Here is a 144,179-nt window from a genome sequence, read left to right as displayed (position 1 = left end):
TTTATCTGTAATATTCCATTTTACTCGAATTTTTACAACGACGGCTTTCACACTATCGTCTTTTTCAAGGTCAATATTATTTTCTCTTTCTCAATTTTTTTGTTTTTTTTATTTATTTTTTATTTTGTATTTATAAATTACGCACTTTTACTCTTTTAATGATTCCTCCGTGTAGCGAGCATTCAGTCAACACTCCCACACCAGATGGCATAAGGTGTTAGGCATCAAGACTCCCCTACGGACCTATGCTCGGGTTCATCAAGCCCGCTGACCTTTGACAATAGGTAGCCCTTTTCGATGTACCTGACTAAATTTACTTTTTTTTTAATTTGAGATAAAAGTGAATTAGATAAGTATGATTCATCAGGACTCAAGGTAGCTACTAGACTTAACAACATAATGTTGAACCTAACCCTTAGAAGTGCAGGCCATGTGTGTTGTAAAATTTCAAAGTAAAAATTATCTTACAACTCACTAAAAAAACTTTTAATGAAAAGAACTCAAATTATCTTACTCCTGACTAATCATTAGACTTTTTAGATTTTATATACTTTGTGTATTTATCATTTCAGCACTAAAGCATAGAAATTAGGGTTTTTTTAATCAAAAATTTGAAAAACTTATTCGAAAATACAAAAAATTTCTTCAGAAATTCGAATCCTATACCCCCCAACCTAGATCAGACATTGTCCTCAATATTTTTTTTGAATATTATATTATTATTTTTATTATTTTTATATTTTTTATTTATTTTTTTATTTTAGTTTGGACGAAAATATGATGCAAATGGAGGATAGAAGCATTTTACCGTAATTGCATCAGTAATATGAGGGATCCTGTTAATGCAAAAAAAAAAGCAAAAATAACCTACGAAAATTGGGTTGCCTCCCAACAAGCGCTAAGTTTAACGTCTTCAGCCAGACGGAGCGCATCCTTATCAAATTATACCGGGTTCATGCCGAGTTCTCCAAGGAAGAAAATTTGTGGGAGACTGATTGTCGGGCACGGAGTTGACTGCTTTTGTGGCCTTGTCTATATCAAAGTCAAAATAGGCCAAGCATGTTTTCAGAGGGTCATCTTCCAAAATATAGAGAAGGGCTTCTTTTACAAGATCATCCTTGGTGTCTATTAGGAAGCACTCAACTTCCCTCGTGGGTTGATCGGAGGCATGAAATATATTTAGTTTGACTTTCATGTTCCCAAAGGATATATCCATCACCCCAGTTCTACAGTTAATGCATGCGTTGGCTGTTGCTAAAAAGGGGCGTCCAAGGATCACGGAGATTTGTTTCTTAGGATTAGGCTCATGTTCCATATCAAGGACGATAAAATCTACTGAAAAATAGAATTTATCTACCTTGACAAGAACATCTTCAATTATCCCACGTGGTGTTTTGACAGATCGATCAGTCAATTGAAGGGATACCGAGGTTGGATTTAACTCACCTAACCCAAGTTTCTCATAAATTGAGTAAGGTAAAAGGTTGACACTTGCCCTTAGATCTAAGAGTGCTCGATCAATGAAATTATTTCCTAAGACACAGGAGATGGTGGGAGCACCAAGATCTTTGAATTTCGGAGGGGTGTTGTGTTGGAGAATAGAACTCACTTGCTCAGTTAGGAAGACCTTTTTTGGTACATGTGTCTTAGATTTTCGCTTTTGGGTACAAAGATCTTTGAGAAATTTGGCATAGGAGGAAACTTGTCTAATAGCATCAAGAAGCGGGAGGTTGATTTTGACTTGTTTAAAAACCTCCATCATCTCCTCTAGTGAAGTTTCCTTTTTGCCAAAGGAAGAGGGTGAATTAAGAGCTTCAGGAAATGGAACTTTTGGAATGTGAGTTTTGGCAGAAGGTGGACTAGCTGAAGAAGAAGAAGAAGGTTTTAGATTTTCATTTGATCCATTTTTATCCTTTTCTTCACCTTCCTTATTGTTATCCTCCCCAATCTTATTGTCTACTACACGCCCACTCCTTAGGATAGTCAAAGCATTGGCTTGTTCATGATAAATTGTATTTAGTTGATTTTCTTGAGCCATGTATTGTCCCCTAGGATTACTCACTGGTTGGCTTGGAAGCTTTCCTTTCTCTCGCTTGTTCAGTGCATTAGCTAGTTGCCCCATTTGGGATTCTAGCTTGGCGATAGATTGCGTGTGAGAGTGCACCAATTGTGTAGTGGTTTCCAAACCTTGAAGGGCGGTCAACACTTTCTCCTCAAAGGCTGTGTTTCTATGGGGTGGAGGAGGAGTATGTTGAAATTGAGTCGAAGGACGGTAGGGATTAACATTCTGGAATGGTTGAAAGTTTTGGGAATAAGGTTGGGAAGTATTGGGAGTCTGCTGCTTCCAAGAGAAATTTGGATGGTTGCGCCATCCCGGGTTGTATGTATTGGAAAATAGGTCATTACCCGGTCTGGGCTGTGTTTGAGCAGCATTGATGTGTTCTTGCACGAGTTCGGGGAATTGGGGTGCTGAGGGGCACTCATGAATAGGGTGGGATGGGCTAGAACAGATAGCACACACTTGTGCTTGGAAAGAGTTAACGACATGTCCTCCCATCATCAGTTGGTCAAGCTTATGGGACAATGCATCTACCTTGCTAGACAGGTCCATAGAATGACTTATTTCACAAATGGTCACTTTTCTTTGAGAACTCGGGGTGCTTGACGAGAACAGGAAGCATGGTGGAGGGAGTTTTCATTAAGATTTTCAAATAATTCCCATGCTTCATGCTCATTTTTAAGCATGAAAGTCCCTCCACAAGAAGCATCAACCATCTGACGGTTTCAATCAGACAATCCGTCATAAAAGCATTGCACTAATTGCCACTTGGGTATCTGATGATGTGGGCATTTACGGATTAGGTCCCGAAATCTCTTCCAGGTTTTATGAAATTCTTCTCTATCGGTTTGGGAGAAGCTTGTGATGGCACGTCTAAACTGGTTCGTTCTTCCTATGGGAAAGTATTTTTTAAAAAATTCTTGTTGCATTTGATCCGAGGAACGAATTGAATTAGCCTCTAAAGAATTCAGCCATTGCTTGGCTCTATCTTTAAGGGAGAAGGGGAATAATCTAAGTTTCAGAGCATCATCAGTAAAGTTCTGAATCTTGACAGTGGTGCAAATCTCAAGAAATTCATCTAGGTGTTTATATGGGTCTTCATTGGTGAGCCCGTAAAAAGATGGGAGCATTTGGATCACACTAGACTTTATTTCATATTCTACAGCTGCTACTTCAGGTAATCGAATGCAAGATGGAGAAGTGTAAATGGTGGGAGTAAAGTACTCTCTCAGGAGTTTAGGTTGCTCTTCAGCCATCTCGACAGGTGGAGCAGATTCTATGGTTCTATAGGTACGGATTTCGGCTTGAAGGGTCCTAATAGAATGCTCTATTTCAGGGTCAAAAGGTACTAATTCCGGAGATCTGGAATGACACCCTAGCATGCACTAAAACTCTTCTGATCAGTCAAGTGCAGTCAAGCATGCATTAAAAGAAACACTTCAAATCCTTATGTTTGCCCTAAAATCACTAGACAGCTCCTAACTGGTTTGAAGAGGGCACCTAAGCCTCCAATCCGGTCTAATGAACTGAGTTGACCTGGTAAGCTCCCAGGTAAGTGGAGGGGTCACGATGCGTTGCAAAGGTCCCACTTAAAAACCACTTGCCTCGAATAGATGAACTGTCTTCCTTGGAACAAAGCTTGCCTAGACATCAACTAAGCCACAGAGCGAAATTGGTGCAACTTTCGGTGATCTTCGTCCTATTGAGCTCGAATGTTCCTAGGAGCCAACATCTAATTGATTTTAATTAAAGTGATAGCTATGTGTGAATTGGTTCACCTAATTTGGGCAAGAATCTGGTGATGAAATCTAGTTCTTATCTTGTTAGGGTGATTGCCCTTACTATGTGCGGATTAATTGGTGTATGTATATCAAGCATGCATTCACACTTTTGCTGAAATTAAAATTAAACAATCACCACAAAATTTCAAGCTAATTGGAAATTAATTTAAATAAGAAAGGTTTAGAGGTTATCAAAGAAAATTTTTCCAGCAATTTTTTTATTTTTTTTTAGGCAAACCTCTACAGCATTCCTTTTCCAGCAGTTCCCTTTTTGATCGTCCCAGATGCCCTCTTCGATTCCTGATCAAGAAAAATCAAAAATTAGTAAGAGAGAGAAAGGAGATAAGAAAAGTAACGAAAATAGAAAATATTTTTATTTTATTTTAGATATATATATTATTTATTTATTTATTTATTGAAATTTTTTTATTTATTTATTTATGAAGAGAAAAATAACTATGCTAGCAATCCCCGGCAATGGCGCCAAAAATTGATAGTCAACTTTAAAAACCACGTAATAGCACGTATCTGGTAGGATAGTGATTACGGGTATCGATCCATAGGGATTGGGATATAGTTGTTTTTTTCCTAAAAAATTAAAAATATTTAAAAGAAAGAGTTTTGTGAAGAAAATTAAACTAATAAATTTAATAAATAAGTGCAATTAAAATAATATCAGTTTGAGGGATACCTAGGGCAAGGAATTCACCACTAACATCGAAACAAGGATTATTTGTATTTTAATTTATTCTTGGATTAACATGCAAATTGGCTACAAGCCTAAAAAGTATTCGAATAAAATTTCACAAAAGTAATTTAGGCATAATCCATCTTCAGTTGGCATGCAATGTCTACCCTAAACTAATGCGGTAGCACACCACATCTTCCTTAAGCATGGACTATCTTATATTTACTTCAATGGTCATGAAGAGCAGTTGTATAAACGTCATACTTAAAATCACAGAAATTAAATATGAGATGAAATAAAATATTCATTAGGAGCAAAATAAAGTTCATACAACTTCAGGAATAGAAAATTAAAATATAAAACCCTTGGCCTTTTATTAGGGCTGCATCCAGCCCTAGAGAGAAGATCAGCCTTTCATGGAGTTGTGGGCGACAGCAGCGGGCTTCCATTTGCATCACGATCGGCTTCCTTTCCCTCAACACTTCATTCTTATTTTTTTGTATATGGGAAGTTATTCCCAAAATATCCAAACCTCTCTCCCTCCTCTGCTTCTATGGGATTCAGCCTCCGAAAGATGGAACCGAGCCGAAGTGAAGTGCCCTCCTTCGTTTCACGTCTGGGCCTTTTATAGGCTGCAACTTCTCTCTTCTTTTCCTATTTCACGTCAAGATAAGGATGGATCGAAGTCGTTGGCTGCATGCAGGAATTCGTGGGCTGCTGTGGTTCGGATCTTGATACGGAGAAGCTTGGCTGCGAACGTTGAAGGCTGCGGATTCGTTGCAGAAGGCTGGGTGTTTGAGGTGTTGTAGCTTATCCCGTTGCCGTGAATCCAGGGAATGAAGGAGCCGAGCTTCTGGATTCTCGCGAACATTGGGCATGATCCGGAAGAGGCCGATGCGGAGATTGTTGACGTGGATGCAAGGAGATGCTTGGAGTTGAGCAGCTGGACACGAGGATGATGCATACGGTCTGTTTCAAAGCAGGGGAGGATGCATTTGAACGCCGTGAAGCTCGGGAAGATGAAGCAAAATCGCAGATGATTCGGGATGCTTACTGGCTGGAAACAGGGGATGATGAATCGCATGAGGATGAAGATAAGATGAGCTGGGAGCAGGGGATGCTGTTCACGGTTGAAGATGCCGATGGGAAGAGGATGAGGATGCTGGATTCGGCTGGGAGTTGTGAAGAAATGTGGGAGATGAAGATGAATCGTAGATGGTGGAGTTCATCCAGAAGTTAGAATATTGCCTACGGCTAAGAAAAAAAATCTGGGAAGAAGGTGACATGGTTTAGAAGATTGTTTGCTTGGCATGAATCGCGGGAGGAAGCTGGATGAGGTTGATCTGGCTGAGATGCGGTTGGGAGTGGATCTGAAACAGGGGAAGATGCAGGACGTGGCTGACTCGGGATGCACGCATGAACTCGTGGAGCAGAATAGCTGGGATGTTGGGAGATTCCTTGGGATCAAACCGGAAGAGGATGGGTTGGTTGGTTGGGATGTGATCAGAGGAGATTTGGGAATGATAGCAGACGTGGGTGTTTGAGAAGATCTCTGCTGTGAACTCACCCGTGGATAAGAACAGGAAGGCTGGGAGCTAGCGGAAGAAGAGGAATACGTGGCGATTCTTTTTTTTTTTTTTGAATTCGGCTGATGGCCTAGGAGGAATCACGAACGACTTTGATTTGGATCTACGAAGGGGGGGGAACGGTTGGACATGAGACGACTCTGTTTAGTTTGGGAGAGGGGGTTGGAAGCTAGAAACGTGGACACACTGGATGAGGATTTAAGCTGATTCGGGTTCGGAGTGCTCACAGCTAGGATAACATGGGAGGTTGAAATATGGAATGAAGGAGACTTGTTTACGTGAAGAGATTGACTACGAGTCTGTGATGCAGGGGAATTGGGATCAATGGCTGAATCAAAATTTGAGAGGATTTAATTCGCGGAATGCATGTGATTTGGGTCCAGGGATCATCCTAAATGAGTTTGACTCGACCGGCATAGATTAGGCTCAATTAATAATTAAATCAAACTCGAATTAATTTATTGAAATGCAATGATGAAGGTAACACATTTTTTAGTTAAATTTACAAAATATGTGAATTAAAATAATGATAAGTGCTATGAATAAGATATTAATTTATGCATTATTTAGCACTTATCACCTAGTCAAACCATCTAATCATCGCCCTAGATCACTTGATCCTAATATTTGATCTAGTCCAATTTCCGCCCATCCTAAAGCTCAGGCATGACAATATTCTTAATTTACTAAAACCCTATACTTGTATTTCAAATTAACCCTTCATAAACCAAATATAGACTTGGATTAGCTAAGATGTTATGAATTGATTACTAGATCCTATGTCATTCTTACCTCCACTCATTTTTCTGCCATCATAGAAGCTTCTTAAATCACCTGATGGTGCAACTAGATAAAATCACTCTCCATTTAATCTCCAACTTTCTCACCCGTGGTGACCACTTGCCAAAGTCACTATAGAAGCCCTCCATCTCAATATTTCCTCTAATTAACTCGATTCACTCCCACTCTCCCTGTCACATGTGTCTAACCTAAAACATCTCTCACATGCTCCCTCTCTCACATCCAATCTTCACTAAATAACAAATTTAAGATTTTCTCTCCACTCAATCTTATCCATCCAAGATACCAAATCCTTAATATGCATTGGCTTAATCTTGGTGCCCTATATTTGGCCCTCATATATTTTCTAAAGACCTAATTGAATCAAAATCTCCCCCTAGATCCAATGATATTCATATCAATACCATCATTAATTAATAATATTTGATTCTTTTCTCCCTTTATGCACTACCAATCCTTGTGAGGAGGAGAATATCTAATCAAATTCGTCCATACAACTCTCTTTCTCACCCATAGATCAGAGTCTCTTTTTTAATCCTAACCCTTCCTTCTTTACTCTGATTCTAGCCCTCTGATGAAATAAAGAAAAAAACAAACTCTCTTATATCTCCACCATCCATCTCTTCAATCATCTCTCTACATTCTTTGGCTAGTATGACCTTGCCACCTCAAATGCATCAAACTCTTAAATCCTTTGATTTGCAACATAACCCTGAACCAAACCCTCTCCTCGCTACAAATTCTAGACTTTCAAAGAAAGATACTATTAAAAAACATGCCCACGTTACTCTTCACTATCCGCCTTTTCAATCCTCTTCTCATACCCCTTAGCCGATAGAGCTTTGCCACTTCAAATTTATTATAACCCTTAGACTCCCTAGGATTATAGTTCTCAAATCAAATCCTCTATTTTTTATACAATCTTAGGCCTCCAAATAACAAACCCCTAGAAAAGACACTCTCCTATAATTTTAAATCTTCATTTGTGCTATCTCACCCATCTCCTCTCAAACTAATTGGCCAATAAGAATAAGCCACTCAATCCTCCTCTCCTAACCCTTATATTTAACATAACCTCACCTTTTATTAAATCCTAATCTTAGGGTCTCTCACCTCTCTTTATAAATATTCCATCTCATCTTTCTAATCAATCCAAAAGGATCACTAGACTTGATATAGATCACTTTAGCCACTATGAGTAGGACTGAATAGGGCCTAGAAGTGAGATCTACTATATTGGGTGGTTGAATTGCATGCCAAACTTTTAGAGGCTATAAATTGATCATACAATATTCAATTAAGATGATCTTATTTTTTTAAATCAATTGAGTTTTCAAGATCTACGATATAGCACCAACCCCTTAGAGGGTTGAAACGGTTCTAAAATTCCATCATTTCATACTCAAAATGGGCCGATCAAACCAAAAATATTATTTCAGAAAAAAATACTTTGACCAAATATATCTTCCAATCTGAAAAAAATTAGATGGAGCGATAGAAAATAAAGTTAAAGTAGAAGTCGAGATCTACCTTATGTAGGATTTTAGTTCTTTTTATGCTTATTTATACTGATCATATTTATTTTTGGAAAGCCAGTCCTATTCGAAATAGGAGAAAAATCTGACCTGAACTGTGCAAGGCAGGACTTCACTACTGTTATAAATAGAGGCTATGTAACTCAATTTTTGAATCATTAATTGTTGCCCAAGGTGATAACCGAAGAGGAGGGATGAATTGGATTTTCTAAAAATTATGTTCCCTAATTAACTTTGAATTGAATGCAGCGGAATGATAAGGTATTATCTTACTTAAGCTCTTGGCAATTACAAGTAAAGCAGTGAAAAATTAAGCTAGAGTAACTACACTATGCAAGTATGAAAGTAAAGCAAGATGCACAAGAAAAATACTACAAACACAAGCATGTATAGTGGTTCGGTGCACCCCAAACACCTGCATCCACTTCCCAAGTGTCCCCTTGGAAATTTACTATAATCTCACTGATTACAGTCTGATTGTTTTACAAGCTCACAACCAACTTGTTGTTTTCTCGAGATTATAATGAACCCAGTTGATTTTCACAGGCTCACCAGCTAAAATCAATCCGTTTGTTTTCCGGGCTCACAAACAACCCAGTTGATTTTTCGGGCCCATCAACCAAAATCTACACCATTTGTTTTCCGGGCTCGCAAACAACCCAGTTGGTTTTTCGAGCTCACTAATCAAAACCTACACCATTTGTTTTTCGGGCTCACAAACAACCCAGTTGGTTTTTCAGGCTCACCAACCAAAACCTTTTTTCTTATTAAATTTTCCTAATTCAACAACTTCCAATTTAGGTTTGGAAAAACCTTTACAAGTGCAAGGATTGAAGAAATTAAAGCATACTAGAGTTATGTCAAGATATAAAACACAAATAAGAAAAGAGCAAAACTCGGATTGGTGAAGTGGTTGATCTTTGAAGCTCTTCACCAATTGGTTGAGATTGAGGATGTGATCTTGAGGCACTTGGTAGATGCTCTGATTGATCCTAACTTGAATAGCTCACTTCTTGCTCAAATATTTGACCCTTTTTGTGGTTTTGGCATTATGCTCTCCCTTTTGGGGTTCTTGAAAAGATTTAATCTTGTGGAGCCTCTTCTCACTTTGTTTGATGGTGTTTCCATGAATTTATAGCCTTAAGAATATGTGGGAAGCTTCTTCTAGCCGTTAGAGACGAAATAGAGTTGTTGGGAGTGAAAAACTAGCGGTTGAAGTTGTGAAAAACTAGCTGTTATGCCTCCCAGCAGTTTTTGAGTCGACTCGTGCAGACCTTGAGTCGACTCGGCTGAAACAGGAGTCGACTCGAGCTCAGACTCTTCAAAATTGAGTTTCTGTCTTTTTCTGCAGGAGTAGGCTCACGCTTAAGTCGACTCGACCTTGAGTTGGCTCAAGCTCTATTCCTGAAAAACTTGTGTCTCTATCTTTTCCTGCGGGAGTCGGCTCGCGCTTGAGTCGATTCAAGCTTGAGTCGACTCGACCTTGACTCGGCTTGAGCTCTGTTCCTGAAAAACTTATGTCCCTATCTTTTTCTGCGGGAGTTGGCTCGCATTTTGTAGGAGTCGACTCGAGCTCTGTGCCATGAGATTCCAAAGTGCCAGTGTCGACTCTGAACTTTTAGGAGTCGACTCGAGGATTGTTCTTTTGAATTTTTCTTAGAATTACCCCTTCAACTTGAATCCTTTGAACTTATAACTTGGCCTAATGAAGTGTAACTTTCTTCCAACTTTTCTTGACAACTTTTGAGGCCTTATTGTATTCTTCCAACTCGCTATGTTCCTTGCAAAATAAATTATCTTTATTCTTGCAATACAAACATTAGTAATTAGACTTCAAGATTTTGTGATCATCAAAATCAATCTTTGGGCCAATAATTTCCTCTTTTTTGATGATGACAAAACTTGGAGTATATGCAATATAAAATAGATTGTGTTCCAGAACTAATACATAGCTAAGTTGTATGAAGTAGAAAACATCTTTAAAACATACTTCATGATAATGCTTTAGAGTTAATTAGCTTAACCCAATCAACACATTTCAATCTATTTGATTCTTATTCCATTCAATAACACATAAAGCATTATGAGCCATATACTCAGATATTTTACTCAGATGTTTCTCCCCCTTTTTGACAACATCAAAAAAGTTGCAAAATAATGAAACATTAAGCACAAAGCAACAAATTATACGCAGATATTTCTCCCCCTTATTATACTCTGATTTTCATTCAATGCATGTCAAATTATTGCAAGAATATGAATCATGTAACTCAAGGCAATAATGTCAGAGTAAGATTAATGAGCATAGATCAGAGCTAATTAAGATAATTTTAGAGCAAATCAGAGTAAGTCGTGATAAGATCACATCGAATTTGATGATTTTAACATTCTGTTTAAAGGTTCTTTTATCCATCTTTCAAAAAGAGTAAATTTGAAATAATTTCAGAGGTAACAAATTTCATTAAAATCAAGGATGAAAAGTTTGGCTTAAAGAATGAGACATTTGATATACGAGCTAAAAGAGATCTCTAAATATAGATTCCAAATATAGTTTTCAAATAAAATATAGATGGAATCTTTTTCAAGTTAATTCAAGAAGTATCAAGAATGATATTTAAAGAAGGCACGAATGGAAATCCAACTCTTTTTTTTGAAAAAAGATCTTTAATAACATAAGAAGGCCTTTTCATTTAAGATCTTATTTCCAGTATATTAAGTATATAGCAACATAAAAGCAATCTAATTAATTTTCAGAGTATAGTATAAGAGCAGATAAAGATCAAAACTTATATACTCGAAAAACATAAGATCATGTTGAATCATTAATCATTAATAACTTTAAAGTTCTTTCACGATATAAAATATTTGGGCACATATACCAAAACATGAATTCATGCAAATTATGATACATCTTAGAGCCTACATAAAATTCAAAGCTTTGAAAGTTTTTTTAGAGCTCTTTTAAAGATATTATTTTACTCCTTTAAAGAAAAATACCTTTTGATATATATAAAAATGAAGTGGCACAGGATTGAAATACTAAAGTGCAAGCCAATAGGAACTCATTAGTAGATTCCAAAGTAGGTTTTCTAATAGAAATAGATGAAATTCTTTTTCAAATAATTCTCAAAACAACGGATTTGCCGAATAGGTACATTTTAAAATTTATCACATGTAGTAACAACTTTAAATTTGTTCGCAAGAGATGTTCAAGAAAATTTAAATAGTTTCAAGATATTCAGATTATGCAACTGTTAACTTTTCTCTCCCCCTTTTTCATTAAATTAGAGGCACTTAAGATCAACACTCCTGATTGATGCACAAGATATATTAACCAAACAGTAAGTCTCAAGGTGCATCACAAAGATTTTCAGATTGAAATTTCAGATGATACATATTAGAGAGTATTAAGATCACTTCTCATTTAGTATTCTTTCGCTCTTCTTTAGTTAAGAATTTATGCGATTAAGTTTCATATGATCTCTCCCTCTGAAATTTTCTTTCTTCTCCTTAATTGATCATTCCATTTAAGAGTTTAGACTTTGAAGATAATTTTCAATAAAATATTCAAATTGTCAATTTTGAAAATGTGTTTTCTATGAGTTTCAGTACAAGTTACATCATTGAGAGCACTTTTTTAAGTATCAAATCATATTCATTTGAGATAAGAAAAACTCTATAGAACTAAACTCAAAATATAAATTATTACATAACTAAAGAAAGTAATAGCAACACAAAGCGGTTCATCAAAATCAATTCATAAAACCTTCAAGGTATGCATCAAATGAAAGTGATTTTTGAATAAGATGCAGAAACCAAAAAGATTGAATATCTAAAGCTCTCCCTCAAATGATGCATTCTTCTTTTAACATTCTTTCTTTTTATTGAATTTCAAATTTTAATGATAAGCATGAATAAAACTGAATTTCTATGATATCAAGAATGTAGAGTAATCTAAAGTTTTTCAAAATTTTATAGCAATCACTCTTTTTAATCTTTCAAGAATAAGTTATGCTTCCTCTTAATTTTTCAGAATATGCACTGAAATATTAATCAAAAAAATAACTCTTTTGAAGCTCAAATTTTTTTCAAAAGTAATTATATTTTCTTTTCTTTAAGAATTATTTGAGTGAGTTGAAATGTTTCTAGCTTTAAGATCATTTACTTTTCTTTTATAAATAGCTTTTTTCTTTAATGATAGAGGCCCTTAATTATGCAGGAGAGAAAACATATAGATGATCATTCAAGTGTATATTTATAGAACTCAATTTCTTAATTATAGTTTCACAGCAATGTATATATGAAACACAATAAATCTTTTTAATATCAAAATAAAATCATATATTTAAAAATATTTGTTCGCAATCAAGATCATTGAAAACACATCATTTAGACTAATTTTAGTATACTTTAAAGATAAGAAATGATATATTTCAGATGCGTATCAGAGCAATTAATCAAGGCATCAAAATTGATTCTATTTTTTTTAAGCTATAATTTTCATCTAGAAATCATATTAAGTTATTCTCCAGAATGATGCAATCATTGAAACATATAATGAAAGTTACAAAAATGCAAAGATGTAAGCATTTTATATTGAGTTTGAACTTTCATAGAAGATCAGATTCTGAATTTTATAAAAATTCTCAAGAAAGCTTTCAAAATTATAATTTAATATATGCATTTTCTACATTGTAGTTCAATTTAAGTTATCATGATTGAAAACACATATTTCAAAAATATTAGAGCACATTTAGAATCTTTGTAATTAACATTGGCACTAATTGGAGCAATTTAACATATATCAGGACATTATGTACCAATGTTAGGCAAGATAGAAAATAAATCAGAATCAATTCATTCTACTTAATTTGCAAATTCTGATTATTCTTTTCTTTTATTTTTCAGAAGATATTTATTAAAATAGAAATATCCTTCTCTTCTTCTTTTTGCAAATATATTCAACTTTTAGATTTCAAAGATGATTGTGAATAACAAGTCTGAAATTTCTTTTAAAAATACTTAAAAAAATTCTTATGTAGTATTTCAAACGTTCAAGCATAAGAACTGATTTAATAAGAAATTTTTGATCATAAAAGTACCGAATGAATTCAGAAAACAAATGTCATTGAGGAGTATGGAATGCAAGTAAAAACAAATTTTATTAAGCTTTGGAACACAAGTTATTTTGAAGGCAAAGGTAAAGTAAAAACTTGTGTGCAAAGTTAAAACATATTTCAAAATATGAATGTTACAAAAAGAAAAATGAAATTGCTATTGGTAAAAGCATGTTTCAATCAAATTGTCCAAGTATGAAGAATTACAAATTATATTCAAGAAAGATCTTTGTTATTTGAATATTGAAAAAACATCATGTCACATGCAAAATATAATATACATTAAGTCATAATATTATATATTACAGCATTAAGACCAAGCATGTTAAGGATCAACTCTTTTCAAATGAGCTCCCCCTATTTAAATATAATTCTGCAATGATTTTATCCTTAAATATGTGTATTAAAATAATGATAAGTGCTATGAGAAAGAGGTTAATTTATATATTATTTAGCACTTATCATCCACCTACACTGAGTGAGGATCAGCTGCGAAGGATTGCATCCTTCATAGTTAATGAGATAGCCTCTCGAGGCATATTAGGTGGAGCACCTTTCACAGAGATCCTACCTTCTACTGCAGCTCTCACTCAAATGGTAGCTGACCTGAGAGCAGAGCTGGTCAGCCTTAAGTGTCTTCTTCAAGGACAGTATAGAAGATTCGTGGACATCGAAGAGGACACAAGAAAACCGTAAGAGTCAGTAAGAAGGGATCTAGAGAAGCTAAATGAAAATGCAGAAACAGTCAAAGGATAAACCAATTGAGCAAGTCCTATCAAGAGTCATCCTCTGAAATCCTTCAGAATCTTGGTGACATCTGTGATGGAGTTCGGATGCTCCTGGGGAGTCAGCCGGGATCCTCCTCATCAAGATTCACTGCTTCTTAATCTTATTGTAAAATTTTATGTATAGATCCCTAGGACTTTCATGGATATTGTACTCACTTTTTGTACTCACTCCTATACTCACTTTTGTACTCACTCTTACATCTCAAATGTAATCAACTTTTTGATGAAATGAAATGATAACATTTTCCTTTTCCATGCACCCATTGTGAGTATCTATTCTACTTATGCTTGAGTTGAATGAAAATTACTCCCTTACTGCTTAATAACTATTTCTCTTTTTGCTGATGACAAAAAGGGGGAGAAGAATTGATATAAGAATGTATTAATTAAGGAGGAGAAAAATATAAGAGCATGAGAAGAATTATTGTAAAAGCAAAGAAGAAAACAAGCAGAATTGAAGAATAGATTGCAAGTATATGACTAAAAGCAATACACAAAGTAAAAGAATAAGTAAGTAAGTATAAGCAAAATAATTGAATGCATTTTATGAATACTTATACAATTCCAAATGAAAGTGGGAGCCTTAAGGTTATGAGTTTATTGTTCATACCTTTCACATTTTGGATAAACTAAATTTAGACATTATATTCTTTTTGACTCAATACATAGTATATGTAAATTCACTTACATGTACTCAATGTTTTGTCATCATCAAAAAGAAAGAGATTATTGAGTAATTGTTGATCCCCTATTTGATTTTGATGAGCCCAAAATACTTGAGTATATTTCATATTATACTAATGAATTCAAGTGAGTGTTTCAAGTAAAAAAATTTTAAACTTGAAAGAATACCTTAGAAAATGGTTCAAGAATTTTAAGTTAAGTTTTACTCATGTTTGGAACCATTTAAGTCTTTGCCCTGCACTCGAGTTGACTTCCAGAATTTTAGAGTCGACTCTGGCAAATGGTTACTATCTGGCACTTCCTCAAGCCGACTCCCAGATGAGGCGAGTCAACTCTTACAAGAATGACAGAGAGCTGTTTTTCAAGTCGCAAAGTACGAGTCGACTCCAACTGTTCACGAGTTGACTCTTACAGAAAAGACAGAGAGCTGATTTTCAAGTCGCAGAGCAAGAGTCAACTCCAACTATTCACGAGCCGATTCGTATAGAGAAAGATAGAGAACAAGTTTTCAAGATATAGTGTGCGAGTCGACTCCCAGAAGTTTCGAGCCGTCTCCTACAAATTGAAGCCGCAAGGTAATTTCTTCGGCACAATGGCCGAGTCGACTCAAACTGTTCTTAAGTCGACTCTTACAGAAAATGGCCGAGAGCATTTTTTCATAGACTAGAACGCAAGCAGACTCTAGAATTACTCGAGCCGTCTCCTAGAAAAGAGTTGATATTTCACTTCTGAAGATGCCGTGGGCGAGTCGACTCTCGATTCCTTCGAGCCGACTCTTACAGGATCGACAAAGAGCCTATTTGTAAGAGCCCGAATTCGAGTCGACTCCAGACTTTCTTGAGGCGTCTTCTGCTTCAGCCAAGCCGACTCCAAGACGGGCGAGTCGACTCTGATCCCAACGGATACTTTGTTGAGACGCGCAGTTTTGTCAGAACGGCTTTTTTTTCCTCTCTAACGGCTAGTTTTCGAGGAGTTAAGTTATGAGAGATGGTTCTAAGTAAAAATAAGAAGAGAATACACATTCCACAGAGAGCATTCAAGTGTATCAACCACTAAAGAAGAGTTAGAGCTTTTCAAAGCGGAAAAGAGGAGTTATTGCATTCTAAGTAATTTTAGAGCACTCCTCCCATTAAAAGCTCATTGAAGTGATCCTCAACTACCAGTGCATTCAAGAGAGGATCCAGTAATAGAGAAGCAAAGCCTTGCATCAGTAAATTCTGTTTGAGAACTTCTTCCTTTACATTTTGTTTACATCGCTATATCTGCTTATTTAGAAGCTTGTAATCTTTAAACTCTCTTTCTCTGATATTTGTTACTTGATTCAATTAGGGGATTGAATCAAGGGGTTAAAGTTTGTTGGTGAACCCGTAAAACCAACGGTGTAGGTTTTGGTTGGTTAGCCCGTAAAACCAACTAGGTTATTTGTGAGCTCGAAAAAACAAATGGGGTTGTTTTAGTCGGTGAGCTAGAAAAAACTGACAAAGTTCATGGTGCTTCTGTGAAAACAACAAGTTGGGTTGTGAGCTTGTAAAACAACCGGACTGTAATCTTTGGATTATAGTGAACTCCCAAGAAAAGCTTAGAGAGTGGACATAGGAGCGAGGTTGGCTACGAACTACTATAAAAACCTTGTATTTGTGTTGTGGTTTATCTTGTTTAACTTGTTTACTGCTTTCTTATAGATTACTTAATTATATTTGCTTCAAATCTAGAAAGCTTTTATAATCCTCAATAGATAAATTTAAAGATAAATTTAAAGAAAGCTTTTATAATCCTCAATAGATAAATTTAAAGAATCTAATTTTAATTAGAATCCAATTCAACCCCCCCTTCCCCTCTTGGGTTGTCTTTTGGGCAACAAAGTTCTGATTTTTCTGAATCAATTCTTTTGAATTTAACTCTAAGCTTTTATTTTCAAAATTTAGTTTGTCTTGTATTTCAGCAATAGAATTTCTTTCTTCTAAAATTTTTAGATTTAGCTTTTTAAGATTTTTGTTCTTCATAGAGAGTTTTCTACATTCACCATATAAATTATGAAAAACATTCAATAGTTCATCAAAAGAGAATTCTTCTTGAAATTCACTTAGTGTAAAATCAGATTCAAATTTTACTTTATTTTCTTGTGCTATAAAGCATAAGTTAGTTACGTCTTGAAAAGCTGATGTCATCATTGTTGCTTCTAACTTTGATTTTCTTGCTTGACTCTCCCTTAGTCAAGCCTTTCTTGTTTTTTATTTCTTTCTTCCTTTCTTCTTGCTTCCTCTTCTTCTTTGTTTTCATGAAGCTCTTGAATCTCTTGGGGATTGATGATAAGTCTATGTCTTCATCCTCAATATTTTCTTTTTCTGAGCTTTCTTCCTGATTTGAAGACTTTGGGGTATTTCCTGCAAGCTTAATGTTAATCTTGCAATTATGCTCAAGTAATCTAATATGGGGTTTCTCAGAAATAGCATAAGTTGCTTCAAGAGTATTCTATATTTCTTTGGCAGATGAGTATGTGTAAATTTGATTAAAATCGTTTTCATTAAATGCATAATAAAGAATATTCATTGCCTTAGCATTTAGCTCAGCCAAATTCTTGTTAAACACATTCAATTCGTTTTCATTAATATTTTCAATCAACTTAGTGGGTGGGTATAGGCTATTTGTTATGATATTTCATAACTCAAAATTTTGTAATTGAACAAAGATTTTTATTCTAGCTTTCCATTGAATATAGTTAGTTTCATCAAATAGTGGGGGTCTGCTTGTGGAAAGTCCCTTGAAAAATAACACAATGCGGGGTTGACATGATCTTTGTCTCTAGTCGATTAAGATTATAAATGACAAGAGAGCAACTGCTCTGATACTATTTGTTGCCCAAGGTGACAACCCAAGAGGGAGGGTAAATTGGATTTTCTAAAAGGTATGATCCCAAATTTCTTCACAGAGAAGTGCACAACTTAATTTATATGAAAGGTGTAAATGTAGTGGAAGGCGAATGTAAATAAGCTCTAGACAATCACAAGTAAATCAGTAAGAAATTAAGCTAGAGCAACTACACAATTCAAGGAGGAATGTAAAGCAAAATGCATAAAGGACCACATTGCAAACATAAGCAAGTATAGTGGTTCGGTACACTCCAAGGCACTTACGTCCACTCCCCAAGCGTCTTCTTGAGAATTCACTATAATTCCTCGATTACAGTTAGATTGTTTTATCGGGCTCACAATCCAAAAATCTACATAGTTGGTTTTACGGGCTCACCAACAAAAATCTTTATAATTGGTTTTATGGGCTTACCAACAAGAACCTAACAGTTGGTTTTACGGGATCACCAACAAATATCTAACAGTTGGTTTTACGGGCTCACCAACAAAAACCTTACAAAGAGAATAGGTAAATCAGAATTTAAAGCTCCTTAATGAACAAATAAAACAAATATGCACTAAGGAGAAGAAAAGAGAATTGTTATTGCTTAAGGGCGCTTTTTTTTTGCTGAGATTGCTTCACTCCTTAATGAGTTGATTGAGCTCTTGAAGGCACTTGAATTCTGCTGAACACACTTTTTTTGGATTTGAACTGAAGCAATAAATTGAACTCTCTTGAATATGCTCTTTTTCTTGAATGCTCACTTAAATTTTTATAAAGATATTTTTCTGATGAATAGTGGCTCTTAAATACTTCTCCAACCTCTAAATATCAGTTTCTAACCATTGGATTGAATAAACTAGCCATTTATAGCCGTTGGAACCTTAAAAAGTACTGCAGAACTAGTCGTTAGGCTGTCAGTCAAGCTGGGATCGATCCGAGCAGATCTGGTGTCGACTCGAACCGTGGTGAAGTCGGCTCTGACAGAAGTTCTAGAGAGTCAAATCCTGTTGATGCTGGTTGGGGTCGACCCAAGTTTTGATGGGGTTGACTCGAGTTTGTCTGGGATCGACTCAAACTTTGGTGGAGTCGGCTCTAATAGAAGTTCGAGAGAGCAAATTTCTATTGATACTAGTTAGGGTCGACCCAAATTTTGATGGGGTCGACTCAAGTTCCGGGTGCTAAGAAAACAAGCTTCTATCTTAACTGTTGGGGTCGACCCGAGTTCTGTGCCAAATTTTTTGGGCATGCCGGGGTCCCGAGGCCTGCGCCAAATGTTCCAATTGTGCCGGGATCGGCTCCAAACTTTCTGGGGTCAACCCTAATCCTGATTTTCTGCATCTTTAGGTTAAATTTGCACATATAACTTATAAAAGACATTACAAGTCATTTATTTTCATTTAAGATGCTTGACTAATGAAAGTTTCATCTCTTTAAATATGGAAAAAACAAACTTGCACTTTAACTATGGGAACTTGACTCTTTAGTCTATCAAACTGAAATTTAGATTTTTCCTCAAGTTCTTCCATTAAATTGGTCTTTAGATGAGTTCTTGAGAGTTGTTATAATTGTATCATCAAAATGTATCAAGAATGTATCATTTCTTTCTTCCTTAAACATTTATGTACTAGATCAACGGATTACTTAATTTAAAAGCATTAGTACTACAATATGACCTCAGTGGCTTTGAAAACATCAAAAATCACACTAGGGTCAATAGAGGCAAATGAACAAAATTGATGAACTAAAACTGAAAGCAAAATATAAACTGAAGGAAGCAAATTGAGCTAAAAAAAGGGGGAGCTAGAAAAAAATGAGCTAACCATTTGAATGATCACATTCTTACTCAATCAAAAGCTTGTATAGATTGCTTAGTACAAAAAAAATTATTTGCCTATATTAGTGTTTTGTCATCATCAAAAAGAAGGAGATTGTTGACCCCATATTTGATTTTGATGAACACAAAACACTTGATTATATATCTTGTTGTGCTAATAAATTTGATTGAGTGTTTCAAAAAAATATTTTAAAATTCATCATGTTCAATTTTAAGAAGATTAAAGTCGAATTGAAAGAATTTTGAATTTTAAAGTGCCTTGCAACAGTCTTGGAGTCGATCCCTGAAAAGTTGGAGTCGACTCTGGCTCAAAAAATTCTCAAATGGCATGCTTAGCATGCTCAGGAGCTGATTCCTGCAGTAGACGAGTCGACTCCAGCAGTTTATGAGTCGATTCCCACAGAGAAAGATAGAAGCACATTTTTAGAAGAATAGTAGATGAGTCGACTCCAACAGTTCATGAGTCGACTCCCACAGAGAAAGACAGAAGCACATTTTCAGAAGAACAGAGCTTGAGTCGACTCCACAGTTCCATGAGTCGACTTCCGCAGTAAAAGATAGAAACCCAGCTTTGAAGATTCGGAGCTCGAGTTGACTCCTCAGCAAGCTCGAGTCGACTCCTGATTCAGCCGAGCCGATTCCAGGTCTGCAAGAACCGACTCCAATCCTGCTAGAAGCTCACTGGCTAATCTTGCAGAGTGATCAGAACGGATCTAAATCTTTTCTAACGGCTATTTTTTGGAGTCTAATAGCTAGGAGATTGTTCCCTCATCCTTAAAAGCTATAAATACAAGGGAACTAACTTGGATTAAAAAATGGAGGACAGATTAGAGAGATTGAAGAGCGCTCAACAACCACAATTCTAAATCATTAAGAGAGCCACCTAAAATAGACCAAGAAGGGTGCATTCAAAGTATTTATTTCAGCAATCAAAGATCAAGTTCTTACTCTGAAAGTTGGCGGATCTCCATCGACTTCACTCAAAGCGCCAGCAACCATTTATTGCTCAATTTTTTTTGAGTTTGTGCATTTAATTTTCGAGCAATAAATTGTATGTTCTAACTCTTCCATATTATTCTTGTAACAAGTTTCAAGTATTGAAACTTGGAAGAGGTTTAGTCCAAACCCGAATTGGACTGTGTAAAAATTTTTAGTTGGTGATCCTGTAAAAACCAACTGGGTTTGTTTGAGAGCCCAAAAAACAAACAGTGTAAAGTTGTAAGTTGGTGATCCTGTGAAAACCAACTCGTTTTGTTGTGATCCCGAATAAACAACGAGTTAGGTTGCGGACTCAGAAAACAACCACACTATAATCAAGGAGATTATAGTAGAATTCTCAAAAGTCTTTGGGAGTGGATATAGGTGCAGGGTTAGCACCGAATCACTATAAAATTTTTCTGTATTTGTGATTGCTTGCTTTATTTTCTTTACATTGTTGCAATTACTTTTACTATTTACATTGCTTATGAATTGATTTGCAACTGGTCATAATTCAAGCATTAAGTTTTCCATTGCATACTTCTTTAGTTTGCTAAGTTCATTTGCTTTTTTTTTTTAACTTAGCTTAACTATCATAAAAGTTTTAACTAGATTAGAAAGTTTCAATAAGATTTTGAAAAACCTAATTCATCCCCCATCTTGGGTTGTCTTTTGGGCAACAACATGAGTAATGGAGGACAGTTGGTGTCAGTTACTAGAACTATTAAGAGAGTGGAGTCTATATTCCATTATCAGAGAGCAGTTACTGTCCTATTTGCCTTTTAATATAAATAAGTGGATGCAATTCAAATAGAGTGACCTTTTGATACATTAATGAATCCAGCTTATCTTTAATTATTGTTACTTTATCTTTTCTTACTCATAGCTTATCAGTAGGACTCTTATTAATCCTTAGAAGTAGCAGTGGAGTACTTTGACTGTTGTCCCAGCTACACCATATCTCATTCTATCCTTTTTCTTTCAAATAGGTGGTGTGACAGTAGCAAAAATTCTTGAAGGTTAAGGTATCTAGACCCACTCTACTTTAGCATCATTCGCCAATTATCTTATTCGTAGCTAGTCTAATGCCGATGGTATGCCTGCACATATATCCAGCCTAGCCTAAGGCTTATTTATCCCTTTCCTATCTCCCCAGAGAAAAAAAAGGTGGCAACAAAAACTTAATAATTTCACAATTCCCTAATTTCCTCCAAGGGCACCTTTCTCACTCTCCACTCTATTAGGATATGAAATCCAATCCAAAGAAGATGTAGGCTAAGCCCTAAGAGGTCTTCCATTTAAAGAATTGGGTTGAAATAGAAGCTTTTAATTACCAGCTAGAAGATAAATGTTGAAAAATTCAAAATGGATAGAGAAACAAGTAATAGAGCAAGAGCATATCACCCATGACAAGAATCATCACTTGATGCATCTAAGACAAATAATTCTAGCCTGATCTTTGATTTATATCGAGTCTCAACTGATTATAGTGATGAGCATAAGGAGTTGATGATCAGGATAGAGAAGACATGGTTTTGCATTTAGGGATAGCAACTGGGTGGATATGGGTTGGTAGGCTATTATATGTACCTGCCTTGCAATTAGGAGCTATGTACCCTTACTCAGCTAGTTGCTTCTTAGGGCTCGTTTGGTTCGTGGAAAGTATTTTTCCTCCTAAGAATATAATTTTTGGAAAGCAGATTCCTAGGAAGAGGATGCCTAATAAAGTACTTTTGGCATGTTTGGTTGACAATGGAAAAGTGACAAATTTCCAAAGTGCTTATATTTGGTTGACCATCCACTTTTCTAAAAAAGTTATGTATAATTTCTATTATATCTTTAATAAAAATTAGGTCTTTATTGCCTCTTTAATACTTCTTTAATGCTGAAGGGCCTTTTGGAAAAAAATAAAATAGAGTGATTTCCGCCTCATCGGAAAGTAACTTTTCCATATTTCTCATGGAAAAGACTTTTCCATGAAATGTGGAAATTATATTTCCATAGGAATACAACTTTTTCGTCTCTCTTCTTTGAAAACTCCATCCAAATAAGAGGCATCTCATTACTTTGACCACACTTTTTTCCCTTCTTTTTCCGCGAACCAAACGAGTCCTTAGGGTGAAGTAGGGCAAGTAGAGCTAAACAGTGTGGGCTGAGATAGGTTGGCGCAGGTAAAACTTCAAGAATCATTTTTTTGCATACAAATTAAATAAATAAAAAATAACATAAAAATAACTCTTAGTATTTGACATAAAATTAAACAAAATAAGAGTCAAAAATATAAAACATAATAAACTAAATTTTCAATAATAATAAAAATAACAACTAAGAAAATCAACTAAACAAATAAATAACTAAGCAAGTATTTTGTAGCATTTAATATGATTAATATTTTTTATGATTAATCATGATATTTTCTTTTCCATTATCATCATAATCATCAAGGCTTATATATAACCTGGTCGCATATTATGCTATGGGTTTTAGAATGAAGATTCATCCTTGCCACCGACTCTAAATGGGTTTTGGGACTCCAATTTGCTTTTGACTATTAAGATGGAGAACTCAAGGGTTTTGGGTAAGAATTGAAGAGAAAAGTGAGTTGTGGAAAAAATGATCCTTTTAGTGGCTTTTATATGTAACCACATCAAGTTGAACTCAACTTTCTCATTGATTTATTTTAGTTATCCAGACATTATGCCTCATGTCAGTTTCAATCAAATTTATCATGTTGTTTGTCTTTATTATGGTTGTTTTGATCCTAAAGAAAATTGATCGATGAACGTTATGAAACGTCCTATTGCTAGGATGTGCTAATTTAATAAACAAAAAATTTTATGGTTGATAGGACGAGTTTGAAAGCGGTAGAATCTATGTTTTGAATTTTGACAGCAAAAGTAAGTTTCAAGAATTTGGCTATCATGCAAGAAAACTATAACATAATTAAATGAACAAGCCAGAAAAAGTAAAAATCTATCACCTGTCGTGGAGCAGACGACCAGAATTACTCGGAGGCGGGGGCGCCGATAAGGGATGCAGTGCAGCTGATGGGCTCTTCAGTCGTTGCAGCTAGGGTCGAATCCAGGCAGCTCAGCAGGTCTAATTGCAGCTTGCAGGTACTTGGTAGATGACGGGCTGGTGCGGCTAGGCGCACGGTGAAAGGAAAAAAGGAGTGGGCTTAATGAAGCAGGCCCGTGAGTGTGAACGGGATTAGGGAGGGGAAACTGTTTGGGGGAACTGTTTGTGGTGTGAATGGGATTGCGGAGGGGGAACTGGCTGCGGTGTGAACAGAATTAGGAGGGGGGAATTGGCTGTGGTGTGAATGGGGTTGGGGAGGGAGATATGCTTGTAGTGTGAATGGGGTTAGGGAGGGGCAGCTGGTTGGGCTTGGGCCCGTGGAGGGATCAGGTGTGTTGGCTTGGGCCTATAGAGTGGCTGGATGGATTTTTTTTTTTGGTGGGGGGGGGGGGGGGGGGGGGGGGGTAGGAGGCCTGCGATACGATTCAGGCCCGTAAGCTTAAGTGGGGGGGAAGCAGGCTCGGGCCTGATGACAGAAGCAGCCCGTGAAAGAAAATGGATGGGGGCCGGGGAAGAGGGTGGTGGTGTGAAGTGGTTGAGGTTTGTGGGAAGGGATCGGGTGTGAGGGGTGGTGGGTTTGGGCGGCGGGCGACGATGGGCGTCGGAGGGGAGGGAGGTCCCGGGGAAGAAGGTGCGGCCGGCGACGGTGGGGACGAATGAGGTGGATGTGGGCATGGGGCGCGACAGAAGGGAAAGCGGCGGCAGCGGTAGAGGAGAGGAGAGAAAGGCGACGGAAGGAGGGCCGGCGGCTGCGAGGTGGAGGAAGCGCGACGCAGAGGCAGTGTTGCGAGGTGGGTGGCATTGCGGCCGATCTGCTTGCGCTGCCACGGCTCGGGCAGTGGGCGGCGACGGCTCGGGCGCAGGTGAGGTGGCGAGTCGGAGACGGCGGCGCTGCGGTCGGCCGCAAGGAAGGAGGTGATCGGAGGAGGCGGCACTCGGAGGAGGAGGAGGATCTCGGCGGAGGACGTGCTCGGGGAAGGAGGCAGCGCTCGGCGGAGGAAACTGGAAGATGAACAAGTACCCTTTTTTTAACTTGGACCAGGTTGGATTTAGGTTGTTGAGTGTGACCCGCTCCAATAACCCATTATGGATCCGTCAGGTGCAGGTCATGTGACACTTTCTTTTTTTTATTTTGAAGCGGAGCCGGGCTAACGGGTTAATAGGTTTGGAGCTTACCTATTAGTGATGATCTCCTTCAACCTCCCGACGGTTGCGGGAGGTCGCGCCGATCTTCATGGCGCTAGCGGCAGGCGGGACCCTATGGCCTGCGACGATGGGCAGTGGCCGATCCTAGGCTCCGGCCAGCAATGGCTTCCGGCGGTGAATCACAGACGGCGAGCGGCGGCGAGGGTGGCCGCTGGTGAAGGGGGTTGGTGACGGCGAAGGCGGGGTCGGACGCGGACGAGGCGGTGTTCCCGGCCCTTCACAGAGTGGCAGTGGGTTGTGTGTACGTTTGATGGCAGCCCGGGTGATGCTGGCGACGCCTGGTGGCGGTGGTGGGCGTGGGTGCAATGGTGGGTGGGAAGGATCCGGGGATGGGGTTTTTCTCCTTTTGTTCTGGTGAAAACCGGGAGGGAGAGTGGGGCCCCTTTTTCTGGTGAACACCGAGGGAGAGAGAAGAGAGAAGGGAGATCAGGCTTCCCTTCCTCTTTGCAACGTGCGCTGTATGTTGTGCTTCAGCGCGTTTCGGAGTTCGCGGTGCCATAGATTCAGTGAGGATCTTGTGTGGCAGGCGTGAAAAAAATATCGGGAGGTCCGTTTATAAACTGGATCCCGGGGCTTTAGCAGTAGGGGCAAAGCCGGCTTGCTTTGAAACCAAGTTGATGGAGGACCATTGCAGCGAGAAGAGGAAAGGAGAAAAGAGGAGGAGGAAGAAGAAAAGAAGAGGGGAAGAAAGAGAGGCTAGGTTTTATTTAATTCTTCAATGCCCTAATTCATGAGAGGGGTGGCCTTTATATAGGCCTTACATCAGGTCAATCAATTACGATATAACAAAATTGGATCCTCAATCAATTGACCAAGTCAACCGATTGATTACATACCAAAATCGATCCAATCACTCGACCCAATTACACGACTTAACAACTAACCTAATTGACTTGACTAAAATAAAAGCAAATGACCAAATCGACTCAAATACAGCAAATAAAAATAAAAATAAAACAGACTCGAATGGATCTAATCTAGATCTGACTCAAATCGGTGGCTCAAAACCAACTACTGGCCATAATGATGTCGATCCCTGGTGCGAACGTGAGCGAGCAGCCCTGATGGCTCGATTGTCTGAAGAATGACTTTGATGTCTCCATCAGATGCCTAAGTCAGACGGACTTTTAGAGAACAATGGAGATATTGTGAGAGCGGTTGAGTGGCAACATAAGGGCATAAGAGGGCTCAAGAGCAGTTACTTGGTGGGTCCCCCAGAAAAGGTTTATATAAACGAGGGTCGGTGCCCAATGTCGAAGAGTTTGAGAGTACGGATCAGTCATTTTTAGTAATCGATTGTGCATCCTAAAGATTATATGCAGGTATTCTGTCCGCGCATCACGCTCTGCACATCTCACTCAATCATCATGCAGTTATAGAACTGTTCGCGATCGTGGTCGAGGTGTCGTTATATCTCCAAGATCTGCTATATGACGGGCTTTGACTAGTTGGTTGGAGGCTTTTTAGCGAGCTCTGATTGGCCAGTCTGTCATGTCGGCTATTGTTGGTTCAGAGGTGAATTAGGATATATCCCTTTTCAACTTTTTTTTTTAAAATTCTTTTAGGGGTGTGAAGATTTTTTTTTTTTTTTTTTGAGCGGGGTTGGGGGAGGGAAGAAGAAGTAGATTTTCTTTTAATTTTTTTGGCATTGTGGTGCAAGGAGTGAGTGTTTGTTTTTTTTTTTTGGTAAAAACGGCAGTTCATATAACTCTAACTTGAGTACATCCAGCCATATCAAAAGAAAGTAAAGAGAACAACGGAATGGGACTATCAGCTGCTGATGTCCAAAGAAACTCTCCGGAGTGCCTGGCAACGTAGGAGGCGACCCAGTCAGCAGCTCTGTTCGCCTCCCGGTACACATGTGTAGCATGAGAGTCACCCATCTCCTGAACCAGTCTCCTAGTCTCATGGATGAGTGGATGACCGTCACCGAACCTGTCCACCCCCTGGATCCAATCGATCACCACCGAAGAGTCTCCCTCGAGATGCACCCGGACGGCGCCGAGGACCCTCCTCGCGTAGGATAAGCCCTCCCAAGCAGCCCTCAGCTCTGCTCCAACAACGGTAAGCCCTGGTATGCGACGGCCACCAGCGGCTATCAATCTGCCCCTTCCGTCTCTGATCACAAATCCCACACCTCCAGAGACACCATCCACCGACCGACTACCATCAAAATTCACCTTGAGATGACCAAGGGGTGGGGGTACCCAAGAAATAAGGGCGAACTTGGGTGCTGTAGCAGCGGAAAGAGTACCCCAGATGTCCCTAGCCATCTCAGAAGTGAACCACGCAGTAGCCGCGGTAATCTTCCCTGCATGTAGCATAGCTCGATCCACCACCATCCTCGAGGACCACCTCCTATCCTCAAATAGACCAGCATTCCTATCCAGCCCAATATGATAAGTCAAGTGTGCCATCATGATGCCCGCCTCAACAGAACAAGGGCTCCGCATAGAGGCTCTCAACACGTGCATCAGATCCTGAACCGACTCCACCGAATGGGGTAACAGAATAGGAGACCTGCTCCATATCTCTCTAGCCCTGGGACACTGCAATAGAACATGGTCAATGGTCTTCTCGATACCTGAACACCGATCACAGCACTGAGAAATCCGCATGCCTCGTCCGGCTAGCATACCCCTGGTCAGTAGTGTTTGTTTGGTACAATGTTTTTTTTTCTCCGGAGTGTCGGTGGAAGTGCGAGAAAGATGAAAAAATGGAAGCAAAAGGCAGCCCGCTCCATCTTGTTGGCCTAGGTTGGAAGATCTCGTTAACATAGACGGCTCCGTTAAGGCCGTAATAGTATTACGAAAGATTCGGCTGAGCTGGCGGTCCCACCGCTCGCCAATCAGGCTCCTCGATGGCACGATCTTTTTATCGGCCTGGGGAGAGGAACAGAGAAACGAAGCGGTAAGCGGAGAGGAATAGAGGATCCCTCCGACTCTTCTCACTCCAAAACCCTACTTTGCCTCCAAGTAAACCCCTCCTCCCACTCCCCGCCCCCTTCGATCTCCCTCTCTGAAAGCCCCTCCTCCCTTCCTCCTTCAGTCCTCCACCAATCCTCTCTCCCGTGATCGTCTTCCACTCGATCACTGCGTTGTTTTCGTGGTCCGGCGAAGCGCTGAAGGTCCGTTGCCGCTTCTTCCACTCGTTCTTGCTTGTCGGCCGACGCAGTACGGATTTCTCCTTCCCTAATTTTTCCTTTTTATTGTTTATTTCGCTGTATTTGGCGAAAATTCTCTCAAGATTCTTCTTTTAGGTTTTCCTGATGTTTTTTTTGGTTAGAACTCAATGCATGCAAACTGTAGGATTTTTGAGGAATTATTGTTTCTGTTTTCAATTACCATGCTTTTGTCTAGGATTAAGGTGAAGTGCTTGTTGATTTTCATGCAGTTGTAGATTATCTTCTGTTTTGTCGAGTTTGTTCTTGTTGTTGGTTAGATCCGGAATCAAGCATGCAACTTCTTGTGTGTTTGTTCCGGAATTTTAATACGGTTCATAGTATTATGTGTTCGTCATAATGTATCGTTATTTTTTCTTGTCGAGTCTACTGCAGCTGTAAGTTAGCTTATTGTTTGTTGATGACACTGCAACCATGGATTAGATTCAGTTCCAAGCGTGCATTTTTTTTTTTTTGGAAATTTATGGCATGGCTGCGACTGTGTTTTTTTTGTCGTGGAAAGAATATGAGCACATTGCAATATAGGTGGTCTCTTGTTTCTTTGTGGATGCTGGTATTTATCTTAAGTTTTCCTCTTTATTCTTTTCCCCATTATGCGTTCTCTTTATTCGTTTTATTGTGGATTGAATATGGCTTTATCAGACGAGCCTTTTGGAAAATCAGAGCCTTTCCTTCTCCTTCTGTTCTAAAACCTGAGAGGTTCTTGGAATAACCTCCCATCCTTCTCATATCCACTTGAAGTCCACTCTTGCAGAAGCTGTAGACAGTGAAAAATCACAGGTTTCTCACTTCCAACTGTATTCTAAACCTAGGAACCTCACCACTATCTCCCTGCTGAAAAGCCTGTTCTAGTTTCTCCTTTTTTTCTTTTTTTTTTTCCAACTGTATTCTAAACCTAGGAACCTCACCACTATCACCATTTTAAGGCTCTTCTTCCTACTAAGAAGCTACCTTGATCTTTCTCCAGGCGCAATTATTTAAAAGACTATAGGTGGCAGACTGGCAGCTAGGGTCTGCCTTGTGCTGAAGCACTTGGTTGGTGCCTATGTGGGTGCCTAAAGGTCAAGGTGGCCCAGCAATTATGACTTAAAAGTAAATAGTAAATAAAAGGAGAGCTAACAAAGATGCTTATAATTAATAAATTCAGACAACTTATCAAAAAAGATGTAATAAGTCAATGGGAACCATCAACTTGTCCACATACAATAATGATTTACAAAACAATCTTGTCCAACATTCTCAAACAAGACACAAAATGTTAAAACAGGTGTTTAGGCAGCCTTGCCTAGGTAGATTGCCTAGGTGGTCATCTCTCAAGGAAGGAAACTAGGGTCATTTATAAGGATCATTTGTTTAGCTAATTCTTCCTATATATTGTTCAAGTGTTTCATCTCGGCGATGATTTATCATAAAAGTTCAAGCATACTAGGTTTAAGATATTTACTTATAAATCGGTTCTTACTTGTAGGTTCTAGGAATTCTACATGAAGGGAATTTTCTAATGAGGGAAATTATTTCCATGATTGTTTTTTTATTACAATGCTTGACGATGTAAAAGGAAAATCTCGTAGAATAATAACAAAGCTTGTGATGTTGTACGGCTTAGGATGTTAGACAAAAAATGGGTTTAGGAAAACAATTTGGGTGTGGTAAAAATGACATGTTGAGATGGACATATGGTAAAACTAGAAAAGAAAAACTGAGAAATGAGTATATTAGAGGAGTTGATTGAGATGGTATAGCATGTGCCTCAACGAGTTGAGGGAGGCCTAGTAAAGAAGAGTTGGTTTAATTTATGCTAAAAGATGCAAGTGGAGGAGAGGAAGGAAGACCTAAGTTAATCCATATGGAAGTTGTGAGAAATGATATAGAAAAGCTTGAAATAACACCAAATTTGGCTTTAAATAAAAATTCTTGGTGAATGAGGATTCATAAATCCAATCTCCAATAGTTTGAGCAAGGCTTAATGTTATGCTTATGGTTTCTCATGGGTTTATCATTAATGTTTCAGCATACATGATATAAGCTCTTTATTTATAAATTGGTTCTTGCTTGTAGGTTGTAGGAGTTCTATATCAATGGAATTGATTCCAATGAGAGAAACTATTTCCATAATTGCTTTTTTATTACAATGTTTGGTGAAATTTCATAGAACCATAATAAGGCTTGCGATGTTGTATGGCTTAGAATGTTAGACAACAAAAAGAGTGTAGGAAAACAAGTTGGGTGTAGTAGAAATAGATGTGTTTTGAGATGGATCTGTGGTAAAACTAGGAAGGATATATTGATAAATGAGTATATTAGAGGAGGTTTTTAAGTTGCATAAATTAAGGGCAAAGTGATCAAGAGTCGATTGAAATGGTATGGCATGTATAATGAAGAGTCGAGAGAGCTCCAGTAAGAAGAGCTGCTTTAATTTGTGTTGAAGGATGCAAGTCGAGGGGAGGAAGGAAGACGTAAGTTCATCTCTATGGAAGTTGTGAAAAATGATATAGAAAAGTTTGAAATAACACTAGATGTGGCTTTAAATAAAATTTCATGGTGAATGAGGCTTCATAAAGCTGATCTCAAATAGTTTTAGTAAGGCTGAATGGTTATGATTTATCATGGGATTTGGTTGCCATTTGGAAGACTGAAATTAGTTCTTGTTTCAAGTAGTGAAATATTAGGTTTTTAGAGGGCAAGATTGATTTACACTATGGTTTTAAATAGTTAGTACGATATTGTCGGTATTGATTGGTATGACCATTATGGTCGGATCCATATGGTACAACTGATTTGACATCGCAAGCATGTATCATACTGTTTTGATAGTATTTGATTTCTTTATTATGGTTTTTGATGGGTAGCTTTTAGATTAGAAATAGTCTTGTAATGAGACTATGGTTGTGAATATGCAAAAGAGTAACCAAATGCCTATGTTTTTGATCTTTCAGATGATTGTTTTTTCTCTATATTAGGAAGCTCTTTTCAACAAATGCTTGGATAGTTTTATCTAAGGCTTAGTCTTTTGACATTTGAAGTGCTTTGGTTCTATTTGATTTTCTATATGCAATTGCATCTTACATAATGTTATGTAAAGGAAAAGGTATTTGAAGGAAGTTAGAAGTCATCACAAAACATATATTGAGCTAGTTTTATCTAAGGCTTAGTTTTCTGACATATGAAGTGTTTTTCTTAAATATGATTGTCAATATGCAATGGTAATTCACGTAAAAGGACAAGGTATTTGGAGCAAGTTGGAAGTCATCTCAAATTCTCACTTGGGTTCTTATATATTGGATATTTTAATGTTGGAAACTTAGGTTGAGTTTGTTATTATTGCCAGTTTTAGTTTTTTAAAAATTGAAACTTAATTTTTGTTTTTTTTTGGGAAAATTAGAAATTGAAATCCATTTGGTAACAATGATGCTAGAGGAACAATTGCGATGGACGCATCGACAATGGTGATGGCAATGGTGGCGGTGGTGATGGTGGTGGCCACCATGGGGGGTGTTGTGGTGGTCACCATGGGGAGGTTGTGGTGGCGGTGATGGTAGTGGCCACCACGGTAGAGGTGGTGGCATGGTAAAAAGTTTAACCAATTTCTTTTTGCTAGTTCTCATCATGGTACGTCATACCACACCGAACTGGATAATACAAGATGTATTGTACCGTACCAGTTCGATTATGTATATGGTACGGGGTGTGTACCGATACTCGGTATGCCGAATCAGCCCCCGTACTGAGCGTACAGACACAGTGATAGGGTGGCACCGGTATGGGGCCCGGTATCGAGACAGTGCATCTCGGTTCTCATAGCTTTTACTTTTTTCAAAAATTTGACAAGAGGTTCTGAAAACATAAAAATGAAAACCAAACGGGTATTTTACTTTTGTTTTTGTGTTTTGGTTTTAAAAAATTTAAAACAAAGAACAAACACAATACCAAGGAGGGCCTTAGTTATTTGGTCATTTGAATGTGAATGATATTTTCATTAAATATAGAATTAGGAGAATGACTTGAAATCAAGAGTTAAAAGTATTAATATGTTACTAGCATTGACATTTTTATCGTATAGACTGGTAAGGAAAAGTCTTGTTTGAACACACAGTACACCTTTGGTGCCAACAAAGGAAAATAGAAGGGAAATACTGTATGTGGGTTCACATACCATGAATTGGTGCTTAAGCTCCTTGCTTGAAGTAAGATATATAATGTTGTGAAAACTGGATTGACATGCTGGCCCATTGGCTGACAAATGGGATAAGAATGCTGCCTTAAGGTGCAATTTGAGTGCAATGAGTGAATCTTTGCCAATTGATTGAAGAAAGGAAATCAAGAAACCTTTGTTTTACTTGAAAAAATGATATTTATTTGGACACTTTGAGTTTTGTTTTGCAGGATGGTTGATGCTTTCTGCATGGAGATACAGTTATAGTTTTTGGAAGACGAGTTTGAGGCCATAAGCTCATTGACATTTTTATTGTATAGACTGGTAAGGAAAAGTCTTGTTTGAACACACAGTACACCTTTGGTGCCAACAAAGGAAAATAGAAGGGAAATACTGTATGTGGGTTCACATACCATGAATTGGTGCTTAAGCTCCTTGCTTGAAGTAAGATATATAATGTTGTAAAAACTGGATTGACATGCTGGCCCATTGGCTGACAAATGGGATAAGAATGCTGCCTTAAGGTGCAATTTGAATGCAATGAGTGAATCTTTGCCAATTGATTGAAGAAAGGAAATCAAGAAACCTTTGTTTTACTTGAAAAAATGATATTTATTTGGACACTTTGAGTTTTGTTTTGCAGGATGGTTGATGCTTTCTGCATGGAGATACAGTTATAGTTTTTGGAAGACGAGTTTGAGGCCATAAGCTCCTATTAAGAGGTGTTGTTGGGGAAGTGATGCAATCCAACTTGAGGATCAAGCATTAATGTTGAGAAAGAAGAGATTCAGGAGCAAAAGTATAAAGTTTTGAGTCAATTTGCTACTATTTTTGTTTAATTTTTCTTATTTTCAGTTATTGCCAATCTTAGATCTGATATTTTAGGTGTTTAGATTGGTTATTTTGATTAATTTAAGTGTCTAGTTGATGGACAACCTAGATTAGATCTAGAAATGGTCTCTAAGGTTTAGTTCCCTGCTTTGATTTTGCCAAGTCAGCAGCCTTAGGCATTCAGCCATAAAAGGAGCCAACCATGTAATTGGGTGCGACATCATCTTAAGTGAGAAAGAGTGAAGCCGTATGCTTGCTATAATGTTCTATATGGACTAGATAGGCCTTTGCTCCTTTTACCCATCCAGTTGTCAAAAGCAATGGTTTTATATGTTCTGTCCACCACTGGATATATTAGGGAGTCCTAGTGTCTGTGGGATCAAACTAAGTTTTCTTTTGGCTCATTGTAAGGACTCATAATGGTGTATACAAATTAGTTCTTGCACAGATTTGATAATTTGAAGGATGATTTGTTATGCTCTTTATGCTTCAAGTCAGTGAACTATATGATAAAAAATTGCATTGAAAGCCATAAGATGCTAGTAGTACTCCAATTGATGAGTTCTTCAAAAAGAACATTACGAAGGGATCTTCATATTCATCCTGCGTAACTAAAGATATTGGTTAATGAGATGCTCTGCATGATGATTCCTCAACTTGTAGGCCACTTGATTTTTCTGTTATCTTTTTATGAATTTCTTCTACTTGAGGGGCTTCAACTTGATTGGCTGTGATGTGATGAACCTTGTAATTTACACGATTGTCTTCAATTTCTTCATCAATAGCTGAAACTTGTTTGTCTTCATCTTTCTTGCATATTGACTTCGTTGAAATTGGAGTAGGTGTTGTGCATGTTTGATAAGGCTTTGGATGTGGCTCCACCACATGCAATTTCCAAGTGATCATATGTTGATGATCATATTGCAGAACCGACCACCCATTGTACGTCTCATCCAAAAAATTCTCTCTCTCCAATTTGTATGATTCCTTGTAAGGAAATTTGAGGTCATAAGGAGATCACCGATCATGTCAATTAACTAGAGTGTTACTAGGTCTAAGAATCCCAGATTGCTTCAACCGGTTAGCTAAGTCAGTGACAACATGTTGTGAGTTGCATGAACTCTAGACGACTCACGATCCCATCAATCGGTGCAATGGATTTCTCACAACTTTCTCTTTGATCGGCATTGGTTCTTTCACGCTCAAACATGTCCATGACTCCACGAGCACTTGACGAGGCTGCGGTACCAAATAAGACAAATGAGTAAGGACAGGAATCTAAGGAGTGACCCTAGATTTCATCGAATCAACCATGAGAAGAAATTTATTCATAATTTAGAGAAAATACATCAATAAATTCGTATGTATGGCTTCTGCAATCTATAATGACAATTTATAGAACTACACGTGAATCAACTAGGACACTTAAAATAATTTCCTAACCAATAACAACCTAGGACTTCTAATTCAACCCAAAAACTACATGAAAAATTTCCTAAAATGACACAAACTTAACACTTATCCCATTTTGAAAATTTAAGCCAACTTTTGACCCTCATAATGACCAACCAAGCTAAATCTCAAAACATAAAACTTGTAGGACTCAATCTTAGAGTCAGCTTACTGTATAACTAAAGTTATACCTTTTGAATTATAGTTGACTCAAAAGACCAAAAAATTAACAAAAATCCTAATTCTAATAATATTCTTGATTTTCCTCAATATTCCAACTTGCTTATGTGTAATAGATCTTCTATATGGAGTTTGTATGTATTCTTGTAGCTCATCATTGGAGATTCATACTGAAGAGGGAAGTTCAAATGGTAATTTTGGTGGTGGGGTGATCTAGAATAGTATTGTTGAATACTGAAGTTCAAAATTTAGCATTTAAATGTACTTTATATGTTTTATTGAAATATTGAGAGGAGGGGGGGGGGACTTCAACAATTGGCTTATTAACATGTAGATTTTTCTTGATAACTTCTAAGGAGTAGATTAATGGAGTTCGATGGAGGCTCTACTAGATCTTAGTAGTTTTTGGATGGTTATCTTTTCAAAGTAGCAATTAAGTTGGGATTTTGTTATATGTATCTTTTTCTTGTGAATTAAAGTAATCATGATAGCATTTTAGATTCTTTGAGTTCAAGACCAGGTTAAATTAGTTGGTACCAGGGTCGGTGGAATTGTCCTGAACCAGGCAGTTTCGGTCGTACCAAGCTGTCCTGGCGGCAGATTGGGACGGTTCTGGCAATGGAAACGAAACCCGTTGCCAGAGGAGGAGAAGAAAAGAGGAAAAGAGAGAGCGAGCGAGCAGCTGGGAGAGGGAGAGGGAGAGGAAAAGAAAGGGAGGCCGACGCTCGGGTAGAATAGGATCCAATGTACAACTCGGTTCCAGATATGTCTAGGTATCCTATTCCACGTGCTCGATTATCTGTAGCAGCATTATGTCCTGAACGACCTTGTGGGATCTGTCTCCTGTACGCAATGCTATCCTTGCAGGTTTTACCAAGTCGTGCACCATGGTTCTTATCCTGTGGCATGACTGAAGTGGGATATCGGTGAAGCAGAGATTATCCTAGGACTATGAATCATAAGCTGTTGTATCATCCTAGCCACCAGATGCATCATCGCTTAAGCCGTCGACATTGCTGCTATGGTGGGATGATCTGTCTCAGAATCTGAGTGAACAGGCTTCTCCTTAACTCTCCAATGGATGTGTAGCTGCCTTTCCTTTTTTCTTTCTTGTTGGCTTGAGCCCTTGCCTTCTTTTCTTGGATGTCCTTAGATGCTTGGCTCTGCTGGAAGGATTGACTGGGCCCTCTACTTTGACTAGATTGGGTATTATGGTAGCCTCTCCTTAGTAACTCTAGATCAAATCACTAGGAGGATGTCTCCAACGTGAAGCCGTGCGATGATTGGCTTCCCTCCACTCCTATGGTTGATCAGCTAGAAGCGAGCATGGAGTATGTTTTGTCTATTACTTTGCATCCACCATAGTCTATTGAGCTACAAAAAATTGATTTGTCGAGGAGGCGACTTTGGCTTATCCAGCTCTGGCTCCTGCTATTGGTCCTTAAGTTAACCAATCATCGGATCCTCTTCATCATGCACGAAGTCGTGAAGTGGATTGTTGTACTTCAGCTTGCTGTTCAATACACGATGCAGATTGCAGTGGACGTACACAAGATCATTGAACCACTTCTGCATGAGACAGTTTTTCTGTTTGCTGTGTATGAAAGCAAAGGTAGGCCAGTTGCGTTCACAACCACTGAAGGAGGCCGTTTGTGATAGGATCTGGATTGCTAGCTGTTTTAGATTCCTGGATAATATGTTGAAGTGGATCAACCATTCGGTTGCAAAATTATTTAAGAAAACTACATATCAGATGCTACCGAATACTAATTGTATAATATCAAAGTAACAATTGTGGTCCATGTCTTAAAATTGGTTTCATTCTCTATTTGCTTTCTATAGCTGGTTGGTCGCCAAAGTTGCCTAAGTTCTCTCTAAACATTTTCGTTTGTAGAGAAGATATATGTTATGTGATGTCAATTATTTATTTGAGCTGACAAAGTTGACAAAATTGGCTCGCCTCTTCCAAACATAGGGTAACGACTCCTAGATTAGGCTCTATCTTATAAGTAATATTGTATAAGGTAGCTAGAAGTTTCTCATCCATACCTACCCTAGGGACATTGTATTGGGACCATGGGTTTAGATAGCTGATAATAAGTTTGTATTTAGTTTAGCATGATAGTTGTACTCAAAATACACAACAACATATGATGAATAGATATATGAGTGAAATTATTTAGTATTTTTTATTTTCAAAAACAATTTTAAATAGAAAATATTCACAAAATTAATGACTTCGGAATAGTGTAACACCCCACCAAGGATGCTACATATATTTTTTTTAGCCCGTGGGCATGCACAAAATGCCACTTATTTTTCAAATTTATTTGAATTTGGATGCATGTCATGATGCGTATGATCATGTCCAAACTTAAATAAATTGACACCAAATTTTGATAGAGTATAGCATGCATACCCCTAGTCAAGCCATTGATTTTATAGTTTTTTTGATAATTATTTTATTTTTTAATTTTTAATTAAAAATAATTTTTTAATATTAAAAATCATAGAGTTAATGGAAAATTATCATTTGGTGTCATTGTATAGATCATCCATAGGTCTATAAGACTATAACATATTATGAAATCATGCTAAAATTAAAAAAAATGGCATGGTCTCTTTCCATTTTATTATCAATTTTTAGTCTCTAAACAAAAAAAGAAAAAAAAAATGAGGGGAGAGGCTCATTAGCTGATTTTAGCTTAGATCTGGCTCAATTCTTGCAAAGTCCCACATTTTCTCCTTTTTTTTCAAGATTGTTTTTTTTAAATGAGAGAGCAGTTGAGAAGGTACGGGAGGCCTTCTTAGCCTTCCCCATCTATTATTGAAGCATGAGAGGGGGGGGAGCCAAAATTGGTGCGAATTAGGCTTTGCGTCGGTACTGCTCCAAACTATCCCATTCGGATCGGTTTGCTTGTTGTTTTGAATCGAAGGGGGGAACCATCTTGATTCCCCCTCGGTACGGTTTGGGGTGGTAAAGAGAGCCATGGTGAAACCCTTTGACATAGAATGTCATAGTCTATTAGAATCCTATAACATATGAAACGCTTTTTCTTAAAAAAATTGTTCGTACAAAATCTTTTGAAAATAATTAATGATCAATTATAACAATTTTACCAAAATAATTATCTTTAAATTTTTAAGTAATTGTGTAGCCTCAAGCCTTATGTGTTCGAGTACATCTCTGTTCTAGTATGGATAGTGTGCCATATGGTGGTCTTGATGTTAGATAGCTAGACTCTCACTCATTTTGAATCTAATAAACCGCTATGTTGCTTAGCAAGGTTATTGTTTAGGGTATCATTGCCGGTATATAGGTTTGATTGTAAATTTAGTAACGTTCAAAATACAGCAAGGTGTCCTATGCTTAAGATCAAGATACCACTTGCAAGTGGTGTACCTGGTTCACACCCCAATCCTTGACAGTGCTTTTCGAGATGGAGTGCCAGTGTTGACTATTCAATGTGACAGCATACCCAAGCGTCAGTGCAAGGACACTCTTGGTGAAAGACTCCAAGAAGTCCTTGTCCATCTCATCAGCCATATATTTGCTATCACAATCTTACCTATAGCTGTAAACACATTTCGAGCACTTAGAAATATCTGATCCTTCTCGTGGTAAACACTCCAACCACTTGGATAAAACCCCTAGAGTACTTGTGGGCTTTTTGCAGCTCCAAGATTGATGTGTGACACATACCCTATATTGTTTATATGATTATGGACCATACAATGCTCACAATTACATGCAAATGGCCTTTAAGGTATACCCTGCAGGTGGATCACTAATGGGAAGTTTGTTGAACTTGTGCATTAGTTGAGCTGAATTAGGTTCAAGCTGGATAATAGAAAAACAACTAGCCTGAGCTCGACATGGCCCCGCTTTGACTTTGAAATATATGACCCAAGCTTAGCCTAGCGGAAAAGGAAGGGTGCGGCCTGACTTGACCTGGGCAAGATGGGTTGGTTAGGCTTGGCCTAACTAACTTGGGTTGGCCTGAGACGAACTAGCCTGGTCCCGGCTTGATTGCCCTGCTGCTATAGGTGGCTTGGTTTTCTCTGATGATCGGTGATGTATAGGGAGGGAGAGAGCACGAGAAAGCAGGAATTGGGGGGGTAAGGAGAGAAAGGTGTGTCTGGCACTTTTCAAGGCTGGTTGGCTTTGGAGGCTATTGTGGTCTGGACCCTTTCATGCCTATCACCATTGATCTTCCATCTAGCAGAGGGTTAATGGGGGCAAAGAGAGGATGGGGTAGAAGAGGGTGAGAGGGGGGAGACACCATGGGGGTTGTTTCACTTGGACACTCATGTCCAGCTCCAAAAAAACCGTGTTGGTTATGTATCGCTAATGTATCAGACACTTGGATACTTAGGAAGTTATTTGATAGAGAGTTGAACGGTCCTGACAATGAGTTTGATCCTCTATTTTGATGTTAAGAGTGAGTATTTGTTATTTTTAGAGATTATTTAAGAATGTAGGTGCTGAAACAACTTGGTAAATTTCTCATATCTGTAAGTTAATCATGTAATCGGGAAGTTTGAATGAATAACATGTAATTGAAAATCTTAACAAACAATATCTTTTAATAGTTTCTTTTTATTGTTTAAAATATTTAAAGATATAAATTTATAATTAGGTTAAAATCATATTTTATCCTATGTATCCCAGTGTCTCTCTTTTTCCCTTTTGTCGAGTCAGACACTTGGATGCACATCCAAATCCGATTCTTGTATTTGGTGTCCTTGCAACAGGGGGTGGTGGGAGGGGCTGAGGGAGAGAGAGGATGCAGGCGGCAAGGGGAATCTATCATGTTAAAGGTTGAATGAAGTGATGGTGAGGCGGGGATAGGGGGCAGTGATGGCGAGGGTAGAGGAGTGGGGAGAGTTAGGGATTTCCCAAGTCTCCCTTTTCTGTCCATCAGTCCTCCCATCTTTCCCCTAATAAATGATATATTTTATATAACTATTGTATAAGTATAAAAGTATATTTACTATTTGGGCTAGGCTAGGCTAGCCTAGGTCAAAAAATATCGAGCCTGAGCCTATCCTATTTCAAATGGTGCTTAAAAATTGAGGCCCGGCCTGGCCTGTCAGGCCTAAAACTGCAGCATGGGCCTGACAAAAATCTGGTTAGGCTAGGCTGTTTTTTGTCAGGTCTAAAGTTTATGAGCAGGATGGACATCCTAATGAATAAAGTGGGAAGTGAAAAAAAAGGGGGCCTCACTGATATGTATGTTTTTCTTCCTCTTTCAGCATAATGATCTGAGATTTCCTTTCTCAAAAGTAGAAACAGTTCATGATCTGGATGTCTTCTTTCTTTTTTTGTTGGTTGTTTATTTGGAGCCTCCATGCAAATTTGGCACCATAGTGCCTTCTTCCAGGCTATAACCATGCGCATCATTTTTTTTTAATTATTACACAAAGAAAAGAACACTCTTTTTTTCTACCAAAACATGGAATGTCTCTTTTTCTGGTATTGATCACAGAATGGTTCTCAGTTCCTGAATGTTGTAAGTTTTGTGGTGGCTGATCAAATGAGTTTGTCAGATTTAGTATTTTGGGACTTGATGCTGTACGTTCCGATACTTCAGCTGCTAATGAGTTCTGTTTGTATTAAGGTTAAGTTTTCATAACCTAATATAAGGCTTTTGATGTTTGAACAATTTCTGTAGGTGTACTGCCTTGCTGTTTTCTGATGTATAGTTTCTATTTAGATTTGTTTTATGTCTTTATTAGTTTTGCGTAATTTTCTGCGGCTAGTGTTTGTCGTTCATAAGAAATTTTGATTCAGTCTCTTTGTAAAATTTTATGCATCTCTATCTCTTAGCTCTTTTTCTTCCCTTTTAAACTGAATGTTAAGGAAATTGAATATGGTTCCTTATTTTTTGGAATTGCAGGTTCCTATTAGTATCATCTTTCTAGATCTGTTATTGAATAGCAACATCTTTAAGTATGTCACTGGATGATCTGATAAGGCGCAGTAATGGTGAGAGAGGGAGAGGCCGAGGCCATGGGAGGGGCCGTGGTTGGGGCCGGGGACGTGGTGGCACCTTTCGTGGAAGGGCATCAGGGATGCTAAGTCGAGGGCCTCTCGGAGTTAATATTCGGCCATCTCCATACACAGTCGCCAAGGCAAGCCCAAAACTAATGTTGTTTTCTTGCATATGTTCAAGAATCTGAAAAACTGTAGAATTCCAAACATGAAGGAGAAGATTCTTGAGTCTTTTATACAGTGAAGCTTTTTACATATGCTTAGTCAAGAGCCTCTCAAGTTAATAGTTGGCCATCTCCATGCACAATCACCAAAGCAAGCCCAAAATTATTGCTGTCTTTTGCATATGCACAAGATTCTGAGTAGTTGTAGAAACCAATCATGAAGGAGAAGATTGCTGAACTTTTTAACATGGAGAGGCTCAAGCAGCTTATGTCAGATGTCTTTCTTTCTTGGTGCATATTCATTATCAATGGATCTTGAGGGGGGGGAGTTTCAAGGAATTGTCTTGCTAAATCAGGAACTCAGCAGTGCGGACCCTCATTTCTAATGCTTGTTCATGGAGTGTTTTTTGTTGAAGTGCATATCCTGGTTCATTTCAGAATTGGAGCTCTCGCAAGTAGCTTATCATCAGCATATGTGATATGGGTGGATTTCTCTACTTCCATTTGTTATCTGTATGCTTTGTATGCTATTTGGTTTGGGTTTAGTTAATGGCTCATACACAAGTATACATCTTTATTGCTAGCTATATTGCTGAGTTTTTTTTCCTGTCGTCCAAAGGTTGAATTAAAATATACTAATTTCCTCGCCAAGTATGCTGTGTTGATGAGTTTGGGGTTTTGTGCTAACACAATCATTCTGCAATATGGACATTTGCTCTCATTTTTGTCAGTCCTTCAGCAAAGCAAAAGATATGATACAGAGGCATGATCTATTTGATGATAGCATGGTAGCTGCTGGGCTTTCAGGATTTGAAATGGGTACAAAACTGTACATTTCGAACTTGGATTATGGGGTGTCTAATGAAGATATGAAGGTAAGCTGAACCCTTGAAGCAGGTAATGTATTTGAGGTCATTCTCTTCCTATTGAGAGTCAAGCTTATCATTTCAAGAATTTATTCTGACTGGAATCAGGAGCTGTTTTCGGAGGTTGGTGAGCTTAGGCGGTGTGCTGTTCATTATGACAGAAATGGTCGTCCAACTGTGGGTTTCTTGTCTTCTCTCCCTTTTCTACATTTGAAGTGCCTAATGTTTGTATTTTCTATTTAAAGCACATGGTCTGTGATAGAAGTTGTCTCTTAGATTATTGAAATTGTCATTTTAGAAAAATCGGAAACACATCATAATGTAGAATCTTATTTTGTTTGATATATTGAATTGGGAGGACTACTCTTTGCTTGAGCTGATGAAATTTTGATTTTCAATTGGGAAAATAATTGTCATTGCTGGTGTTATACTCAATCTTTTTGGGTAAAGAATTTGTTTTCTGTTGTTATTGTCAACTATTTTCCTTTTGTTCTGTTAATTTCAGGTTTTGTTGTCTGGACACTTTACCTTAGCCTCAAGTACTTGTACCCAACAATTAGTCCAGGTTGCAGTTATAACACTTGGGTAAGGTCCTTAAGAAGAAACTCGTAGGTACTAAAAGGGTACAACCAAGGTTCACCATCTCGGTACCGGGCCCTACACTGGTACCATCCTATGACAATGTCGATATGCGGTTCAGTACAGTACAACTCGGTGTATTAAGTGTCAGTACGGTATGGTACTGTATATTGTTTGGCACCGTTATGATATGGTACGCTTGATATGGTATGGTACCGATTGGTATGGCAAACCTTGGTGCAACCCTTGACAAGCTGTATCCTAGTAACTTGGCTTTCAAATTGTGTCATAATTTCTTTCTTCTTTGTAAGAAATTGTCATGTTAGGGAAAAACCATATGGAAAAACAATGCAGCATAGAATGGAATATCCTATACCCTGATTTCTTGGAGGGACAATGTTACCCTAGGATTGAACCTTCTAATAACTGGTTTTCATTCCTGAGTTTTTAATCAAAGGAGAAGAGAACCCAAAATAAATAGACATTTGAGTTTAAATGAGAAATAGACTGTTACTTTGGTCTATGTGCTTGTAATTTGGAGACAGTCAATCTTTTTGTTACCTTTGATGAGAATAGATGCATTCTAACAATTATTGCTCATACTATGGGGCTTGACATGATATATCTGATAAAACTGGTCTCTGTCTGCCAAAATATTCTAATTTAAAAGCCTTATGGTTGAGTTTTCACATATGGTTTTCTCTGTGACTAGGGGCCATCCATATTACTTTTCCTTGGTGTGCATAAATTACACTAAATTCTAGTGCATTTTTGCACTAGTGGAAAACATCTAGCTAACGGAGAAAGAAGACGAATGGTAGGGGATGTCAAAATCTTTCAGCTCTACAAGTCATGTGTGCTAGGGGTATTTCACTAAAATCAGGCGGGCTATATGAAGGATTATGCTCATTTACATGACACATTTCTCAGGGTCATTTATACCACTTAATTAAGAGAAATTTGTAATTGAAGAGGAAAGATTTGTTCTTTCCCTCTCTCTCTCTCTCATTTTGTAACTTCAAGGCCACCAACTTATTTTTCTTGTACTTGAACTGCATTTATGATTACTAGTTACATTACACGTGCGTTTGCACATAAAGCTCCAAAATAGCGGCAAAATTTAGTGCTTAAAATTACATAATAAACAGTAATGTGTGGAAGCAAATTATTCTAAAATATCTAGTTCATAAAATTTATAGAAGTCAATGGGTAGTATCTATAAATAACCAGTTTTAAATGAGTATGATGCCAATTTGGTTTTGGGTATTGTTTGGTAGTTTAGTTTCCTTTTCCCAACCATATGATATATCATGTAACATAAGAACAACTGAGAGATAGGAAGCAACCTGATTAACATGCTAACCTGAGTGGATCTTTTTGTTGTCTTCAATCTCCCCCTTGCCATCTTCGGGGTTTATATTGTCGCCATAATAAAGTTAATTGATAGTCTACGGGGCCTCTTAGAAACATAGGTGTATATTTCAAGCAAAAAATCTGAAACTTTATAAATGTACTTTGGAAATAAGAGGAAAGTTTTCGCAAGAAAGGAATATTGACGGTATATTTTTGGCATAATAAATTGCGTTGGCAGTTGTTGGGTTTCTTGGAAGCTAGGGGTATGTCTAGTATTTGGGAATTAGGTGAACAAAGAAATATTGGAAGTATATCTTGGGCATGATAAGCTGAAACTTCGAAAGTGAGCTGTGGAAATAAAAAGAACTAAATAAGTATATTGGGAATAAGGTGAAAGTTTTCACAAGGGAGAAATATTTGCATTAGTTTTATAGCTTTCAGGATGTGTAGATCTGGAGAGTGGATTGGTTATTTGGACGCACCCATTATTGTTAAAGAATGATTTGAAACAGCCTATTAATCTGAATATTGAATTAGATAAAAAATTATGATTTTCCTGCTATCATGTTTATAAGGTTAAACTTGTCAGATTGGTATTATACATGTGAATCTTTGAATTACAAAAATCTGTTGGATAATTGCATTTAGATATGTGAAATTAATAATGACAACTGTAGCACAGTACTTGGGAATGATGCTTTAGTTTGAGAAATCAATTCAGATGTGGCGTTGGTTTCAGGGGAAGCCATCCATGACTGGTGTTGTTATTTCATGGTTGTTAGGATATCTTGCTTGCTTTCTAGATTGTAAAACATTTGACTGTTAGTATTGTAACTGTACTTGCATGCTACTCTCCAAATTCTCCAATAGAAACAAATAGATGTACTTCGTAGTAGAATGCAGATGGAAGAAAGGAATAGAATTAATAATTTAATACTTGTTAAGAAGGGAATTAGCTTTTTGTTAGAATATTGAATTAGCATAACAATCTCAATGAGAGAGAGTAGGAGCGAAGGAACTTTCTGATGTTCTAATCTATGGGTATCAAACTTACCATGAATATAGATATCAATTTGGGAATTCTGCTTGCAAGTTGATGCTGCTGATCAATACATGGAGAGGTTCATGTATATGCTGCAATAAAATAATGTAATGCTGAACAACAATATTTTAAGATCTGGTGAGATTCATAACTGGAAAGCAGCAAATTGATAAATGATCTAATTGTATATATTCATGCCAAAGATAGCCCTATTTATCTAAGAAAAACTATATACATATACCTATACATGTATGTATGTAAACATATGTATATACACAGACGCATAGGCATACTTGCATAAATATATGTATGTGTGCATGTAAGTATGCATGCATGCTTGCTGGTTTTTACCATTTATGCATGTAGTACGTATGTATATATACGCTCATGCTGGCGTGTGCTATGCATGCATGGATGAATGCATGCTTGTACTGGCCAGGTACGAACTGTGCTTGGTGGTATGTACTGTATCAGCAACTATGAACTATACTTGCCGTTACAAACTGTGCTATCCGGGAGCAAGTATCCGAGACCCCCTTGAGATTTGATTCATCGGTGAACCAGTCAGAACAACCCTCATAGAACTTGGTGCACCTTTTCTTTTCTACGAACTATACCAGCCAGGGATCAGTACCTGACACCCCTTGGGATTGACTTGTTGGCAAACCAGTCAGAACCACTCTCATATCACTTGGTGCATCGATTCTCGTCTTTTTTTTTTTTAATTTTGTCTTTTCTCATTTGAACCTATAGGTTCCAACTTGTATCTTGTCTTGGACGTATCATACTGGCCAGTTACCAGCATGGGCCCATACCATGATTTTGTAATCTGTGATTTCAACTATATTAATTACCTTGTCTTTGCAATGGTTATATCAATAGAGCAATTATGGGCTTAGAACTATCAATGAAGTGCTACTTTGGCATCTAATTTGTGTATCTGGGAATTAGTTGTAAGAACCTTCTATCTTGTTTCTGCACCTACTACTTACACCACCCTTAGACACTTTATTTTCATTAATCAAAGAACTAACTGCCGGTATCATTGCTTCTTTTAATATATATTTCCATGCTTGCTCAAGTGCTCAATAATCAATAGAATAGTAGAACATAGGATAGTAGAACATATTTGGAATTAATAAATAGGATCAAGGTCGGAGGAACCGGTATCGGGCACCGTACTGGTTCTCTGGCAGCACGAGTTGGTACAGGCCGTGCCAGGCATCTACCGACGAGGGCACGATACCGTGGGAGAGAGAAAAAGAGAGAGAGAAGGGGGAGAGGGAGGGAGAGAGGCTGGCGGAGGCCACGGGAGACCGATGGAGGCCGTGGGGCCCGGTGGAGGCAGGAGTTTGGCTGTGGCTTAAAAAATTTTACGATTTTTAAGTGAGGTCGGCAAACGATTTACTAACTTCACTTAAAAATTAAAATTTTTTAAGCCGCGGTCGGACCTTTATTTCGTTCGAAACAGAGGAACCGGCCGTGGCCTCACCTGCGCGGCCTCCGTCGGCGTCCCGACCTTTCCGTCTCTCTCTCCCCCCCTCGCTCTCTCTTTCCTTCTTCGGTTTCGGCAACGGGTCCTGTTTCCATTGCCGGAACTGCACCAGTGAGCCACCGGTATGGCTCGGAACGGCCGGAACTGCCTGGTTTGGGACAATCCGCCGACCTTAAATAGGATAGTAGAACATATCTAGAATCAATGTTTCTTGGATTGTATTAATCCCTAAGTATCCCATCTTCCATCTGTTTTTTTCTACATTGAATTGATATATCATGAATCTGTTGCCATGTTGCCATGTTCTTTTAATCAAATGACTGATTTTCTCCATCTCTGGCCTTTTGAGCACCATGTGCCAAGAAGACAGTGTCTTTTTGCCCTGCCCCATCATTATCACTTTCAAAATGGATTGTTTAATAGCATGGGAGTTTGCCCCCAACTAGTGGAACTTTGAACCAGGAAACTAGGTCTCAAGCAACATATTTGGTTTTGATACTAGGTGGGCCAACTTTAAGATTTTGTTTTGTTAATATCGATATTCTTATAGGCTTAATTCAAAGCAGTGAAATAAGATTGGTGATTTTGATTGTAGAAGTGCAATCAATCCCCTGATTTGCTTGGTGGTTTATTTCTTTACAAAAATATCCCTTTGGCACATTTAATGCAGAAGAATGTTTTCCCAAGGCTTCATATGCTTCTTAAATTTATTTTGTGGACAATTGGTCATTACACGAATTTTCTTATGATTTTATATCTTTAAATTTCTTGTCAGGGGTCAGCAGAAGTGGTGTTTACAAGGAGAAGTGATGCCTTGGCTGCCTTAAAACGATATAACAATGTTCAGTTGGATGGTAAAGCTATGAAAATAGAAGTGATTGGAACTAATTTAGGCTTGCCTGTCACTCCTCGAGTAAATGTAGTTGGGGGTGCAACTGGGAGACAGAAGAGGACAGTTGTCATGACGTATGTTGTTCTCTCTTATTTTTGGTTACCTAGCTGCACTTCTTCTACTGATTATAATCTTTGCCTCTTTTCAACTAATTGTTCTTTTAAAGTAGCATTTGTATTTCTTTAGGTCTTACCTCTTTGTTTGGTAGTAAGTTCATTCTTTTTGTAAGTTATACCGAATTGTTGGGCATAAGTTAAAAGGATTGGAGTTTTATGAGCCTAATCATGTTTTTAAGATTAAAGCATATAACCCCTTTTGTATACTTGATTATATTGCACTCTCCTCCACCTAGTTTTAGCTAGTCTTTGTTGTCTTGATGGCAGTATCCACATGTTTGAATCAGTTTTGAGATTATGATCCTTTCAGTTCTTTTATGCTGTGAGCTCTTGACTAGTCACATGGTTTGTTCTGACATTCACTTTTCATCTTGTATTCTTGGGTGATTATTGTAAAAAAAATATTTCTAGAAGTGATAATCAACAATAATAATTAAGCCTTTTTATATTCTTTGAGGTTGGCAATAAGAATTTTTGGTGAATATTATCATGCAAATAATTTGTTCTATCTCTATACAAGATATTTCTGTGATCTCTCTCTCAGTATACTTGGATTGTTTTGGGCATTGCCATACACTCTGATAGGCACCTAAAATGATGGGGAGGGATGGATTAATATATCTAGAATTCTTTAAACAGAAGTAGGAGATTTCACTTAGTTGAAAGCTAAATCAATATATATGATATGTTATTTGTTAGTTATCTGGAGGAACTAAAATTTAGTGGGCTTCTGAAGGCCATTGCCAATAAGTTTCCATTTGTCTCATGTTTTTTTACCTTGATAAAAGGGATGCAACTTGGGTGGGCTGTATTCAGGTAGGCCAAACTAACCTGAATCACCTGACCAACAAAATGTCCAACCTAACTTGTGCGGGCTGTATTTCATGTCAGCAGGTAAGCCAAACTAACCTGAGTCATCTGACCAACAAAATGTCCAACCTTGGTACCTGATTGACTGGAAAATAGACCAACCAACCATGCCCAAATCTTAGTCCAAATAACCCAAACACATTTGGGTTGGGCTGGGGCCAGATTTTTGTTCTAGGAGGATTTACATTATGCAAGGTTGACATTCCATACTTTATAGAATGTGGCATTGGATTGCATTGGATCACCGGAAATTGGGTTTTACATGAGGTGAAGTGGGTTGAGAGACATCTTATATTTAATTGGATTGTTTTTGTTGGTTCAGATTGCCTGAACCTTCAACCTGAAGCCATCCTGACTTGAAATTAGCCAATAACCCAAGCCTGACCTAGGTTAAATAGGATAAATATTGGTCCATCATGACTCAAACCACAGGGTGGTATAGGCTTGGTTTAGGTTAAACCAGTCCAGGTTGCTCCTCTGTAGGTGAACCTTCCTGCAGATCTTTTTTTAAAAAAAAAATAAAATGTATTATAAATTTTTGTTCGTTTATTTTAGTATGTTACCTCGGAATATCAATTAATGATGCTTTTTGCGGCTTCTGGTGGTGTTGTAAGTTCAAGTTGATTCTGTAATTACATGCCTAAAAAATAAATTTGGTTATTTATTTATTTATTTGCTTATTTTGTGGGGTCTAAATCTGCTGATGCTAGCTTCTTAATGATGGGAAGATCTTGGAGTTCAGTGCTATTGCTGGGTGCATGTGTAATAGGGACTAGTGCACAATCATCCACCACTGTTATGATGATCTTGAATAAAAAATAGACATATTGGTTACAACAAAATCTTTTTATGTCTAGTTAACACCCACATTATTATAAATACTTATCATGATTATTTGATAAGTATAATTATCCTTTGTCGAACTTTTGTTAAATAAATTCGCATTCTCTTAAATTGTAGTAGTATATTGATCTTTGAAGCATGGACATGGATACTGGATATGGATAGACTGATATGATGAACCTTGGGTAGGATACAACTGGGATACATGAATGAAGATATATCTATTTTATACACAATGTATTCATACATACACAAATATATACATGTGCATATATATGTAAAAACACAACCATAAGCATAGTGGTTATTGAAATACATAATCTATACTTCAGATGATGGCATCAATTTTACAAGCCAATGTTGTTAAACTTGGGCACACATGTAAGTCAGGTTGCCTAGGCCAAGCCTGCTTAAACCCTACTTCTTTAATAGTTTCTTTTCCAATTTTCTTTACTATTTGAGCTCGATATGGGACATGTGGAAGGGCAGTAAATGCTATCACAAACCTAGTATTAGCTAGTAGGCTGATTAGTGGTTATCAATAGGTCAATCGCTGTGATGACTGGCAGCGACCGCTGTAGTGGCGAGCACTAGTACCAGGTTTGTTTATATGTATTTTTTTCTTTCTTCTTCTTCCTGAGATGAATCATCTTCTTCTCCATTCCCTGAATTTGTCATCATCTTTTTTGGCTTCCATCTCTTCTTCATCTAGCCATTCTTCCTCCTTTTTTTTGTCTCTTCTGCTTTGGTTGCTAGCTTATATTCTTCTTGCCTCCTCTTTCTTGATGGATGTTGGCCATGGCCTTGCAACCTACTGTCTGTTGCTACTCTCCTACTACTTCTTGCTAGGTGCTAGCTGCTTGGTTGTATTTTGTAGCTAGTGGCAGCAATGTTGTTACTTCTCTCATTGTGGATCTTGTCATTTAGACCTTTTTAAATTTGAAAAATAGGTTTTATGATGCAATGCATGGTATAATTTAAAGTTCTTATTTGATAGGTGATGCAGATGAATATGTTGGAAGGTCATTACAGAGAGATTGTCTACTGAAAATGAATTCTTATCGTATGAATATGTGTTTTCTTTCCCTTATATATCCTCTCTCACCTCCTCTTCTTTTTCAGAAAGAAAGACTAATATAGTGATTTGGAGAGATTAGGGCATTCATTTGTTCACGAGTATCTCATACTTAATGTTAATAAATACTCGTTGTAATGCACATGCAAATGTGTGCGGCTACTATTAAAGATTTAGATATAGGAAAAATTTTGAAAAATATGGTTAGGTACTAAGTTGCATTGTTTATGATTTTTAAAATTTATCTGCTATATTGAGTTCTCGATGTTGATAAATTTAAGTTGTGCTGTGACCAATAAATTGTTATAAATTTGAATTTTGAAAGAATTGCTACTCTCATTCTGCATAAAATCATGGAAATCTCAACTTAACGAGCTTTTCCCAAAGTGACTTCTTAGAGTCCATAATGTTAAAATCCTCTATTTATTTATTTGTTTTTGCTGTAGAAGCCTATGCATGATTGATATAAACTTTTAAGATTGTCTTATAGGGTTATTATGGAAATTTAAAAATTGGGAAATTAAGCCACTCTTATATATTAAGGATATATCAAAGCGGTGCTCTCACTCATAAGGATTGCCGTACTGGACGGTACCTTACTGTACCAGTATTGCCATACCTTACCAAACCGATGCTCAGTATGCCGAGTTGTACTGTACCGAACCACGTACTAACACTGTAATAGGATGGTATTGATATGGGGTCTGGTGCGAAGACGGCGAACCTTGCTCACTCATCAGATATATAATTAGGAGTATGAGTCTTAACTAAAGCTCTACTTATTTCTGGTTTGGTTTTTCATGGGGAGTGGACCAAAAAGAAAATCCTATATTTGGTTAAAATCTTGAGATGGTGGGAAGGAGAGGGAGGGCGGGAAAGAGGGATTATCTTTGGATGGGCAAGAAAAGGCTTTTGGTGCTCAAATCGTTTTACTTGGGGTGGTAGCCCACAATATTGGGAGATGAGCATGATATGGTTTTCTTGGTGTCCTTATAATATAGAATTGAAGGCATTCAGAATAGATGTAAACAGAGCAAGCATGCATTCCACAGGATGTAATAGGAAAATCATTGAGACAATTAAAAAGAGAGAGATGGAAGAGTGAGGAGAGGAGTCTTCTGATCTTGCACAAGTGCGCAGAGTTGGAGAGGGTACCATAGGAAGAGAAGTCATGATGTTCTCTGGATTGGTAGAAATATGTAATGATATATGATAGATGCTCTTACAGAATTGTTAAAAAGTTAAAACTAATGGAAAACTGGGAAGAAAATTTGAAAGACAGAATCGTCTTTTAAATTCAGGACTTCTATTTTAGATTACAGGAATGCTTGGTTCACAAATTTTCACTCCAACTCCTTACATTGTTATCTATTGTCTGAACTCTAATGCTCAACATTCATACTATTAGGATACTTTTCTTATCCACTTTGTTTCCCTTTAGTTCCCGATATCCTGAACAACAGAACATAGTCAACCTTAATGACTGTACTATTATCACAGAATTCCATGTAAGCTCATTTTATTGCCTGCTTATACTTGATTAGGTGATATAACTTGCACCAGTTTCTCATTATAAATAGATCTGACATAATAGAAAAAAGTTTGGATTACTTATTGGTCTTCAATCTTGATTTAAATTGAACAAAGTAATGTGAAATTGATGGGGAGACATGCAAGAAAAAATACATTATCTTTGAACTATTTGCGGAAACTTGTTATTAGATGTAAACTTCTACAATAGTTGTTATTTTTCTCTTTACTCTTAGATGTTCCTCGTTCCTTATTTGTTAACACTGCAAGAAATTATGTTTTCAGGCCAGGAGTTGGTCCAGGTAGCTCAGGTTCATTTAATCGTACTTCAGGGTAAGCTCATAAAAACCAATAAATTACTGTTCCAATATTTGAATTTCTTTTTATAATGCAGTTTCTTCATCTCACTGAATTTTTTATATATGATATGTGATCAATAGATTTGTTTCTCAAGTTTCCATATGTCTTGTCTAATTGTCTTCAAAGAATCATGTAAGGTATTCATGTATCTGTTTTTCAGACTCACCATTGTAATTTTCGTGGAGAATACGGGAAGTTTCATGACCTCTGAAGATTTATTTCTTGAAGAAGTCTAGTAATTCCTGAATCGACTTTTGCATATGAGTTGTATCCGTACTTAGCTATACCTGTTGTTTCTATCCTGCTTCTGATAATTGAAATTTTGACACTGCATTTGAAGTTTGAATTTCTGGCCTCATGAAGAAATATTTGCCCTAAAATATGTATATATATATATATATATATATATATATATTATAGTGGTCCTTGATTGTATGGACATACAATTCTAAGAATCTGATTGATTTCAGATCATGAATCTATGCATTTTGGGACTCACTGGTTTAATTTGCTTAGATGAGTTGTTTAATTAGTTGATATCTTGTTTTTCTTTGAAGTCATGCTGTTAGTGGTTGTGTTTATTGTCTTCCTAGTGGCCAATATTTATCATGACTTTTCACTCATTTTGCTGGTAGTGTGGAAACTCATATTTTCTGATCACCGATTGACATGCTGTGCGATGTGCTATTTTTCATATCATGCCCCTGGCTGCCAAAAGTTTCCTTTAGCTGGAATTTGACATTAAATTATAGAGGGCTGTTCTTGGATTAAGGCATTCTCGAACTTTAATGGATAATACTAGATGTATGACAGAAATAAGGGACACTACACTTAGGGAATCGTCTTCAATGTAAGACATCAGAGATGACAGATTTGGAGGGACACCACACTCGAGGAATTGTCTTCAATGTAAGACATCAGAGATGACAGATTTGGAGGGACACCACACTTGAGGAATTGTCTTCAATGTAAGACATCAGAGATGACAGATTTGGATTCAAGAAAGGGATGGAGTAAGAGGAGATCTGTTTTGGATTTTGGAGCAGCTAGAATGTGGCCATAAGAATACAAATTTGGGCAGTTTTAGGCGCTGGCTGGGATGGCTAGTTGTTGCAACTGTCTCTTCAGTAGCAGATTTCATGTTCTAGGTTTGGTCTATTCTTAATGAAAATCAATTCTGTAAGCTTGGACTGCTTGCTGGATTTTAATGGTTATAAGTTCAATTGAGTAAATTCTAGATTAAACCTTCTCAATCCCTAAGTCCTTGCACAGTCAAACGACTCCCAAATCCTCCCCAGATCTTTTCTGCTCCTGGATGCTCAGAAGAACATGGAGAGGAGATCTAGCCTGTGGAGGACAGGTATCAGATCTTTAATTTGGCCCTTGGAGGATGACAACCACTATTATTTTTTAGATACAACCCGTGGGCAGTGATTGGCTATCTGCTCTTTGATTTGACTGTTGGGGCAGAGGAGAAGAATAAATGAGGAGTTGACCAACTACTTGCTAAATCTAGTTGGTCGCAGTGATTATGTTGAACAAGAGAAACACTCCCCGGATCTAGATGGCAATAGACTGGTGCTACCAGTTGTGGTTGGCCTCTTTTTGATGTTGAGTGGCTGAGGGATGAGAGACCACTAATGCCAAGGAGCCAATAATCCTGGTCTCGGCTTTTTCTTGGCATCAAGATACTGATTGATTGGAGATTGATGGATGTTGGGCATTTTGCAAGATGAGAGTGTGTTGTGAGATGAATGAAGGTAAAAGAGCTAGATGAGAGTTTCATTTAATCAAACATTTAATTCTATATTTTTCTGCTTTCAGTTTTTAGCTAACATTGCTGGGCTGAAGAGCTGCGGCTGACTTAATGGTTGATCTTTGACCTATGCAAATTGGACCTGGCAGCATCCGACCCAATTTTGGGCAGGCCTAGTTAGGGTTTCAAGTTGGGTCAGGCATACAATTTGACGCCTGATTGTATTATAGGATACGTTAGTTTTGCAAATGGTTAAATGGGCCCGACTCAATCTGGACCAAGGTTCTAAAAGATATTTATTTTATAGTTTGAATATATTAAACACTAGATCTCTCTTTTCTAAATACTTCTCTTGATCTAATCACATCAGTCTCATCCTTCCCTTTGGCCCTCCGCTCCCTCTCCTCTTTCCTTCTTTGCCATGTTAGAATAGGGCCACATATTTGGCGTGGAACAAGGATAGAGGATTTGCGCTCTAGATTGGTTTGGCTAGTTTAGGTTGGTCATCGGCTTGGAAATTAGTGGTTGGTCTAGGTTTTGGTGAAAGTTTGTAGCCTAAACATGGGTCTAAGTTGAGCTAGGGCGAGCATGCTGGTTCTAGAGTGAAGCCCAGTCTCAACCCGAACTTGGCCAGCTCGATACATGCCTAGGTTTAATTGAACAAAAAGGACTCGCAATGTAAATATTTTTTTCGTTAATTTTAGGCTTTAACCCTACCATCCCAAAATTAATTGGTGACTGATAGTTTGAGTTGGTCAAACCAAATGGGTCAATCATGTTTCATAAAACATTGCCTTGAACTATTACCAAGGATTTAAATATGAGTATTGATGGTGGTATTAATTTTCTGTTGAACTGGTATGGTACTGGGGTATATTGTACTGACTCTGAGTGTGTTGAATTCCTACTACTGTGCTGGGACCTTTTTTGTTGTTTTCGTTTTTTCTTTTACTTTCACCTTAACTTTTTATATTAAGTATATCTTAAGTGTATTTTTTTTATTTTTTTCATTTTTGAGTGGTTTTTAGTATAATGATGGGTGTTTGATGCCAGTACTAGTACTGACACTCATGGTTTTGATGACATTTAAAAAAATTAATAGAAATGAAACCACTTGTCAAACATAATTTGGCATGCTTCCCTTCTCTCCCATCCTCTCTCTCTCTATCTCTTCCCCCTTTCTTTCCCTCTCCTTTGTCGGTCCAAAGGCAAGGGTGGGGGCACCTCATGACAAAATAAAAGAGAGAGAGCTAGCCCCATGTGCACCCTTTTTCATTTGAAAATACGCCGAGCCACTTGGTTTGGGTTTGGCTGAACTAGCCATGGTCCTGGTCATTCCAATCGGTTTCGATTGGGCATGTGGGATGACCTGGTTTGGGCCTGTTTTGGCCTTCTGCACCCACCCATTATCAGAAAGCCATTGTAAAACCAACTGGTGGCACCATACTTAATTGGTGGTATTCAAGTCCCTGCATCAAACACTGCTAACGACGGAAAATTTGTATATTAACAAATCAGTTTCAATCTTATGCTTCATGCTACTGATATACTAACTATAGTAGAGATCCAATTGAATTTGAAGATGCTATGACATACACTGCTTCAAAACATCATGTGGACATATCTGACTTTAAAGAACTGTTACGACTTCTGGATGTAAAACTATTAAGGATTGTGGATTTGAGAATAGTTTATTTACCCATGGTAATCTCTTTTTGTGAGTGATGCATGATTGTCGCTTAATTGTAAATTTGAAGGTTTATGGACCAAAATATGTTTTGACCTTTTCCAATTGCTGAGCAAGTAGCTATTAGCATCCTGGCCATGCATGGAACATACTTAAAGATATTTTGAGCTAATACTGGTCACGAGTCAGTTATTGTTCTCAGCTTGTGCAACTTCCTTTAAATAACATATTTGATCTAAACTTATATATGATGAGGTAAGTATAACAATTGATTGGATTATAAATATATTAGATCCTGACACACATTATTGGTGCTAGCTAGCATGTTACTGTGATTGTACTTATCCTTGAGCAGGTGGAGCCGTGGAGGCTTTCAGCGAGGAACCCGTGGCCGTGGTCGTGGTCGCGGCCGTGGTCGTGGCCGTGGCCGTGGCCGTGGCCGTGGTCGTGGGACGAAGCAAACTGTTGAGAAGTCAGCTGATGAACTAGACAAAGACTTGGACGCATATCATGCTGAAGCGATGAATACATCTTAATTCTGTGATGATGGCTGGTTTCCTTGTATGGCTGTTGCCACTGTACTGGGCTGTGGTTGTTATTGCCATCTGGTCCTTTTGTTACTTGGTAGCATATATTTTACATCAGTTATATCAGATGTATCCATTAGGTTTCTGAGGCGTGAAGAAATGGAGATTGTGTTTATGTTTTACTGTAACCCGTATGTTAGAACCCTATACAGGATGTGATCCTGACCTGTAAAAGAACTGGCTTGAGCACAATATCACAATGGTTTTGTAGCTTGAGGCTAGTGTTAAAATTAAATTATGCCATGGATGGAAAATATTTACTACCATTGGAAGGATGTGAGTGCATCTTATTCGCAGTAATGTAGTATTTGCCACCTTGAGAATTTTCATGATTATTTGTGCTTGGTATGTTTCGGGCAGTGGTGGTATATTTTTCATTAAAGCTAGCATGTGTTGTGCTCAGCATGCATTGCATCACTGATCCAATTTGGTGTTCTAATATTATTTTCTGCAGTGTTGGCTTTGATTCTTTTTTCAAGTATTCTTTGCAAGTGACTGATAAAACTGTGCATAGTTAATCATTTAGTCTGTTGAGCTTTTTCTTTCTAATCAGTTGACCAATGTCTATGAGTTGGTTGCAATAGTCTGTTTTATGCGAGTATCGATTTTGACTTGGTTCTTTACAAACTGTAATGGACTATATATGTACATGAAATACTATGGGAGTTAAGAATTGGAGCCATGCAAATTCTACTTATCTGTACCTTTTGACAAAGTACACTTCTTAGTATTTCTTGAATCATGTGTTAAATCTTATGTACCAGAAGAACTAAATGTCCTAGCATGTAGTGAAATTTGTGTAAAATGATTTCTTTTTTTTTTTTAATAAACAAGATGCCGTGCTGGTACGCATGGCTTTATGGTTGTGCGCCTGATAAGATCTGTGTAATACCGGCTTCATCTTGTTATCATGAGAACGATGTCGATGAACCAAAATAGTGACAGGAAGTTGGTTGAATGTGTTAAGAATGTTAAAACAAAAACTTCCAGAGTGCTGAATCTAAGGTCAGCTTCTTGAAGGGTATGGCTTAATGGCCTGGCTTGAATCTTCTATTTATGTTGACTACAATCAGTTTGGTTGCTCCAGAAATAGCTGCGATTGTTCAGCCCCAAAAAGGCTTAAATAATTGTGGTATTAAGAAGCACGTAGTTTGTGAGGAGTTCAAGACCCCAATTAGGTAATCATATTGGATTTTATCACCTCAGCGTAGGATATTAGGAAGTCAGATTTGAGACATAGGGAGTGGTAGGTCCAATTTGCCATTGATGTTTGCTTGCTTGCTTAGTGATTATCAGCAGCTTGCTTGTGGTGGCCAGTTTTTCTTTGCTGTGTTGTTAGCAGCATCCTTTGTTGCATGCCTTGTGAGCAGCATGTTTTTGGAGGCCAGGTTTTCTTCTTCTTCTTCTTTTCTTTTCTTTTCTTTTCTTTTTTTTGGTCAAAATGGCAAATTATATAGCTCTAAAGTGAGTACATCCTGTCAGATCACGAAAAAATAAAGAGTATAAAGAGGAGGGAATGTCTCCCATAGATGTCCAAAGAAACTCCTCGGAGTGCCGGGCGACGAAGGAGGCGACCCAGTCTGCTGCTCTGTTCGCCTTCCGAAATACGTGTACTGTCTGGAAGCCTTCCAACTTCTGGGCTAGTCTCCGAGTATCTCTAATGAGGGGATGGCCATCACCATATCTATCCACACCTCGAATTCAGTCAATCACCACCGAGGAGTCCCCCTCAAGAAGCACTCACTCGGCATCGAGGACTCTCCTCGCAAATGACAACCCCTCCCATGCTGCCCGAAGCTCTGCTCCTACAATCAAAAGTCCTAGCGTGTGCTGACCCCCGACTGCCACCAGCCTGCCCCAGGAGTCTCTTATCATAAATCCAACACCTCTAATAGCACCATTCACCGACATGCTCCCGTCGAACTCCACTTTGAGATGACCAAGGGGTGGGAACACCTAAGAAACGAGGGCGAACCTGGGCGCTGTGACAGCAGATGAAGTGCCCCAGATGTCCCTGGCCATCCCAACAGTGAACAATGCTGAGGCTGCAATAACTTCCCCGAACTGTGATATAGCTCTATCAACTACCATCATCGGTGAAAGCCTCCTACCCTCAAATATGCCAGCATACATGTCCAACCAAACATGGTAAGCTAGGTATGCTTTGAGGATGCCCTCCTCCCAAGACCTGGGGCTCCGAATGGAGTCTCTCAATAAAAGAATCAGAGCCTGTGCTGACTCCACTAACTGGGGCAAGGGGACTGGTGAACTGCTCCATATCTCTCTCGCTCTTGGGCATTGCACAAGAACATGGTCAGTAGTCTCCTCCACCTTCGTGCACACCACACAGCACTGCGCGACCCTCACTCCCGTCGGGCTAGCAGACTCCTGGTCGGTAGGCAGCCCCATGCCGCCTTCCAGATGAATAGCGCTACACGGTGATGAATCCGCATCCTTCAAATCCATCCTCCCTCAATCTGCCGGCCAGACTCCCTACTGAACATGGGAAGAAGATCGCTAGCTCGTATCCGCGTCCGTCTCGATGGCCTCCACACTAGCCTGTCAGACTCCCCTCGCGATGGAACCAGAAGTGCCAGAACCAACTCTGCCAGCTGCTCTCTGAATGCCTCTCGAATCAGCCCCTCCCTCCACTGACACCCAATAGGGTCCAGTAGATCACATACTCTGTATCCATCCAATCTCGCCGAGTCCACCAGGGTCGGCAGACGACTGATCGGCTGCTCGGTCACCCAACTGTCTGTCAGGACATCGATCGATCGTCCGTCCTCGATAGACCATCTGATCTCCGGAAGCACCTGCATGGCCCTGGCGCACATCTCCCTCCAAACTGGCGAATGGTGCCGTCCTGCCCGTGCCCCCAGGACCAAAGCCCCATACTTGGCCCTCATCAGTGAGGACCACAGGCTATCAGGCTCTAGCATGAATCTAGCTACATGATACGCCGCTAGAGCCTCCTGCCTCACCACCAAAGACTGCACTCCCAATCCACCAACCCTGGTCGGCTGGCACACGACCTCTCATGCCACCAGGTGGATACCGCCTTTGCCACTACTCCCCCCCAGATGAAGTTTTTGAAGAGCTGCTCAATAGTCCTCAAAACCTCCACTAGAATAAGAGAGTTGGAAAGAAAGTAAGTCGAAATCGATGAGAGTACTGACCGAACCAGGGTGATCCTCCCCATCATCGAAAGTGTGTGTCTCTGCCATCCCTCCAGTCTATGTCTGATGCTGAGCTTTAGAGAAGTACAGTCCCTGCTACGTAGCCGCTGATCCGAGAGCAGAATTTCCAGATATGTCAGTGGACCCACCTGCTCACCCACCCCCAGAATCTCCAAAATAGAATTCTTCACTTGCACCCTAGTCTTCGGGCTAAAACATATCGCTGATTTGGACAAATTGACACACTGCCCCGACACTGCATAATAGTCTCGTAAAATCCTATAGATAACCTGTGCGGCCTTTCGAGTCGACCGGGATAACAATAAACGGTCATCAGCGAAAAGCATGTGAGAGATCGGTACAATCCCCTCCACCGGCCTATAAGCCTCTAACTCCTGTATAGTCGCAGCATATCTAAGAGCTCTAGAGAGTGCATCCGCACAGATAATGAAAAGTAAGGGAGAAAGAGGACAACCTTGGCGCAAACCTCCAGTAGACTCAAAGAAACGGGAAGGAGTACCATTCACCAAGATGGCAAAAGAAGGATGCCGTACACAACCCATCATTCAGCTGATCCATATCTCGGAAAATCCAAACCCCTGTAAAGACTGCCGCACAAAGTCCCATGTCATCCTATCATACGCCCGCTCCATGTCAAGCTTGATCCCCATCAAACTCCTCCTCATCGGTGCCCTATGAAGATCAAACATAAACTCTTGGGCAATGAGCACATTGTCTGTAATGCTCCGTCCTCTCAAAAAAGCCCCCCGCTCCGAACTGATCAACCTCGGGAGGATGTCCCTCAACCTAACGGCAAGTATCTTCGTCGTAGCCTTATACAAAGTCGAGCACAGGCTAATCGGCCGAAAATGTCCCGGCTCAGCAGCATCCTGCCGTTTCGGTATCAAAGTGATAAATGTCCTCTGCCAGTCCCTCGACATAGTAGCTGTACTAAGAAACTGCTGTATGGCCTTTGTCACCTCCTGTCCCACAATCGACCAATGCCTCCTGAAGAACACCAAAGGAAAACCATCCGGCCCAGGAGCCTTGTCCCCTTCCAGAGACCAGACTGTCTCCCTAATCTCCCTCTCCGAAACCGGCTGGATCAGTGCTGCGGACTCCTCCTCCAACACCCGAATCTGAGGCATCGGGATGTCCACTGAACTCCCATCCCCTATCTGCTCTGTCCATCTAGCTCTGAAGAAACTCTCCACAATCCTCCTGATCATGTCCGGGTCCTCCATCATTTTTCCATCCTTACCTCTGATGGCTCTGATCCTGTTCTGATGTCTTCTAATCACTGTCGCCTGATGAAAGAATCTGGTGTTCCGATCCCCTTCCAAAATTCATTGAACCCTTGACTTCTGTCTCCAAAAAGTCTTTTGTTGTCTAAGGAGCAAATCATGCAGTGCTAGGTGTGATCTAAGCTCCCCCAACTCCTCCTCTGATAAGCCTCTACCCTGGACCTCCTGAGATTGTAATCCGGTGATGGCCTCCTCCAAGCCCTCCATCCTTCTAAAAATATTTTCCACCTCCTCACGGTTCCACCTCCTCAATTGTCTAGAAGTCAACTCCAACCTCCGGGACAAACGGTACATGGCATCCTTCCTGACTGGCGTACTCCAAGCCTCCCTGACCATCTGCCAGGACCGCAGGTAACAAATCCAAATCTTTCCAAATCTAAAAGGAGAGCGAGCAAGAATAAGTGCCTCGGTACTCACCAATAATGGATAATGGTCCGACGCAATCCTAGGCAAGTGTCTGACATGGTAATCTGGAAAGCACTGAACCCATCCTGCCGTGGCGCAAACTCTGTCTAGTCTCTTCCAAACTCGGGCCTGCCCCTGTTGATTATTACACCAAGTGAACCGCGAGCCTGAGTAGCCCAAGTCAACCAATCTATTCGAATCAAGAAAATTCTGGAACTCCTTAATTTTCCTTTTAAAGGTGAAGGGATGGCCACCCATCTTCTCCTAGGGGTCGGTAATGCAATTGAAATCCCCTGCTACTAACATCGGATGGCCCTAATTAATCAATTGGGATGCCTTCTCCCACAAAATCCTCCTCTCCCTGTAGTTTGTACTAGCATACACAGCTGCGAGGACTCGGGTTCCCATTACCTTTCGAAATGAAAATATTGAAAATGTCAATTCTACAATTACTCTAAGCCCAAGTGACAATGATATCTCTCGACAGTCCCTGAGATTCCACTGCATAAAATCCCCACGACCTCGGCACCGCCCTCCTTGCTTTATCTAGACTACTTCCAGATAAGCCGGGGCAAAGAAAGGTTTCCCCGCACCACGGCAGTTCCAAAGAAGCACCTTCATAAATCACTAGATGGAACGGCATGGCCCAACTCCCCGGGACCACACCTACAAGAATCCTCCAAACTCAACCCACTTTCAGTCACCCCACCATTGGCCTTTACTTCCTTTACTGAAGCCAGCAATTGGAGCATGATACGGTTGTGTGATCCTTCACTGTTTGTCTGTGCCAAATGGCACGCTGAGGCTACAGGACCCTCCCCCACGGCCCCTGTTTCAGCCTGCTGCACTCCATCAACCATGGCAATGTCGGTTTCCTTAGTGAGCAACACTTCCACGGCCCTTGGCTTGATACTGTGGACCTATGCCAAACGGCACAGCTCACCCGTCCCAGCAGAACTCGAGTCAACAAGTGGAGGAAAGTGCTGGCTGGCACCGTCGCTCGCGGCCGCCCCAGCTTCGCCCCTGACTTCCGACGTCGACGCCGCAACCCCCAGCTCCGACAAGGAAGCTGCCGCCGAGGCCACCCGGTTGAGCCGAACCGTGCCATGGCCTCTCAACCCCACGGCAAAAGGTAGTTGGCCGACGCCTCTGCTCACCGAATCTGCCCGAGGCGGCCGACCACGCAACGTCGACAAGGGTGGAGGGGAGCTTTTGCTCTTCCGGCGAACGCCTCCAGGTTTTCCTTGTTCTGCTGTCAGTTTAGATAGAAATAACGCAAAGACAGGCAGCTTACGAAAAAATGTTCATACAAAAAGTTATTAGTAAGGAAAGTGTTGACCCATAAGGATGTCGCAGATGTTAAAACCAGGGAAGCATAAATCTAATTGACTCAAAAAAGAGAGGCATACCTGTGGTGGCAGTAGCCCTGTACCCTACGACACCCTTTTGGGTTGTTAAAGCCAGAAAAGAGGCCAGCGTCGTACTGTATGCTGTGTTGAGGCTTCTTTTTGATGATAAGATTATGTGGAATGTTGCTATATGAACAGTGCACTATAGAATCAGCAATCTGTTTCTTGTTCAATTCAATTTAAAAATGCTCACGGATCAAATCCCATGCTTCCATGAAATGTATGAGAGGTGTGACATATTACCTATTTTTTATGAGAGAGCGAGTGGACCGTAGACCACAGTTTCCTGGATCGGTTCCTGCAGTAGTTTGGAAGATACTTCGGGGAGTTGTTTGGATTTTGGAAAGTACGTATATCTAAAGGTCTGTTTATATTAGACGGGTGTATTGAGTCAAGACAACAAGCAAAATCATAGAATTACAGGCCAGATTAGGTTTGCATACATAACTTCTCAGAAATTAGCTTTGTAGGGGGAATCCGTTAAAAAAATCGTACCAATTAATGGTCAAACCTCCTTACATGTCTGTGCTTGTTCTTTTTTTTTTCTTGCTGTTTTCTTTTTTTAAAAAACTCATTTTCATGCTTTTCAATCACCAATCTCTGCATTTTACTTGTGTCAGATTGGATGCACTGAGGTGGTCGACATAGCTTAGGATTCAGAATGCTGTTCTATTGAGAAATGCTAATATCACACCCAGCATCGATGTTTTCCCAAAACTAGTCTGTTTTGGATAGAATTACGATATTGTAAACGTTTCTTTGGAACGAAGGAAAAAATCACATTGATAGCAAAAGCATACCTTTGCTCAGTTCATTTTCCCAAGCCGCTTCTTCATAGCTTAATTTTTTTGCATAACCCAGCAAATTAAAGCCACATCCATATTTCAGTAAGTATCAAGTTTCAGTATCTACAATCAATTTGATATATGTAAGAAATTTATTTTTCTTTAAAAGAAACATGCGGACATTGTTAAAAGGTGTATGCAATAGAATAAACAAAGAAAAGCATCAAACTAGGAAAAATACCACCAATAAATAACATGGCGTCAAGAATAACTTTGCTCTTTTATTTGAATGAACAAATTGTGAACATATTTTTGCATAACGAATGATCTAATTGTGATGTAATTGATGGAAATGAATTTTGTATAAAAAATCTACTTCCTAATTGATTTTGCAAGAAAATGACATTTTTTTGTGTAGAATGATACCCATTTAGGGTTGACCATATGATTCTACCCCATGTATAATTACGAGCATGCTATACTCTCTCTCTCTATTTTTTTTGTGTGCACTAAGACAGATGAAACCCACAAATTTAGTATGAATATATCTCCAAGAGTCAAAAAAATGAGAATATTCCGAAGAGAGGGTGGCAAGGTCACACCTTCCATCCACAATATCTCACTGGAGTGATCTGCAACAAAAGAAACAACCTAATCTCTTGCTCAGTTCGCGTTGCAATAAATTAAAATATTACTTGCCCTGAAGGCGGTCCACTCCTTTAGACACTACTGCATGAGCAGAAGTAAGGGTGGTCTATCTATGACCATGGATTACCCACGGATCTATTCAATCATGGTGGCCAAGTCGCCTTCTATCGGGATGAAGTCCGCTCGTAGGCATAACGTCACATAGCTAACTTCTACCCAAGCTGCTCTTAACTCAACTCCTGAAATAGAGGTGCATGGATTCGGTTCCTATCCATTGCATTGGGATGCGAGTTAGGGCTTTTGACTGCAAAACCAGCTCCTCCTTTCCAACCGCCATCACTCATCCTGCCATCAAAGTCTATCTTGAGAAAATCGGAGGTCAAGGCTCTCAAGTGATGAAGATCATCTTGGTTGTTGCCGGAGCTAGGGGGTCTCAAGTATTCCAAGCTATCATAGGCTCTCCAAGTATGAATGAGCGGATAACTTTTGACGGTGAATCATGCTGTACTCTTTAGGTTGCCGTTCGACATATAAGATAATATTCAAAGCTCCGTTCCTTCCATATAAAAATCGGGAAGAACCACGTGCCAACTGATGTATCCTAGCTTTTTTTTTATTCCCTCTCTCCTCTATGTTTCTATTTAGGCTTTTGCTACAGTACTCCATCTCTTGCCAATTCTTGCACTCTCCCTTTGCTCAAGACCTCCACTCTCGGTCTGCTCTCATCTCTCTCGTTGGAAGCTTTTGGTCCCTCTCACTGCTAGCCCTCATCACCTGGAGTTCCTTCTTTTTATTTATCTCTGCATGTTGAGATACGGCCACTCTCCTTCCCTTCTTCCTCTCACCAGACTCTGCGTGTGTTCCCTTCCTTATCTTTGATCTCTCTTCGTAGATCTCTTCTGCACTACACCTAAACAGATCTCTCTTAGGTTCACTCCAATTCCTCTGTCTCTCTATCTTTACCTCTCTCTCCTTCACTCCCTCTATGTCTCTCTCTTATGCATTGTCAGGATAAAGCAACGTATGTAGTCGAGTGGTGTTTGGATGCCACAGTACGTGTTTTACAAGGTCCCTTAAGCGTACCAAGTTGGTATAAATATGTTTTGGTGTATGTATCCGGCAAAATACAAAGATTCACGCATGCACGTAGTTTGCTATTGGAACTAGGGGTGCAAATGAGTCAGATTAGACCAGGTTATGTGTGACCCTGACCCTTTTTGATTCCTTGTTTGGATTCTAATGTTGACACACATCCAACTTAATGAAAGATCGGATCGGGTCGGATCACATCTATAGCTAAAATTTTTGATCCAACAGATCATTTGGGTTGTGTCGGATCCATATATACTCCCAACCAAAAAAGCCAGATGTAGATTGGGTTTGGATCATACACATGGAATTCTAAAGTAAAAGAGTTAAATTTAGACAAAAAGAAATCCTAGCTTCATAATAAGATATGAATCTCTTTCGAAAACTTAAATATAATGCAATGAAATAAAAATTTGATAGGTGAATACTAATTTCAGCAACTAACTAATAAGTAAACATTGAAAAAATTAATGCAAACAAATTAAGCAACACAAAAAAATAAAATTTATAGTGGTTCAATGCCTAATCCTACACCTTCATTCACTCTCTAAGACATTTTTTTTAGAAATTTCTACTATAATCTTTTCAGCATTATAGTATGATTATTTTACCCGGGCTCAAAATCAATCTAGTTGATTTTTACAGATAATCAACCAAAACCAACATGAAACATATCTCCAGGCTCAACACAATCTAATTCATAGTTTGAATAGACCTTTTCCCAAGTTTTAGTTCCTAAAACTTGTCACAACATAGTATAGAAGGTAATGTGCAAATACAATAAAGTACAACTCTTGAACAATAAATATAAAGTAATAAATGAAGCTTGACTCAGTTAGTTGGCTCTGATTAATCTTAAATGCACTTCACCAACTCTCAATTGAAGAGGATATGATCTTTTAGTTCTCAGTAAATACTCTTGAGTATTTTTCCTTTAAAGCTCTCTTCTTTTTGTTTTCTTTTTCTTACTCTTATTTTTATTGATTTCTTTTCGCACTTCTCATTCTCTTTATTTCTTTTGGTGTTCCCATACATTTATACCATTTGAAAGTGGTTGGAACACTCTTCTAGTTGTAAGATAGGTTGAAAGAGCCGTAATAAAATGAAAATATCCATTCTGATTTACAGAAAAAGTAACCTTTACTGTTATCAAGCCTAGAGGGGTCGACTCGTAATCTCCAGAAGTCGACTCGTGATCTTCAGGGGTCGACTTAAACTTATTATTATTTTGCTGTGCTCTGTCTTTCTTTTGCGATCATTCTGGAGTCGGCTCTCTCAATTTAGGGGTCAGACTCGTTTTGCGATAGGGGTCGACTCAATATTTTTAGGGGTCAACTCTTCAATGGACTGAGTTTTACTGCTTTCTATCTTTTCACTATGGCTGTTTAGGGGTTGACTTGCTTGTTTCTAAGGTTGACTCTTATTTGACTAGAGTTGGCTCGTATATCTCATAGGTCCACTCGCCAAGGTGATAAAATTTCCAGCTCTTTATCTTTTCTCTATGGCCATTCAGGGGTCAACTTGCTTGTTTATAGGGTCGACTCATGTTAGACTGCAGTCAGCTTGTATTCTTCATGGGTCAACTCGCCAAATGATAAATTTCATAGCTTTTTGTCTGGCTTCTGAGACTGTTCTGGGGTTGACTCGCTACCTACTAGAGTCGACTTGTGAAAGCATATCAGTTAGTGATAATGTGCAAGGGTCGACTTATTGCAAAATGGGGATTGACTCTTGAGATAGTTTAGAACAAAATTCTCTGTACTTGCATCTAACCTTAAGGATTGCGTCAAGGCCTTTTGGAGTTGTATTTTTGGTGTAGAGCTTTAAATATATGTTCTTCATCGAAGAGTTATTGGAGGCTTTCTTTTTAGCTTTCTGAAATCAATCAAGCATACTTAAGGCAATTGATTAGCGATCCTTTTACTCAGTTGTTTTGCATCATCAAAATCAACCCTTTAGGGTCAACAAAAAATTAAAAAGTTCTTTTTGGGGGATGAAATTTACATGCAAAGCTATTTCAAAAAAGATCGACAGTAGCTACGGTTGATGGTATAAAGCATGCTATAATTGCAGAGGTGCTATAAAAGTTTATGGGAATAGTTTTTGGTGTAATCAATGTGGCAAAAATGATCAAACTTTCATACCATGGTAAAGACATATTTGTCCTACCTTTTTCTTTGTTTTCCTTTGTTTGTTTTAAAAAATGCATTTATGGTCCAACATCAGAATAATATTTTTTCTGATAACCTACACATAGGTAAAAATTGAATGCAATAATTGAAGATAATACTGATATAGCAAATTTCATAATATTCGACAACTTAGCTCAACAATTGATTTGTGTATCAGCAATTAACCTTGCTACCGGTAGAAGATCTGATAGATTCATTTTATCTTTTGTTATCAAAAAGATACTCAACCTCACTTATATATTCCATATTACATTTAGTTCGCAAAATTTCGATACCAGTACGGTTAGCTTTAAAGTCATAAAAATTTTCTAGCAAGAGGAACTGCAAGCACACGATCAACAACTACCTCTTAGTGCTGAAGCTTCTTCTTCTTATCTTGTGGATGAAGCTATTATTTCAACTCCAGAAAAGTGCATTCGTACAGCACTCTTTGAAAATGAAACTCCCAAGAAAAAAGCTGTCGCTCTAGTATTGTATCTTTAATACCAATCAATTTTTCATCGCTTTCAATATTTTGAGCTTTTATTTTTCTCTTATCTTTTTTAAAAATAATGCAGGAATGTACCTAACCTCCCTTTGGAAAAAACGGATGCATACATGGTAACATACCATACATAGATCTATATTGTTAACATATCTTCCACTCAATTTCTAAACTTTTCTTTTAGACCATCCTACAAAACAAAAAGAAGTGATGGATGAGTATCTCAAAATATATAATGCTTATATATGCTGCGTTCCGCCATATTTAACCCTATCTCCTACCAGTTGTACACGTGTTTATTGATTTTTTGCATTGCCTAGTAGCTAAACGTTTCTCTGTATTTTTCTTGAAATGTATTAAAGATCGCAGCGCAGCGAGGGTACATTGCTAGTATCTCATTATAGCAGGTTAGTCTCTCAATAGCAGCAATCAAATACTGAAAGTAATTAATATGACTGAATCCTTGCAATGTGCTGTATCAATTCCAATTTAAACCCACAAAAAACATGCTGTGTAGGTTTTGCAGGGGTGTATGCGTGTATGCGTGTACATACATATAAAATCAAGAACTTTGTTCCGCGCGCCTATCACTCTGCAAATAAGTATCCCTTTTCCTTAAAACTTTGTGCATATCCCTTTTCCTTAGAACTTTGTGCATAAAATCAAGAGCTTTGCAGATGTTAGAACATATTTTCTGATTTTAACAAGATAAGTTAGCATGACAAACTTCTAAGGAAAAAAATAAAAAACAAAACAAGGCCCTTTTTTTTTTTTTTAAGTTCTTGGAGTTTAGTGTGGTACTCATCTAACTTTTTCCAGGACAAATCATCTTCATCGACTGTGGGTGTCCCCACCTGCTCTCCGATTTTTAAATTGCCAGCAAATATTTCACCACATATTTGCTGAATTTGCGACTGGACATCCACAAGCTCCTTCATCCTCTCGTCTTTCTGCTTGCCTAACTGTTCTAATGCTGGTGCTATAGCTGCCAGCTGCTCTTTGATTGTGCTGGATTACTTCTCTGGCTGTGGAACGACAAGGAACAGTAGTGAATCAGCTCCAACCTAACTTTTAAACATACAAACTACACCAGTTAAATATAAGCTACTATAATGTCTCGTACTCTTAAAGTTGTTATGCCTATGTATGTTTTAGTCTTAATTCCATATCAATTGAAGACACAACATAACAATGATGAAAGGCCACCAGGATGATGCCTCTGCCAGAAACTATAATTGTTAAGCTAGAAGAAACATAGTCTAGATAGAAACAGTAGTACGATATTCATCAGAAACAATCTAAATATTTGGAAAGGCGTTACCTGCAAAATATTTGAGCCAATTCCAAAATTGCTGCATCGAGCTCCTAAGGAAGATGAAATAACAGATAGTCATTGATACTTGCCAAATACATCAATTCTGAAAGCGTCGGAGGAATTCCAGACCTCCCACTATGGCAGACTCAGCCTTTTTGACTAGTTGCAATCTCAGCTATTAGATCATCTTTCTGTCTCACAACTGTCTCAAAAGTAAACTTTGAATCAATACCTGTTCTTGTTCCTGCTCTATCTAGGGCGCCACAAGACTGCTGGAAATCATCTCCAGCAAGCAACATAATTCCAACCACATCAATTATTCCTTTTATTTGTGTTATTGGTTCATAATACTGGAAATCTTAGTAGCAGGGTTAACAAATTTTTTAACATACAGAATTTGACACTAATTATATTTAGGATTTTTTGCATGAATACTCTTCTAAAAATTTAAATTTGCATGAATACCCTCTTAAAATTTATATTTATATCTATACCCTCATAAATACTGTTTTGCTCAAATGCCTCTAGTGTAACGATTCTTCTAACACCGTAAATAAAAACCATATTTATTTTAATTAAAATAAAATAAAATCTTCAAATTACCTTTTTTCCCTGCTAGGAATCACGATTGCCATAGCAGAGATCGCGATCTCGCTCGCGCCTTCTTGATTGCGATTCTTTCCCCACGATGCACTGTTTCTCTGAAACAACAATATTCCTCACTGCTTTCAAATCTCTCATCTCCTAAATTTGGTCGTGGACTTGATTCATCTTCTGAATCTCTCTCTCTATTTATATCTTGGCTGCGGAAGCTAGTCCGAGGATCAATCGCTAGACTCCAAGTAGTGTTCATCTTAAAGAAAGGTATTTCAATGTCATCTTGGCCTCTCTTCCCTCTCGTTGATGTCTACTGTTTTTCTTCTATTAAATTGAACAAAAAGAAAACATTATTGCAAGTGTTAAAAGAACAACAATGATTGTTGTAGCTGATTTTATTTCATTCCTATTTCTCGATGCAACCTCTAGATTATCATCTTTACTTGTCCCTGCACTCACTAAACAAGTCTCAAGAGGTTCTTTAGTATTTTCAGCCCTAAAAACCTCTCTGGTCAACTCATCTACAACATCAACTCGAAAAACATGATCAGTAAAAGAAGGATATTTAGTAGCTTCAAATAAATTAAACTCTACCTCTTCTTCACCAACCTTCAAAGTCAACCTACCATTCTTAACATCTATGATAGCTCCAGTTGTGGCTAGAAAGGGCCGGCCTAAAATGATAGGGATCTCGGTGTCTTCTTCCATCTCCAAAATAATAAAATCAATTGGAATGATAAACTTCTTTACCTTGATCAGCACATTCTCAAGAACACCCAAAGGATATTTGACCGATCAATCAGCTAGCTGCAAAGAGATGGTAGTAGGCTTCAACTCCTTCAATCCTAGCTTCCTAGACACAGATAAAGGCATTAGTGAAACACTAGCACCTAAATCACACAAAGCTCTAGAAAAATCAACATCACCTATAGTACAAGGAATAGAAAAACTCCCTGGATCTCTTAGCTTTGGTGGAAGCTTATTCTGGATAATGGCACTGCATTCCTCCGTCAAGGCAATGATCTCGAAATCTTCCAATTTCCTCTTCTTAGACATGATCTCCTTTAAAAATTTTGTATATGCAGGAATTTGTGCTAAGGCGTCTGCAAAAGGAATATTAATGTGAAGCTGCCTAAACACTTTCAAAAATTTCTCAAACTGTTGATCAATTTTATTCTGCTTAAGCCTTTGAGGAAAAGGAATGGAAGGAACATAAGGTTCGACTGGTGGTAGTGGGGATGGTGTCTTGGCTAGGTCCTCAACTTCTTCACTGACCTTCTTGCTCACCTCTTCATAGTCTACTTCATCACCAACTATAGTCTCACCACTTACCTGACCAAGTTGCTTACCATTTCTCAAGGTAACTACCTTGCAATGCTCCTTCAGATTGACCTCTGTCTTACTAGGCAAATTATCCTGTCCACGAGAATTGATGGAATTGGCTAACTGCCCCAATTGCATCTCCACATTTCTATTGGAACTCGCCAACTGGTCAACCTTTGCTTCCAATCTCTCAAATCTCTCTGAACTGGCATTGGCTAACTTCTCAATAGCTATCTCCTAAGACTGCTTATTTTCTGGTTGGGATGGTCTTGGTTGGAAACCAGGAGGATGGAGAGGTCTAGAGCTGCTACCTTGGTTACCTTGATCTTTCCATGAAAAGTTGGGATGATTCTTCCAGCCTGGATTGTATGTGTTGGAATAAGGGTTGTTCTGCTGCTGCTGCTTGTTATAATTAGACACAAATTGAACCTGCATACAATCAGAACTCATGTGAGCTCCTCCACAGCAATCACAACTCAATACAAAATTAGAAACGGAATTCACATTACCCAGCTTACCGAACATTTTTACTAGAGAATCAACCTTGGCATTCAACATGTTTATGCCATCTACATCATACATACCTGGAACTTTCTTAGGCATACCTCTTTCATTATACCACTGATAATTGTTAGAGGCCATTTCTTCTAACAACTTATATGCATCTTTTGTTGACTTACTCATTAAAGTACCTCCTGCAGTTGCATCTATGGTAATTCTGACTGAATGTGTTAATCCATTATAGAAAGTCTGTACAATCAGCCAGTCAAGAAGACCATGATGTGGACACTTCCTCTGCAAATCCTTAAACCTCTCCCAGGCTTCATACAAAGATTCACCATCAAACTGAGCAAAACTGGTAATATCATTTCTAAGTTTGGCGGTCTTACCTGAGGAAAAATACTTACTTAGAAAAGCTTGTGACAAGGCATTCCAGGTGGTGAAAGAGTTAGGTGCTTTGGAATTCAACCAAGCCTTGGCTTTATCCTTTAGAGAAAATGGAAAAAGTCGGAGTCGAATAGCATCATCACTAACTCCATTCATCTTGATTGTATCACAAATCTCCAAGAAATTGGCAAGGTGTGCATGTGGATCCTCAGCAGGTCCTCCACCAAACTGCTCCTGCTGCACCATCTGAATGAGACCAGGCTTAATCTCAAAATTATTAGCATTGACTGTAGGTCTCACAATACTGAGTTGAGCACCATTGACATTCGGCACGGCATAGTCACTCAACAACCTTTTATTCTGGTTATCTTGGTTGTCTGCCATGGCTACTGCTTGTTTTTGCTTTAGGTCTAATCTTTGTTGTTTCCTTAATGCTCGTAGGGTTCTTTCAATATCTGGATCAAAAGGCTCAATTAGCTCACAGTTTCGTGGCATACACTAAATACAGAAAACATAAATTAACAAAAAGAACAAAACAGTCTAAATTAATGCAGAAAATTATTTGTATTGATATTAAAAACAATCCTCTCCGGCAATGGCGCCAAAAACTTGATAGTCCCTAAACTCTACCACAAGTGCATGGGTCATGACAAGTAGAATAGGGCAAAAAGAGTATCGTTTCCACAAGGAGGCGATTCAAGTACCAATTTATAAATTTCCTATATTATTTAGACGACCCCAAATTGATGCGACTGACTGCAATTTCTTGACCTGAAAAATCAAATATGAAAGGTTCCTAGGGCTTGGATTTCATCAATTGAATTCCTTCAATGAATTTAAATCTGATTGTTAATATTCTGCTAATTACAATGACCGAATCCCTTTTTTTTTATATGATATCCTCTTTCAAGGCATAACACCTATACCTATATTAATCCTATGTCTACTTTCGTGATCATAGAAATTAATATAAATTCATTATGATCTGTGAAATTCTTGATTGTAGGTCACAAGGGTGTGCATTTATTTCTAAACTACACTACCAATGTTTGATAAATTCACCAACTAATATTGAACTTCAACTTTCGTTACTTCATTCAACATCTTAAGCATGCAATTCATGGCCAGTAAATTGCAAGAATGAAAACCGAAATCATCAAATTGCAATTAACAAAAGATATTCAATACAACCATACTTAATTCATATCACAAATTCAATGACTACGTCCTAGCCCTAGGATAAGAAAACTAGCAAATCATAACTAATAAATCAATCCAATTATTTCTCAAACATAAATTCGCATTCAATATTCTTAATAACAATTCGCATTATATTCTTTTTCCCAGAATTCCAGCTTTTACTTTCTCTCGGAATTTCTAGCTTTTCCTCCTCTCGAAATTTCAGATTCTCTGCATTTTTTTTTTATCTGCTTGTCCTCCTCTTCGTATAGGCTGGCCCCCCTCCTCTTCTTGGAATTTCTTTTTTTTGAATTTTAAAATAGATTTCCTCCCTATCTGCTAGCTGAAATCCGAAATTCTAGGCTGATTTTTAGACTCGACTCTCAGCTGGATTTAGAGCACCAAAACTATATACTTTGGAGTTGGACCCTTCACAAAAGTTTTAGATCTCGTTCTCAGCTTTCCAATGCACCTGGGTTTGCATTATTCTGACTTATATAACTCTAGATACAAGCTGAAAAACGAAACAGGGTCTGGGCCGCAGTAAAATTCTGGACAGATTCGGACTTCTCCATTTTGGCTAAGTTTTGGACTTCAAAACGGCAGAACTTGGTTTTTTGATCTTCATAAAAGTATTAGATCTATGTCTTATCTTTCTAGCAAGCTAAACAACATATGAAACGGAGGTCTGTAGCTCTAGTTAGAACTCAAAAACCGAACAATGTTCTGGGTTGACTAGACCAGCCCAATTTCAACCGAATTTAATAATTAAACACCTGCAAAATACCAAGAATTTTCAAGAATTAAATAAATGTAAAAGATACCTAAATTCTAGACAAATGAGTTAAGAACATACAAAACACTCTAAAATAAAACAATTAAGACTAAGAAAATGTGTGAAATAAATTTCCACATCAGTTATGAAGTATGTAAGAGATATTAGCCTTAAGCTAGGTGATTAAAATGTTTATAGAACCAGTGATTACAGAATAGAAGTAATTGAGACTAATGGAAGACATGAAGTAATTCTAATGAACAAAGCTGCTCTTGTCATCTATGGGAGGTGTCAAGCATTTCTTATGTGCATGCTGCAACTTTCATTTATAGTATGAGAGGTGTAAATTTGGAAAATTATATCTCGAAGTATTTCACTGTTACAAAGTATAAGATTGCCTATACATTAGAAATTGGACCATTACCTGACAAGGCCCAATGGATAAACGTTAATATTGGATACAAAGTATTGTCTCCTAAGCTCAGTCTAAGACCTCTTGGAAGGCCGAAAAAGAAGAGAATTAGAGGTACAGATGAGAATAAATCGAAGAAGAACTACAAATGTAAGCATTGTAGTGAGCTTGGTCATCATGCAAAGACCTATAAAAATTCAGTAGTGGAGGAATCTCAAGCTTGAATATCCACATCTTCTGCACCGAAGAAGCTTAGGAGGTAGCATATAGCACTACTCTAACTTAATGATGTTTGTCCTTTATCACTTGCTTATCTTTGAAATATTGCAGGCCTAAGAAAAATGGTTTAAGAGGAAGAGTGTCAATTATAAGAGGCACACATGTAGTGTTTGTAGCACCAAGAGAAAAAAAAAAAACAAAGAACGACCTCGCAAGCAAGCTAAAAGAATGGAAACTTTAGTTGGAGAAGATAATGCCTACCCACAATCTTGATTGGTATATGATTGGATAAACGTATCCCAATTTTGCACCTTATTTGTTTTTAAGTTATTTAGATTACTTTTAGTATTATTACCAAACATAATTTATTGGTTGATATAGAGTTAATTCTCATACATAATTTTTTTTTTATGTTTTTGCTAATTACAGATTTGATCGCATGTTTTGCTGGAGGAGTGAAGATTATGTTGGATATGAAACTTTTAATTTTCTCTAAATATGTAGTTTGTTCTCCAATGATCAAGACGAACATCATGCAATGAGATAATCTTTTTTGATTCCAGAAATATGAATAAATTTTTCTTTACCTGAAATATTTACTTCTCCACCTTGTTATGCTTGTTATGCTTGCATTCCAATGCGGCTTTATATTTGATGATCTCTGCACAATGTCGTTTTCACTTGCATATCATAATAATATGATATAAAAGATATAATGAAATATATACTTGCTTTATAATTCCAACATGGCTTTATACTTGAATTCAATAGTGTGCTCTAGTTTCTGGCTTTCTTTGATAGTTGAGGTCTCACCCAACAGCGCATAAAGGAGAGAACCATTACGTGGAATACATATGTTCCACTTGTGAAGAGATGCAATAATAACTTAACAAAATCTTCTAACAAGGCTTCCTCTAGGTTGTTGAATATATAAAATATAGAACCAAAGAAAAACTATCAATAACTAAATGCACCGATAGAGCACAAATGCCAAATCCTAAGTCCCATCCATAACTATCTTAAACCCATACAATATACACGGCTGATGTGAATGAACTAAAGCTTCTAGAGAAAGAAATAAATGAATAACGAGCTCTTTTCCACTTTCCCTAGAGCATCGACATCCCCTTCTTTGTGAATATGTCACCTTGCAAACAGAGTTCATGTTTCCGCCAGAGTTCTTAATCTTTCTTTGACTATTTTAAAACTATCAATATAAGAGCAGCACTTTAGATCTTGAGACTTATGTTAATTTATGATGTATGAATTCATCTTACTTGTGTAGAAGCATAAATGCATGACTCTAATGACTACAACAATAATTAATAAATGCAAAATTCTGAAGGTTATCATATTAACTAATAAATACAGGATTTTGAAGGCTGTTATATTAATTAATATGTCAAAATTCTTTCCATCTACTAGGATTCTTTTTTGCATATATACCCTTCTAAATTTACAAAATTACATAAATATCCTTGTAAAGTTGCTATTTGCTTGTATACCCTTATAAATATTTTTTTGCATGTCTACCTATTAAGGATATTTTAGTCATGTTAATTTGAAACCGTTAATTTTTTAATGGTGTTAGATAGTGTGGGTACATGAGTAAAAATAAGGATAAAAAGGGTAGAATAGCAAAACAAGTGTTTTACGAGGGTATACATGCAAATATCAATGTTGGAAGAGTATTCATACAAAATCCGATATTTAGAATGGTATTCACGCAAAAAAAACCCTTATATTTAATTATCTGATTATTTGGGATAGTATCTTGCATTTGCTTTGTTAACATACAGAATTTGACACAAATTTAATTTACTTATTTCAATCTTTTGGGATACTATGCTTCATAATATCTTGCATTTGCTTCATTATAGGATACTTCTGAAGAGTGAATTTGGGGAAGAACGATGTGCTTAGTATATGGCTATTATTGCCTCTAAAGAAAACAACACAAGTTTAGACTTTTATATCATGCCTATTGAGTGCAAAGTATGCAACAACACAAAACCCCCAAAAATTATAGGACTTTTATGTTAACTACCTGGTTATTATTGCATGGAAGGTGCTTATATCAATACTATAATTGATATAAGCGCATTTCCATGTATCATTTATCATGGACCACACCCACAAGTTAGTTCCATATATCATGTATCATGTACCATGTTTCAGGTATCATGTAATGTGTATCATGAATTATATATCTTATATTATATATCTTGTATTATCGACCATGTATCATGCAACATATACTTTCTTTTTAGATAGAAGAGCGTAGGAGGGAGCTTGATGAGGTGGATTCTACACGATGACTCATACCACTACAAAAAAATAACCTTTTTCCGACGTTTTTTAGAGCCTATACCAACGCTTATAAGGGTTGGTAATTTTTGCGTCGACGCTCTCAAAAGTGTCGCAAAAGTGTCGGGTAGGTGGAAGTAATTTTTTTTTCTTCTGACGCTTCTTGAAAGCGTCGGTAAAAATGGAAGCTATGCCGATACTAGAAAGCGTTGGCCTATTTTGGAGTCTGCCGATGCTATTAAGTGTCAGCGAAAACCAAAGATAGGCCGATGCTTAGAAGCGTCGACAATACTTAGAGTTATTTCAAAAACAAAATAAAAAGCCTAATTAATTTTTTGGAAAAAAAACCCTGGATATTCTCCATTACTGGTTCATAATAATTCTTCTTCTAATAGTACAAGATAGATACCCCAGCAAATTAAAAAAAAGAACAAAATTAAAAAATAAATAACACAAGAAAAACACTGATGTTTGTTTTCCTTCTATCAAATTAGCTTTTACAATGGAAATAACCCCAAAAATTTTCCAATAAAAATAACCCTAGAAATTGAAAAGAGTAATCTCCTAACCCCAACCCCAACCCCAACCTAACTCCAACCTCCGTGTTCCGCTCTTCAACAAATAACAAATAACAAATTACAAAAAGGATTTCGAAATCCCTAATCTCTTCTTCAGTCCGCTCCGCCTTCTTCAGTCTGCTCCTCAACTCCTAATCTCTTCTTCCATTTTCCCTTCATTGTCGTGAAGAGAACACCTTGACTCCATTTTCTTTCTTCAGTACGCTCCTGAGCGCCTTCTTCCATTTCCAAAAATATGGAGAGAATATAGAAGAACCACAAAAGAACCAGTAAAAAAACCAAAAAAAAGTAACACAGAAGAACTTCTACCTACCATCGAACTACGATCTGACCCATCTGCTTGACGTCCCCCTTCTCCTCTCTCTCTCTTTTTCTCTCTGACTGCTGCTAGGGTTCCATCGCCTTGGCATTTTATAGAGGCAGTAAGGGGTGGTTAGGCGTCCGATGACGCTTTTAAGCATATCTGGCCCAAGTTTAAGGAAAATTAATGTTAAGTAGCCGGTTGGATTCTAATAACACTTTTCAGCATCGTCGGCTCCTTTTTCTCTCTGGCCGAAACTCAAGTTCTCTTGGATGCTCCAGGAACCTTCTAGACTCCAAGAATCCTCCCAGACAGGGAGAAGGGCCCAGGTTCTCTCGGACCCCCTTCGACGATCCGACAGTGGGCGTCGCGTACATCCTCCCCGTGAGCAGGGTCACCGATTACAGTGGGCACTGGTCCCCTTACGCGCTAGGCGAGGTGGCGCTGGCCGCGCTGCAGTGCTACCTCCCCTGCAACGAGGCTTACTCGGCAGGGGAGGATTCCGACGAGTCGGATCTGGCGGACGCGCTGGTGGATGCCTATTCGTATGACAAGTTTCGGATGTACGAGTTTAAAGTTCGGCGATGCGCGAGGGGGCGTTCCCATGATTGGATGAAGTGCCCCTACGCCCACCCGGGTGAGAAAGCTCATCGGAGGGACCCCCGGAAGTACCCTTACTCTGGCACTGCCTGCCCGGACTTTCGGAAGGGCAACTGCAAGTGAGACGATGCCTACGAGTTCGCCCCTGGGGTTCGAGTGCTGGCTCCATCCATCACGCTACCGGACCCAACCATGCAAGGTTGGCACTGCCCGCCATCGCCGCATCTGCTTCTTCGCCCACACCTCGGAGCAGCTTACCTATTTTGCTTTTTAAACACAAACTATGTGAGAGACCATCGCCGGATGTGAGAGGTGGGAGGTGATTAACCCCTTCGATGGTTAGAAGCGCCGGTATTGGGCGGCGTCCGGCGGCGCTAACTAAAGCATCGGCGGAGCCCATTATTTGCCGACGCTTTTTAGAGGCATCGGCAAGCTTTTTCGCTGAAAAAAAATTACCGACACTTTTATTTAGTGTCGGCAATGCTCCTTTTTTTCTATAGTGTACCCATTGAGATGACAGCTTTATCTGAAAAGAGTCGAGAGATTTAGTCGTATGTATTGATAATGGATTTGTGCAATGATTTATAGTTTTATTCTATTATTAATATGGGAACTTTTCTTAAATATAGGAGAGCTACATCCCTTATTATGGCGCATGTTAAGGAGTTGTCCTCATGTTCACCAAATTGATGGGACCAGAGCATTATGGTCGAGTGAGAGCTTATAGTGTTGGAGTCACCTTTTGATCCGATCAGGGAGAATGAAGAATTTTTTCAACCCACTCAACTCGAATTTCTCAAAATAAATTTTTAAAAAGGAAGAATTATGAAAGTAAGACTTACGTTTTTTTTTTAATTATTGATGATCTAAAATTAAGGCACATTGCCTCTATTTATAATAGTGAGGTCTGTCCTTGCACAACTTGGATCGAATTTTTGTTTCTAGTTCTAATAGAACTCTTTTTCCTAAAATAGAATAGCTAGTTGAAATAAACTTGAAAAGCTAAAATTCTTCAGAAAGTGAAACTCGACTTCTACCTTGCCTTCTATCGCTTTGCTTGATTTTTACTTCGGATTGGAAGATATGTCCAATTAAAGTCTTACTAGAGAAGGAAACTTTCAGTTTGACCAACCTTTTACAAGCCCAAATGATAAAAATTTGGATATGATCGCTAAAGGAGCCATCCCTTGAAGAGCATGACGTCATGTTGTATATCTCTAAAACTTATCAATTTTTTTAAAAAAAATTATTTCAATCGAACATCGCATGTCGAAGTTATGGCCTCTGAAAGTTTGGCTTGCGACTTGGCTTTTTGATATGCTAGATCTTGCTTCTAGACTTTGTCCAGCCCTACCCGTAATGACCAAAGTCCACATCGAGTTTGGAGATCCTTTTGAATCATCCGTACTCAGTTGTTTGTAGTATGTAGATACATTCACTATGCTAGATAGAGTGATAGCACTGCAGACATTCGTAGGCTGGAGATAGAGATTATGGACATGAGCTAGAGCTATTAGAAAGTGATACAATCTTTAATGCAGAATTATGAGACAGAGATGCATGCTATAGGGTTTAGCATAACCAGATTACATTCTTACTGCAGAAGTTTGTCCCGCCTTAGATAAATAAGTACATCTATTTGTATATTTTATACAATTATCATGTATACTTTTGTTTGGGATTAATAATTTATAATACGTTGTAATTTCGATATTCTCAACTTCTGAAGTTTCTTTTTCTTATAAGTTTACAATGCTTTCAGCAATCATAGAGATGATGATAATAATGCCATCAACTACTAATATCCCATAGATTTTGTTTTGGAGTTTTATATTTGACCGTATATTTCCATTGTTTTTTTTTTAAGTTCTTGCCTGGTCAAATCCGCTGTTTTGACTGTCATGATTATGAATACCATTACCATTCCCATCATTGTAACTGAAGAGACTGTAGAACCCAGCAATGGCAACAAGGCCAACCATTGCCCAGACGGCTGCCTTCGGAGCAAATGGCATCATCCCCGCCACTCGCTAGCCAAAAGTGGGGTTGAGGACGGTCACGTGCGCCAAGATAGCCGCTTCCAGGCTATTTAATTTTGGAGGCATCCAAATAGGAGTATCAGATGCACACTGGACGAGAGCACGAACACGAGGGCGTCTGGGTCCTGGCGAGCGTAGTAAGCAGCGGTGACGACATCGAGCGTGGTTGGAAATGTGTCGGAAAGACAGCACGTACTTCAGACAGTCTCGGGGGAGACTTCAGATATTGAGTCATTGATGAGGCCAGCTAATCTCACGCGGAACGACAGAGAAAAAAAGAAAAGAAAAATTAATTGCCACCCTATCCGTGGACTGGTTTTGTAACAACCAGTCAAAGGCAATTTGATATTTAGACCCTATTTGGGGGAGCTTTTGGAGAGCCAAAAAGCACTTTCTGGCCCTCCAAAAGTACTTTTGGGAAAAAAAGTGTGTTTGGTAAAATTTTCAAGAAGCTGTTTCAGCTTTTGCGGGAAGCTGGAAACAGCTTTTTGGCAGAAGCTCCAATTTGGAGCTTTTGGGAGGAAGCTGTTTCAGCTTTTTCGGAAAGCTCTATTTTTGACAAAAATGCCCCCATTAAAATCTAATAATTACATAGCTTGCCCCTTTATAAACCTAAAAAATCTGGTTGAGCCAAGAACCCTAGCCGTCATAGTTCTTTCCGTAAGAGAAGGTATTTTTTTTTTCAATTTTTGTATGCATCCCTTGAACAACATTTTAGAATAAAAAAAATTTAATCCTTCTCTGCACCTTCCAAAATCAATGTGTTGTTTTTTTTTTTTTTAATCATCAACCTCGCGGCCCGTCCTCCTCGAGCATGGACCACGAAGAACCATCCCTGGACCACGGCATCGCGGTCCAGGCTGTAGCCGCGACACCGTGGACCGCAGCATTGCGGTCCACGATGCCTCCTCTCTCGCGGTCCACGGGTGACCATGATCGCATGTTACAGAGGGAGGATCTCTCTCTGTTATAGAGAGATCCTCAGTCCATGCTCAAGCCGCGACACCGTGGACCGCACCACCACGGTCCACGGTGCCTCCCCTTACAGAGAGAGAGGATCTCTCTCTGTTACAGAGAGAGAGGATCTCTCTGTAACAGAGAGAGAGGATCTCTCTCTATAACACAGAGAGATCCTCTCTCTGTACGCTTAATGATCTCGCGGTCCACGGTGGACCGCGAGATCCTCTCTCTGTTGCAGGGAGGGAGTTTAGTGGACGGCGAGCTCTTTTCCCTCTCTGTTACAGAGGGAGAGAGAGAGAGAACAGAGAGAGAAATCTCTGTTACAGAGAGAGAGATTTCCCTCTGTGGTTCGGGTGGACCAAATTTTTCCTCTCTCTTCGGGTGGACCAAGTTTTTCCTCTCTCTGTTACAGAGAGAAAGATAGATTTGTATTTAGAATTTTAATGGAGTTTGGTAATATTATTGTTGCCTTCTAACTTATGATTGGATCATTTTCTGTCAGGTACTATCACCTAGTGGCTCAGAAATTTGCAATCTCCATTGCACTTTGAAGCTTTAAGAAGTAAGAATACTCCTTTTATTCTTAATTAGCCAAAAAAAATTTTATGCTTATACTTTTGACTTAAAGTCCAAATTACTACTTACATTGTCATTCTTCAACAAAATTCACTGCTAGTGATTCCAAGAATGGACATTTGATGAATATTGAAGCATGTTTTAATTAAAAGATCTTACACCTTATTGTCATTTTAGTGGTGCATACTATTGTTACTAATACTTCCAATATTGCCAAGAAGATATTGGGTACTCAACATCGTATTTGGCTAATATTGGGAACTTGACAATGTAATATGTTTTGGCCTGAGCGTAGTTAGTGCAAGCAACAAAGTGCAGTTAGGCACAGGTTTATAGTGCAGTTAGGCACAGGTTTTCTAATTTAGTGAAATAGTTTACTGATGCCATCCCTCTCATTCATCTCGATCGTAATTACGAGACATGCCCCCTGGACCTTATTAATCTGACAAATAATGTGCATACAACGTAACCATTACATGATTCAAACTTTAGTCTTTATGATCCGAGCATTGGGAATTTCCAAACAATCTCACAATTTTTTTAAGAGAAATCTCGGTGCGCTATTACTTTTATTCCTTTAGAAATAATCAATTTTCATATTTATTACAGAATCATATGAGCATGTTCTGAGAGCTAAAAGGAAAGAACCTGTAGGTGCTAATGTATTTACAATATAAAATCGAGATACTGGAGATAAATAAGGTAATAAATGTTCCTATTAATCTGATCTTATTTCCAATAGAAAGAGAGTCCTACAAGATCTGGAAGTTGAAATTTAAAAAGAAAGGAGATCATGGTACGTAGGCAAATTTTTCCTGAGATCATGGCAAAAATGCTGCTACCTAGTTAGGAATGGGAAGAGTAAGTTTATACATGGTAATGGCAATTTCTTTATTTAGTATCATAATAGCCATCCATCAAATCCTTGATTCTATCAAATAATTGACATTCATTAGACATAGAGTTCTATTAAGAAGACTAGCTTGACCAAATACAGAGAAAGTATACAATAAAGAGTACATGGGTCTTCTAAGACTAGCCTAAAAATGGTCAAGAACATAGACGAAACCAGTAAAGCCTGAGATCCATTTAAGAACTGTGCAAGCTGGTGAAAATGCTTATAGTTCTATCAAATAATTGCCTCTTATTGCATGCCTTGTCTAATATCTCATTGTTTTTCTAATATGCTTTACAAGGTGTTTTATTCATATGGATGAAATCATGACTTATGATTGACAAAATGTTTCATGTCTTTGTTGTTGCATTGTAAGAAGAACAAATGTCTAAGAAGAGCCAACATACCCTTGCTGGTCCATCAACCCAAGATGAGAAGAAGAGGAAGGCCATTTGGAATGAAAAATTGATAGAGGAGTTTATCGATATATGTATTGGTGAAGTTGAAGCTGGTAATCGCCCAGGAACACATTTCAATAGGTTAGGGTGGGCCAATATAATTAAGAAATTCAATGAGAAGACTGGAAATCAATATGACTACAAAAAATTTAAAAATAAGTGGGATAACCTGAAAGCAAATTGGAGCATTTGGATGAAATTGGTGGGAAAGGAAACAGGACTTGGATGGGATCCTGTTAGAAATACAATAGATGCACCAGATGCATGGTGGGAAAAAAAATTGCAGGTACACGTGCCACTAGTTTAATATTTGTAAGATTTTTTATACTAACCTATAAACTACTATTGACAACTATATATTGTTAACTTGCAGGAGATTCCTGATGCAGCTAAGTTTCGAGAACGTGGTCTACAACATGCCATAAAATTGGATAGGTTATTTAGAGGTACTAGTGCCACTGGGGAGGGGGCCTGGGCACCAGCTTTACTGGTGCAGGAGGATGTTGAGGACACAATTGAAGTATATGAGAGGTTGGATGGGGTTAATAATGATACATTTGAGGGCTTAGGTGACTCAGATGAGGACCATCATATGATTGCATATAAAATTGATGATGTTCCCACTGATAATTTTAATGTTAACCTTACTCTTGCATCTGATGCTATCCAAGAGAGAGGAAAGAAAAGAGTTAGCTCTACTTTGCATGATAAGAAATGCAAGAAGGTTGGGGGTGCTGCACAACTATCTCAGCAATTGAGTCGTCTTATTGATGCAGTGGAGAAGAAAAGTACAGTGCCATCCAAGATGATTGATAAACCTGGACGTAGTATCGATGAGGTGATGGACGTAGTGCATATGATGCCTGAGATGGTAGCACAACCTGAACTGCTTTTGATTGCTGCTGAGGTGCTCCTTAAAAGAGAACATCGAGAGATGTTTATGGCACTCCGAGATACCAATCTTCGAATTGAATGGCTCAAGCGAATGTCAAACTTACATAAGTAGTTGTTGACGTACTATCATGGCAATATGTTTTGTAGTTTTAATTATGAACTTCTATTATAGAATGATGATGGACTATATGTATTTGTGGTATCTCTTGGATAATGTATCGTGGATGCTATTGATTTTATGGATATTATAGATGTTATGATTTTGTGATATTATATGTATTTGCATTATATGTTTATATATCATTTGTTTTATTTGCTACAGATGTTTTATTTTTTGCATAATATGTTTTCTACAGGTATGGGCAGCATTGACAATAGTTCTGAGGAGAATTATTCCAGTGAAGATGAGATAGTTGATGATGATAATTATAATATTCTACTAACTGCAACTGTTGGTATGGTTACTGAATATTACACAAAATATATTGAAAAGGAGCCTTGTAGGACCTCTTATCAAACCGGATACAAGTTTGTATCAGAAATTTTACATGGCAATCCATATAGATGCCAACAACAATTTCGAATGGAAAAACATGTATTTTTTAATCTGTGCATGGAATTGAAAATCAAATATGGTTTAAAGGCTTCTAGATATATTCCTGTTGAGGAGCTGGTGTCTATGTTTTTGATGATTCTAGGACATGGGTTTGGGAATAGGATGGTTCAAGAAAGATTTCAACATTCCGGAGAAACAGTTAGTAGATATTTCACCCATGTTTTAAATGCTGTTTTAAGGATGTCCAAGGATATTATTAGCCCGCTGGATAAAGAGTTCAAAAATATTCCAAGTAAAATCCGCGATGATCATTGTTGGTGGCCTTATTTTAAGGACTGCATTGGAGCAATTGATGGCACCCATATACCAGTGAAAATTTCTCCATCCAAACAAGTACCATATATTGGCCGAAAAGGGATTCCTACACAAAATGTTATGGCTTGTTGTGATTTTGATATGCGTTTCACTTTTGTTTGTGCTGGATGGGAAGGTACTGCTCATGATACTCGTATTTTTTTAGATGCTATACACAGAAAAGAGCTCCAATTTCCACACCCACCTAGAGGTATGCATTTTAATTAAATATATTATAATATAGACGTATGCATATTAATTAAATGTATTATGATCGCAAGTATACTTTTTTAACTTTCATTAAATATATTAAAATACTAACTCATATATATATATATATATGCAGGTAAATATTATTTGGTGGATGCAGGATATCCTCACATGTTGGGATATATGGGGCCTTACAAAGGGGAGAGGTATCATTTACCAGATTTTCGACGTGGAAGTCAACCAAAGGGTATGCATGAAATCTTTAATCATGCACATTCCTCCCTGAGATGCACTATTGAGAGGACATTCGGATGCTGGAAAAGTAGATGGAGAATGTTGAGTACCATGCCCAACTTTTCTTATCATAAACAAGTCCAAATTGTGGTGGCTTCCATGGCTATTCATAATTTTATTAGAAATCATGCAATCAAAGATTTGGAGTTTCAGCCTTATGATGATAATGAGGATCTACTCCCTTCTGATTGTTTAGAGATTAATGAACCACAGGAAGAACTGAGTGCAGAGCAAAGCCAAATATTGGGTAACCGTGAGATGGATATTCTGCGTGATCATATTGCTTCTCAACTTATAGCTCGTTGACTTCTGAGTGCAGTGCAATTCCACATGTTGTTTTATTTTGTATTTGACCAAACATGAATGTTCGTTGTATTTTTGTTGCTACTACGTCAACAATGTAAAAAAGTATGAACAAGGTAAAGTTAGAGAGGATGGATATTAACTATGTGCAATCCTTGATTAACTATGTGCTAAGATATATGTATACCATGCTAGATTAATTGTGTCCAATCCTTAATTGTGTGTTAGAAAGGCTAAACTGTGTGCAGGCTATATGAAGTATATTCCAAGCCTTATTAAAGTATGCACGTAGAATATGCTAAATAATTTTTCATCTATGTGATTCTCGTCTAAACATCTAGTAATAATTTAATCAATTTTATCACCTAACTAGAAAAATTGTTAGAGAGATACCATAATACGTTATCACCTACTATAAATATAATATTATAATACGTTATATCATAATACATTAATATGTTATGTTAAATAATTTAATATTATGTTATATTATGAAAAATTAATTTATACTAATAATTATAATATTTTATACCTTTATTATTGTATTATACTATAAATATTATATTATATTATATTACATTATAATACATTAATATGTTATTTTAAATAATTTAATATTATGTTATATTATGAAAAATTAATTTATACTAATAATTATAATATTTTATACCTTTATTATTGTATTATACTATAAATATAATATTATAATACGTTATATCATAATACATTAATATGTTATGTTAAATAATTTAATATTATGTTATATTATGAAAAATTAATTTATACTAATAATTATAATATTTTATACCTTTATTATTGTATTATACTATAAATATTATATTATATTATATTACATTATAATACATTAATATGTTATTTTAAATAATTTAATATTATGTTATATTATGAAAAATTAATTTATACTAATAATTATAATATTTTATACCTTTATTATTGTATTATACTGTAAATATTATATTATATTACATTACATTATAATACATTAATATGTTATTTTAAATAATTTAATATTATGTTATTTTATGAAAAATTAATTTATACTAATAATTATAATATTTTATACCTTTATTATTGTATTATACTATAAATATTATATTATATTACATTACATTATAATACATTAATATGTTATTTTAAATAATTTAATATTATGTTATATTATGGAAAATTAATTTATACTAATAATTATAATATTTTATACCTTTATTATTGTATTATACTGTAAATATTATATTATATTACATTACATTATAATACATTAATATGTTATTTTAAATAATTTAATATTATGTTATTTTATGAAAAATTAATTTATACTAATAATTATAATATTTTATACCTTTATTATTGTATTATACTATAAATATTATATTATATTACATTACATTATAATACATTAATATGTTATTTTAAATAATTTAATATTATGTTATATTATGGAAAATTAATTAATACTAATAATTATAATATTTTATACCTTTATTATTGTATTATACTATAAATATTATATTATATTATCTTACATTACATTATAATACATTAATATGTTATTTTAAATAATTTAATATTATATTATATTATGAGAAATTAATTTATACTAATAATTATAATATTTTATACTTTTATTATTGTATTATACTATAAATATAATATATATTACATTATATCATAATACATTAATATGTTATGTTAAATAATTTAATATTATGTTATATTACCAAATATTAATTTACTCTAATAATTATATTACTATTATGCTATATTAACATAACATTATTTTATATTACAATAATATTATACTATATCGTATATTTATGTATTAATTTATGTTATGTTTTATTATGTTCTGTTGTATAATACTATGCAATGTCCTTTATGGTAATTTTGTCATACAAAAGTACTTTCTCAGTTTGTTTACCAAACACAAAACAAAGTACCACAGCACTTTACGAATGTAGTTACCAAACAGCAAACAGCTTTTTATAACAGCTCTACTTCAGACAGCTCTACTTCCAACAGCTCTACTGCCAACAGCTCCCCCAAACAGGGCCTTAACCACGCATCTCTGAGGACGAAAATGCCCTTTGTTTTCTATTTTCCCCCCAAATACTTTTTTTCTGAGTTTTTGGCTTCTATTCTTCTGCCGAAGCCCCTTCCCAATTTTCTGACTGCTATTCCATCGAAGCCTCCTTCCCAATTTTCCGACTCCCTCTCACTTGGCTTCCTCGCTCATTTAACTTTTCTGATTTCGACTCCTTTTCTTACGGCCCGTTGGTTCTAACCGTTCTTTTGAAACCCTTCCGACTTCCTTATTCCTTCCAGCAAGTTGAGGTTAGCTCGAAGGCCTTCCGGATTCCTCTACACATTAAAGGAGGCGATCCGATGAGAGGATAGGCCCATCTCCAAGAGGATACTATGAAGCTCATTTACCCAAACTGCCTTTGCTTGATCTAACCGTGTCTTCAAGCCTTGCAGAATGGTTTTGTTGGTCACCTTGGCTTCCTTATTGGCCTGGGGATGTCCGGCCAAGGTGGGCTGATGATCTATATGAATATCGACATAGAACTCCCTAAAGTGGGTATTGTCAAACTGCCTATAGTTGTCGGTGATGGTGGCCCGATGAAGCCCGAAGTAGTAGATGATCAACTTTCGAATGAAGTCTCAGGCATTGCTATCGACGATCTAGGACAATGGTTCCGCCTCGACCCACTTAGTGAAGTAGTTGATGGCCACTATTAGGAATTTCTTTTACTCAGTTAGATAGAAAGAGTCCAAGAATGTCCATCTCCTATTGGGTGAATGGCTAGGAAGCATTGATCGGTGTGAGTAGAGAGGCAGCCAACCATTAAATGCTCGCATTGTTGCCATCTATGCAGTCCAAGAGAGTGTGAATTGGATTTTTCGAAAACTTTTACTAAATATAGAGGTATAAAACTTGACAGAACAAGATATACTTTAGTAGCAAACTAATAAGAAAATATGTTAAAGATAAATACAAGTAAAATAATCAACATCAATATAAAAAAATTATAGTGGTTTGATGCTAACTCTGCACCTATAATCTCCAAGACTTTCTTCTTAGAAATTTTACTAAATCTATAACCCAAATTATAGCATAGTTATTTTTCGGATTCACGACCAAACCCAATTGATTTTTTCGGGCAATCAATCAAAACCTTCAACTGATTGTTTCTTATGGGTTCACAATCAATCTAGTTAATTTTTTTAGAAAATCAACTAAAATCTAGACTGATTGCTTTACTCGGGCTCCCAATCAACTTAATTGATTTTTTTAGAAAATCAACCAAAACTTTTTCAATCCAATTTAAGATTTGGATGGACTTTTCTCCAAATTTCAATCTCTAAAACTTGTTACAATAAAGAATAGAAAAAAGTAAGTACTGAAGCAATGAATACAACTCCAGGACAATAAATTCAAAATAAAAAATGGAGATGGACTCTGTTGGTTGGCATGGAATGATCTTTGAATGCACTTCACCAACTTTCAGTTGTAGAAGATGTGATCATTCAACTCTCTATAAATGTTCTTGAATGATTTATTCTTTGAAGCTCTCTTCTTTTTCTTTCTCTTTCTTGTTCTTGTAGATTTTTTTTTGTAGTGCTTAGGCTCTTCTTTTTCTTTGCTGTTCCTATGCATTTATACTTTTGGAGATGGTTGGAACACTCTTCCAATCATTAGACAGGTAAAGAGCCATTGTGAAATGAAAAACAACTATTGTGACTCATAGAAAAACTAGATATTACTATTGTCAGACGCAGAGGGGTTGACTCACCATTTCCTAGGGTCGACTTAAGATTTTTAGAAGTCGACTGGTGATCTTCAGGAGTCATCTCGTAGTTGTTGTAGCTTTTGTTGCGCTCTGTCTTTTTACTATAGACATTGTGGAGTCGGCTCTTTCAGTTCAGGGGTTGACTCGTCAGATATCTTGGGTCAACTCATTGCTTTCTTGGGTGGACTATTCAACAGATTAAGTTCTACTGTTTTTTATTTTTTTACTATGGTGTTTCAGAGGTCGACTTGTATGTTTCTAGGGTCTAATCTTGTTTGACTGGAGTCAACTCATGATTCCTATGGGTCGACAAGCCAAAGCGATGATTTTTCTAGCTCTGTCTTTTTTGTATGTCCAATTAGGGGTCGACTCCTTCCTTTATGTGCTTTCCAGTGAATCAAATTTTAGGAAGATTCAATTTACTTCCAACATCACTCTTTAGACTAGAGTCGAGCATGTATTTTATGGGTTAACTCGCCAATGCGATAAATTCTTTGACTTTCTATCTATTCTTTGAGACTGTTCTTGGGTCGACTTGCTATCTGCTGGAGTTGGCTCGTCCATTCTCTACATAATTAGTCTTCTCTTCAATATTGCTAGGAGAACTCCAACACTTCCGAGCATAATGCCCATTCTTTTGGCAATTGTAACACCAAACTTTGGACTTATCATTTTGCCTTGTGTAGTTTCCTCTATCACGTCCTCTTGAGGAATGCTCCCTTTCTTCATTGTTGGAGTTTTGATTGCCTTAGCCACCTCTTCCTCTTCCTCTTCCTCCTCCCTCGACCTTGTCCACGTCCACATCCTCTTCCTCATTGATTTTTCTCACGCTCCCCTTCCTTCTCCTTCACTAAGAGCCTAGTGGTTAGAACTTGCTCATTCGTCTCCTCTTTCTTCTTGTTTACTATCTCTTCATGGGCTTGTAACGAACCCATAAGTTGATCAACCATCATAGTCTCCAAATCTCTGGACTCCTCGATGGCTACGACGATATAATCGAATTTCGAATACAACGAGCGAAGAATTTTCTCAATGACCTGGACATCCTCCAATCTTTCTCCTACTTCTTCATTTGGTTCACTATAGCCAACAGCCTCGAAAAGAAATCCGCAATAGACTCGAATTCCTGCATTTGTATACCTTCAAAATATTCTTGTAGCACTTGAAGGCACACTTTCTTCACTTTATCAACTCCTCTGTAAGAGTTTTGTAAGATCTCCTATGCGTGTTTGGCAGTAGTCGTATTAGCTACTCTCTCGAATATGGCTTCATCTAAACATTGATAGATGAGAGTGAGAGCTTCTTGGTCCTTCTTCCACATTCTCTATAGAGTTTGCTTTTGAGTAGGACTCATCGTAGCTTCTTCACAAGGCTCCTCATAGCCTCTATCCACAATCTCCCACACATCTTGCGATCCAAGCAAAGCCTTCATACAAATGCACCAATTCTCATAATTCTCTTTTGCAAGGCGAGAAAATTGAAATAGGAAGGTAGAATTGGCTATAGGATCAAGAAACTAGAGCTCTGATAGTAGTTTGTTCGAATATAGGAAGAGAGATTTCTTTAGAGAAGCAAGGATGAAGAGGCGAAATACTTCAAATTTTTTCTATTCACTTTGGCTCTTGCCCCTTGCCAAAACCACAAGACTTACATAATATTTATAGGACTTCTAGATACACATAGAAAATCCAAAATACATGAACCACTTATAGGCACATAGAAAATCCAAATACATGAACCACTTAAATGTACATAGAAAACCCAAATATATGAACCACTTAAATACATGAATTACTACTTTCAAAGTGATCCTTCGCACATTCATGAAGACATTCGTTGAATTAAGTTTATTTTTTCAGTAATATTTTATTTTGAAATATATTATAGTGGATTGCATGTCTACCTTGGGACAGGCTAAACTTTTTCTTCCGGGGAGAGCTCGCGGAGGCGAGCCTTGCCAAAGTCGCTGTTCTCAATACAATTACCATTCCCATCCTTGTAAATGAAGAGACCGTAGAACCCAGCAACAGCAACAAGGGCAGCCATTGCCCAGATGACTACGGCCAGCGCTAATGGCATTATCCCCGCCACTCGCCAGGCGAAAGTGAGGTTGAGGGCGGTGGCAAGCACCCAGATAGCCACTTTAAGTCTCTCCCTCTTCTCAGGCGGAGAGTCCGCTTCAAGGCTCTCAAATTTTTTGAGGCACAAGAATAGCAGCAACAGATTTACATAGGACCAGAGCACGAACACAAGGGTTCCAGGATCCTGGCGAGCGTGGTAAGCAGCGGCGATCACATTGACGGTGAGGAAGAGGAAACCAACGGCAGGGAGCAGATTGAATAATTGGGTGATCAGTGCCCTGAATCGACTGCTGCTCGGTGGCTGCGGCGATATTGTTTGCTGCTGCTCTTCCGGGAGCTTAGGATTGGGTTTCGAAGCCATAGTTCAATAGGCTGGCTCTACAGTAGGCAGAGTAGATGGAAGGCAGGACGGGGGACAAGTGCGTAAGAATTTATCAATGCAATGATCCTCAAAAAAGGAGGTGAAGTATGGAGGGATATATGAATCGAGAAAGGAGGAAGCCATAAGTAATTAAACCGGTCATGCACGGAAGATGGTTGGAAATTGGTCGGAAAGAGAACACATGCGGTCCTCTGGGAGACTCCAGATGAGGCCGACTAATATACGCGTGAGTGGCTGAGAAAAAGGACGACGAACTTGGTCAATGTGACTCCGCGTCTTGACCGTCGACTTGTCTTTGCTTTCGGCGGCATGAGTTGAGGCAGCCACCGCGTGCCCGGACCAATTCCATCTCTTCGTCGCCTTCTCCAGCAAGAATCGCAGAATCTCCGGCGCAAAATCTAGGGGTTTCCCACGTCCTCACCGTCTCCCTTTCCACTTCATCTCCGACAAACAGCAGCAGCATCATCACCTTTCCAATCACCTCGAATTTGTGAACCCTTCACTGCGGGAGAGCGTGATTTTGTCGACGAATCAATTGGTTTTATGAAAAAAAAAAAATGGTCGAAAGAAGCTATAGGATGCTGATTTGCGCGGGGTATGATTCTGGATTCATATGCTCTCAGCGGAGGTCAGGACAAGAAATTTTTTTGCCCTTTCGGACCACAGAAAAGGAAAACCAAAACAAAATATCGAATAATTTAAAGATAAAGTTGCTAACATTTAATTGAAGCATTAATCTTTCACCTTTCTTTCTTGTGCATGGCCGTCTCGATCTTTGATGATACGAGGTTGGCAGAGAAGGCAAGGGGTAGAGAGGAGAGAACTAGAATCTCTCATTTGTTTAGGAGTGAGGAGGAGAGGGTCATAATCCTCAGTTTGGACGGTCAGGCAAGGGATGGAAGGAAGAGAAACAGAGAGGAGGTTTTGCTAATCCTCTTTATCCTTCATTCCTTAGGTGGAGGAGACATTGGGAGAGAAGGGATCTTCCTTTTCTCTTATTGTCTTCTATTTTCTCGATCCTCCGGCTTCCCTTTTTCTCGCTTCTCTCCAACCTGGCTTACCCAAACAAAAGAAAAAAATAGAATTCACAGAGTGCAAAATATCTTAATAATAGCAGAAGGGGGACGCTACAGAATAATAGCAGGGGGGAGAGCTACAGGGGACCCATCCCCAGCCCTCCCGGGCCCACCAAAAAGGGGGACCCACCCCCAGCCCTCCCGGGCCCACCAAAAAGGGGGAAGAACTTGTATGCCGCGCTGCCTGCACTAGCGTGACCGTGCACGCCCCCGTCGCTGAGATGTATTTCAATAGGTTTCGTAGTAAGTTGGTATCCAAAATGATGCAGTCGGGATGGGTTCCTCTATATATATATATATATATATATATATATATATATATATATATATATATATATATATATATATATATATATATATATATATATATATATATATATATATATATATATATATATATATATATATATATATATATATATATATATATATATATATATATATATATATATATATATATATATATATATATATATATATATATATATATATATATATATATATATATATATATATATATATATATATATATTATGAAAACGGCAATTCATATAGCTCTAGCTTGAGTACATCCAGCCAAATTCAAAAAAAGTAAAGTGTACAAAAAGATGGGGATATTAGCTACAGATGTCCAAAGGAACTCTCCGGAGTGCCGGGCGACGTAAGAGGCGACCCAGTCAGCTGCTCTGTTCGCATAATTTTTTTCTTTGATAATGATAATGGTAGTTGAATGTTTCTCTCTTTTTTTTTTCTTGGTAATGACAATGGAGGCTAGGGCTTCAAATGGATGGAAGGGAGAAGAAATGTGGACTCAAGATAATCTTGATTTGGGCTCCATTGGATTAGACCCGGTCAAAGAAATTGGTGCCAATTGAAGGGTGGCGGCTGAATTTGGGTTTGGCCTTTGGATTTAATTTAGTTCTTGATCTGAATTGAATGAAGACGTGGCTGATTTGGATGAGTCCCAATTGGATTAGGACTCTATAGAATTGGTCAATGTGGTGGTAATTGGGTGGGATAATTATGGAAAATTGAGGAAGAGTCTCACCCCCTCAAAAACCCAAACCTAGGCGGAAGAAAAAGGTGTCTCACCCTCTTTTCTCGCCAACTTGGCATCTCACAGCTGAAGAACTCTCTCCTTTATGTGAGGACTCTCTCAAGAGTCACTGACAATTTTTCTAAAATTTTTTGATCTGATTTTATTCATCAAACATTCTCTTATATATGAAGAGAGGTTGGCAAAAGATAGGAGTTACAATTTAGAATTTATCTAGATTTCTAACCACATAAGGACTCTTTTAAAATTCAAATCTCTTGATTAACTACCTAAACACCTTGCCACCTAAGCCTAGACCTATGTGGAACCTCTTCTTGGCCGTGCAAATGGAAGCTAGGAAGAAAAGTTTCAGCCGCACACAAGATCCTTCTTGCGGATGAGATCTTTGACCAAGTCAAGGCTCTCATCCTCTCACACATGAAAGAATTAATCCTGTTGACCCTAGTATGATTTTGATGTTTACAAAGCCATTGAGGTCATATTGTTGTACTAATGCTTTTAAATTAAGTATTTCAGATGATTTAGTATATAAATGTTTAAGGAAGAAAGAACTCAACAAAAGGTAAAATCTTTGGAATGTTCTTGATAAGCTTTGCTGTTCAATTAGAAGAACTTGCAAGAACTCAACAAAAGGTAAAATCTTTAGATGAACTTGAGGAAAGGCCTAAATTTCAGATTGATAGACTTAAGAGTCAAGTTTTCTTGGTTGTAGTGTAATTCTATCTTTTCCAAGATTAAAGAGATGAAAAATTCATGTGCTAAGGATCCTAAGTGAAAAGAAATGATTTGCTATGATTCTAGTTTAAGAAGTTCGGTTATAAGCACAAATATAACTTAAAGAGGCAAAGAATCTGTGTTAGAGTCGATTCAAGAGTTTCTGGAGCCAACCCTGGAACGATTTGGCACTGGCACAGGTTTCGAGTCGACCCCAGAAAATTTGGAGCCGACCCCGGCACGCCCTGAACACTGGCATGAATTCAAGTCGACCCCACCAGAAGTTCAAGTCAACCCCACCAGTCATGACAAAAAGCTTATTCTTCTGCAACCACTGATCGAGCCAACCCCAAATATGTTTGAGTCGACCTCAGCTCGTCTGACAGCCTAACGACTAGTTGCGCAGAAGCTTTTTTGAAGTCTCCAACGGCTATAAATGGTTATTTTCTTCAATCCAACGGCTAGTAACGGCTATTTAGAGGTTGGAGAGGTGTTTTAGAGCCACTATTGATCTGGGAGAAGAACCTTTTTGGAATATTAAGTGTGCATTCAAAAAAAAAGCTTGCAAACCAAGAGTTTATCCATTGCTTCAGTTAAGGCCAAAAAGAAGAGTGCTGAGCTAAGATTTCAAGTGCATTTAAGAGCTCAACCAACCCATTAAAGCATGAAGCAATCTCAGCAAGGAAGAAAAGCAAAGCACCTTCACGCGACATCATTCTTTTTCTTCCTCTTTAGAGCATGATAGTTTTGTTTGGTCATTTAAGGAGCTTTAAATTTCTGAACTATTTATTTTCTTTGTAAGGGTTGTTGGTGAGCCAGAAAAACCAACAGTTAGGATTTTGTTGGTGAGCCCGAAAAATCAACAGTTACATATTTTAGGCCAACACTCGTTGTGCCGCTATATAAATAGAATAATAGGCTCCGTTATTGAGGTAAAGACCTTAAACAGATGAGTGGGTGCACTGTAAGAGTACATGCACTAAACAGAATCCAACTATAAATACCTTTTGGAAGTGATCACTGATGTTGAGGGTTGTCCGATTTCCTGTTTACCTAAAAATACGCTAAACAGATCGTTGTTAGAACCGACAAACAAAGTTTAATTTAATTATACTCTTACCTTTTCTACTCGAAGAATAGTGGCATAAGAGATCGATCCACAGGGAGCCGATTGGAGTTGCATAAAAATCAAAACGTTCACTCGGATTCAAAATCGATCTTTAAATAACAAAAGAAAAACATTACTTCGGGGATGTTGAATGATTCTCTAGTCTATCAGAGAATGTTTTCTATTTGAAAATAAACAAAGGAAAGAAGAAAAACTTTGTAATTGAAATCTAATGCAGAGTAGCGGTCAAACAGCAAAGAGAAAAAAAATATTTCAGTATTATCTTAAAAATAAGATTTCCAGTACACATAAAATAAATTGCCGAAATTAAACTGAAACTTAGAACATAGATTGCAATAAAATAAATTTATGGATTGCATAAAAGGACATGTGCTCTCATCACCCCTCCCAACTAGCTTATTGCCAGCCTCTAGCAATTTAGTGCGAAAATGATAAAATGAGAGTGCAAAATTATTATTATATATATATATATGAACTAAAATAAATATTTCGTAGAGCACCACAATTGCACTTAGCACGTGCAACAAGCCGTTAAACCCCTAGGTTACCCTAGTGGACGAGTGTTGTCTCGTGAGGGTTTGCAGTGAAGTTACCCACAAACTTCAATCCCAAAATAAAATTTGTTTTATGAAATGAAAGTCTAATTTCAAGTACATAACTGATAAGAATTTCAAAAGCACACAAGGTTTTAATTACTAAGTAGCCCAAATTCTAGGTTAGTATGCAATTTAAGTTGACGTCATTAAGTTTTCCGTTATGGAGTTATAAGACTTATTTATACTTGAGTGCTCAGTGAAGTCTGGACCATGCACAAGCTAAGGTTTTGGATTTCCAAAATATCGCCAATGCTAGTAGTTTCCAAGAATTGGTCGGACAAGACCTATTTGCTGATTCAAAATCATCTTATCTGCAGGATTTCGAGAGCTGTGGATGTTTACATTAATACCTCATAGGATTTATCTGTAATATTCCAGTTTACTCGAATTTTTGTAATGACGGCTTTCACACTATTGTCTTTCTTAAGGTCAATATACAGAATTTTTTTTTTAAAAAAACATGATAATGTATATATTGTGCACTTTTACTCCCTGTGATGATTCTTCCATGTAGCGAGCAATTAGTCGACAATTCTCATACCAGTTGGCATGAGGTGTCGGGCATCAAGACTCCCTTACGGACCTATGCTCGGGTTCCTCATCACAAGCCCACTGATCTTTGATAATAGGTAGCCCTTTTCGATGTACCTGACTAAATCCACCATTTTTTTATGTGAATTAAAAAAGATGGATCATCAGGATTCGAGGTTGCTACCATATTCTCAACACAATGTCGAACCTATATCTTAGAAATGCAGGTCAGATGTGTTGTGAAATTCAAAGCACTAATTAGCTTACAACTCACTAAAAGGAACTTAATAAAAAGAACTCACTTTGCACTACTTCCGACTAGTCATTGGGCTTTAGATTTTATATACCTTGTGTGTTGTACTGAAATTAATTTTTTTTTATTTTTTTTAAATGCTTAAAAATACCTCCAAACCTAAATCTAATATTGTCCTTATTGTTAAAGAAAATTTAAAGCAGTAATAGGACAGAGAAGAAGTTACCTGATATGGGTAGGTAAATTGACAATTGGGGCAAAAACCCCTAAACCTGTATGTTAGTAAAATTTTTTTTTATTTTTTTAATAATATTTACATGTTGGGTTGGCTTTCAAGAGCGCTAAGTTTTATGTCTTCAGCCAGACAAAATGTAGATTCATTTTTTTTAGCCATTATCTAAGAATGGTTTTGAAAGAGTCCGAGGAAGAACAGTCGGCCGATGATGATCTATGCTCATAAGGGGAACAGAATTAGGGAGCGCATGCTCGACCCCTTCCTCGGAATGGGCAAGATAAGCTTCTAAAGGGTCCTTACTATAAGTTTGTAAGAAAGTCTTCTGAACCAGACTTTCAATTATGTCAACTTCATTGATTTTTTTATCGTCTGGTGGTTGTTTATTTATGTTGAAGACATTAAGCTCGACTTTCATATTGCCAAAAGATAACTTTAGCATGCCATTTCGACAATTTATCACAACATTTGCTGTGACTAAAAATGTCTACCTAAAATTATAGGTGTGTGACTGTCTGGATGTATTACAGGTTCGGTCTTAAGGATAACGAAGTCCACAGGATAGTAAAACTCGTTTACCTTCACTATTACATCCTCTACAATCCCCTTGGGGTACTTCACCGTCCTATCTGCTAAGAAAAGGGTAATATTTGTGGGCTTTAATTCTCCCAAACCTAACTTTTGGTACACATAGTAGGAAAGTAGGTTCACACTGGCTCCTAAATCTAATAGGGCTCTCTGGATAATCGTCTCTCCTATTTTTATTTCAATGGTGGGGCAACCATGTTTATTAAATTTTGGGGCAATCTGTTGTTGAATGAGAGATGAGGTTTGTGCAGCCATAACAGTTTGCCTAGGAATGCTAGTTTTTCTTTTGGCCGTGGTGAGGTCTTTCAAGAATTTTGTATAGAAGGGAATTTATCGTATGGCATCGAGAAAAGGTATATTTATTTGAACAGTTTTAAAGACTTCCATTATTTCATCAAAGTTAGATTGTTTCTTAGAGTCCTGAAGTCTACTGGGAAAGGGAACCTTAGGTTTGTGTGTTTCTATGGGTTCTTCCTTTTTGTTCTGTTCTTAACCCCTCTTTTGAATAGGGTTCTTATTGGATTCATTCTTATTTTCTTTTACGTATTCAGGAAGTTGGACTTTATTGTCCACTTGCTTGCCAGACCTTAAAGTGGTAATTGCTTGGACTTCATAGGTCGGATTTTTATTAGAATTGATTTGATACTGACCTCTCTGACCTTGATTTTGTTGCCTACTAGGGTTAGGCACTGGCTGACTGGGTAATTCACCTCTCTTCCTATCCCTTAGAGAGTTAGCTATTTGGCTCAGACTAACCTCAAGTTTTGCAATCGCTTGCGCATGAAATTGGTTAGTCTGCGTTTGAGCCATATTGGTCTGTTGTTGCTGTTGGATGAAGTCTTGTTGCTGCTTCATCATGTTAGCCATCATGGCTTCCAACGATGTAGACTGCTGAGGGATAGGGGCACTATAAGGAGGGATAGGTGGAGCTAATGATTGGTTCATCTGTGGTGGACCTATCCTAGGAAAATTTTTCTGAAAATCTGGTGGACCACCCTGATGCTGAATAGGTTCAGTCTGCCTGTATGAGAAGTTCGGGTGAAACCTATTATCAGGGTGATAAACTGGGCTGAATGAATTGGGAGTGGGTTTCTTAAAGGCATTATATGAATTTAGAGCATTTGCCTGCTCAGCCTTAATGTTGGATAAACTAGGACAACACTCCACTAGATGCTCCAAACTGTTACACAAGATGCATAAGCCTTGTGGCTCATGTTCCTCTTTCATGATGGGATTTGACTCTTTTTGTGAGTTTGAGTTAGTGGAAACTATAAAAGCATCCAACTTTTTGCTTAGATTATTCACCCCATTCACCAGATTAGACATGACATTTTTGAGTTCTGGATCTATTTTTATTCCGTAGGTACTTGGTTCTCTAGACCCATAATCATCTCTATCTATCTCCTGACCGTAGCTACTCCAATTTTGGACATTTTTAGCTAAGTCCACAAGGAACTCATAGGCTTAATCAGGGGTTTGGTTCATGAACCTACCCTTATGCATGGATTCAATCATGTTCCTATGTGCTGGAGGTAATCCTTTGTAAAAAAAATGTACTAGATTAGCCTTGTCAAGCCCATGGTGCGGACACTTGACCATTTTGATCATGGAATCTTTTCCAAAGTTGGAAAAATTCCTCCTCAGATTTTTTTCTAAAAGTTATGATGGCATCCTTAATTTTTTCAGTCTTTACCATGGGATAGAACTTAGCCATAAACTTCCTAAATAGTTGTTCCCATGATGTGATGGAATTTGAAGCAAGAGAATACAGCCATGCAGCAGCACGATCATCTAAAGTCATGGGAAACAACCTTAGTTTAATACCCTCTTCATCTAAGTTTTGATTTCTAAACATTTGACAGATTGTCAAAAATTTGTTTAGATGAATATACGATTGTTCGCTCTCAAATCCATGAAATTTGGGTAACATGTTTATTGTTGCAGTCCGAATCTCGAATTGGGCTGCATTATTAATTGGTAATACTATGCAAGTAGGGGGACTAGCGGATGTGGGTGCGAACAACTCATTCAAAGTTCTAATATGTTCACCCATTGTAGAGATTGACGGTTGGCTTACAATTCGCTGATTGTGATGAAAAGTTCTGTCAATCTCAGGATCAAATGGTGTTAACTTACCCCTTAATGATCTTCTACCATGCATACATTATCAACAATTTATTAGATTTGACTCCTAAAATGAACGAAATTCTAAGAGAAAAGAAGGGCTAGACAGAGATGATCACAACCAACACCACACAACAATTTGACTCTATTAGTCTTAGAATTAAGTGAGGTTTAGTAGCTTCTTAAATCTAGTTGCGTGGAGAATTATTAGGTAAAAATTCCTAAAGTTCTCTCCTAGATTAGACAGCTCCTAATCTCCCTTTCAGATTAAGCTTGAGCTTACCAGTTAAGCGATCCAGTAACCAGTGACCAGGAAAGTTCTGGGGTATGTGGTGGTGCCAGAAGGGATACACAAATACCACAATATCCGTAACAGTTCTCACTATTGTAAAACTTTTCTAGACATCACCAATTACTAAATTCTCACTGGAGTGGCTTTCAGCCGCTTCTTTTCAAGAGCCTAATTGAGCTCGAAAACCCTAAGGCCAACGTCTAATTGATTTTAATTTAATTTGGCTTAGGATATGTATGCAAGGTGGTGATTTTTGGGCTAAGGACATGTAATGATTTTCCGACCTTATCTTTTTAATGGGTTTTGCCCTTAAATTATTTTATGCAAATGCTTAATACTAAATGCAGCAAATATTCAATGATTTTTTTAAAGTTTATAGAATGTCATTAAGTTGTACTGATTAAATGAGCAAGCAAAATTTTTTTTTCTTTTTTTCTAAATTTCAAATTTTGAATTTCAGAATTCAAATTTTGAATTTAAACTCTTAAATTTTAGAATTTAGGATTTTTTTTTTAATTTTTAATTTTTTTTTTGAATTTTAATTTTTTTTTAAAAAAATTTTAAATTCCAAATTTCAAATTTCAGAATTTAATAACTACAAAATTATTAACTAAAAATAATCAAAACAAGAAATTTTTTTTTTTAAAAAAAAATTACTACCGGAGTGCGTTCACTCCGAGCATCTAAAATTCGATTTGATCTTCGTGATCGTTCTTGCTTCTCGATTTGCCTTTCCGACAATGGCGCCAAAATTTTGTTGTCCGATTTTCTGTTTACCTAAAAATACCTAAACAGATCGTTGTTAGAATCGACAAACAAAGTTTAATTTAATTATACTTTTATCTTTTCTATTCGAAGAATAGTGGTCGTAAGAGATCGATCCACAGGGAGGCGATTGGAGTTGCATAAAAATCAAAACGTTCACTGGATTCAAAATCAATTTTTGAATAACAAAAGAAAAACATTACTTCGGGGATGTTGAATGATTCTCTAGTCTACCAGAGAATATTTTCTATTTGAAAATAAACAAAGGAAAGAAGGAAAATTTTGTAATTGAAATCTAATGCAGAGTAGCGGTCAAACAGCAAAGAGAAAAAAAACATTTCAGTATTATCTTAAAAATAAGATTTTCAGTACACATAAAATAAATTGCAAGAATTAAACTGAAACTTAGAACATAGATTGCATAAAATAAATTTATGGATTGCATAAAAGGACAAGTGCTTACAAAAGTAAGAAGAAAAAAATATAAAAACAAGGAACAAATAATCCTTCACGGTGGAACACTAAAAGAAAGAGTACAATATATAATTTTTTTTTTCTTCTTCTCGGAAAATAGAGCTTCTCCTCTGTTTCTCTTTTGAAACAGAGCTTTCTTCTCTTCCCCCAACCGAGCGCTCCACCCTTTTCTCCCCTATTTCTTGGCCCCAACCGAGAGCTCCCTCCCTCGTTCCTTCTCCTCTCCTTCTTATAGATCGCCAGAGCCTTGAAGCCAACCATGGATCCCTTGATTGCGCATGGAGAGGAGGGGGAATGGGCGCCTGGGATTTCGGGAGGTGGATCCGGATGCGTCGTCGACAATGGGAGAGGCTGAGACGCTGGATCTTGGATGCATTACGAGCGGAAGCAGAGGTGGAGGAGGCTGGATTGGCTCCGAAAGCTTGGACGCTGGGATCACGGCTCGAAATCGGACGTGGGAGGCTAAAACAGAAGGAGATGGATTGGTTTCGGAAGCTTGGACGCTGGGATCACGGCTTGAAATCGGACGTGGGAGGCTGAAACGAAAGGATGGGGGGCTTCACGAGCGGCTGGGACGCGATGCTGGGAGGAGCAGATCCGTGGATGATGAATACGGATGGGAGAATAGGTTGGGATGCTGGGATTTGGGGGAGAATCACGGGCGGCTGGGACGCTGCAGATGGGATTCACTTGCTAAAGAAGAAACGAACGTGGCTTGGAACGGACGGAAGAAGCTGGGAGCGTGAAGAGGGCAGACGCGATCAACGGGGCTTCACGAGCGGCTGGGCGCGATGCTTGGATCACGCTTGCAGTCGGACGGGCGTGGGAGGCTAGATTACGGAAGAGGAGGAGAACGTGGATCCGGTGGAATGGGGGGGGGGGGGGGGGGGGGGGGGGGTGATTCACGGATGGCTGAATCACGGGATGAGCTCCATCACGTGAAGATGTTGGTTTGACTTGAGCTCGGACATGTGTTTGCTCGAAACGGCCGGAAGGAACGGAGACGAGCTTGACATGGGGACTGCATGGCTTCGGTTGGGACCTTCATCGCGTGAAGCTTGGAATGGGCTGATACGCTGAGGCATGGCACGGCACGGGCTGTTGCTGGCTGGCACGCTGGGATGAGCTGAGCTCAAACCCAATGTTATAGAGTCTCTTGAATTACTTGCACTCAAACACAAATACAACGTTAATTAGTTAATTTTATCATTAATGATTAGCTATAATACTAATTAAGATGGTATGACGATTGCACTTTTGTGCTATCATCATTAAGAAAAGTATTCAACACAATTAGTTAAAATGTCCTTTGACCTGAGAGGTTTATGCCGATATATTTGGTGTGTTCTTGTACTTTGATTGAATCAATTATTGATTATCTTTCTGAGATCAAATATGGAGACAAAATTGAGTCTTGAGTGCATCAAATAGATTTGTATAGATGCTCAATAAGTAATCTACCAGCCTCAATTTGAGGGTATTATATTCAGTATGTGTGCATGAGATTGAACCAAAAGAAAAAATTGGCTAGTGAGATTTATAAAAATTATTTTTATTATATTTTATTATTATTATAAATAAAATATTTATTTATGAAATTATTTTAGAAATAATTTTTGGAGCCCAACTAAATTTATAGAATAAGAATTAAGAATTATATAAGTTAGGGATTTAATCAATGATATTTTTTCGATCCTATTTGCTTATGTGGAATATAGTGTGGTGGAAGGATAAATAAATAAAATTGTAAGCAAAAGAGATTTCATTAAATTAATATCCTTTTCTCAAGAGTCAATTGCAAAGTGTTGATGGACATTTTTGTAATTTGCAGTAGTCCAAAATTTGAAATTAAAAGAATATAATGGAAATTCTGAAAAATAGTTTTTCAGTGATAATCCTACGGCCGAGAATAGAGATCCCTAAGGATCCCATGCATATCATTGCCTAAGGTTTTATGTGGTGGCTATAAATAGCCAGGGTTGGCCATCAGAACCATAAGTCATGCAAAAAAGAGCAAGAGCCACAAAAATACTTGGAGAGGCAATAAGCGTGGATCTCTTAGGAGGCAATACGTTTGGGTTGCTAGTAGTAAGATCTGTGTTTCTATCACCCTGTTCATTATTTTGCAAGATTTTTTTCTTTATTTTCTTCCACTGCGGGGAAAAGATCCTTTGAGGCGGAAAGGACATCCTTCAAAAGGGTATTGGGAGTGAAGAGAAGAAATATTAAGGCATCAAAGCCAGCAAGAACTTTGAAGTCTAGATGCTTTCTATACGGAGGGCTGCAGATGGTAAAGGCTTGGTCCTAGAAGCAAGCTCTCCATGCCCTGCAAGCGAGTGTGTAGAAGAGCTAGAATAGCCATGACAATAAAGAAATGGCAACTCGAAAAGGAGAAGGCTAGAGCCCTCGCATGGGTGCCCTCGGGTTGCTAAGTGCCATCAAGGGTCAAGTAGGGGCATAGTCCAAACCATCCAAGCAATAGCAGCCAAAGCTACAGTAGTACAAACAATCGAAGCAATAGTAGGAACAGCCAAAGTAGCAGCCGCATTCATTAGAACACTAAACTTAGCCATAGTAGCGAAAGTAGTAGGAGCAGACGAGCCATCGGATCAACAAGCCTAAGCTGAGCAACCTAGTGACGGTGGACATAAGGGCAACACATAATTTTGTTGCTGATCACGAAGTTGCCCTCTTAGGCTTGAAACTGGAGGACTAGTAGAATGAAGGTGGCAAACTCAGAAGTGTGTCCCATCACTAGCCTTGCATGTAATGTGCCATTCTAGGTTGGAGTGGGAAGGCCAACTTTGTTAGAATAATTTTAGGGATTACGTAATAACCAACATCACTCATAATATTTTTCTTTATCAGCGAGCTTCTGTGTCAACCTATATTAGTTTTCTTTGTTAGCATAATCTAATTAGAGTGATTTTAGGGATCACATGACAACCTATATCGCCTATATTATTTTCTATATATGGAGTCTGTACACGACTATATATAATTCCTGAGATTTACCGAATATGTCAAGCACAACACAGAGAAATAAAGTCACTTCTCTCTCTCTCTCTCTCTTATTTTTCTCTTCTTCCCCAAATATTTCAACATGGCATCAGAGGTGAAATACTTCAAAAAATTTTCTATTCACTTGGCATTTTTCTATTGTTAAAACCATAAGACTTACATAGAATTTATAGGACTCCTAGGTACGCATAGAAAATCCAAATACATGAACCATCTAAATGCACATTGAAAAACCAAATGAATACACATTAAAAGCCCGAATACATAAACCACCTAACTACATATTGAAAACCTAAATAAATACATATTAAAAAATCAAATACATGAACCACCTAAATGCATATCAAAAACCCAAATAAATGTACATTGAAAATCCAAATTTATGAACCACCACTCTCATGGTGACCCTTCATATATTCATTATTCTCCCAAAAGACATTTATTAAGTTTATTTTCTCAACATTGAAGGCAGCAATGTTGAAGGAAGTTGTATGATGGCTACTAGACTATATTTTCCATTTGAAGTCCACATGAACCCTTCAGACTTTTCCATTACAGGGGTCCTAGTGCAAGAGGGCCATTCAATGGCTTTGAGAAACAGAAGCTGAATGAAACAAAGAGGTGGTACACCATCCATGAGAAGGAGATGGCGATGGTGATTATTGCTGTAGGATGTGTAGGCACTATCTCCTTGGGTCACGATTCATCATCTGGGTCTACAATGTGGTCCTCAGCTACTTCCAGACACAAATGAACCTCTCTCCAAAACAAACCCACTAGCAGAAATTTCTATTTGATATGAAGCTGAAATACAAGCCAGGGTATATAAATCAAGTTGCCGATGCCTTAAGTCGCAAGGCTGAGCTCGTCATGCTAAGAATGGATGAGAAAAGTTGGGTGAGCCAAGTGTAAGCGACCCTTTTATGAAAGATCCGAGAGGGGTTGGTAAAGGGTCCCATATTAACTATCCTGAAGTAGCTCACTGGTGAAGAAAAGACCTGGTGGTCTACGCCCGATGATGTCTTCTTGAAACCTTGCTTATGCCAGAACATCCATAAGAGAGCGTCTTCATGGACATCATCTCAAGTTTGCCAAAAGTGGGGGAGTATGGGTCGATCCTACTAGTGGTAGATCAGTTTTTCAAATATTTCACTAATTTACAGGTGGTATTTCACTAATTTTTAGAGAGAAAAAAGACAAATCAACAATGCTACCAAATAGGTTCCAAATTCTTAGCATTATGGGTGGACCGTTAGACAAAGTTGGACACATAGCATTAAGATCCGACAAATACTGGTGAACGGCCATAAACAAAAATTTCCATGCATGGTTGTTTGCTGTAATATTATTACAGTCATGTTGTTTAGAGATCTTTTATTATGTAAGAAGCCCTCAAAAAGGTTGCCAAGGGATGCATATTTGTTACAGAAGAACTACTTGCTGTAGGCTAAGGGCCTTCTCAATCCTTGCTTGCATCAAAGTAAGAAGAAGATTTAACACCCTTTTACTTAGCAACTAGAGGTTCTGGGTTTGATTTTGCAGTGCATCCCAAATATTGGTCATGGATAATTACAGCATGAGTTCAATAGCTTGAGAACAAATTTATTTTGGCAAGGTAATTATCAAGGTAAATATCAAATATTTGGGCATGGATAATTATAGCATGAGGTAAAGTTGAGTGTTCATCAGAGGGTCGTGGAGGGCTTATTGATTCTCTATGACAGGGTTCCAAGCCTAGTTGGGGCTCTTTCTAGCCACACCTGGTGCGCAACCAAATTGTGTACTGCCACCTGAAGACCCTCCCAGGCACCCACAAGTTCATCAAAGATAATAGAACAAGGGACCAAACACTTACCAGCTCATCTTGTTATTCAAAAGATTCAAACCTTCATAAATAATCTTATTGAATCTCACAGTTGCCACACTACATGAGAAGGAAATTGTCCTGCTGCTTACTCTGCTACTCTTGCTACTTCATTGGTCGACCTACCTTCTCGACCAACGACAATCATCTTGATCTTATTCTACTTCTTCGAGCCGTTAGTATTTGTTGCATGTTTCAAAGTTCCCATGGTTTTCCCTGCTTATCTTAATTTTTTTAGAAGTCCTATCAAATATATACATATAGTGAATCCATCACAGCTCCGTTGAATAGTCTTAACACGTTGAGGACAACTTGAATTGGTGTAGAGAAAGAAAGTTGGTTTAGTGGAGTTGGAGGACAACTTGAAGTAGTATAGTGAAAGAAAATTGGTTTAGTGGAGAAGACATGAGGAAGCTGCCAATTGAGAAGATGAAGGGATGTTCATAAAAAATCCAGCTAGTTGAGTCAGGTTTGTTTTGTCAATGTCGTTGTCTATATTAGCTGATCTGTCTCACCTACTATGACTTAATTGGGATCTTACCTATATTATGTTTCAATGGTAGATGAAATTGTTACGATGCTTAAAGGTTGGCGGAAAAAATAACATGAAGGTGTTTGTCGTTTACATTAAAAAATGTTCTTGCCGGCATTATCTTGAGATGGTTTGTTTGTGATCTGATCAACCTTGCACTACAGGAAAAAATAGGTTTGCCGACTTTTTCTTGCCACTGCTAGAAAAAAGCGTCCGCAATTTGCCAACTGCACCCTACAATGTTTTTTACAAGTGTCAACAATTAATGATGCTAATAAGCATCGGCAAGTATAAACATCCCATTTTTCGATGCTTTTTAGGTAAACATTGTTAAGATGACGCTAACAAGCATCATCAGACACCATCCACCACCCATATCCAATCCGATCCCTTCCTCCCTCGATCCACCACCAGCCCTAATTTCTTGATCCGCAATTTCAATCTCCTCCTCCTCTCTGAGTTCCACCGTCAGACATGAATGCTCCTCTATCATCATCCTCCTCTCCTGGCCTCCTTCTCCTTCTTAACCAACCTCCTCTATTAGAGATGTCGGCCTTCTCCTCTCCCAAGCTCCTCTATCGAAGAGCAGTATACCTTTACTGGCCTCTTCCTCCTCCCAGCCCCTACTCTTATCGAGCTCCCCTTCCCAGCCCCTACTCTCTCTCGTCTCCCTTCCTTGTTCTTGTCCTTCAACCCACTGCCGCCGGCCTCTATCGATTGAGGGTGCTCTGATCTCTGCCACCCATCACTCCGACCAACCAGCCCCTCCGTTGACGACATTGTCATCATCCCTCAGATCTCTGCTAGCCTGCTCTTCTCTCTGTGGTAATTCATGCTTAGATCTTCACTGCCTTGGTTGCTATTTTGCTCTGAATGACGCTAAAGTCAAATGCTGCTATGAATCTAACACTAATATTTTGCTATGAATTTATGCCTTATTTGGTAATCCACAGCTTTTCTTAGTTGATTAGGCTATAAATTATCATTCAGTTGAAAAGGCCTACTTAACTTTTTCACGTTTGGCTTTGAAAGAAGAGTATTAAGCAAAATGTGATTAGCTTCCTAACTACTACAAACCTACACTATAATGATATGAACAATATCTACGACTGTACAATGATCTAGGCAGACATCCAAATGTTCTCCAATATCATTATATTTATAAAAATTAGTCTAGGTAAAACTCATAATTGAAATATCTAGGTTGGGATTTGACACTAATGCTAATGATCAGAAACAAAAGTTCTCTTTAATTACTATTTTATTAGAGAAGTTGATTGATATGAGACAAAGGTTGGACCTGGAACCAGACCAATATGTTATTTACTTTGGGTACGTTTTGATCATTCTATGGTAGTAAAGGGATAGCATTAGAGAAGAAATGGTTCACCCCCCTTGTATCATTTTTGTGACATGATATATTTACAACTTTATAATGCTTGTATTTTGAGCTTGATGATTATAAATAAATAGGAATAAGAAAAAGCTTCCTGTAAAAATCCATAAACATGACTGCAAATGGTCCAATTATTCCTCACCACCTGTTGGGTAATGGTTGACACACAACATAAATTGTAACAAAATGAATCGTTGCATGAGAGAACTTAAGGGGAATAAATTGGTCAAATTCTGAGCTCGATCACCCAAATTAATGAACTAGAAACTAGGTAACCAGAACTAATCAAGCATGTAATGCCTACCTTTAATGTAGTTAGTCAGGTAAGGACCATTTTTGGTTTTGTTTAGATCATATCCTACTTCCCCATTTCATAAATATGAATCTAGACCCAACTTAGCATTATCAAAATCGGAATCATTTAGCTAGGGTTTAGCTTTTTCACTATAAAAAAGACTAGACTTAGACTTTGTTCAAACAAATTTAGTAGAATTCTAGGCCCGAGCCTCTTGTATATATACTTTAGTAGAATGCCATAGGTATCCCTTTCTATATAAATTTTTACCGAACCCAATATTAAATATTTAATTACTTTTATTTTTTAGAAGTTGCAATTTTAATTAGAATTTTTATATAATAGATAAAAGTTGGATAAATAAGTTGAGGTCCAACAAAGCTTACTTGGATGGAGTTCAAACTTTTATTAAATTTGCTGTTGAGAAAGCTAGTACGAACAAAAAAAATACTATATCTATGTCAAAAATATGTAAATCAAAATTATTTAGCTAGGGTTTACCTTTTTTACTATAAAAAAGACTAGACTTAGACTTTGGTCAAACAAATTTAATAGAATTCTAGGCCCGAGCCTCTTGTATACTTTAGTAGAATGCCATGATTATCCCTTTCTATATTAATTTTTACTGAATACAATATTAAATATTTAGTTATTTTTACTTTTTTAGATAAGTTGTAATTTCAATCAGTTTTCTTATATAATTGACAAAAGTTTGATAAATAAGTTAAGGTCCAGCAAAGCTTACTTGGATAGAGTTCAAACTTTCATTAAATTTTCTATTAAGAAAGCTAGTACGAACGAAAAGATTTTATATCCATGTTAAAAATGTGTAAATTATTCTTTTCTTACTCCAAAAACTGAAAAAATTTTAGTGTGGAATGATTTTATAGACGATTATACAAAGTGGGTATTTCATAAAGAGTCCATGTTGCCATCTCTATATAATTGACCTTTCTATATACAACATACCTCTTTTTGGATCTAGTAACATGCAAAGAAATTTTGCAGAAAACGATGATATGAGGGGTTTACTCAGAAATGCTCTAAGAGTTGGTGTTGAAATTTAGGAGATTTTAGTGGAGGACAAGAAACAGTTGAGATGTTTGAAAGGTCTATATTTACTGGTTCTATACATGTCGAGGAACCTATACATTCATCTAAATAATAAGGTAGATCAGTATTGGAACTTGGTAAAAGATTATGATCAAAAACTATATATGGGTTGTAAAAAATTTTCAAAATTTTTTCTTATGTATTTATTCTATTTAAAATATATTGCTCTAATTATTAAAGAATGTATTTTTGAAAAGTGTTGCTTTGTTATCATCTTTTTATAAAGCTAAGAAACTAGTAAATAAATTTGATCTTGGATACGAGAAGATTGACACTTGTCCAAATGACTGTATGTCATATCAAAATAAAAATGTTAACCAATAGTCCATCACGATAGGTAACACATAAAGAAGATGAGGATAATCTATTGAATGAAATGGATACGATATGAAGTATGAAAAAATTGACCAAAGCTTTGCATTATTTTTCTCTCATACGTAGATTGAAAAGGATCTACCATCATAGAATATAGCTTCTTTGATAAGATGACGTGATGAAGGTCATATAAATGATGGAATATTAAAACACCCAATAGATAGTTTAGAATGAAAAACATTTGATGATAAACATCCTGATTTTGCTTCTAATATTTCTACTGTTAGACTAGATCTGGCTAGTAATGGCTTCAATCCATTTCAGACGATGAAGTTAGTTAGGATAGATGTTGAAGGAGAGAATGATGCTTGATTCTTATTGGTAAGAAATATTTAAGATGTATACATTGTGTGAAATATTATTTTCTTTTAGCATGTTCATTTAATAAATATTGTTTCTTATTAACAATTTATTTAGTATTGTATTAATTGATATTGATTTTAATTTGTGTAAATTATGTAACATAATGCCATGAGGAAAATGATTGAGAGATGTGGAGTTCTAGCATTCTTAGATTGGATTATTTTCTGGTCGGTCCTAGTAGTCCCAACAACCCCATAAGCCCCATGGACTCAAGCAGCTCCTGAATCCCAGTATCCCTATGTATACCAATAGCCTAAGGATGGTCCTTTGATACGACAGTCTTAGTAGCTTCAAGCAAGATCTTGCTCATCTGGGCAGCAGCCCTAATTCCAGAACGAGCCTCCTTTTGATTACTCAGATGAGGAAGTTATTATAGATGACTTGCAGATCCAAGGTAATTTAATTGAGATATTAAATTTTTATTACAATTATAGTTTAATTATTTTACTATATGTGATTTTATATCATTTAATTCATATTTAATACTTTTGAATATGGTTTTTCCTTTTTATGTATATTTTTAGACAGATATGGGAGAGTGAGGATGAAATGGAGATCCATATGAGCAAGGGATGTGTGACAACTCGGTGAAGGTGAGAGGTCAATATCAAATGCAACCAGATGGGGCAGCCCATCAAGAGGGTTGAAAGCATATTAGCAGATTTTTTAGGATTAGTTGGGCAAAAGGGTCAGCTGTGTCTGCTCAACTATGCTAGATTAAATGATATGATTACTTCCTATAAGGTTGAGCTTCTACGAGTTGTGCATATTAAGAATTGGATTTGATATCATATTTTAACTTGCTAATGATCATAAATATCTAATTCAATTTACCATTTGTATATTTTTTTTATTTTGTGGTAAAGCAAGTTTGTGCTCCCTCTAGAGATCCATGACAGAATGCTAAAGTCCTTCAACTGTAAATAAGAGAAAGTTGACGAGGGACTACAGGAGGGAGTATATGATAGAAGAGGAGGTTGCTCGTTACTATCCTCCTAATGTATACGCTTATCAGCAGAGGGAGCTTGCTCTCTACTAGTTTTTTAATTGATGACAAGTTGTGTATGCTCACTCAATACTTTCTATGTTATGCATTATTAACATCAATTGCACATATGTACAAGATATATCACATTGTTTACTTTATTTATCGGATGTATTTCGATATTGGTAGAGTTGGACAAGTATTTTACATAGTTTCTGACTATCAGGCTCCAAGAGTTATGTGATACATGGAGAAGAATTCGTATGTTTATTTGTATACTCTTTGGCATATTAACAAAATCTTAACGATTAGGCTTATTTATTTTATATTGAAACTCTTATGCTTCTTAATGAAACTATGTATCATGTATTGTATACCATGAATCATAATATTTATGAGTCTTATTTAAATTCTTCGACTTCTCTACTTCAAATTGAAACTTTAATCTTCTTTTTAAACCATGTATCATGTATCATGTACCATATTGCATGTATCATGTAATGTGTATCATGAACATTTATCTTGTATCACATATTACGTATCATAGACCATACATCATATAATATATACTATTTTTTGTAGATAGAAGAGCATGGTAAGGAGCCTAGTGAGGTGTTCTATAGAATGACTTATACGCACCTAGATGCCAGCTTTGTTCGGGAGGAGTCGAGAGATATAATCGTATATATTGAAAATAGATTTGTCAATGATTTGTAGTTTCATTATTTCTATCATTAATATGTAAATTTTTTTCTTAAATATAAGACAGGGCTACATCCCTTATTGTGGTGTGTTGACGAGTTGTCGTCAAGTTTAGAGACTAGTCACATCAAAACTCAGGTGTTTACCGAATTGATGGGACCGGAGTGTTTTGATCAAGTGAGGAGTTACGAGGTTGGAGTCACCCTGATGTCTACAGTAAGTAGATATAGCCAATAAGCTAGACAGATTAGTAACACTACAAATGTTCGTATGCTGGAGGCAGCGACATTCTATAGAGATATAATTCTTGAGGCAAAGCCATCAAACAAAGATACAATCTTTGAGACAGAGTTATGAGATAAAGATACACACCATGAGGGCTCAGCTTGACTAGATTACATCTTTATTGTAGAGGTTTGTCCCATCCCAAGTAAATAACTATATCTATTTGATAAGATATGTTGTATATTTTAAATAACTACATATATTATCATGTATATTTTCATATGGCGTTAATGATTTATAATATATTGTGATTTTCATATTCTCAACTTCTAAAGTTTCTATCCTTTTCTTATATATTTCCGATGCTTCCACCAATCAAGGAGAATGACGATGATGCTATTGACCACTAATAGCCCTTAGACTTCTTTTTGGAGTTTTATATATAATGTATACTCTTTTTTTTTCTGTTCTTTGAGTTGACAATATAAATATGATATTTTTATATATAATACAAGTACAATTATGGGAGTTTTGTTACATATTCTTGGTTGTTATATAAATTAATACTATATATGTATAGGTTTTGTTCCAATTCCTTTTTGTTGCCCAAGGTGACAAGCCAAGAGAGGGGGGGGGGGGGGGGGGGGGGGGGGGGGGTGAATTGGTTTCTCTTAATTTTTACTATCTTACTTATATCAATTGATGAGTTAGTGAAATATAACAAAGCACAATACAAACACACAAGAAGTATAGTGGTTCGGTGCTCTCCTAAGCACCTACGTCCACTCCCCAAGCGACCCCTTGGAAATTTACTATAATCCCGCGGATTACAGTTGGATTATTTTTCGGGCTCACAATCTAAAAACCTTTACACTTTGGTTTTCCGGGATCACCAAAAATCTATGTTGGTTTTACGGGCTCACCAACGAACCTATGTTGGTTTTACGGGCTCACCAACGAACCTTTACAATTGGTTTTACGGGTTCACCAATAAACCTACTCCGTTGGTTTTGCGGGCTCACCAACAAACCTTTACAAGGTGATTAATAAAAGAAGGAAGAAAGTTTAAGCTCCTAGATGAGCAAATATAACAATTATAATCTACAAAGAAGAGTTTTGAGAATAGTTATCGCTTGATGAGACTTCTCTCTTTTTTGTCAAGAATGCTTCACTCTTCAAGGGTGGATGGAGTTCTTAATGTCTCTTGGAATCTGCTCAACCACTTTCTTTTCACTCTTGAATGAAGCACTTGGATGAAGAAGATTAGGGCACTTGTCTTTCTTGTGTAATCTTTGATATTTTTTAAAAAGATGTTTTCTCTGATGAATAGTGTCACTTTAAATAGTTTCCTTCATCCATTGGACAAGCCCCAATGGTTAGAATTCAAAAACTAGCCGTTACTCACTGTTGGAAGGTCAAAAAGTACTTCTGCAGAACTAGCCGTTATGCTTCTGCCCGTGCTTGGGTCGACTCAACTTTTACTGGGGTCGACCCAACTTTCACTTAGGTCGACTCAACCTTTGCTAGGGTCGACCCTCTCAGAACCATAGAACCTTGCATTTCAGCCTTCCTTCACTTGGGTCGACTCAATATCTTTTTGGGTCGACTCAAGGTTCAATTGGGTCGACTCAACTTTCACTTGGGTCGACCCTCTCAGGGTTTCCAGAGAACCTATTTTTGAATGTCATTGCCTTTGGGTCGACTCATGTTAACTTAGGGTCGACTCAAGTTTGGGTCGACTCAAGTTTCATTTGGGTCGACCCTCTCAGTGTTTCTAGAGAACTATTTTCTTGAGGCTTGAGAGGCTTGAGGTTTGGGTCGACTCATTCTTTGCTTGGGTCGACCCAACTACTGTTCTTCCGTGCCATTTTTGCAGAAGTGTGCCAGATGCTTTCTTGATGTGCCGGGGTCGACTCAATCAACCTTGGGGTCGACTCAATCCATACTTTGCTGCAACTTAAGGTTAGATTCATCCATATAAACAATGAAATGCATCTTTATCTTATTATGCTAATGTACTGAGAGTAACAGACTTATAAATGATGTATCGAATTAACTTGTAACATACTCTTGATTATTGTATTAATCATCAAAATACCACTATCATCCTCACTTTTATTTTTTTTAAAAAAATAATAAAACTTACTGATGCTTTATAGCACTGCAATATTATAAAGCAGACGATGCTTCAAAGCATCACCAAAGAAAGAAACAAACAATGCTTCAAAGCATCATTATTAGCTAGTAACGCTCAAAAGCATGGTTAGAGACCAGACATGCGGTAGTCCGGCAAGACGCTAAACCACACGACATTTTTTAAAAGAGTCATTCGTTAGTGATGCTTTTAAACGCCGTTCGCTCAAATGATGCGACTAGTAAGCATTGGAAAGCTTCTCTTTCATGCTTGCATCGCCGATGCTTCTTCGATATTTTCAATAGCAGTCGGACGTCATATTGCGACACATATAAACATCGGTGGATAACTCAAGAAGCACAGGCAATGCCATGTTTTTTTAAAGTGTTGCATGAACCAGTTCATGCGAACGTTTATGGTTGATATTAAGGGTGCAACATGTATCCTATCAAAATAACCGTTTTTATATTATCAAACAGTGAACTTAAACTGCATCCTATCATGAAGCCCCTTGTTTTCTATCACAGAAAATATTTATTGATGATGTCTTGTTGTAGATCAATGCAAGGAAATATTTTTTCCGAAGAGATTACCGCAAGGCTCCACCTTAGAATCCAAGAAAAGCTCAGCATCTTGGGCATGACCACACGTGGCACCATGCCGTGTAAAGTATCGGTCCTAATATGACATGCTTTAAGATTGCATTTTTCTTACTTCTAAAACAATTTTTTTTAGATAACAAGAATAACGAAGGAATATTTATTATCTAATGTATTTATTTCAAAAGTCTAGAATAACTATATCTTGAGAAAAAATAGATGGTGACAGCTGATCAAGCTTGCCGAATTCTGCCATCCAGGATTATGGATAGTATTATGGATGGTTAGGAAACTGGTTCTTCTCTCCAAAAGAAAAAGAAAAATTAGCAAATGGTTTGGCATAATAGATCCTTTGAATAGCCAGCGGTCTATCTGTGTCCACTTTAAGCATGAAACCTCTATAGTGCGCAGTTTGTACTGTAGTTGTGTAACACTCGATGGCTGCCATCAAAAGATGGATGGTTATCAAATAAGATGGCCTTATACGCCATACACGGTGCATCGCAATTAATAGCCATCCATCTACTGATGGTAACCATCGAGCACTGCACAGCATTCTATGTTGTAAATCGAGCACTACAAGGGATCCTGGATCATTCATTTTACTCATAGAAAAACAAAATAGGTTAAATATTATCCAAAAAATTTCTAAAATAAAAACTTGATATAGTCCCAAATTTCGGTCTCTGTTGCATCCCATCCCATCTGAATCTATCAAGCAGATCTAGAAGAACTTTTATTTCATCCATGAGGTCCTCTTGGCTATGTTGTCATATATGTGGTGGACTTGGATCAGTTCATTGCTTTTTTGCTTCTTGGATCATTAATGTTGGACTGAGACTGTTCTGATCCACAAGGGCGAGGCTTCAAATCCCACTTCTATCATTAATTTTTTCCTACCAAAAAAATAAATTAATGATAGAAGTAATGTTGGTTCCTTCAAAATAAATTATGATGAAACCTTTTTATATTTTTAAATTATTTGTAAACAATTGATAACATTTTGCACTTATAGATTTATTACCTTCAAAAACTGGTTGAAGTTGCATGCAAATGCCACCTTCAACATCAACTAACAGTGGTATTTCACCAATTTGCAGAAAGAAATATAAAAATCAACAATATTACCAAATAGGCCCCTCGGTGTTTCTTTCTACCTTTTTTTTTTCTTCCTGATGTTGAAGGTGCGCTATCCCACAAAGTTAGGTATGGAGCTTTTTCAACAACCCAGGACCTCACCCAAAATGGCTAGCCGAAAGGTATTATTTGGGTTCCTTGATCCTGTATAAGTACCCAAGATCTACCCAGCGAATAACCGATGTAGGACTAAACACACGCCTGCACGGGTCCTCACATACTCCCCTCGTTCAAATCCTGACGTCCTCGTCAGGCTAAGGGTTCAAATCCATTCAAATCTAATCACAAACATCACGATCGGTCCGTGGTCAACCTCAATGGATCCGTGCTGCAGTGTCTCCTAGTCCACATAAGTTATGGGTCGGATTTGCTCTGATACCATTTGTAACAACTCAGGACCTCACCCAAAATGGCTAGCCGGAAGGTATTATTTGGGTTCCTTGATCCTGTATAAGTACCCAAGATCTACCTAGCAAATAATCGATGTGGAACTAAACACACGTCTGCATGGGTCTTCACATACTCCCCCCGTTCAAGCTCTGACGTCCTCGTCATGCTAAGGTTTCAAATCCATTCGAATATAATCACAAACACCACGATCAGCCTGTGATCAGCTCCAGCAGATCCGTGCTGCAGTGTCCCCTAGTCCACATAGGTTATGAACCGGATTCGCTCTGATACCATTTGTAACAACCCAGGATCTCACCCAAAATGGCTAGCCGGAAGCTATTATATGAATTGACTAGTTAAGGTGATTATTATTTACTAGGCTGTCTAGCTCATTATATAATTTCTTGTTGTTTTACAGATTCTGAGAACTAACCTATCGGAGATTTAAAATGGGAGAGCGATTAGAAGAACTGAAGCACAAGTTATCCTACATTAGGCTTTGTTTAAATTGATGTTTTATCTTTATTGTTCCGCTGCGTATTTAGACTTGTGAGACCTTATGACTTGAGTTAGTCAATGGAATAAGATTGCATTTATTTCTGTTGAATTAATTTAAAATTACATAATTGAGGTGTTTTGGTTTAGATGCCTTGCATGCTCGTGGGGAGAATTTCCTACGGGTGTGCGGCGGTTGGCGCGACCCCTGGCTCGCGATCTCGGGCCGGGGGCGTGATAACTTTTATGGTATCAGAGCAAATCCGGCCCATAACTTATGTGGACTAGGGAACACTGCAGCACGGATCCATTGGGATTGACCACGGACCGATCATGGTGTTTGTGATTAGATTTGAATGGATTTGAACCCTTAGCCTGACGAGGACGTCAGGGTTTGAACGAGGGGAGTATGTGAGGACCCGTGCAGGCGTGTGTTTAGTCCTACATCGGTTATTCGCTGGGTAGATCTTGGGTACTTATACAGGATCAAGGAACCCAAATAATAACTTCCGGCTAGCCATTTTGGGTGAGGTCCTGGGTTGTTACAGCTTTAATATCAGATGAATACTCTATCTTCAATAGCTAACAACAATGCAATAGAATATATATCCATGCATGGTTATTTGTTGAATTAGTACAATAGTGTTCTTTGGCGTTCGTTTAACATGTGTGAAGCCATCAAAGGGGTTGCCGGGGGACGTATGTGCTATTTATTACATAAGTATGCACTGTTGGCCAAGGATCTTCTCAATCCTTGCTTGCTCAAAGCGAGGAAGAAGGTTAGCATCCTTCTACTTCAACAAATTTTAGCAGTGTTCTCGTGGGGACGTCCTCAAAATTAGCCTGGCTAGCTCAGCATGCTTTTTCGCTAATCTGGGCTCCAAGTTTCGACCCAATGAAACAAGTTGGGCTACGTTTTTGAGACCAGGTTCAAAAATGGGTGAGGCTTAAGCCTGCCATGCCCAATTCCTACTCTGCTCTAACTCACATCAGTATATCACACAAGTAAATCATATTATAATATATATATATATATATATATATATATATATATATATATAAATAATCTAGTGTTGAAAATAAATGAGGAAAAGGGGGGCTTGAGTTTACATCGACCCAGCCTGAGCTCAGCCCAAGCTCGGTATTTATATAATATGTATAATATATAATGTTGATGATGATGATCATGATGATGATAATGTGGTGGTGGTGGTGGTAGAGATCCATATGAAGCCAGTCTCTGATTGTCTTCCCTTTCCCTTCCAATGGATAATGAGGGAGAGATAGGAAGCCCTAAAAAATCCCAATCCGTTCCTTCTAGGATTAGGGCTAGGGTTTTTTTTTCTTTTACCAACTAAACCAACCACATTCACCTCTCTCTCTCTCTCTCTCTCTCTAATAACTATGATGCATTTTAATCAGACTCAACTGTTATAGAAGGCCTAATGATGAAAATAAAAGACTGATCACGATTATTTCTTCTCCTTTCAACAAAAGAGTTCAACAAATAGAATCTGTCTTATTTACTAGTCTCCTCTTAAAACTAAGAAATAATTACACTACTTAAGTTTGGAAAGATACTTAGTGGGAAAACACCTTTCTAAATTTTTGCTAGCTTAGTTAAAATTGCTTAGCATGAACATGGCTTCACAGTTGACCATTTGTCAAGTCTTCATGATCATAGCATATGGGATGTCAAATTTCAAGATTACATCACTGAATATCTGAATCTGAAAGTTTTTGCAATTAAGTCCAAGTTTATAGGTTTAAGGTAGCATAGAATTGTCTAGTCCCTATCAACTCTCTCTCTCTCTCAGACACACGCACGCCCATGCACTCAGAGACCAGGAAGGATGAAAGCCCGGCCAAATATTAGATTGAGGGCAAGACCGAAAAAAGATTCTTGTATTAACACCCAAGACTTCACCAACACCTTACCTTAAGTTTGTTTGTGCCGTCAGTAGGAAGACAAGATCAATATCTAAATTCTCGAGGTCTTGGGAACCGCTAGTTCCAGCAACCTGTTGGAGTATTTAGAGAGAGAGAAATAACAGAAACTTTCTAAAGAAAGCCTTCAATTAGCTTTAAATATAGTAAAATGCTTCCAATCTTTTTGGTAGTTGGTCCATCCTCATGCTAGAGAAAAAAAAAATCAGCATCAGAGCCTGTTTGGCTATTCTTATTGCGCTGAAAATTTTGTTCATAGATTAGGCCGCCCATTTTAAGTATGGCCATGATCAAGCAATCTCCATAGATTTTTTTTTTGTCCTGCAACCCAAAGGTTGGGATCTAGGTTAGACTTAGATAGATTTTTAGAAAATACAAGCTAGATGGGCCAAGAGGCCTGATTCTTATAGAATTTTTAACCCATTTCTGTAGGAATATCCAAATAAGCCCTTATAGTTTTACTCTCCCTCTCTTTGATGTATTGGGCAACCAAGGGTTATCTTTGTTAGCACCAAAGGAATACCACTCTAGCTTCTCCAAGATCAAATATCAAGCTATGCTTACATGGTCGAACTTGCTCCAACTGTATTACCTCTTTTCTTCTTCTTTTCTTCATTGCAGTTATATAGCTAGCTGTGCTTTGTGCAACCTTTCTCTATGAAAGGGGGAAAACAAGATATTGGTAATGAAAGAGAATATGGATTTGGAACCACACTAATCAATGATAATAGCAAAATCATTTGATCAAAACAACCTATTGTATTGATGTGAGTTGGGTGCTTAAATATTACTTACCAAAAGTCTTGACATATAATGTGGACTTCAAAAGGTGAAAGAGAAAAAAGGAACATGAGGAGAGCTGACACTAAAATGCAGCAATTATCATATTTTATATCAATAGTACCAGTCCATTGTTCGCATGAGCAAACAGAACATTAACTCACCACTAAACACGGACACAACCATCGCTAACCATGTCCTCTCCTAATATTTACTAAAATGAGAATCTGGCCTTGGTTTCGTAGCTAATCATCCATGTCTCACTTTATACACTCCTTCGAAAAAATACCGTAGCTTTGCTCTGTTCTCATCTTTAAAGTGAATTCGAAGAAAAGTCCAGGAAACAAAAGAGGATGTATTTACCCAAGACTAGAGTTGTGCTACTCTGCCTAGATTTGATGCAATGCATTGGGTAATTTTCCTGGGAATTTTTCAGCATTTGATCTATGCCCTGGTTAAATGTTTCCATATTTTTTTTTTTTTTTTGAGGCACTGAACCGACGAGTCAAATAAACAAAACACCCCATGCAATTAACTGATCTGCCAAAGGTACATAAGTTAGTGGTAAAAATATTCTCTGATAAGTGGGAGCAACTTGCAGACTTGGCTCCAACCAGAACAAAATAATGCTACTCATTCAGTAATACAGTAATTTAGAAAGAAAAATGACGAATTAGAGGAGAACATAGCCGTAGCATCGGATCCTCAATAAGAATCAATCAAAAAAGGGCCAATGAAAACGTCTGAAGGGACTTATCGCGACCCTAAAACCCCCCAAACACGCGATTTAGCAAATAAAAATCTCCATCTCATGGGCATGGCACATGGTTCAACACTAGTTTGGAGGACAATAAATCTCCAGAAATTTGCAATCATGAACAGAACATGAAGGGATGTCCCTAATATACCAAGAGAAAAAAGAAAAAGTGTCCTAGATACTCGAATGCCAAGAAGCCACATCAATGTAAAAGGTATGAACCAACAAGAGCAACAAGAAGCAAAAGGCAAGCCACAACTTCATCCACAGTCCTGCCTGCGTTCACAAACATATACAAATCAGTTCAATTACTAATGTGCTCTTAGAATAACCCATGACAACCTTAGATCAAGATGTACCTTTGCTCATCCTATGGTATGTTTGTTGGGGTAAATCTGCCATGATCTGGTCTCGGCCCATGTTTCCAGGGACTGAAAACATGAAAGCTGCCATTACTAAAGCATGCAGCTTCATGGCAACCATATCGACGATGGAGTCCCCCTGAGAACAGTTTCAGGGAATTCCTCACTGAAAAAACTGTAGAAGAAACCAAGACAAGAACTACGGGAAATGGAAGGATTCATGTGGTATTTTGTATTTATATCTTATACAAACCACCAAACCAAGGATAATTTGGCGACTGCAGCTTTAGATGATGACTGGTGAAGGCTGGAAGGTCAGGGCGTGGACCGTTCGAGGGGCTTCTAGAAGTGGGATGATGGTCGGACAATGGACTTTTAACGGAGGTTGATGTGTGACAGCTGTCGCGTAAGTTGAGAAAAACACGGCAGGTGCTGGTGTAAAATAAACGTGGAGGGTGCTCCAACCTGGTTGGACGAAACTTATCCAGAAAAGCTTGTAGGGATATTTTCTTTCTAGATTAGAATTTAGAAGAGTAGGTTTCCCGGCTGCTTCTCCGAAGGCGGGACCGCCGCGGACATCATGTGAATAGAGAGTCATGCACGGAAGAAGCTGTTCAAACGGGCGGTCAAACACGAGTTGTTCCCGGGACCTCCCAGTTACATACCAAGAGCTGGACATTATGGACTCCATTGACCGCGGAAAAACAGGAGGAAAATTGTGGTAGAAAAAAATGAAATTTTCAAAAAAGAAAAATAAAAAATATTTTTTTATGATATTAAGATTTTTATATTTTGGCCTGTTTAGATGGTTAGACTGAAAATTCTATAAAATTCATAAGTTGGACGAGTATAATTAGTAAAATTATAACATTACTAGTTGGGCTAAACTTATATTTATAAGTACCTAAAAGTAGTTTTGGAGACGGCCGACCTGAATATAAGCCTAGCATAGCCAGTAGTATTATGATTTTACTAGTTGTACTGACCCAACTCACGAATTCTATAGGATTTTCGCCCAATCATTCAAATAGGTCCTTCAAAGAAAAGAAAACCAATATAGATATGAAAAAGTTCAATTTCCATCGGATTGAAAAATGAGATAATTCTTTTTTCAAAAATACCTTTAAACTTTTAGATATAATGCAATAATATCTTTTATTTTATCAAGGGCATAATAGATATTGATAGAGGGAAAAATAGATCGTCCAGCCCACAACTAAAAGGCCGTCCAGTTTCGGCCCAGTAAACATTAACAACGATCTGATGAATCTTCACCTCGGCCAAGGGCCAGCTCGCCCTTGGAAATCTGTCGAAAGCTCCACCAACTTTAAACGTTCGCCGACCCCCCGCCCCCCCGACCAAGTTCTGGGTACCTCCGGACAATCGCCGACCTGCCCGCAACATACGCTCCGACTCTCGAGCTCGGAGCGCTCTCCCGAGAACACTTTAGAATCCGGAAAACCGAGCTACTCATAGTATTAGCCAAGCCGACCTCGTCAAATGCATGACGCGACTATTTAACAAACTCGGCCTCATTAACGACCACACCCATGTGCGGGCCTACGCCCACCTACGTGGCCGTACTCCACCACACTGTCGTGTCCTATCTCCATAACTGGCCAATGGCAGTCAAACAGTACCCTGACTATTCCGGCCATACCCTGCTGTGACTGTCAACGCCCTACCGTTCTCAAGAACGGGCTGTATCGCATGTCACCAACCTATCTGAGCTGCACGCCATCCAGCTCAGAGCCATACCTCCTCATGATGGGGACTGACAGTACCTTCATCATCTGGACCACTCCACTGAGGCTATAAATAGCTCAGTCAGGTAATTCCTAAGGGACCCTTTTTGGGCTGGACCAAATTTACCCACTCTAACTTGATCGTCGGAGGGCCCTCACCAGGAACACTGGTGAGGCTTTGTGCAGGTCCGCGGCGGTCGCGCAGGAGGTGGCTCCCGTCTTCCCCTTTCCAGCTCCGGCAGCTCCTTCGGCTCCACCAGCGTGGTCACCCTCGGGCCAGATTTGAACCACAACATATTTGGGACTAGAAGGAGGGCCTGAGTCATGATCACAAGGATAATGAGCCAAGGGTCCCCAAACGCATCGAGCAGCCGAGAATCAATACCCGACGGCTCTCTCCAAGGTCCACTTCCTGCATCAGACATCCCTGCAGACCAAACCTCTCAGATCCAGCCAGAGCAGTTTTACCTGCTCGCCCAGCAAGTCCAAACACTGGCCGTGGTTATCCAAACCCTTCATCCGGCTGGAGCTCCGTCAATCACTGAGCTCGACAAGAAGGTCGAGGAAGCGGGGCGGCAAATCCAAATGCTTTGGGATCAGATGCGGAACTCCGCGAGGAGTGTTATCGATCGAGGAGCCGGTCCCCCGAAAGATCTGGGAGGCATCTATCTCATCGAAGTTTTGAGGAGTATACTCCTCTTACGTCCTCTCGAGCCCAAATTCTCACGAAAATTGAGGGTTGCGGCTACCTCCAATCTCCTCCAAAGATGCAACCATCCAAGTCGCGGAAACACACGGGCAAGTACTGCCACTTCCATAGAAACCACGGCCACGACACGGAGGATTGCTATCAGCTCCGTGAAAAGGATCGAAGTGATCGTCCGCCAGGGCCATCTGAGCCGATTTGTTGGCAGGCCGACCAACAGAGCGGAGCCTGAGGGGCAGACTTTGGGACAATCCGATGGACCCGATGACGGACGCCCCAGTGCAGGCACTACTAATACTCTGCCTATGAGCCTTATGTTGATGCTGCCCTGGCCCTAAGGGGCCAGGGAGGGGCCACGCTCACCGGCCCGAGGCTAGTGACCCCGGATGTAAATTACTCCCCCAAGGAAGGACCTTAGCCCCCTTCAAGTCAGGGGTTTCTCCCTTAGGTCGTAACCTAATGAAGTTATCTTCCGGAATTCTCCCAAGGTGTCTCTGAAGTATCTTAGGAAGTTCGACACACATTCGATATCCCGGCAGCGCGAGTCGTACACCCTGAGGAGCATCTACAAAGTCACCCTTTGAGCTTGGCTCGGGGTGCCCTGCAGCGTCAATGGGGAGCCAAGGAAGAGCACCCCCGTCCGCAGGATTCTACGAGTTCGCCCTTGATTTGAGTGGGATGCATCTACAAAGTCACCCTTTGAGCTTGCCTTGGGGTGCCCTGCGGTGTCAACGGGGAGCCAAGGAAGAGCACCCCCTTCCACAAGATTCTACGAGTTCGCCCCTGATCTGAGTGGGGGGCATCTACAAAGTCACCCTTTGAGTTCGGCTCGGGGTGCCCTGCAGCATCAACGGGGAGCCAAGGAAGAGCACCCCCATCCGCAGGATTCTATGAGTTCGCCCCTGAACTGAGTGAGGGGCATCTACAAAGTCACCCTTTGAGCTGAGCTCGGGGTACCCTGCGGCGTCAACGGGGAGCCAAGGAAGAGCACCCCCCATCCGCAGGATTCTACGAGTTCGCCCCTAATTTGAGTGGGGGACATCACTCCTATCTGCAAGACGTTCGGGTGGATGTCTATCCCCGAACATATTATTCCCAAGGTGGCTTCGGCCCCTTGGATGGATTTCTAAGTCTTGAGGTAGATCCAGCCCCTCGAGCAGATTTCTACATTTGGGTGGATGTTTATCACCGAACTTATTATTTCTGAGATGGCTTCGGCCCTTCGGGTGGATTTCTAAGTCTCGAGATGGCTTCTGCCCCTCAAGCAGGTTTCTACGTTCGGATGAATGTCTATCCCCGAACTTATTATTTTCGAGGTGGCTTCGGCCCCATGGGTGAATTTCTAAGTCTCAAGGTGGCTTCAGCCCCTCGAGCAGGTTTCTACGTTCGGGTGGATGTCTATCCCCGAACTTATTATTTCCGAGGTGACTTCGGCCCCGCGGGCGGATTTCTAAGTCTCGAGATGGCTTCAGCCCCTCGAGCAGGTTTCTACGTTCGGGTGGATGTCTATCCCCGAATTTATTATTTCCGAGGTGGCTTCGGCCCCTCGGGTGGATTTCTAAGTCTCGAGGGGCCGGAATTTCTAAGTCTCAAGGTGGCTTCGGCCCCTCGAGCAGATTTCTACGTTCGGGTGGATGTCTATCCCCGAACTTATTATTCACGAGGTGGCTTCGACCCCTCGGGTGGATTTCTAAGTCTCGAGGTGGCTTCAGCCTTCGAACAGGTTTCTACGTTCGGGTAGATGTCTATCCCCGAACTCATTATTTCCGAGGTGGCTTCGGTCCCTCGGGTGGATTTCTAAGTCTCGAGATGGCTTCGAACCCTCGAGCAGGTTTCTACGTTCGGATAGATATCTATCCCCGAACTTATTATTTTCGAGGTGGCTTCAGCCCCTCGAGTAGGTTTCTATGTTCGGATGGATGTCTATCCCCGAAATTATTATTTCCGAGGTGGGTTCGGCCCCTCAGATGAATTCTAAGTCTCGAGGTGGCTTCGGCTCCTCGAGTAGGTTTCTACATTCGGGTGGATGCTTATCCCCGAACTTATTATTCCCGAGTTGGCTTCGGCCCCTCGGATGGATTTCTAAGTCTCGAGGTGGCTTCGGCCTCTTGAGCAGATTTCTACGTTCGGGAGGATGTTTGTCCCCAAACTCGCCTATGCTCCTAAATTAACAAAAGCCCATCAGACGGGCTTCCACCCTTAAGATAATTTGCAATTGTTTGCCTTTTGCTCTCCTGAGCAAGGCTTAAAGCAGCCCGTACTATTAAATGAAGAGCCACGAGCTCGCCTCACAAGGTTTATTTTTAATTTAGGGGAATACTGAACTCGGAGATCCCTACGAGTACCGTGCAACCACTGCTATGCAAGATAAACCCGGGTCTAGGTTACATAATTCGGATCCTAATATCTAAGTATGGAGTGAAACAAGCTCAAAACACTTGTTGAAAGAAAAGAGATTTTATTGACAGAAAAGGCCGAATACAAAAGTACCCAACCTCATGGTCGGGAGAATTACAAAAAGCCCAGATGACTAGCCTTACAAAAATAAGAATAAAAATCAACCGACATAGACGACCTTCGCATTAATATCGGCCACGGCCTCTGACTCAATTGCAACCTCAGGAGCACTATCCTCACCTGCTGCGGTGGCTACAGCTCCAGTACCGGCGTCAGGAATGGCTGATGATTCCATCCCATTGGCACCTACGGAGGCAATCTCCGGCCTGGTCTCGCCAGCAACTTCGGCAGCATCCTCTTCTTCCTCAGCAGTCCCATATGTGTTCCATTCAAGGCCGCTGAGGTCGACCTCAGGGCAGAGCTGTGGAACTTAGAAATGATAATTGTCGAAACCTTGGACCATGGCGGCAGCAGCCCCTTCCGCCAGTTCGGCGATATATTTCCCCGACTGATGAAACTTCTCGACGGCCTCGTGGGCGGATGATTCCACCAGGCCCTCGAGCTTCCCGATCTTCAGCTTCTGCTCTTCCGCCTCGCCCCGAAGGCGAGCTAGAGCGGCTTCGAGCTCAGCTATATGGCTCGCTAAGGAGGAGCAGGCTCGGAAGTGCTCAGCCTCCATGACTTTGATCTGAGCAAGCTTATCCTTTATTACGGCTTCGGAAGCGCGTACCTTCTTCTTGGTCTTCCGAAGCCGTTGTTCAGCGGCAGTGGCTTTCTCCTCGACTTCATACTGCTGTTGCTCGGCGGCTGCCTCCCGACCCTCGGCTTCCTGCTGGCGTTGCGCAGCAGACGCCGTCCGGCCTCAGCCTCTTGACCTTGGAGCTCGGCACGCTCCGTTCTCAACCGGAGTGCCTTCAGCTCCTCCCGATCGGCGAGCATGTTGGACATCAACACGTCGACCACGTGAAGAGACTGGCAAAGAAAGAGAAGTGTCAGCGAAAGTTAAATGTCCACAAAAGAAACAAGCAAAGGACGAAAGGATGAACATCACTTACTCGTATGCTCTCCGAATAGACCTGATGGACAAGGTCACCCTCCATCAGTGCGCGGTCGCGCCGAAGCATGATACTGCGCACGAGCCCACGGGCGACCTCTTCGGATCTAAGGGCCGAATCGCCTTCAGGTACGCGCCGTGATGACTCCCCGCCAAACTCGAAAAACATTGGCTCAACTCTCGCCAAGGCCGGAGCTTCGGAGGGAGTCACAGCCTCGGCGCACAACAAGAATATGGGAGGGACTGAAGTCCTAGGCCCGCGCCTCGACTCAGAATCCAGCCCGGACGGTTGAGTTATGGCGGCAACCTCCGAAACTTGGTCGGCAGGCGCGACCACCGCCTGGGTAGGAAGATCTCCCCCAATCGTTGACTGGGGCACCTCAGCCTTGTTAGATGTATGCCCTAGAAGCCAATCTGGCTGACACATTATTTATTCTGGGACATAAATTTGTACTTAACTTTATTATTATTGAATAATAAATAGGCATATTTTTCATTCATATTGCTTATGTGTCTATGAATCGTCCAAGAAATTAATAAGACCCCTCCCCGACCAAGTTCGGGGTACCTCCGGACAATCGCCGACCTGCCCGCAACATACGCTCCGACCCTCGAGCTCGGAGCGCTCTCCTGAGCACACTTTAGAATCCGAAAAACCGAGCTACTCACAGTATTAGCCAAGCCGACCTCGTTGAACACATGACGCGACTACTTAATGAGCTCGGCCTCGTCAACGACCGCACCTATGTGCGGGCCTACGCCCACCTACGTGGTCGTACTCCACAATGCCGTGTCATGTCTCCATAACCGGCCAACAGCAGTCAGACAGCACCCTGACTACTCCGGTCATACCCTGCTGTGACTGTCAACGCCCTACCGTTCTCAAGAACGGGCTGTACTGTACGTCACCAACCTACCTGAGCTGTATGCCATGCGGCTCAGAGCCATACCCCCTCATGATGGGGACTGACAGTACCTTCATCATTTGGGCTACTCCACCGAGGCTATAAATAGCTCGATCAGGTAATTTCTAAGGGACCCTTTTTGGGCTGGATTAAATTTACCCACTCTAAATTGATCGTCGGAGAGCCCTCACCGGAAACACCGGTGAGGCTTTGTGCAGGTCTGCGGTGGTCGCACAGGAGGTGGCTCCCGTCTTCCCCTTTTCAGCTCCGGCGGCTCCCTCGGCTCCACCGGCGTGGTCACCCTCGAGCCCGATTTGAACCATTATAGATATTTTATACATCTTTTCCAAAAAAAGAGATACTCAATCCAACATATGCCATTTTAAAATATGCTACCTTTCCATGGTTAACCAAACATGTGAAACCACTTTTCTAAGCATCATATATTCAGGCATCAGCTTTCTATAAAAAAATATTTTAGTAAGAAAAAAAATTTTCTGCATTCCAAACAAGTTGTATATCCTTGGTTATTCCTGCTTGGTATGGGGATAAATTTTGGGGAGACAGATTTTTATAATATTCTATATTCTATTGTGATAATAAAATTACCTTCTCATTTGTTTTTATGTGTTTAAAAAGTGGATGACTCAATTCCACAAAGTAATAAAATAAAACTATTCTTTCGCTGTTTTCTTTATTTATCTAAATAGATTATTTCTGGATACGTTGGAATGATTTCATTAAATGTAGCCTTAGATTCCAATTCCTCACTTGTCCAGCTCTATCCTTAAACCTGTTACTTTCTCGTGACGACATGACACTAACATAATTTGTATAATAATTTGACCAATCTGGGGCAAGTAGCACCAACTTCTATGTGATGGGAGAAATATTAATTTGACTAATATGGGGCGAGTAGCACCAACTTCTATATGATGGAGAAAAATTTGAACACCTCGTCCTCGAATCAGACCAACCTCCTTAAATCTCGGTTATAAACTGAGGTGAGCGACTTCGATCTCAGCCGAAGAGCCAACCAGTTGAGAAGTCAATCAACACGTACTAGTAAGGACTGACAGTTCATCAACTGGCAGTTGTGGCAGCTCTGTATTGGTACGCGGTTAGTGTCATACGCTGCCCACACGAAATGATGCCCATACCGTAAACGTACGACTGGCCATTGCTTGGCGACTGGTGCACATCATAACAACCCAAGTAAACGACAAAATAGACTCCCCAATATAAAAGGATAATCTAGGAGATCTCAGGTAGGCAACATTGTTCACAGAGAATTCAACTCTGCTAAAATCTCTTCTTTCATATTGTTGCTTCTCTATCCTAACTTAGGTATCAAAGGGTCCACCGACGGAAACTCTCTGGCAGGCTAACTTCTTGTAGGCCATTGTTGGAGGAGATCAACTTCCCACACTTCGGCCAACCAGCTCAGCTCGGCTCCTACTGTTAGATGTATGCCCTAGAAGCCAATTTGGCTGACACATTGTTGATTCTAGGGACATAATTTTGTACTTGACTATTTATTATTGAATAAATAAAAGGCATCTTTTTCATTCATATTGTTTATGTGTCTATGAATCGTCCAAGAAATTAATAAGATGATGATACATATTCTCAAGAGTTGAGAATTTGAGCCATGTATCATTGGTGATTAATTTCTAAATGCTCCTGATCAATGGATCATCACGAGGACGGTGATCGATCCGATCAGTGCACAGATCACTTTCCTTCTGGATGGACGAGACTTGAGTCCACAGTGTAGGGACACTGAAGTGATAGTGCAGGTGCTTGTTAGAGAACAAGGGTACTGAGCGTGACCAAGACAAGAAGTCACTTGGATGTCTATCCACTCGTCAGTGACTTACTTGATGTTGCAGTAGTGTGACTGGTCCTTTGACCTGCGGTGCTTCGGCTACTCACAGTGAGGTTATTGTAGTTTGACTACACACATACATGGTCTCTAGCCATATGGGTCCATGCAGTGTAGATTGGCTGCAGTAGGTTCACTGTAGGAGTAGGGTATGCACCTATAAGGAATCTATCGACCTTGATAAAAGAGGAGTGATCCTATGTGATTTGTTAGACTGAGTTCTAAGACCTTGGCCAGGGCAGTAAAGTGGAGAAAGAGATTTCCACTATCGAACTCAAGTCGAATAAATCTTGACATATGACAGACGATGGGGTTTGACGAGTTGTCCATGACCTCCGTCCTGTAGGGATCCACGATAGTAGGACTGTATCACATGTTAACTGCACCTAGAAGTTCATCATTCCATTCTGCTGGGTAGCCACTACATGCTGCTAGGTGTCACTGGTGGATGGTGGGACTCATAGGGATTATCTTGATGATCGATAAACCCTAATGAGTTGAGTTGGAATCGTTCCAACCCATTGAAAGGAGTTTTCAATGATATAGTGATAGAGATCACAATATATCTCACTACCAGTCAGAATAGAACCTATGGGGTCACACACACTAGAAGTATTGACCGATCCGATGGTTGAAATCGTGATTAGGAATCACAAGAAATCAATTTGATTGATAAGAAGTTGAAGAAGGAAAAGGAATTAATTAATTGGACTTGAAACAAGAATCCTACTTCGGGTAGGATACCTAGAGTTCTAATTGGATTAGGACTGGCATTCCTACTTGGAATAGGATTCCTCAATCCTAATGAGATTAGGAGTTTTGAATTAAAATTGGATTCCTACTTGGAGTAGGATTCCTAGAAATCCTAATTGGATTAGGACTCGGATTCAAATAGAGTCCTAATTAGATTAGGACTAAAATTAAACAAATCCTAATTGGATTAGGATTCCTTAAGTCCTAATTAATTATTAATCTAATGAATCAACATGACTCCTAATTGGATTAGGATTGAAGAGTTCAATTGAGTCATGATCCATTCAAGTCCTAATTAGATTGGGACTAGCATAGATTGAACCCAAATTGGCTAATCCTAATTAGATTAGGATGAAACCATGAGAGAGGCACCTAATCCTCTTTGGAAGAGGATTAGGTTAACCAACTAAGAGGGGCATCAGCCCCTCTCCAATTGCTTGGGGCGACAAGAAGAGAGGAGCTAGGGCCGGCGCCCCCTTCTTTCTTTGGAAAGTTATCTAGGGCTCCAACTTTGGAGGAGCCCTTGATAGCTATAAGAAGCACCATGAGGCCGGCGCCCTAAGCATTGGAGCCCTCTTCCCTTGTGCCGTGGCCACCCTCTTCCTCCCTCTTAGTTGCAGCCGCAAGCAAGAAAGAAGGAACCTCCAAGTGTTGGCGGCCTCCTCCTCTTCCTTTTCTTCATCCAGCGCAAGCAACAGAAAGAAGGCTGTGCAGGGGTTCATCTACTTCCTCTTCTTCATCCTTCTTCTTCCTCCTCTCAAGCACTTTCAAGAGTTGAAAGAAAGAGAAGAGATCAGCCATCAAAGGAGTCTTTGCAAGGGAGCTAGCACCCCGGGAAGACAAGAAAGCTTTGATCGGTTCTCTACTTCGTGTGGATACCCGTAGAGGCCGGACGTTTGAACGGCTTCAAGCGAACCCTCTTCCTAAAACCACGAATTCAGATTCGCGGTGATCATCTACCCGCGCAAGGTGAAGATTTGATCTTCCTAGTAGTTTTAAAAGTTTTAATTCTTACCTAATTACGAAAGGTCTCGAAACAACGTTCATGCGATGAACGTCGAACTCGCGCATGCCGATTCCGCTGCCATCTGAAAATTTTTGAAATATCAGCGGCATGGGCGGGTTCCCAACAGTGGTATCAGAGCCTAAGGCTTCGTAGATTAAGGTAAGAATTAAATATCTAAAGGCTTATTAGATCTGAAAATTGATTGATCATGCATGCTGAAAAATTCTGCATGCAGATTTTTTAGGGGTGCTGATTTTTTACATGCTGATTTTTATGTGATAAAAAGATGATTCTAATTGCATTGTTAATGGGATTACAAAGTTTAGAATCATGATTAGCATGATCAGCGACCTATGTCATGATATAATCAGTTAGTTTTCAGATCTGAAAATTATAATTGTTGCATACGGTGATGATCATAGGATTCAAACCCTTTTGGTATCAAATGTAATGACCTGCGATATGTGATCTGCGATGTCATGTAATTTTTCAGATGCTTGCATGCATCTTATTTGATATTTTGAGAGGCCTACGTGCCTCCTAAAAGGAGATGTAATTTATTTTTATTTTTATTTTACATCTGGTTGTATTTCTGTGATGTGATGTACATCAACGATCAAGCTGAAGCAAAGGCATGAGATGAAAGGTGATCTGAGCGGTTGATGGCGATGGGATCAAGAGTTGATCAAGGATCGAATCAAGGAAGCTTGGAATCAATTCAAGAGTTGAAGACCACTTGATCGATTGATGTGCATGTGCTTGTAATACGACCTAATTAGAATCCATGATCATCACCTAGTTAAAGTTTAGCTTTAATTATTGCCGCGATTATAACTGCCTGCAATGCGCCGTTTGCATGTGATGTGAATGAGAGTCGGGTAGATAGGTCTACATGTGATGTAGCAAACCCAATTGAGACCTAAATCAAAACCTCCTCAATCAAGTCGAGAGTGAACCGACATGAGCAAGTCATATTAGATTAATTGATCTAATTGGTGTCTAGGAAAGCATGAAAGGTGGTTACTTAATTAGGACCTTACTCTCTGAGTAAGGGGAGCCTCCCACCTGCTTACCTGGCCAATTGTTCGATTACCTCTTATGAAGGGCTCAAGTTGCAAACACTAAGACCTGATTAACCAATATTAAGTCAATAGGTCTTCCACTGTAGTAGAGCTGCTAAGGCCTTTCTGATGTTGACTTGTCTCGGCTGGACACAGTGGTCAAGTTGCATTGGGGGGCTGGACCTCTCTATAGACATGAGATGTTGTAGGGTAAAGGTGGGGTTGGGCACCAATAACTGTTAGGTGAGGACCCAATGACGACTTTATTCCTACGGTTATACAGTGGGTCTGACTTAACTAAGAAATGGGACCAATAACTGTTAGGTGAGGTCTTCATGGCTTAGAGACCAAGTTACACTGCACCATGCTTGAGAAGCATTGTACAAGAGTTGTACACTCATCCATCTATGTGTCACCAATAACTGTTAGGTGAGGTGGCATGTAAATCGGTGGGACCGCAGTACCCACTAGAAACCCTAGTCGTGTGGGATTTCCGTTTTCCTACCAGGGGAGTGTGAGGAATTCGAGAAAATAGTGGGAGTCATATTTGTTCTAAAAGACCTTAGGACAGATTAGGATCAAGTACAAAAGTCTAACTAGAATCTTTACTCTCTGCAGATACAATGTCGGCTTCAAACCCTTTGACCCGTATTCTTGAGACCAACCGACTGACCGGAACCAATTACAAGGACTGGCTTAGAAATCTCAAAATAGTTTTGGACTGTGAGAAGATAGGCTACATACTCGATTCAGATATCCCCACACTACCAGCACGTCCCACTGATGTTCAGCGTGAGTTGCATAAAAAGTGGTAGGATGATGACATTAGAGTAAAATGCTATATGATGGCATCCATGTCTAATGAACTCCAATGCCAGCATGAAAGTATGAAGACTGCTAGGGAAATACTGGCACACCTGCAAGAGTTGTATGGTGAGCAAAGTCGCACAGCTCGTTTTGAAGTGTCCAAGAGGCTTTTCAAAGCGAAGATGCGCGAGGGGCAGTCTGTCCATGATCACGGTCTGACCATGATCAAGGACCTAGAGGAGCTTGAGAAGCTCGGTATGGACATGCACAAGGAATTGCAAGTGGATTTGATCCTACAGTCACTTCCTGATTCATTTGGTCAGTTTATAGTAAACTACCACATGAATAAGATTGAATGCACTAAGACTGAACTAATCAACATGTTGGTAACTGCTGAGGGAGCCTTGAAAGGTTCAAGGGGCAATGTCCTCGCTGCTGAGTTGACTTCTGGTTCCAAAAGAAAGTCTACTTGGAAGAAAAAGAAGCCTGCAGAGAAGCAGAAGAAAGACAAGAAGCCAAAGAAGGAAGTTCAAAAGAAAAAGGCTAACGACAAAGGAAAATGTTTCCACTGCAATGTCGAAGGCCACTGGAAGAGAAACTGTCCTTCATACCTCGAGAACCTGAAGAACAAGAAAGGTGACACACCTTCAAAAGGTATAGACTTGCTCATTATTGAAACTAATCTAACGGTTTCTTCTACTTCTAGTTGGGTTATAGATTCTGGTTCTAGTGCTCATTTATGCACTACCATGCAGGGTCTAAAGGAAAGTAGAAGGCTGGTGGAAGGTGCGGTAACCCTTCGGGTTGGCAACGGGGCAAAAGTTGCTGCTGTGGCTGTGGGCACCTACCATCTGCGACTACCGTCTGGATTTAGTTTAATACTTAGAGACTGTTATTATGTACCTGTTGCTAGCAGAAATTTGATTTCTGTTTCATGTCTAGCACAGGAAGGTCATGTTTTTACATTTGACAAAGACTGCTGTTCTATTTATTTAAGAAATAAAATAGTTGCACGTGGTTTCATAATTGACAGTCTCTATCATTTACATATGGATGTATCTGTGAATGTTACCGAGCAAGATGTGAGTGCCAAAGGATCCAAAAGATCCAGAGATGAGATAAACCAAAGATATTTGTGGCATCTCAGACTTGGCCATATTGGAGAAGATAGGATGAACAAAATGGATAAAGATGGGCTCTTAGGCTCATTGACTTCCGAGTCATATCCAGTTTGTGAGTCCTGTCTTCAAGGAAAGATGGCTAGACTGCCCTTTGTAGGACATGGGGAGAGGACCACCGAAATACTTACCCTAGTACATACAGATGTATGTGGCCCATTCGATGTGCTAGCCAGGGGACGTTACCTTTACCGATGATTATTCACGGTATGGGTATGTGTATCTTATGAGACACAAGTCTGAATCCTTTGAAAAGTTCAAAGAGTTCAAGAATGAAGTAGAAAAACAAACTGGAAAACCTCTTAAGGCTCTTCGATCAGATCGAGGAGGAGAATACCTTAGTGGGGAATTCCGGGACTATCTCAAAGAAAACGGCATAGTCTCATAATGGACACCTCCGGGTACACCTCAACTCAACGGGGTGTCAGAGAGGAGAAATCGGACCCTGTTGGACATGGTCAGGTCCATGATGAGCTTCACTGATTTACCTATGTTTCTTTGGGGAGATGCCTTACTCACAGCGATTTATTTATTGAATAGAGTTTCCTCTAAATCCGTTCCTACCACACCGTATGAGATATGGCATGGTAAGAAACCAAGTCTGGGTCATCTCAAGATTTGGGGGTGTCCGGCCCACGTCAAGCGACTACAGGCGGACAAGTTAGAAGCTAGGACCATAAGTGCTCGTTTTATAGGATATCCTAAAGAGTCATTAGGATACAATTTTTACGTCTCAGAGGATCACAATGTGTTTGTGAGCCGTCATGCCATCTTCTTGGAAAATCAGTTTATCCTTGATAGAGGCAGTGGGAGGAAAATTGAGCTTGAAGAGAAAGTCTCTGAAAAGCAACGAGTCATGGATCCTATAGAACCTATTCATAAGGAGCCAGTACACGATGTCCCTCAACCACCTCGTAGATCTAGTAGGGTCTCCCATCCTCCCGATAGATACTTAGGTATACTAGAAGAGGATACCGAGGAAATGTTCCTAGTGGGAGATAGGGATCACATACAGGATCCCAAAACCTACAACGAGGCGATATCTGATATCGATTCCGAGAAATGGCTGAAAGCTATGAAGTCAGAAATAGACTCCATGCATTCCAACCAAGTCTGGACCTTAGTAGATCCACCAGAAGGTATTGTACCTATTGGATGCAAATGGATCTACAAAAGGAAGATAGGTTCGGATGGAGAGGTAGAGACCTATAAGGCAAGGCTTGTGGCGAAAGGGTATAGTCAGCGCGAAGGTATTGACTATCAGGAGACCTTTTCACCTGTAGCCATGCTAAAATCCATCCAGACATTGCTTGCCATTGCAGCATTTCATGACTATGAAATCTGGCAGATGGATGTGAAAACTGCTTTCCTGAATGGATATCTTGATGAAGATATCTATATGGAACAGTCTTTGGGTTTCACTTCCAGTGATGGAGATCACAAGGTCTGCAAGCTGCAAAGGTCCATCTATGGACTAAAGCAAGCCTCTCGGAGTTGGAACACTCGTTTCGATGATGCAATCAAAACGTTTGATTTCATCAAAAACGAAGAGGAACCATGTGTTTATAAAAAGGTTAGTGGGAGTGCTGTCGTTTTTCTCGTACTGTACGTAGATGACATTCTCCTGATTGGAAATGATATTCCCATGCTAACCTCGGTCAAGGTCTGGTTGTCAAAAGAATTCTCCATGAAAGACCTTGGGGAAGCATCCTATATTTTGGGAATAAAGGTCTATAGAGATAGATCTAAAAGGATGCTTGGCCTTTCACAGAAGATGTACATAGAGGAGGTGCTGAAGAGGTTCAGCATGGAAAACTCCAAGAGGGGTCTCTTACCCCTAAGGCATGGAATTCATCTCTCCAAGAAGATGTGCCCCAACACATCTGAGGAGATTCAACGCATGAGCAAGATTCCTTATGCATCGGCAATAGGAAGCCTCATGTATGCCATGCTATGTACACGACCTGATATAGCTCTTGCTGTGAGTGTCACAAGCAGATATCAGTCGAATCCAGGTGAAGAACACTGGACAGCTGTGAAGAATATTCTTAAGTACTTGAGAAGAACTAAAGATTTATTCTTGGTTTTTGGAGGATCATCAGAGTTAAAGGTAGAAGGGTACACAGATTCAGACTTCATGACTGATGTCGATGACAGGAAGTCAACATCTGGATACGTGTTCTTGTGCAATGGTGGTACGGTGAATTGGAAGAGTCTAAACAACCGATCATTGCTGATTCTACTATGGAAGCCGAATACATCGCCGCCTCTGAAGCTGCTAAGGAAGGCTTCTGGTTCAAGAAATTCATTGCAGAGCTGGATGTGATGACATCAGATGCCATAACACTCTACTGCGATAACAATGGCGCCATAGCCCTTGCTAAGGAGCCAAGGTCTCATCAGAAGTCTAAGCATATAGAGCGGCGCTTTCACCTCATACGCGACTATATGGAGAAGAAATATGTAGAGGTGCAGAGAGTAGACTCCGCGGATAACGTGGCAGACCCTTTCACTAAGCAGCTGAGTCAGCAAAAGACTGAAGCCCACCTTGAGAAGATGGGCCTAAGATATATGACCAATTGGCTTTAGTGCAAGTGGGAGATTGTTAGATGTATGCCCTAGAAGCCAATTTGGCTGACACATTGTTGATTCTAGGGACATAATTTTGTACTTGACTATTTATTATTGAATAAATAAAAGGCATCTTTTTCATTCATATTGTTTATGTGTCTATGAATCGTCCAAGAAATTAATAAGATGATGATACATATTCTCAAGAGTTGAGAATTTGAGCCATGTATCATTGGTGATTAATTTCTAAATGCTCCTGATCAATGGATCATCACGAGGACGGTGATCGATCCGATCAGTGCACAGATCACTTTCCTTCTGGATGGATGAGACTTGAGTCCACAGTATAGGGACACTGAAGTGATAGTGCAGGTGCTTGTTAGAGAACAAGGGTAATGAGCGTGACCAAGACAAGAAGTCACTTGGATGTCTATCCACTCGTCAGTGACTTACTTGATGTTGCAGTAGTGTGACTGGTCCTTTGACCTGCGGTGCTTCGGCTACTCACAGTGAGGTTATTGTAGTTTGACTACACACATATATGGTCTCTAGCCATATGGGTCCATGCAGTGTAGATTGGCTGCAGTAGGTTCACTATAGGAGTAGGGTATGCACCTATAAGGAATCTATCGACCTTGATAGAAGAGGAGTGATCCTATGTGATTTGTTAGACTGAGTTCTAAGACCTTGGCCAGGGCAGTAAAGTGGAGAAAGAGTTTTCCACTATCGAACTCAAGTCGAATAAATCTTGACATATGACAGACGATGGGGTTTGACGAGTTGTCCATGACCTCCGTCCTGTAGGGATCCACGATAGTAGGACTGTATCACATGTTAACTGCACCTAGAGATTCATCATTCCATTCTGCTGGGTAGCCACTACATGCTGCTAGGTGTCACTGGTGGATGGTGGGACTCATAGGGATTATCTTGATGATCGATAAACCCTAATGAGTTGAGTTGGAATCGTTCCAACCCATTGAAAGGAGTTTTCAATGATATAGTGATAGAGATCACAATATATCTCACTACCAGTCAGAATAGAACCTATGGGGTCACACACACTAGAAGTATTGACCGATCCGATGGTTGAAATCGTGATTAGGAATCACAAGAAATCAATTTGATTGATAAGAAGTTGAAGAAGGAAAAGGAATTAATTAATTGGACTTGAAACAAGAATCCTACTTCGGGTAGGATACCTAGAGTTCTAATTGGATTAGGACTGGCATTCCTACTTGGAATAGGATTCCTCAATCCTAATGAGATTAGGAGTTTTGAATTAAAATTGGATTCCTACTTGGAGTAGGATTCCTAGAAATCCTAATTGGATTAGGACTTCGGATTCAAATAGAGTCCTAATTGGATTAGGACTAAAATTAAACAAATCCTAATTGGATTAGGATTCCTTAAGTCCTAATTAATTATTAATCTAATGAATCAACATGACTCCTAATTGGATTAGGATTGAAGAGTTCAATTGAGTCATAATCCATTCAAGTCCTAATTAGATTGGGACTAGCATAGATTGAACCCAAATTGGCTAATCCTAATTAGATTAGGATGAAACCATGAGAGAGGCACCTAATCCTCTTTGGAAGAGGATTAGGTTAACCAACTAAGAGGGGCATCAGCCCCTCTCCAATTGCTTGGGGCGACAAGAAGAGAGGAGCTAGGGCCGGCGCCCCCTTCTTTCTTTGGAAAGTTATCTAGGGCTCCAACTTTGGAGGAGCCCTTGATAGCTATAAGAAGCACCATGAGGCCGGCGCCCTAAGCATTGGAGCCCTCTTCCCTTGTGCCGTGGCCACCCTCTTCCTCCCTCTTAGTTGCAGCCGCAAGCAAGAAAGAAGGAACCTCCAAGTGTTGGCGGCCTCCTCCTCTTCCTTTTCTTCATCCAGCGCAAGCAACAGAAAGAAGGCTGTGCAGGGGTTTATCTACTTCCTCTTCTTCATCCTTCTTCTTCCTCCTCTCAAGCACTTTCAAGAGTTGAAAGAAAGAGAAGAGATCAGCCATCAAAGGAGTCTTTGCAAGGGAGCTAGCACCCCGGGAAGACAAGAAAGCTTTGATCGGTTCTCTACTTCGTGTGGATACCCGTAGAGGCCGGACGTTTGAACGGCTTCAAGCGAACCCTCTTCCTAAAACCACGAATTCAGATTCGCGGTGATCATCTACCCGCGCAAGGTGAAGATTTGATCTTCCTAGTAGTTTTAAAAGTTTTAATTCTTACCTAATTACGAAAGGTCTCGAAACAACGTTCATGCGATGAACGTCGAACTCGCGCATGCCGATTCCGCTGCCATCTGAAAATTTTTGAAATATCAGCGGCATGGGCGGGTTCCCAACACCTACTGACTTCAGGGTCATCCGACCTACACTTTAACCTCGATACAGGTTCTGCAATAACAGATTGGTACTAAAGAAAGGGCCCCAACTGTACCAAAGATCAAGTGAAGGGAGAAATCATTAACAGCGCACTCCAAGCCCCCATCCGGCAAGGACTCGACTCCGAGTCTCTCAACTCCTCGCATCATAGAGCCTCCGCCCCCACGGCAGGCCGATCTCGATAGGCTAATCGAGTAGATGGGCCCGCAGATACAAGCCCTTAGGAGATAGGCTCTGAGGACAAACAATGACCTCAACTTCTCCTTGGAGCCCCCCTTTGCCCAGCAAGTCACGAAGGAACCGATCTCACCGCAATTCAAGATGCCTCAATTAGAGTCGTATGGTGGCACTTCAGATTCTTTGGATCATTTAGAGAGCTTCAAAACCCTCATGATGTTGCGCAGAGACATCGACGTCGTAGTTTGCAGGGCCTTCCCTGCAACACTTCACAATGAAACTCAATATTGGTTGTCAAGGCTTTGACCTGAATCCATCTACTCCTTCGAGCAGCTTGTCTGCCTCTTCACGGTGCACTTTGTCTCCAGCCGAAGATGGAGTTATAGTTTGGACGCACTATTTGACATTAAGTAGGAGAGAGTCCCTCAAGGACTATATCAGTTGCTTCAATGTGGCAATGCTGGAGGTCCATGACCTAGATCAGTCGATCGCAATGTTAACAATGAAGAGTGGCTTACGACCGTCGTGTTTCCTCTTACAGTTGGAGAAGCGCTTTTCCGCCAACTTCGCTGAAATATTAGCACAAAAAGAAAAATATGCCAACACGGAGGAAGCAACGGCCTCCTATCACGAGTCTATTGTCTATTGGTAGAGGATCACCCCCCCCCCCCCGCCACCCCCTTGAGGAGTCAAGAGGGGGTGCGAGGAGCGAAGAGAGCCAAGGAGTGTTTCACCTCAATGTGAACGATGCCCACGACAGCCCAAGAGCACTCCTCGAAAGTTCAAAAGGTACATTCCTCTTATTGCTTCAAGGACTCAGATCTTTATGAAGATTGAAGGTCGAGGCTACCTGTGTTAGAAGTATGCTTTAAAAGCTAATTTTGGTAGACGTATTGTAATTGTTCTGGAACATAAAATTTGTACGTGACCTTTTTATGAATTAATAAAATCGGACATTTTGTTCATTCATATTATTATGTGTCCATGAATCATCCTAGGAATTAATAAGATAATAACAAATATTCTCAAGAGTTGAAAATTTAAGACATGTGTCATTAGGTAATTAATTTCTGAATTGCTCCTAATCGATGGATTATCACGAAGGACGGTGATCGATCTAATAAGATTAGTGCACAGATCATTTTTCTTGATGGACGAGTCTTAAGTCCACAGTATGGAAACACTGGAGTGATTATGCAAGTGCTTGTTAGAGAACAAGGATACTGAGCGTCACCAAAACAAGAAGTTATTTGGATGTCTATCCACTCGTCAATGACTTACTTGATCCTGCAGTTGTATGACTAGTACTTAGACCTGCGATTTCTCAACTAATCACAGCAAGGTTGCTGTAGTTTGACGAGCACATAAACATTAGCCCTAAGGATCCTTGTGGTGCAAATTGGCTGCGGTAGGTTCACTGTCGGATTAGGGTTGCATCAAGATGGGATCTATTGACCTTGATAGATTAGGAGTGATCCTATGTGATTTATGAGACTAAGTTCGAAAGACCTTGACTAGGGTAGTTTTGAAAAAGGAGTTTTCCAATCTCGAACTTGAGTCAAATAAATTTAACATAAGACAGACGATGGGGTTTGACGAGTTATCTATAACCTCCGTCTTGTTGGGATCCACGATAAAGGTACTGTATCATATGCTAACTGCACCAAGAGGTTCATTTATTCCGTTCTGTTGGGTTGCCATTATATGCTGTTAGGTATCACTAGTGGATTGTGAGACTCCAAGGCATTCACTTAATGATCAATGAACCCTCAAAAGAAGAGTTGAAATTGTTTCAACCTATTGAAAAGAGTTTCAATGATATTGTGATGAAGATTACAATATATCTCACTACCAGATAGAATAGAACCTATGGGGTCACACACATAAGAGGTTTTGATCGTTCCAACGGCTGAATTGCGATTTAGAATCGCAATTGTCAATTTGATTGATAATTGGTTTAACCCACTAAGAGTTAGTGAGTTAAAAAAGAAGGAATTGCAATTGGATTGCAATTTATTTGATTCAATTGGACTTAGTCAATTAGGCTTAAACCTTATTGGATAAGGATGAGAAATCCTAATTGATTAGAACTTTTTATTAGATAAGGAACTTAATTCATGAAGTCCAATTTGGATTCTAATAGGATTAGGATTCACATTAATCAAATTCGAGGACACACTGGGTGGCCCTCCTCCTTCTCCTCTTGGCTTGCCACATGGCGCAAGGAGAGGCCCTGTTGCCTTTCCTTGATTCTCTCCAATCCTTTTTAAGTAAGGGATGTGGAAGAATTAAGTAAGAGGTCTGCAAGAATTAAGTAAGGGTTGTGGAGAAATTAAGAGGGGTGAAACAAGAAAAGATTTGGAGAAATATTTTTCTTATTTTGCCAAGGCATGAGATGCCTATAAAAGGAGGGGTAGCGTGAGGGCTTAGGAGCATTGGATGTGCATCAATTTCAGCCGCCCACCCCTTCCTCTTTCTCCTTCTCCTTCCAGGCGTGAGCAAGAAAAGGGAAAAGAAGCAGCACTGACGTCTTCTTCCTCTCAAAGCAGTAAAGGAGTTGATTGAAAGAGAGAGAAAAACAGCTATTAAGAGAAGATCTCTGCAAGGGAGCTAGCACCCCGGTGAGATCAAGGTTTTTGGAGCGATTTACCTCGTATGAATACCTGTAGAGGCCGGACACTTGTACAGCTTCAAGCGAACCGAATCATCGATCATCAGATAGCGGTGAAGATCTACCCGCTCAAAGGTAAAGATAGTATTTTTACAATTCCTAATAGTAGATCTGAAATTAATCAAGTTAGTAATTTTAATCTTTTCTTAAGATTTCATAATTTTCTGAGTTAGAGAACTCAGAATTTTTTTGAAATCTACGTTCCCTAGGACGTTCATAAGATGAACGACCCCGCGCGTGTCTTTCCACTGCGATCGTCGCAACGCGTGTGGAGATAACCCGACAGTAGTATCAGAGCCGTATTTTTGAAATTTAGATTAAGATTAATAGGCTTGATTAGGATTCAATTTAGATCTGAAATTTTTATATGCTAGCTGAAATTTCTGTGTGCTGAAATTTACTGATTTTTGTTTTAAAATCCTAATCTTGCATGATTAATTTTAATTATAATGAGATTGCAATAATTGAAATCATGTCTTGCATGATCAAAGTCTCAGTTGATAGCATATTTAATTAAAACCTTTCAGATTTCTGAAATTATATGTATGAGATGCATAAGGTATGATCAAATTATGAATTCATGATCATAAAAGGATATTTTGTTCATGCTTATGATTAAAAGGAAACTAATATGTGCATGAGATGTACATATATGTTAAGCAATATTTTACATGATATGTAAATAAAAACCTAAATAGGTTAGGTCATTTACATAAAATATAAATTTGAACAAATATATCATTTATATAAGATGTAAACACATAACATATGAAAGGAGTTTCATATTCGCATAAGATGTGAACAAGGCCTAAACAATTATAACATTTACATAAGATGTAAACCCTAATCGAGACCTAAAATCTCCTCAATCAGTCAAGAGTGAACGATACATTGAGCTAGCCATATTTGATTAATTGATCTAATTGGTGTCTAGAAAAGTATTGAAGGTGGTTACTTAATTAGGACCTTACTCTTTGAGTAAGGGGAGCCTCCCACCTACTTACCTGAGCAATTGATCGATTACCTCTCATGAAAAGCTTAAAGTTGGAATCATTAAGACTGTATTATCTAATATTAAGTCTAGAGGTCTTCCACCATAGTAGAGTCGCTAAGATCTTTCCGACGTTAATTTGTCTCGACTGGACATAGTAGACAAGTTGCATCGAGGGACTAGACCTCTCTATTGGCATGAGATGTTGTGGGAGTAAAGGTAGGGTTAGGGACCAATAAATATTAGGTGAGGACCCAATGACGACTTTACTCTTGTGGGAATTATGGGAGGTGTGACTTAACTAAGGAACGAGACCAATTACTGCTAGGTGAGGCCCTTATGACTTGGAGACCAAGTTGGCTACAACTTGCTTAAGAAATATTGTATAAAGAGTTGTATACTCTGTTAGCATCCCACATATGCCATGAAAATTTGAAATAATTTTCAGATTGCAGCGGAAAAACTATGCGGGATCCGTTCATCGCATGAACATATTTTAAAACCATTCGTTTATAGATAGATTAGAATTAAATTATTTTAAACTATTTTAAAATCATTAAGAAGATCAGATCTTCACCTTGTGCGGGTAGATGGTCTCCGCAAATCTGATTCACGTGGATTTGTAGAAGGTTCGATGGAAGCCGCACACGCGTCCGGCCTCTACGGGTATCCACACGAGGTAATAATTCGATCGAAGCCTACGTATCTCCCCGGGGTGCTAGCTCCCTTGCAGAGATGGCTATGGATGGCTGAAGTCCTCTCCTTTGAATCAACCTTTGATTGGCTTGA

At 38.9% G+C, this 144,179-nt stretch overlaps 6 protein-coding genes, 3 long non-coding RNA genes, 1 other non-coding gene and 1 pseudogene across 14 annotated transcripts; 6 read left to right on the top strand and 5 right to left on the bottom strand.

The window, feature by feature from the left end:
- The first annotated feature begins 27,874 nt into the window (after positions 1-27,874).
- LOC103718968 (THO complex subunit 4D-like) lies at positions 27,875-56,267 on the top strand. 3 transcript variants are annotated; one of them, XM_008807996.4, is made up of 7 exons: positions 27,875-28,161; positions 40,686-40,920; positions 41,676-41,819; positions 41,919-41,987; positions 47,055-47,245; positions 51,891-51,938; positions 55,764-56,267. In XM_008807996.4, exons 2-7 carry the CDS (start codon positions 40,741-40,743, stop codon positions 55,942-55,944), a joined length of 813 nt encoding a protein of 270 aa, XP_008806218.1. In that variant the 5' UTR covers positions 27,875-28,161; positions 40,686-40,740; the 3' UTR covers positions 55,945-56,267. The 3 variants fall into 3 exon arrangements, with proteins under 3 accessions (XP_008806218.1, XP_038987949.1, XP_038987948.1); XM_039132021.1 differs by lacking the exon at positions 55,764-56,267 and adding an exon at positions 52,126-54,448; XM_039132020.1 differs by lacking the exon at positions 27,875-28,161 and adding an exon at positions 33,000-33,121.
- Positions 56,268-69,729: 13,462 nt separating this feature from the next.
- Positions 69,730-70,863, bottom strand: LOC120112572 (annotated as a pseudogene).
- Positions 70,864-70,962: 99 nt separating this feature from the next.
- On the bottom strand, positions 70,963-71,997 carry LOC120112571. The gene has a single exon (XM_039132154.1). The coding sequence runs from the start codon at positions 71,995-71,997 to the stop codon at positions 70,963-70,965; it is 1,035 nt and encodes a 344-aa protein (XP_038988082.1).
- On the top strand, positions 71,498-71,604 carry LOC120112668. Its single transcript, XR_005514243.1, has one exon. It is a non-coding gene; the product is annotated as a small nucleolar RNA R71 (small nucleolar RNA).
- Positions 71,998-77,504: 5,507 nt separating the features above from the next.
- Positions 77,505-78,593, top strand: LOC103718972 (zinc finger CCCH domain-containing protein 2-like). The gene has a single exon (XM_039132186.1). It carries the CDS (start codon positions 77,571-77,573, stop codon positions 78,105-78,107), a length of 537 nt encoding a protein of 178 aa, XP_038988114.1. The 5' UTR covers positions 77,505-77,570; the 3' UTR covers positions 78,108-78,593.
- A 2,687-nt stretch (positions 78,594-81,280) lies between these two features.
- LOC120112491 (L10-interacting MYB domain-containing protein-like) lies at positions 81,281-84,074 on the top strand. Of its 2 annotated transcripts, none has more exons than XM_039132018.1 (3): positions 81,281-81,545; positions 82,834-83,198; positions 83,286-84,074. In XM_039132018.1, the coding sequence occupies exons 2-3, from the start codon at positions 82,839-82,841 to the stop codon at positions 83,916-83,918; spliced, it is 993 nt and encodes a 330-aa protein (XP_038987946.1). In that variant the 5' UTR covers positions 81,281-81,545; positions 82,834-82,838; the 3' UTR covers positions 83,919-84,074. The 2 variants fall into 2 exon arrangements, with proteins under 2 accessions (XP_038987946.1, XP_038987945.1); XM_039132017.1 differs by having other exon boundaries at positions 82,831-83,198.
- Positions 84,075-84,681: 607 nt separating this feature from the next.
- Positions 84,682-85,686, top strand: LOC120112492 (protein ALP1-like). The gene is made up of 2 exons (XM_039132019.1): positions 84,682-84,927; positions 85,063-85,686. Exons 1-2 carry the CDS (start codon positions 84,798-84,800, stop codon positions 85,524-85,526), a joined length of 594 nt encoding a protein of 197 aa, XP_038987947.1. The 5' UTR covers positions 84,682-84,797; the 3' UTR covers positions 85,527-85,686.
- Positions 85,687-89,179: 3,493 nt separating this feature from the next.
- Positions 89,180-102,811, bottom strand: LOC120112490. Its single transcript, XR_005514152.1, has 3 exons — positions 102,801-102,811; positions 93,923-93,925; positions 89,180-90,116 (listed from the first exon to the last, which is right to left on the bottom strand). It is a non-coding gene; the product is annotated as an uncharacterized LOC120112490 (long non-coding RNA).
- On the bottom strand, positions 90,914-92,893 carry LOC103718967. The gene is made up of 2 exons (XM_008807994.4): positions 92,543-92,893; positions 90,914-92,300 (listed from the first exon to the last, which is right to left on the bottom strand). Exon 2 carries the CDS (start codon positions 91,775-91,777, stop codon positions 91,250-91,252), a length of 528 nt encoding a protein of 175 aa, XP_008806216.1. The 5' UTR covers positions 91,778-92,300; positions 92,543-92,893; the 3' UTR covers positions 90,914-91,249.
- A 4,608-nt stretch (positions 102,812-107,419) lies between the features above and the next one.
- LOC108511704 lies at positions 107,420-111,424 on the top strand. 2 transcript variants are annotated; one of them, XR_001880074.3, is made up of 2 exons: positions 107,420-107,871; positions 111,113-111,424. It is a non-coding gene; the product is annotated as an uncharacterized LOC108511704 (long non-coding RNA). The 2 variants fall into 2 exon arrangements; XR_005514151.1 differs by having other exon boundaries at positions 107,420-110,982.
- Positions 111,425-120,492: 9,068 nt separating this feature from the next.
- LOC113463520 lies at positions 120,493-121,341 on the bottom strand. The gene is made up of 2 exons (XR_003387869.2): positions 121,099-121,341; positions 120,493-121,015 (listed from the first exon to the last, which is right to left on the bottom strand). It is a non-coding gene; the product is annotated as an uncharacterized LOC113463520 (long non-coding RNA).
- Between the last annotated feature and the right edge of the window lie 22,838 nt (positions 121,342-144,179).

This window comes from Phoenix dactylifera, chromosome 11 (genome assembly GCF_009389715.1).
Source record: "Phoenix dactylifera cultivar Barhee BC4 chromosome 11, palm_55x_up_171113_PBpolish2nd_filt_p, whole genome shotgun sequence".
Classification (NCBI taxonomy): Eukaryota; Viridiplantae; Streptophyta; class Magnoliopsida; order Arecales; family Arecaceae; genus Phoenix; species Phoenix dactylifera.
This window is presented reverse-complemented; position numbering and strand designations above follow the sequence as displayed.

What these genes read in the sequence shown, in the direction of transcription:
- LOC120112571 (XM_039132154.1), bottom strand. Translation starts at nt 71,997, where the DNA reads ATGGCAGACAACCAAGATAACCAGAATAAAAGGTTGTTGAGTGACTAT.
- LOC103718967 (XM_008807994.4), bottom strand. Translation starts at nt 91,777, where the DNA reads ATGGCTTCGAAACCCAATCCTAAGCTCCCGGAAGAGCAGCAGCAAACA.
- LOC103718972 (XM_039132186.1), top strand. Translation starts at nt 77,571, where the DNA reads ATGTTAAGTAGCCGGTTGGATTCTAATAACACTTTTCAGCATCGTCGG.
- LOC103718968 (XM_008807996.4), top strand. Translation starts at nt 40,741, where the DNA reads ATGTCACTGGATGATCTGATAAGGCGCAGTAATGGTGAGAGAGGGAGA. An exon ending in ACAGAAATGGTCGTCCAACT is followed by an intron (nt 41,988 to 47,054) that starts GTGGGTTTCTTG and finishes ATTTCTTGTCAG; the next exon opens with GGGTCAGCAGAAGTGGTGTT. An exon ending in TCATTTAATCGTACTTCAGG is followed by an intron (nt 51,939 to 55,763) that starts GTAAGCTCATAA and finishes ATCCTTGAGCAG; the next exon opens with GTGGAGCCGTGGAGGCTTTC.
- LOC120112492 (XM_039132019.1), top strand. Translation starts at nt 84,798, where the DNA reads ATGGCTTGTTGTGATTTTGATATGCGTTTCACTTTTGTTTGTGCTGGA. An exon ending in ATTTCCACACCCACCTAGAG is followed by an intron (nt 84,928 to 85,062) that starts GTATGCATTTTA and finishes ATATATATGCAG; the next exon opens with GTAAATATTATTTGGTGGAT.
- LOC120112491 (XM_039132018.1), top strand. Translation starts at nt 82,839, where the DNA reads ATGTCTAAGAAGAGCCAACATACCCTTGCTGGTCCATCAACCCAAGAT. An exon ending in GGTGGGAAAAAAAATTGCAG is followed by an intron (nt 83,199 to 83,285) that starts GTACACGTGCCA and finishes GTTAACTTGCAG; the next exon opens with GAGATTCCTGATGCAGCTAA.